This window comes from Talpa occidentalis, unplaced genomic scaffold, assembly GCF_014898055.3.
Source record: "Talpa occidentalis isolate TD23 unplaced genomic scaffold, MPIMG_talOcc4v2.1 talOcc4.5, whole genome shotgun sequence".
Taxonomy (NCBI): Eukaryota; Metazoa; Chordata; class Mammalia; order Eulipotyphla; family Talpidae; genus Talpa; species Talpa occidentalis.
Window position 1 is genome coordinate 109,857,270 of NW_023604861.1, and position 144,179 is coordinate 110,001,448.

Consider the following 144,179-nt stretch of genomic DNA (forward strand, 5'->3'; position numbering starts at 1 on the left):
GAGAAGGAAGGGACAATACCAAACACATTCTATGAAGCCAACATTACAATAATACCAAAACCGAACAAGGACAACGCAAAAAAGGAAAACTACAGGCCAATCTCCCTAATGAACAATGATGCAAAAATCCTCAATAAAATTTTAGCTATCAGAATCCAACAATGTATCCATAAGATAATTCACCACGACCAAGTAGGATTCATTCCAGGGACACAAGGATGGTTCAACATCCAAAAATCAATCAACGTTATCCAACACATCAACAAAAAGAAATATAAAAACCATATGATAATATCAATAGATGCTGAGAAAGCTTTCGACAAAGTGCAACACCCATTCATGATAAAAGCCCTTGAAATTCTTGGGATACAAGGAACATACCTCAACATCATAAAGGCTATCTATGACAAGCCAACAGCCAGTATCATTCTCAATGGTGAAAAGCTGAAAGCAATTCCATTAAGATCTGGAACAAGACAAGGATGTCCACTCTCACCACTGCTTTTCAATATAATACTGGAAGACCTAGCCAGAGCAATAAGACAAGAGAAAGACATACAAGGAATCCAAATAGGAAAAGAAGTCAAACTATCACTATTTGCAGATGATATGATAATATACATAGAGAACCCAAAAACTCCACAGAAAAACTAATTCAATTCATCAGTCAGTACAGTAAAGTGGCAGGATACAAAATCAACACGCAAAAGTCAGTAGCCTTCCTATACACAAACCATAAATCTGAAGAAGAAGAATTAAAAAAAACCATCCCTTTTATTATCGAAACAAAAAAAATCAAATATTTGGGAATAAATCTAACAAAAGAGGTAAAGGACCTATACAAAAAAAAACTATGAAACACTGTTAAAAGAAATAGAAGAAGACAAAAAGAAATGGAAAGACATCCCCTGTTCATGGATTGGAACAATAAACATTATGAACATGGCCATCCTACCAAAAGCAATATACAGATTCAATGCTATTCCAATCAAAATTTCAATGTCATTCTTCAAAGAAATAGAACAATTATTGATGAAATTCATATGGAATCACAAAAAACCCCGAATAGCCAAAGCTCTCCTGAAAAAAAAAGGGAATGGAGGCATCACACTCCCAGACTTCAAACTATACTACAAAGCCATAATCATCAAAACTGCATGGTATTGGAACAAGAACAGACATACAGACCAATGGAATTGAATAGAAAATCCAGAAATAAACCACAGATTTACAGCCAACTAATCTTTGACAAAGGAGCAAAGAATACGCATTGGAGCAAAAAAAGTTTGTTCAATAAATGGTGCTGGGAAAACTGGGTCGCTACATGGAAAAGAATGAAGCTTGACCGCTACCTCACACCATACACAAAAATCAACTCAAAATGGATTAAAGAACTAGACATAAGACCTGAAACCATAAAATACATAGAAGGAAATAGGCAAAACACTACGGGATTTGCACATCAAAGACATCTTTACAGACACACCACCCAAAGCAGTGATAGTGAAGGCAAAGATAAACAGCTGGGACTACATCAAATTAAAGAGCTTCTGCACAGCAAAAGAGACAATAACAAAAACAAAGAGAAACCCCACCAACAGGGAGAACATTTTTGCACACAACACTAATGATAAAGGACTGATCACAAAAATCTGCAAAGAGCTGATGAGACTCAACAACAACAAAGAAAATAATCCAGTCAAAAAATGGGCAGAAGAGCTAAAAAGAAACTTCTCTGAAGAGGAAATGCAAATGGCCAACAGGCATATGAAAAAATGTTCAACATCCTTGTAATCAGGGATATGCAAATCAAAACTACCATGAGATACCATCTTACACCAGTGAGAATGGCACATATTAAAAAAAACTTGCAACAACAAATGTTGGCGAGGATGTGGAGAAAAAGGAACTCTTCTGCACTGTTGGTGGGAGTGCAAACTGGTCCAACCACTATGGAGAGCAGTGTGGAGATTTCTTGACCTATAAACATAGAGCTTCCATATGATCCAGCAATTCCACTCCTAGGTATTTACTCAAAGGACACAGAAACATCAATTCCAAAGAACACCTGCACCCCTATGTTATAGCAGCACTATTTACAATAGCTAAGCTTTGGAAACAGCCCAAATGCCCAAAAATAGATGACTGGATCAAGAAGATGTGGTACATATATACCATGGAATATTAGTCAGCATTCAAAAGAGATAAACACATGTAATTTGCAGCAACATGGATGGAGCTGGAAGGGATCATGCTCAGCGAAATAAGCCAGAAAGAAAAAGAAAAATACCAGATGGTCTCACTCATAGCAGGAATCTAGAAAACTTAAATAAGGGACCAGGAAAATGAATAAGAAAGTGAAAATCAAAATCAACAAAAAACTATGAACCAGAGACACTTTTTGGGGGCTGGGGGGCAGGAGGGGAGGGATTGGGGTCAGAATGGGGGGGGTTGCAATTGTATGGGGAATATAAAAATAAAATTTATTATTTAAAAAAAAATTCAGAAACGAATTAGTGCCTATCCTTCACAAACTCTTTCAAAAAATTGAGAAGGAAGGGATAATACCAAACATGTTCTATGAAGCCAACATTACACTAATACCAAAATTGAAAAAGGACAACACTAAAAGAGAAAACTACAGGCCAATCTCTCTAATGAATACTGATGCAAAAATCTTCAATAAAATTTTAGCTATCAGAATCCAACAATGTATCCATAAGAAAATTCACCATGACCAAGTAGGATTTATTCCAGGGACACAGGATGGTTCAACATCCGAAAATCATTCAATGTAATCCAACACATCAACAAAAAGAAATATAAAAACCATATGATAGCAACAGATGTTGAGAAAGCTTTCAACAAAGTACAGCACCCATTTATGATAAAGGTCCTTAAAATCCTCGGGATACAAGGAACATACCTCAACATCATAAAGGCCATATATGACAAGCCCATAGCCAATATCATTCTCAATGGTGAAAAACTGAAAGCATTTCCATTAAGATCTGGAACAAGACAAAGATGTCCACTCTCACCACTGCTTTTCAATATAATACTGGAAGTCCTAGCCAGAGAAATAAGACAAGAGAAAGACATACAAGGAATCCAAATAGGCAAGGAAGAACTCAAACTATCACTATTCACAGATGATAACAGAGAACCCCAAAAACTCCACAGAAAAACCAATTAAACTAATCAATCAGTTTAGTAAAGGGGCAGGATATAAAATCAACACACAAAAATCAGTAGCCTTCCTATACACAAACAATAAATTTGAAGAAGAAGAAATCGAGAAAACCATCCCTTTTATTATTGAAACAAAAAAAAATCAAATACTTGGGAATAAAACTAACAAAAGAGGTAAAGGACCTATACAAAGAAAACAATAAAACACTGTTAAAAGAAATAGAAGAAGACACAAAGAAATGGAAAGACATCCCCTGCTCATGGATTGGAAGAATTAACATTATCAAAATGGCCATCCTACCAAAAGCAATTTACAGATTCAATGCTATTCCAATCAAAATTTCAATGACATTCGACAAAGAAATAGAACAAATATTGATGAAATTCATATGGAGCCATCAAAATCCCCAAATATCCAAAGCTTTCCTGAAAAAAAAAGAAGGGAATGGAGGTTTCACACTCCCAGATTTCAAACTATACTACAAAGCCATAATCATCAAAACTGCATGGTATTGGAACAAGAACAGACATACGGACCAATGGAATTGAATAGAAAATCCAGAAATAAACCACAGATTTACAGTCAACTAATCTTTGACAAAGGAGCAAAGAATACGCATGGGAGCAAAGAAAGTTTGTTCAATAAATGGTGCTGGGAAAACTGGGTCACTACATGCAAAAGAATGAAGCTTGGGCCTCCCCGGTGGCGCAGCGGTTGAGCGCTGGGTTGCGAAGCTGCCCGCGGCCTCTGCGGCGCCGGTTCGATCCCCGGCTGCTCCCCGGCCACCGGAGGAGGATCCCACATGGTGCGCAGACCTCTCCTGCCACCCGCTGCTCCCCTCAGCAGTGTACTTCAGCCCTTCTGCCTGCTCTGCTCCCCGCTCTGGCTCTGGTGAATTCTCTCACCCTCCCGCGCTTCTGACTGTACCCAGTGCATGTATAAACAAAACAAACAAATATAATAAATAAATAAATAAAAACATGCCTCTATAAAAAAAAAAAAAAAAAGAATGAAGCTTGACCACTACCTCACACCATGCACAAAAACCAACTCAAAATGGATTAAAGAACTAGACATAAGACCTGAAACCATAAAATATATAGAAGGAAATATAAGCGAAACACTACATGACATGCACCTCAAAAACATATTTACAGACACATCACCCAAAGCAGTGGTAGTGAAGGCAACAATAAACAGCTGGGACTACATCAAATTAAAGAGCTTTTGTACAGCAAAAGAAACAATAACCAAAACAAAGAGAAACCCCACTGACTGGGAGAAAATTTTTGCACACAACACTAATGATGAAGGGCTGATCACAAAAATCTACAAATAGCTGATGAGACTCAACAAAAACAAAGTAAATAATCTGGTCAAAAAATGGGCAGAAAAGCTAAAAAGAAACTTCTCTAAAGAGGAAATGCAAATGGCCAACAGGCATATGAAAAAATGTTCAACATCACTTGTAATCAGGGACATGCAAATCAAAACTACAATGAGGGCCTCCCCGGTGCCGCAGCGGTTGAGCGCTGGGTTGCAAAGCTGCCCGCAGCCTCTGCGGCGCCGGTTCAATCCCCGGCTGCTCCCCGGCCACCTGAGGAGGGTCCCACATGGCGCGCAGACCTCTCCTGCCACCCGCTGCTCCCCTCAGCAGTGTACTTTGGTCCTTCTGCCTGCTCTGCTCCCCGCTCTGGCTCTGGTGAATTCTCTCACCCTCCCGCGCTTCTGACTGTACCCAGTGCATGTATAAACAAAACAAACAAACAAACAAACAAACAAATAAAACATGCCTCTATTAAAAAAAAATGCATGTCTATTAAAAAAAAAAACTACAATAAGATACCATCTTACACCAGTGAGAAGGCACATATTAAAAAAACTAGCAATAACAAAAGTTGGCGAGGATGTGAAGAAAAAGGAATTCTGCACTGCTGGTGGGACTGCAAATTGGTCCAACCACTATGGAAAGTTGTGTGGAGATTCCTCAACCTACTAAAGATGGAGCTTCCATATGATCCAGCAATTCCACTCCTAGGTATTTACCCAAAGGACACAGAAACATCAACTCCAAAGAGTACCTACACCCCTATGTTTATAGCAGCACTATTTATAATAGCTAAGCTATGGAAACAACCCAAATGCCCAAAAATAGATGACTGGATCAAGAAGACATGGTACATATACACGATGGAATATTACTCAGCAATCAAAAAAGATAAACTCATGCAATTTGCAGCAACATGGATGGAGTTGGAAGGGATTGCACTCAGCGAAATAAGCCAGAAAGAAAAAGAAAAATACTGGATGGTCTCACTCATAGCAGGAATTTAGAAAACCTAAATAAGGGACCAGGAAAAAGACTAATTATAATAAAGAAAAAAATCAAGATCAACAAGTAACTATAAACCAGAGACACACTACGGGGGCAGGGAGAGAAGAGGAGGGATTAGGGCCAAAATAAGGGGGGTGGGAATTGTGCAGGGAATATAACCAAAATGAAAATGCATACATTGTGCAAAAATGAAAAACGATATAAGAATTATATAAAATAAAATATTAAAAAAATGTACTCTCAGGCAACTAGATTTGTCAACATTATACATCTACAATCACTTACCCTGCAAGGCTATTGTAAGAAGCAAAAGATATATGAGAAATGACTTTGAAAAATAGAAAGCACTTAAGTAATTAATTATAACGTATCCCCCATAACATAGTACAATAAAGGATACTATATCCATAAGAGCCTAGAAAATTCTTTGTAACTGTATGGAATATATATATAATTTAGTGCCTTTTTCACAGAAGGCAATACCTTGCTTATAAGAAACTAAAATGAGTTTCAAACTAGGAACTCCCTTTTCTATTGTCTACTCCTTCTTGTGCTTGATTTTCAATCTGCATAAAATGTTATAGGGAAGAAAATATTATTTTTAGAGAAAAGGATTTATTTTTACAGCAATTTTAAATACTATCTATCCTCTGTTCCCCCCAAGTATATTGAAACTGTTATTGAAAAAAATGTCAAAGATATGAATATCCATTAGTCGTTGGGAAAATGCAAATCAAAACTGCAGTTACTGCTTCACACACATTAGATTGGCTAGAATCAAAAAGGCTAGATAACAAGTGTTAGTGAGAATGTGGAGCAATATGAACACTCATACGCTGCTGATGGGAGTAAAAAATGGTACAGCCACTTTGGAAAACAGTCTGGTAGTTCCTCAAACAATTACCATATGACCCAGGAATTCCACTTCTACGTCTATACAAGAAATGAAAACATATGTTCACACTTCAAAACTTGCACATGAATGTTTACAGCAGCGTTCTTCATAAAGTCAAAAAGTGGAAAAGATGAGTGAATAAACAAAGATGGTACATCCATTCAATGGAGACTAATATTCAGCAATAAAAAGGAATGAAGAGCTGTTATATGTCACGACATGGATGACTCTTGAAACACTTATATCCATCGAGTCAAGTTTGGATTTCTCCTGCCAGGATGCAGGATTTTTCAATCTGCTCCCAATTGTGTCTCGCACCCAGCTTCATTTCCTAATATATCCAAAAGGAAATGCTTCACTCAAGGCTGAATTGTCTCTTCACTGTCCCTGGTACATTCTATATACCTTCATTTCACTGCCTTTTATCAGGCTATTCTAGTCTAAATGCCTACCCCACACACACACTTTTCTATATCCTACAAATCACTCAATACCTATTTCAAAGCCGCACATCACCCACAAAGGGTTTGTGGGGAATTCCAAATACAAATGATTCCTTGCATTTAAAACTTACTGTCTGTCCCACATATCATAGTGTTTGATTTACATGCCACTCATCTCAGCACTTGATTTACATGTCACATATTTTAGCATTTGATATACCTGTCACATTTTACTTTTTTATTTACTTACCATGCCATTCTATTATTCTGTACAGAAACACCACCTTATTAAGATAAAGACTTACTTTTTTTGGTGTCACTAACACTGCACAGTACAGTATTAGACCCAAAACTTACATAATTATAACTTACATAATTACAATTAACTATCCCAAGATTAACTATGAACTGTGACTATCATATTTCCCATAATTTTACATACCTTTCCACTATAAAAGCAATCAATAAACCCAAAGTCCAAAGATGAATATAGTACCTTGTCATACTGACAGACAATTACATTATCTGTGTCAAACAGGTCTGGCACATCCTGCTCACTAACATCATCTCCAGAATTTAAAGGGTCCTAAAGATGAAAGATGGTCACATTAAGGGATTTCATGATGCTTTGAATTTTTTAAAATTAGGGAGACATATAGAAATAATAAAACTTGGAGAGGGAGAACATTATTGTACCAAAAGTCAAATAGTCTAAGTTTGAATCCCAGTTTGGCCACTTAATAATTACAAGACTGACCTTCAGCAAGTTACTATAACTTCCCTATATCTCAGTTTTCTCATATATACAATGAGGGTAATAATAAGACCCATAATAAGGTCACTGAGTATATGAAATAACATAAAGCAGGTGATACTTAGTAGAGTACCTGGTACATGAATAAGGTCACCCTAAATGATAATTAATACTACTACAGGCTTCTTTATTACCATGTTCCACAAATATTTTACTGCATTTATTGGAATTACAGCAGATACTATATACTCCTACCTTGGCTGCCTTCTCTATCTCCACTCCCATCCCCTAAGCCTCCCACGATCTCTAGTTATGATCAACAAATATAGCAGCCTATTTCTAATACTGATTTAAATTATAATTTAAGTTTAAAAGCTTAAATCCTTGTGTACAAATAATCTTTAAAAACTAAAAACAGAGTTAATCTCAATAGATATACTTCTTGGTTCCAAGGTATATTTAAATACAAATGTTGTAAATTTAATATAGAAAACTCAGCCCAAAGTGAGCCTCACCTCTTCCACAATGTCTATCTGAGGATCTTCATTATCACTACTGTTAACAGTTGAATCTTCATTTGATATACTATCAGCTTCTTCTTCAAGTACTTTCAGAGATCCTGCATCAATAGTGCCTAGAAATTCATTCTCATTTATACTTCTTGTACTTCCTATTTCATCATTGGAAGATGTATCACCAGTTCCATCTATTTGAATTATTTCATTAATATCATCATCAGTTACCTGACTGCTTAAATCCATATGAGAATTAGAATCCTAAAAAGAGAAGGAAATGCAATAAAGTTGTTCAAGTCAAAGTACATAAAACACATAAAATTTAAAATTAGATATTTCACAAGTAGTCAAATTAAAACATATTTCTTCCCTATGAGGTGATAATCACTTGTAATTTGAATGTTAGAACACCCCAGAATTTCTATGTAATATAAAAATAATTTTTAAATTGTAACTAAACTAAACCTACTAGTCATATGTAGACAACAAAGGAGTACATTGCTTTAAGATAATATTTACCAGTATTTATGTATACCTTCTTGTACTCATATCATACCTGCTAGTTTTAACTATTCTATGTGATTTTAAACAATAATTCAATGATGTAGAAAGAACAAGCGAAATTGTGTTCAATGGATGAATAAAAGCTATAAAGATTGTACTAAGTGAAGTAAATCAAAAACAAAAGGACAGATATAAACCAAAACTTACAAAATGGAAAAGTAAAACAAATACACAATTATAGTTCAAGAATTCAACATTCTTCGCTTATTAGTCAACAAAATAAGTAGACTGAAATTCATTAAGAATGTAAAACACAACATTGATCGTAAACAACACAATCAACCAACTTAACCTAACTTGTTTAGAACACACCACCTAAAAATAGCCAAATGCACATTCTTGTAAAGAGCATACAGCATGCTTACCAACATGGACTGTATTCTGCTCATAAAATAAACCTTAACAAATTTAAAACACATAGAGTATGGTCCCTGAGAACAATGGAATTAAGGCATATCTGTAGCAGAAAGATCTAAAATATCCCCCAAATATTTTTATTAAATTTTCCAGGTACTTATATCTATATAACTTTAGGGCTACACTTTTACTCTTCCATATGTGCACATGCTTCACTCATCTTTCACCAAAATGCCCAAGCCAGTACTCTATACCCTGTTCCCTCTTGTAACCAGTAAATTTTTCACTAAATCTAATATTTGTTTTTGCTCTATTTTGCCAGTATATGCTTTTTGTATTATTTACATTCCATAGATAAATGAAACCACGTGATATTCTTCACTTTCTGACTTATTTCACTTAGCATAATCACTTCAAGTCCATCCATTTTGACCAAAAAGACACTATTTCATCTTTCGTATTAGCTCAGTATTCCATTGAGTACATATTCTACAATTTCTTTATCCAATCATATATCAATGGGCACTTAGGTTTCCATGACTTGACAATTGTGGACAATGATGCTATATGAACATGGGAATACATAAGTCTTTTTGTATTTGATTTTTCATTTTTTTGGGGGGTATATACCTAACCCAGGTATTGCTGGACCATATGGGATTTCCATTTTTATTTACTTAAAAATACTGTTTTCCATAGAGGCAGCACCACCTTACATTCCCACCAAAAGTGGATGAGAGTTCCACATTTGTTTTCAACATTCATTGTTTCCATTCTTTTTTGATATGGGTCATTCCACAAGAGTGAGGTAGTATCTCAGTGTTTTTGATTTGCATTTCAAATAATTTGCATTATTTATAATAAGTGATACTCAACAATTTTCCATGTGTCTACATATTATCTGAATATCATCTTTAGAAAAATGTCTGTTTAGGTTTCCTACTCATTTTTTGATTGGGTTGTCTGTTTTTTTTATGTCAGATTGTTTAAGAACTTTGTATGTTTTGGAAATTAGCTCCTTGTCAAGTGTGTGATTAATACCATAAGGCAAAGTGTAAAATCTGCAAGATGTAGAAATTAAATAACATACTCTTTAAAGGAAAAAATGGTCAAAGAATAAAAATCTAAGAACCAAAATAATCAATCAAAAGATAAAAAAAAATCTTGAGACTAATGAAATTGAAAACACAACACCAAACCTTATAGGAAACAGAAAAAGCAGTGCTGATAGGGAAATCAACAGCTATATCTCTTCATGCCAAGAAAAGAGGATCTCAAAGTAGCAATCTAAATTATATCTTAAGGAACTACAAAGAAAAAAGCCCAAAGCTAGTAAAGAAACTAAACAATAATAATTAGGGTAAAGATAAGCAAAGAATTTAAAAATAGAGAATATCGATAAAACCAGAAGAATTGGTTCTTCCAAAAGAGCAACAAAAATTGATAAGCCTTTAGATAGATTTATAAAGAAAAAAAGAGAGAAGGCTGATAACTAAAATCAGAAATGAAAGAGAGGACTTTACTATAATTTTATAGAAATGAAAAGTATAAGAGAATATTATGAACAACAAATATTATGAACAACAATTGGATAATCTAAATGAAATAGACAAATTCCTAAAAGCACACAACCTACCAAGACTGTATCCTGAAAAAAATAGAAAAGCTTAATAGAGCTACAACCAGTAAGGAGACTGAATTAGTAACCACAAACCTCTCAACAAATAAATGCCCAAGACCAGATAACTTCACTGGAAAGCTCTGCCAAATATTTGAAGAATTAACAGCAATCCTCAAAATTCCTCAATAAATACTAACAGAATTCAATGGCACATTAAAAGGATTATACACCATGCCAAGTGATATTTATTTCTTGAATGTTTCAACATAGAAAAAATCAATACAGGTAATACAACTCATTAACAGAATGAAGAGGGGATGGGGCACACAATTACCTCAATTGACGCAAAAAAAATACATATTTGACAAAATTCGACATGCTTTCATGATTACAAAAAGCACTCAAATTAACAACAGAAGAGAATTGCCTCAATATAATAAAGCCATTTATGAGAAGTCTTCAGCTGTGAGCATATTTAGTGGTGACAAACTGAAAACCTTTTCTGTAAGATCAAGAATCAAGCAAGGATGTCCACTCTTGCCACTTCTTATTCAACATAGTACTGAAAGTCCTAACTTTTGTAAAAATTAGCAAGCTTATTCTAACATTTATGTGGAAAAGCAAAGAGATTGGGCAAGCTAGAACAACATTTAAAAAGAAAAAATTTGAGACTCATACTCTGATTTCCACACTTAATGCTAGCATAATTAAAACAACGTGGTACTAGAGGGCCTCCCCGGTGGCGCAGCAGTTGAGCGCTGGGTTGCGAAGCTGCCCGCGGCATCTGCGAAGCCGGTTCGATCCCCGGCTTGGCGCGCAAACCTCTCCTGCCACCCGCTGCTCCCCTCAGCAGTGTACTTCATCAGTCTGCCTGCTCTGCTCCCCGCTCTGGCTCTGGTGAATTCTCTCACCCTCCCGTGCTTCTGACTGTACCCAGTGCATGTACAAACAAACAAACAAATAAATAAATAAAAATACATGCCTCTTTAAAAAAAAAAACAACAACGTGGTACTAGAGAGTAGACACATGAATTAATAAAAGAGTGAAAGTCCAAAAATAAAACCACACACATCTAGTAGCTGATTTTCATTAAAGTGAAGGGCTTTAGGCTACTCCATGGAGTCTTTTCAACAAGTGATACTAAAGCAACTGAACATCCATATGCAAAAAAAAAAAAAAAAACCTAAATCCCAACCTTGTACTACACACAAAAATTAACTAAAAATAGATTTCAGTATTAAAAATTCTACAAAATTTTTAGAAACATTAGATGTTTGCAAAATTTATTTAGATAAGACATGCATCAGAAATCAAAAGGAAAATACAACAAATTGCACTCATCAAAATCACAAAATTCTCCTCTCAAGGAGTGTTAGAGAAAAAGGATGTGGGGCAACTACAAATCTTATACAGTGCTAGTTGAAATTCAAAATTCCACCACACGATACTGGCCAAAAACAGACACTTTGGAAATGAATTTGGCACTCTCTTAAAAGCACACAAGTATCATATGATCTAGAAATCCCACTCTCTCACTCAAAAGAAAAGGAAATATATGTTCACATTTTTTTAAAAAAAACATGATGTGAATGTTTTTAGGGGTTTTATTCATAAATGCCAAAAACTGGAAAAAACCCAAATGTCTAACACGTAAATGGATAAACAAATTGGTACAACAGAACATACTGATACATGCAACATGACTGAATCTCAAATGTATTACTTTAAAGTTATCTGCTAAATGATTGTATTTGTTTGACATTCTTAAGAAAGGAAGATGTGGTGTGTGTATATACACACACACACACACACACATACACACACACAATGGAATATTACTCAGCAATCAAAAAAGATAAACTCATGCAATTTGCAGCAACATGGATGGAGTTGGAAGGGATCTTGCTCAGTGAAATAAGCCAGAAAGAAAAAGAAAAATACCAGGTGGTCTTACTCATAGAAGGAATTTAGAAAACCTAAATAAGGGACCAGGAAAAAGACTAATTGCAATACAGTAAAAATCAAAATCAACAAGCAACTATAGATCAGAGACAAACTACAGTGGGGAGCAGGGGGAGGAGAAGAGGGATTAGGGTCAGAAAAAGGGGGTGGGAATTGTATGGGGAATACAATCAAAATGAAAATGCATACATTATGCAAAAATGAAAAATGATATAAGAATTATATAAAATAAAATAATTCATTTTAAAAAAACTTACAATTGGGCCTCCCCGGAGGCGCAGCGGTTGAGCGCTGGGTTGCGAAGCTGCCCGCAGCCTCTGCAGCGCCGGTTCAATCCCCGGCTGCTCCCCAGCCACCGGCGAAGGGTCCCGCATGGTGCACATACCTCTCCTGCCGCCCGCTGCTCCCCTCAGCAGTGTACTTCGGTCCTTCTGCCTGCTCTGCTCCCCGCTCTGACTCTGGTGGATTCTCTCACCCTCCCGCGCTTCTGACTGTACCCAGTGCTTGTATAAATAAATAAAAATAAATCTTAAAAAACAAAAAAAACTTAAAATTGCCAATATTAAAAAAAAAAAAAAGGCAAGCCTGGTCAGAAGAGGCAGCAGGGAGGAACTGTCAGGGACCAGAAGTGGAGGGAGGAGTTTGACGACTAAGGAGCATGAGGATACTCTTAGTGGTGATGGAAATGTTCCGTATCTGGCTGCAGTAGTGATTAAATAAGCACAAGTGTTCACAAAAATTTCATACTATACACCTAAAAACTGCACACTTCAAAAAATGAACTTTACTGTACGCAAATTCTATCTTAATAAGTTTGACTTCTTTTTAAGTAAATTATGGTAAGGTTACTCCTAGGTGTAAATTACATGTTGGAACTGGTGTGTTTGGCTTTTTGTTTTTGTTTTTTTAATAGCAGCAAGTACTAAAACCTTAAACCACAGAATCTCTTACTGCAAAATGAATCAGAGATCTCATGGTATTTTGCCAGGTGAGTAAAAGCTTATTAAGGAATATTAAAGATTCCAGGACATTTCTAAATGAATTCATGTAACCATCGTCTTATTTCATTTAAATCACTGAGGTCCTCTTTACTCTGGGAAAGGAGTAACATTAGAAATCCAAATTTAGTATTAATAACTACAAAAGAATTTTGTCAATCTCAACTTCTATCTTCAGAAGCACTTCAAAAAGCATTGGAAGTTCATATGACTCCAACCTCCTTTTCCAAGGTGGCAATTTAACCAAAGTAACAAATCGTTTCACAGCAACATCCATAATCAGTATTTTAGGACCATGAATAGAAAGATCGAAGTCTTTCGTATGACCATATATCCACTACATACATTCTCAAGATTCTCGTCCAAGCCAGGTTGTTATGAGGGAATTTTCATTCTCTCTTAAAAATCATTAATGTCTCCCCAAAGATCAGTCACGAACTTCAACCACTGTCCTTTGAAAAGGCAGAAATATTCTGCATGAAGAAGAATTTAACTTTTTACTGACATTTTTTAACAAATGTCTTGGAAAAGAAAATATTTCAAAACCTTTGTTCTAAAGTATTTGAGTTCCATGGCAGCCAATGAGACTTCTTTTAGAATTACTGGCTGTGTCTTAGTGTCAATGCATGCCATGTGCTGAAAAAGATAGCAATGCTCTCTTCACAGAGCAGCAAAATCCTATGTTGCCAAGCATCTTCATCAGTGTAGAGTAACCAAGTTTTGCTAAGTAAAAAAAGACTTTTCGTTATTACAAAGATGTCAGTTTTCAGTTTCAAAAAAAATAGAAATAAAAAAGGACTCACTACACAACCACACAGGAATTCTTGTTGGTGTCAATGTGCAAATAATGATTAAAATCAAACGCTCACTGCCCTTAGAAGCATTGGTATTTTTATCCTGTTGAATGTTAAAAGAAAGTCACTGCTAATTCTTCTATGAATTTCAGGCAAATGTGAGGAAATGTCAACAGTTCTAGTACAGATGATGTAATCTGACAGAAGCACCGCTTCAATTTTTTTTCTCTGCTCTAAAACAAATCAGTTTAATGATTTCCAAGATTCTCAGCTTCACCAAGATCTCTTCAATTGCACAGGGCTTCTTTGGCTGGGTAGCACAATAGGCAAATGGATCAGATGCTTCAAGATAAAACTTTGTTTGCCAAATTCAGGTTCCAATCTTTTCAATTTGTGCTTTCCTCTAATGAAAGAGCCATATTTTTCCAATGGCTGCTAAGGACTGACAGAACTTCACATCCATATGTGGGGATAAATATAAAACAAGAGAAAGCTAAGTTATACATACTTTCTTTTCACATTTTCATGCTAAAAAATGTGAAATTCAGTTCCCTATAATCATAAAGGCAAGGAACATCTTTAATGCTTAACAGAAATTGAATCCAGATAGCTACCATAAATAACACAGTGGCAGTGATGATTACATATTACCTGACCCTGTAGGGTGGCCTCTTGGCCACTCTACTCTTACTTGGCATGATATGTACCTTAACATGTTTTGACAAATACAAAAAAAGTATTTTACTAAATTGGCTCTTTTCCTATAAAGAAAGAAAAACATCACATATCTGGCTTTAAAATTGCTAATTTAGAGATACTTAGGAGTGGCATATAGTGATTCAAAAAATATTTGCTCAATTAACTGAATTCTAAATTCAAACAGCTACTGATAGGACATTTTGTATTTTAAAAGAAAAATATCAAAAGGGACTTGGAAGAAAAATAAAGCTCTTACTTGAAGCTATTATTCTCTATTCCTTCACTCTATTAATTTTTCATTCATACATTGATTCTGAGCTACACACATGGTTCCCAATTTTGACTACATATCACCTATCACAATCACCTCTCAATACTCTTAAGCATTACTGAGCAGACTCACTTCAGACCAATTATATCTACCCTTTAGTGTAGAACTAAACATTGTTTTTAAAGCCATAATTATTCTACTACTTAGCCAGGGTAGAGAATTACCAATGGAAATAAACCAATCATAGATCTTATTCTTTAAAACTTATATTCTAAGTATAATAAGTTTGTTCATTCTAAGGTGCTGAGTATACAAAGATTAATAAAATGAGCTTCTCATTGCAAACAGTATATTTTCATGTAACTTTTTACTATATGATGACAGACACAAGCCTAAGATGCTGTAACACAGAAGAGACACATCCAATCTAATAATGAAGGGAGAAGCGGTAGCTAGACAGATACTGAAGTAAAATTTCTAGAGACTGGATAGCAGAAAAGGATGGTGGGGAGAAAATCTAAGCACCAAGCAGAGAGGAAAACAAAAGCAAAGAGAGAAGCAGGAATAATATTAACACAGAGAATCATAGTTTATGTTACCAGTAAAGCAGTAGGCATGAAATGATGTTTTATATATATATATATATATATATATATATGTGTGTGTGTGTGTGTGTGTGTGTGTATGTGTGTATATATATATAATAAATTTTTTAAAAAGGAAGATTCCAAAATATTTCAGAATTTTAAGTTATCAAAATCACATGATTCATGATTCCTTTAAAAGGAATGAAATTCTGACATGCTACAACATGAATGAATCTTGAAAATATACATTAAGTAAAATAAGCCAATAACAGGGTAAATATTGTATGATTCTACTTACGAACTACCTAGAATAGCCAAATTCATAGAGCCCAAAATTAGAAGTTACCAGAGGCTAAACAAAGAGAGGGTATATAATTTCAGTTTTAGAAATATATTTTATAAAACATTAAGAATGTTAAACCTAGATAGATCCTTAAGATCTCCGGTATTCTACACAAGAAAAGCAAACAAATATAATTAATTATAATTTCCTTACAAAATAATTTCAGAAAAGCTACTTATTAAAAAAAAACTATTTATAAATTATATCAGCATAAACTTCACCAGTTTACTATTTTAAAGTCATCCTACAGTAAATTAATTTCTAAAATATATAAATACTTCTGTATGTTTGGACTTTTGTGTTTTATATTTAGATTTATTTTAAAACTAACTGACAATTTATATGATGTTACCCAATATATCACAAATCCATAAAACATAATAGCACCACTCTAAAGTTTACTGTGGTTCCAGAAACTATTAAAAACTCTATATACATCCTCTCTGATAATTTTAAAAATTGTGAGGTTGATTTTATGCCCAGTTTACAGACTGTAACTGAATTTCAGAAAGTAATGTTACATAGTTTTGCTTATAAGTGAATCTGGAATTTAAAGCTATTGTGGTTTCAAAGCTTAGACTCTCAACCACTATCCCCTAAACAATCCTTGCTTAATCTTCCTTAACTAATCTATTTCCCTATATCAGAATAAAGCACAAGATGACATCTAGTAAGTAACACTAGAATAAAAGTCCTTGAATCATCATACCAAAAATCTGCAAAGTTCATGCAGAGTCCAAAAACTTGTAACTCCAAAGGTTCTAAGTGATGAAAACACTTATTTTAAACTTACAAGTTATTTTTATCTAAAAACCAAACATTGCATAATTACGGGTTTAGTCTGCATTTCTCAACCTACATATTATGTGGAAAATATGAGTAAAATACTCAAAAAACATTTTAGTCCTAGTACTCTATACCCAAACTCTACTAAAAACAGACTTACTTAAAGTTTTTAAACAGGTTTCAAACATCTGAAATAGTTCAAAACAGTTCAAAGGTCTTGATCATCATTTTCTTCATTTGTTATCCTTCATTGTTCCCTCTATTTCCTCCTTTCTACCTAGAAAACTTTTAAAGTGGCATTAATTATCCATTGCCACAGATTTGAAAAGCAGTCCTAAAGGACCATTAAACTATTAGAGATACAAACCTTTCATTATTGTGACATCACTAAATTGTATAAATGGAATTGGCAATATGACATATTTTATGTTTGTAAAAAATAACGCAAGCTTTTTTTTTTTTTTAACTATCCAAGATTCTCTATGACTCTTTCTGGCATCACTGTGAATTCCTTAGAAGTTAATAATTTGAGCCTATTTTAAATATGGAAATTAAATCAGAAATTATTTTTTAGTGGTTTGAATTTCAAAGAAATTAACTAGTATTTTAGAAGGCCAGGGGAAACAAAACATCTACTGGTAAGGTAACTCAAGGGGGAATAAGTTTCACTTGGTTATTTGGAAAACTAGGTAGAACAAGGGGGAAAAACCATCGAACCTCTTTTGTATACTAAACATGACAATGAATTTCCTCAAAATATTCATTTAATTAATTTAATATTCATTTAATATTCATTTTAATTAAAGGAATGGATTTCTGGGTCATTTAAATTTTATCTGTAGACAAAAAAAACAATTCTCATAAGAGAAAATGGATTACCTTAAAGCAAGTACATTTTCTTGAAAGCAATATTCTAATTCATTAATGGAAATAAGTTTAGAAATGCTGAACATGAATAATTTAAGAAGTGATAGTTATATCCATTAAGTTGAACATAGAACTACCTTCTCGGAGTCAGGCAGGCCACTGGGCTCCTCAATATTTCTTGCCTGCTTTGTAGAATCACATCCAAACATCCTATTTTTAAGAACATAAGGCTGGACATCAGACATGTGCTGGTGCGGAGCCCCCTGAGGGCCCATGGAGAGGGGCCCACCATGCAGATTTTGAGTCATCCCAGCTGGCACACTGAGCACTGGCTCCATATTACAGTCTAGTTGAGAAACCTGTGCAGGAAATGCAACACCTGGAAGACTAATAAGCTGAGAGCTCTTGGGTAGACTCAACAAAGCTTCACACATGATTTTATGCTCATTTCCAGGAGGTATAAGAATATCACTGGTGGCATTTTCTAAGTGTTTCCTTTCCACTGCCCCAGGATATAGAATTGTGGGTTGTTGGAACATAGTCTCCATTCTCTGTGATTTTTCAGTAGTTGCTTGAAGGGAACATGGGGTCAATCGTGGAATACTGGTCTGTATTATTGAAGGTTGCCCAAACTGCTGAAATACTTGTTGAATTGGATGCTGAAGAACATTCGCTCTTCCAGACGTCTGAGTCACCATAATTGGTACATTGACTTTATAAAGATGACCTTCCAATGGAGAAAACAAAACTTTAAGTACAATAGAATCCTGATTTCCTTAGTGAAAAAAATTCTATGCATAACTGATTTGGGTGAAATATATCAATATGTTAATAGCAGTTATCTCTAGGCATTCTCTTCTATTCTTCAGATATTTCTGTATTCTCTACAATAAATACGTATTGCTATTATTTTTTAAAATTAAATGTCTTGCTTTAACTCTAGCCTTTCCCCACTACTACTTATATGGTTCATTTACAGATGTATACGGGCCACCAAGATTTACTCCATGAACTTCTACCATGCTTGATAAATTACAGTATTGCCGGGCCTCCCTCATGGCGCAGGGGTTAAAGACGGCACTATGAAGCTTCCACCATCGACTGCAGCACAAGTTCAAACCCCAGCCAGGCAGCAACCCACATGGCGCAGCAGACCTCTCCTGCCTCGCCCGCTGCTCCCCGCAGCAGTATATTTCAGTACATCTGCCTGTTCTGCTCCCCATTCTCTCTGGTGAATCCTCTCACCCCTCGCACCTCTGGCCTGTATCCCAGTTCTTGTATGCATAAATAAAGAAATCTTTTTAAAAAATTACAGTATTACCAATGCAAGTTGAGATTTTAACAAACATCATCAGGTAGAATGTATTTCATATACATAAAATACCACATAACAACTATAATACCATGCCTTATCAAACAAGGTTTAAAAACTTCAAGTTACCAAATTTTTAGCATATTTCTTCCTCCACCCCTTTTCTTTAAAACAATACTAAAAAGAAGAAAGAAGTCTATCTTTTGAGCATTGAGTTTGATGCACTGCTTAAACGTTAGAACAACCCAAATAATAGATACGATTCTCTTTCAAATCAATAAATTATATTCTGAAAAAAAACAGAGATTATTCTCCACAATTTTGGGATATTCTTTCAATTATACCAAACTATCTCCAATAACAAAGGAGGAGAAAGTTGATCAATCCAATTTTTAGTTTTTCTTAACTGGAGCTAGCAAGGACACAGATATGTTATTTTGTGTTTTTCAAAATTTAGATAACTTGAATTAGACAAAACATATTTAAAGTATCTTCTACAATACTGGGAAAGAGAATTTGGAATGAAATACAGGACAGACCCAGTACAGTGTCTTGTGGTAGTCATTTTCACAACAATAATAACCATTAGCTATTAATAATCTTGTGATGAGGGGCCTCCCTGGTGGTGCAGCAGGTTGAGCACAGCGCTATAAAGCTGTCCGCAGCCTCTGCAGCATGGGTTCGATTCCTGGCCAGCCAGGGAGATTCCCACATGGTGCAACAGACTTCTCCTGTCTCGCCCGCTGCTCCCCTCAGCAGTGCCTATTCTGCTCCCTGCTCTGTCTCTGGTAAATGCTCTGACCCTCCGGTGCCTCTGACCTGTACCCCAGTTCTTGTATAAAAATAAATAAATCTTTAAAATAATAATAATCTTGCAATGAGTTTTATTAAAATTTCCTATAATTTGTTATATGATTAATTGAAAAATCATGAAAATGAATGTCCAGAGGTAACAATACTAAAAACAATGTTATTTTTAGAATGTTCTTACCAGATGAGGTCTGCAGTGTCACACCTGCTGGTACATGAATAGGATAACCAGGAAAAGCAAAGTTTGCACTGGAATTTGAGGCACCCTAAACATGTGAAATTTATATTAGGAAGTTAGAAAAGGATCAACTTGTGTCTTTTTTTTCCTCATCTCATAAAAGGTCAAGAAATCTGATTCAGGACAACAGTTTGACACCACTTAAGATTACGGTTAATATCTTTGAATAAAAGAAATTCATTATTTGGTTTAGGTCATCTCATTAAAAGAAATGTGTTGTACAGCTGTTAGCAATGAAGCTAGTAAGTCTTAATAAACAGTATGAATGTAGACTCATAAAGTGGCCCACTAGATCGTTTTGCCTAAGACGCTGACTCTTAAAAATGATAAGGATCACAGCTATTTTTAGGATTCCTATAGCCTCTAAGTTAATTATTAATGGTATTTTAAAGTACATCATATGATATGATGTGTATAATTTTTACTTTGGAATAGTTAAACCTTAGGATTTTAATTTTTTTAAATACTAAATCAGAAGACAAACATTTTTGTTATCAAATTTGTAAAAATTTAAAACACTAATTAGTAACAGGCAATGCTCACAGAACATGATAAAAATGACATTCTCTTAGATCAGTGCTTACACAAGCATATATGGTACAATCCTTTTGAAGGGCAATTTTGTACTATGTACCAATATTGAAAACATGTATGACTTCTGACATAGAAATTCTACTTCCAGGAATTTATCCTGATTACCTAAATATCACACAAACTACAAACTACAACTATTCAATGGAATGTTATATTAGAAAAATACTTGAAATAATTTAAATGTCCATCAAGAAGAGATTAGCTAATTAAACTATGATTCATTTACTCAGGCCAATAATACTTATCTGGCAATGAAAAGGACCCATCTGTATTACTAAGTCAAAAAAAAAAAGAAGTACAGAAACAGTACAGAGAATGATTCCATTAATTTTCTGGTTAAAATTTTTCCCTGAAAAATTAACATAACTTTCATAGAAGAAGTCTAGATGGCTTTACATCAAACAGTTATCTTTGGTGCATAATACTGCAGGGCACTTTCACTTCTATTTCATAAATTCATTTTTACTTTTTAAAAGTTTATTTCTCCTTTGATCTAGAGGAAAGGCATTTTCAAGAATTTCAATGCCAGAGATACTTTTTCATTGATCTCACAAGCATCACTACTCCTTCAAAAAATGCTGGTGAGGGGGGCCTCCCCTGGTGGCACAGCATTTACGTGCTGGGCTATGAAGCTGCCCGCAGCCTCTGCAGCACCAGTTCGATCCCTGGCCACCGGCGAGGGTTCACATGGCACGACAGACCTTTCCTGCCGTGCCCACTGCTCCCCTCAGCAGTGTATTTCGTCAGTCTGCCTGTTCTGTTCCCCGCTCTGGCTCTGGTGAATTCTCTTACACTCCTGCGCTTCTGACTCTACCCAGTACTTATATAAATAAGTAAATAAATCTTTAAAAAAAAAATCCTGGTGAGGGGTTTAGTTTTGTTTGGTATAATGAAGAAATAGAAATGATCCACTAAACTGTCTAACCTGGAAAGGTAGCTCATGGATTGAAAGAGAAAGAAAAAGCTAGTGAATTATATTCCATCAATACCACAAAAGAAAGGTGAAAAAAAAAGTGTTATTTTTCCCACCTAAAACTACTCACTTTTCTATATATAAGTTTTAGTTTTAGTTTCTGCTCACAAATCCTAAAAGGGAGCAAGGGGGAGTTATGCTCTAGCCACTACTACACAAACATGAAAAAGATGACCAAAATGTTCCACTAAATAAAGCCCAACTTGGGGGGAACAAATCAGAAAAAAATACCATATCAAAATCATTTATTTAGGATCCTCTAAGTACATAATATACAATGAATTAAAAGTCCATGGAATATAACATCAGAAATGTCTTAAACTTGTAGGTACAGTCTTGGCAGCTGCTAACAACTGCCCTAGATGACAGGAAAAGTTGGTAAGAAAATACCAACTCTGGAATGCTCAAGTTTGTACTTTAAGTGTGTTGTAGAAACTCTTCCTCTCTCCCCGCTTACATTTTTTCCCATTCAACAGGAGGACTGCAAAATATGTCTGTACCCACTCCTCTGCCACCATTCACCACAAGTAGTATATATCCTTAAAATTATTTTTTAAATAAACCACATACCAGTTCTGTTGTGGTAAAACTGGGAAGTGCTCTTCCAGCAGGAATAACTAATGATGCTGCATTTAAAAAAAAAATAATAAGCATTATACATTCATTAGAATTTAACAACAATAAAATTGCTAAGTGTTGCTTAGTTTTAAAAAAATAAATATTTTCTATTACTAACATATTCAACATATTCTCAACTCCCTGATTCCAAGTGAGGTAAAAGAATATTTTTCCCACCAATTTTAGATAAAGACTTTACAACTAAACTATCTTAAGGACCAAAGGAAAACATCTCATTGTAATCAAGCATATTGTACTTTAGAAATTCACAACAAAATACCTAGGTTGTATTTTCATAAGTTAAAGTAGCACTAAATCTCCATTACAACTTCTCACAAGGGAGAAAAAGTAAAATTTGTTAAAGTGACACACTTCTGCAAGTGTATTTAAAAAAAAAAAAAGATTTATTTATTTATGCATAGAAGAACTGGGGTATAGGCCAGAGGTGGGAATTGGGGGAGGTGAGAGACTTCACCAGAGACAGACTGGGGAACAGAACAGGCAAATTGACTGAAATATATTGCTGAGGGGAGCAGTGGACAAGACAGGAGAGGTCTGCTGTGCCATGTAGGTTAGCCCCCTGGCCAGGGATAAAACTAGTGCTGCAGTGGCTGCAGATAGCTTCATTGTGCTAAGACTTAACCCCTTGCACCACCAGGGAAGCCCCTGAAAGAGTACTTCTAAACAAAGATATGTAACCCAACATAAACCCATTCTAAGTTTTTTAAGTTCCATTTATTCATTTCATGAAAAGTTATCCACAGTACTTTTGCCAAGTAACCAAACACAACTATATAGTTTCAGGAATAACTGAGTAAGAACATGTCTCCTGAAGTTGTTGCATGCAACAGGTTCAACTAAGAAAAATATTAGAAAACAAATTCTTAGGAGACAGCCTGCATTAAAGCTCCAGTCTCATATCTTTGTTATCTACCAATTTTCTATGCTATGTCTTCATTTATAAGACAACTAATAGGTTGGTCAAATGGTTGTAAATGTAATCATTAATTAGTACATCTAAAGAAAAGTAACTCCAGTAGAAGAATCCCAGATGATCAATGTACCTTAAACCTTAACTCAAGGTTGGTATTACCGAGCTGAACAAGACTGTTAGAAAATCATTTTGCCCTTTTTTGAACAAAAACAAGAATTTTCCAACATGTTTATGAAGCACGTATGTGTTAAATGTAATGTTTATTATGGCCTTTATTCACATACTATATTAAGGAAAATTATCCAAAGATCTGTTTCTGACGCTAGATTGGCTCTGTCACATCCAACAGACAGCTAAGAAGAGCAAATTCTTTAACTAACCATTTTTCCATGATAAGACAACAGAAATGAAGCTACAGAGATTGATAGCTAATGAGGCAAAAAATTATTTTTATCCTCTGTTCATCTATGGCTTTGCTTATTAATAGGCATTCTTTTAGAAAGTCTAAATTAGAAAGAACTGGAATGTCAGTAACACAATAGTATTAGTCTTAATTAGCTGAAGTGAGCAAAGCTTAAGCTGATATAGCTTAAGCCATAGCCTGAGAGGAAACAAAAATCTGTTAACACACTGTCTGAAGCAATTAAATGAATTTCTTGGGGGGAAATAGCAACAATCTGGTCTTTTAAATTCCTAGCAATAAATCCTTAAGGCTAATTCTCAATACTTATATAAATCAAACAGCTGTAAGAGAATTTTAAGAGTTTCTTTATAACCAAGAGAATGAAAGCATTGAACTGTTTTATAGTAAAATTTCATGCAGTGCCTACTTAATTGAAACCAAATTCACAAGTCACATGCATCATTTATATATATTCACAAATTATATATATCATTATGCCACCTGAAATACATGTTTTAAACTACCAAGATGGTTTTAATAACCAATTAAGTTTTAACTTGCATGTGTTTTTTTACTTAAACAAAAAGTGTAAGTTAGTCTTCAGGCATATATTCTAGAGATATTAAATTTAACAAACGATAATAATACAGAAAGAATTCAACCCCACAAATACAACATAAGAAACTTTGAAAAAGATAAGGTATAACAACATTAACATTTATAAGTATATTTTTCCCTACATGCCACCAAAAATTCCTTGATAAATTAAACAGCTAATAATTTCACAATTTTTGGTCCTGCTTTGAACCGTTTCAAATCTTAACACCCTCACATGATTCAAGAAGTACAATTTATTCGTTGTGACTACTATTAGTATATGGATATCTCTTGACGACCAAACTGAGTATTTTAACTCAAATCACTAAACTAATAAACAGAATTGCTAAATTTTTCAGCAGATCAAAGTTCAAGGACATTTGGACACACAGTTTATACCCAAAGCTTAGGTGTTTTAATACTCAAAACTGAAAGTAACCACAAACTTCTCAATGTTCCTATTCTCCTCTTTTTTTCCTCCCACAATGCAATAGTTTCATCAGAGACCACGAGGCATGAATACCAACTAGAAAATGATTTTAATTGCCCTAGAAATAAAGTAATCATAGACAAGGTCCCACTTTGCCCAGGGGACTTTAGCTAGTGATAACCCCACAGATGCAAAATAGCCAATTCAATATTCAAGGAGAAAAAGTTAGATGACTGACACTATCTGACCTCAAGACTCACTATAAAACTGAAGTAATCAAGTCAATGTGGTGTTGGTAAAAGAAGAGACAAATAGATCATAAAATAGAGAACCCAGAAATAGTTCCACATATCCACATAAATATAGCCAACTGATCTTCAACAAAGGACAAAAAGCTATACAACGGAACAGACAGTCTCTTCAACAAATGGTGCTGGAAGGACTGAATTCCAAATCATACATCCTTCAAAAAAATTAACTCAAATCGATCATAAACCTAAGTATAAAACACAGAAATATAAAACTTCTGGAAGTTAACTTAGGACAAAGTCTAGAAGACATGACACTAAAGGCACAATTCTTAAAAGAAATAACTGATAAGCTGGACTTCATTAAAATTAAAAGCTGCTTTGCAAAAGACAATGTCAGGAAAATGAAAAGACAAGCCACTGAGAAAAAAATATCTGCAAAAGACACATCTGATAAGGGACTGTTACCCAAAATATACAAAATTTCTTAAAACCCAATAAGAAACAACTGACTAAAAAATGGGCCAAATACTTTAGCATATACCTCACCAAAGAAGATCTACAGATGGCAAATACCTCACCAAAGAAGATAGACAGAAGGTGAATGAATATATATATGAAAAGATGCTCAAATATCATGTTACCAGCAAATCCAAATTAAAACAAGACACCACTACACCCCCACTAGAATGGACAAAATCCAGATCACTGACAACACCAAATACTGATGCCACAGAGCAGTGTTCATTGATGGTAGGAATGTAAAATCGTACAACCACCTTGGAAGAAAATTCCAGTTTCCCACAAAAATAAACATTCTTACCCTACAATACTGCAGTTGCACCCTTTGGTAATTAACAAACATAGTTGAAAATTTATGTCCCCACAAAAACCTGAACATAAATGTTTATATGAGCTTTATTTATAATTGCCAAAATTTGGGAGCAACCAAGATGTCCTTCTGTAGATGAATGGATTAAACTGGCACATCCAGACAATGGGATATTATTACTCAGTGCTAAAAAGAAAGAAGCTATCTATAGCTTACCTATTGTAAATAGTGCTGCTACAAACATAGGGGTGCAGGCGCCCTTTTGAATTAATGTTTCTGTGTCCTTTGGGTAAATACCCAGGAGTGGAACTGCTGGATAATATGGAAGCTCCATCTTTAGTAGGTTGAGGAATCTCCACACAGCTCTCCATAGTGGTTGGACCAGTTTGCACTCCCACCAACAGTGCAGGAGAGTTCCTTTTTCTGCACAGCCTTGCCAACATTTGTTGTTGCTAGTTTTTTTAATATGTGCCATTCTCAATGGTGTAAGATGGTATTCTCACATACTACGGCGGTGGGTGGGGGAAGGAGTAGAATCAAAACAAGGGTGATGGGAATTGTATGGGGACTATAACCAAGATGAAAATGCATATTGTGCAAAAATGAAAAATGGTGTAAAAATATATAAAATTAAAAAATTTTAAAAAAAAATAATCTATCAATCCCGAAAAGAGATGGAGAAATCTTAAAATCACATTAGTGAAAGAAGCTGGTCTGAAAAGGCTATATACTGTATTATTCCAAATATATGACATTCTGGAAATGGCAAAATTATGGAGACAGTAAAAAGATTAGTGGTTTCCAGTGGTCAGTGGGGCAGAAGGAATGAATAGGTGAGTACAGAAGATTTTTAGGCAATGAAATTACTTGGTATTAATTACTCTATAGAATTATAACAAGAGTAACATGTCATTATTAAATTGGCCAGCCCAAAACATACAATACCAAGAGAAGTGTGTTTGTGATGTATCAACATAGGTTCATCAGTAGTAACAAATGAACCACTCTGGTGGAGGATGTTGATAAAAGGTGTTTATGTATGACTAGGGGAAAGAGGCATATGAGAAATCTCTTATATAAATTTGTTTAACAAATTAAATCTTTTAAGAAATGGATTATAAATTGTACATAATCAATCTAAGAATAGAACAGCAGTCCTCAAAATGTAGTATGCAAAACTCTGGAGGTCCTAGAGACCCTTTCAGGTGTTACAAGGTCAAACTATCTTTACACCAAAAAAAAAAAAGGGATGCATTTTTCATTTCTCACTAAATAATTTTTATTCTATTTTGTTGACAACTGCATTGATGGTGCAAAGTAATGATGAGTAAAACTGAAAGCACGTTAGCATGAATTAAGGGAGTAACATAAAAGCTCAGTCATTGCATTTATTCACCACTGCACAGTTAAAAAAAAAAAAGACAAAACTATTTCACTTAATTCCTTGATGTAACTTTAAGAATCATTTTTCCTAAATTTCAACTTTTAAGAATACTTTCTTTTAATATTCTGAGCAATGAAATGGGAAGAGCACATGAAGTATTTCTGCAGCACACAAAAACACAAGGAATTACAAGGAAAAGCATTGTGCTATTATTCAAGTTAGGAGCTGAGCTCTTTTCTCAAGAAACACTATTTTACTTTAATGAATAACTGAAAATTTATGGTTAGTCAGACTTGGATAGCTGGCAGACATTTTTTTGAAAATGAACTAAGTGTACCCATTATTAAGAAGAAAAAAAATTGACAGTTTTTGTTAGGTATTGTTAAAATACAAGCTTTCAACCAAAAACTAGAATTTTGGAAACTTTATATGCTACACAGTGAGTTTGATAGCTTTCCAATATTTAAACTCTTTTCTGATGAGATAGTGGTATTAATACGATTTTTTTTATCTTGTATAATGAATAATTTGTCAACTGCACAACTCAGTAAACCAACGTTTTCCAAATGACAAACACATGTTGCAAAATTGCACATAGGTTAAAAAGTCATTCCAAGTGCAAAATGAACTTTAATAGCACAAAAAGTCCACTGGTATGATTTTTTATTCCACTTTGCAGCTAATTTCTTATAAACTACTAGTTGTTGAATTTTAAAGTAGTACCTAATTATCAGAAAATGCTATTACAATATTCTGCCTTCTCCAATTATACATCTGCGGGGGGCTAGATATTCTTCATATTCTTTAGCCAAAACAACATAGCACAACAGAATGAATTTAGAAATAGATATGAGAATCCAGCTGTCTTGTATTAAGCCAGACATTTAACAAGACTTGCAAAGAACTAAAACAATAACATTCTTCTTATTTTATTTTTAATATTTTCTCAATCATATTTTTTGTTCTGGAAAATAGTTACTTTCAACAAACACATTATCATGTTTAACATAACAAATTATTTAATCAAACAACTTTCTCAGTTTCAATTTTTAAGATAGTACATAGATACTTACAACCCACATAAAAGAAAGCTCAGCTCTTTAAGCTCAATTTTTAAAAATATAAAGCTCTAAAGTACCAAAAATAATTAACAACTGAAGATACAGGAAATTATTAAATGAATGGACAATAAAATTGAAGAAAATTTGATAAGCCAAACAAGCTTTAAAGATGGACTAGACAAAAGCAAATGACTTATTCCAATATAGATTTAATTTGAACTTGTAATCAAGAGATAAAAAGTTTGTAGAAGTTAGTTTCAGTTATTTTAATCAGACTTTTAAAATCATACAATGAGAAGATATAATTAAGAAACGCTTCAATTTTCTGAGGCTATTTACTTCAAGAATTGTATTGTAAGGTACCCAGAAATGAAGTGAGATAGAAACAAGACCTATAATGCATTTTTAAAGGATACATGTACTTCCTTAAACCACTTCATTATAAATGATGTAGAAGAGAATAAGGAGAAAAGCTGTCTTGTTTAAACATAATTATTTCTATTATTCAACTTCTAAGACAGAGAATAAGAATAAAGTGCTGAGTGAAAATCAGGTAATTGAGTTGCTAGACTATTTTGTGATTTAAATGACTAGTAATATTACCATCTTGCGGCAAAATCAAATACTGCAATTTTGAATGACAAAGAACCTGGTTCTGATAAATAGCCAAGCATTTTACTCCTCCACACACACAGCCCCTTCCAAGTCACTTCTAACTAAAAAATGCTTTAAATTCTTTAATAGTAATAAAGAAAAAGTTTAAATGTTATTTAAAGAGAGAAAAGAGAGATCTTAACAGTAAAGTTAAAAACAAAAATGTTCTCATGTGTCAATTTAATAATTAAACTGCCATGCCTAATTCTTACAGAATAAAATTATATTTTACAAGCACGTATTTTATAAGCATTGATAAATGTTATGTTTGGTAGTTTCGTATTTATTGTCAATTAATTTCCATAAATAAATTGTTGCCACACTTCAATTCCTCATGTTGTAGTAGAAGAGGTACTAGCTCTTACTGTTTCTCTTTACCCTGGCCCATGTGATCTTCATATACTGCATGCAATGGTCAATCTAGTTATTACTCACAATCTAATCCAAAATCTGCCCTTACCTCTTTCAGATATTAGTCTATTAAATTTCAATAAAACCTAGTTGTGTGTGAGTCTGTGTGTGTGTATATGTGTGTATCTGTGTGTGTGTGTGTGACTGTCTACAGTGTATCTGTATGAGTGGGTCTATCGAATCTATCCATGTCTTCTGTGTGTCTATGTCCACAGATATATGCATACATATACAGAGTAGCATAAATATTTTAAGATACAAAGGAGAAAATAAGAAAGGCTAGAAGGATACAACAGTATTATCTTTTATTAGCTAGTCTCTCCCAGTTTAAACTGACACATAATATGGACAAACATATCCCTTAACAGCAGAGGTCTAGATTCAAAAAGTCCAAGTACAAAGTTAAAATACTAGACAATTTCAAGTCATCATTGTATATATACAAAACAGTAAAGTAACCTGAAAATTCTCCATATTCTTGTCAACTCTCCATTTTGCTTCCAGTACAAAAGGAGATAACATACAGAAGCGAAAGAGAGAAAGAATGCACAAGTACGCAAGTACCCACCTTTCAACCTGCTTCTGCAGTAAGGTACCTGGATTACACCTCACTAGATCTAATCCGATTCTCTAAATAATCTATAGGTACTCTCGATAGCCCATAAAATATATAACTTGTTCCTCTCAAGTAAGGCTTTGTCAACTTAGTGTACTTTACTATTGAAAAAGAAACTAGTTAGAATAACCTATTTTTTTTTCGCCAGTAATTACATGGGGTCATAATTTCTTCTATTTAGTGGATAGTAATGATTTTAAGGTCTAAGCCCTCTCACCTTAAGAACATTGCCCTGTCTAATTCAAAACAAATGAGAATTTGTTCTGAAGAGCCAAATAGCACCAATTTACTAACTGTATCCAACCTGTTGATGATTGCAATGTCTGGTGCAAGCTGTGTGGCAACTGAAGAGTGAACAGAGGTGAGTGGATGCTATTTCTGAAGAAGTCTTCTGTTGCTTTAGACTGCAAAATCTTTGCTTCCCAGAGCTGCAGAGAAAAAAATGTTTGGCCTTTTAAAAATATTGGGATTTTTTTTTTTAAAGATTTATTTATTTTATACAAGAACCTGGGTACAGGCCAGATGTGCGGGAGGGTGAGAGGATTCACCAGAGACAGAGCGGGGAACAGAACAGGCAGACTGATGAAATACACTGCTGAGGGGAGCAGCGGGCGTGACAGGAGAGGTCTGCCGTGCCATGTGGGACCCCCGCCGGCTGGCCAGGATTGAACCTGCACTGCAGAGGCTGCAGACAGCTTCACGGCACAGCGCCCAACCGCTTGCGCCACCAGGGTAGGCCCTGTTGGGATTTTTTTTTTTTTTTTGTCTTTTTTAATTGTCAGCTGATGGCACAATGAACAGATAAGTATTAAACTATAATTAAGGAATTTAAAATTATAATTTATCATTTTTATGCTGAGAAAAACAACAAAAAGACAGAAAAACCTGTATTGTGTACACACCTGTTTCAAGTCTTTTAAGACTTGTTCCTCTATACCTTCTTCAGCAAACAGATTCCGAACTCCTTCAATTACATCTTCAATTACAGATTTGTAGAGTTTAGGCTACAAAAAAAGCAATTGTTAAAGTTTTAAATTCCCAAGTTTGAGTGTATTCTACAATTTAGTCACCATAAGTATTTTCACTAAGTACATACTACTCCCATGTACTCGCTGATGTCAGTGTGTTTTAAGATACATAAAATAGTTATGCTTAATTGTGAGTTTACCCTGTATACAATTTTATCCAATACCATTTTATCTGATGGTGAATTCCAAGAAGGAGCGTGTATGTGTGTTTTATTTTAAATAGAGAGGTTAAAATTTCATGAATTATACATAGTTTTAATCAGGATAACAGACAAAAGCAATACAAATCTAGAAGAGTAAATATGTTCATAGTCTTTTTTTTTCTTTTGTTAGATTTTTATTTGTTTCATCAGTATTATCCTAGCTGCAAACCCACAGTCACAGCCTAATACAAGGCTGAATTACAGGACTGAAAAAAAAAATGAGGTAATAATTTCATAGAGATACATGGTTACAGTTTTGCTACATGGCTTTTGTGTCATTATTTGACCTCCCCTGTTCCTTTTAAACAGGGAAATTCACTTAAGGATGTGGAAATGAACATTCTACTTTCAATTTATCTTTTTATCAAAGAAGCGAAAGGATCTTTTTTTAAAGTTCACTATATTATTTCCACAAATGTAAATGAATTCCATGCCATAAAACTGAGGCAAACACATACAATAAAGCAACCAATGCCCATCCCACTTGCAAAGAAATACTCTAAACTATTGTCAAGTCAAAGTACAATTGTCCCAAAATGAATTGAAAGGGGTAAGAGAAATGTAAGCTTTCACAATCTGCATAATGCAGACTATGTAATATCCTAAAATGCTTCCTAAGGAAAGCATAATATGATAATACTATTAAGTAGATTTCAACCCAGGTTAAATATTGGTTATATCCATACAAAATAAGCCTATCACATAACTCAAACCTTCTAAGCAATATAAATTGTGTTCCATCATCTCCCCATTTCAAAATGGCAATGCTAAGTGTATGAATACTGACCTAGCGGATGTTCCACTGACGAGAAAAGCCAAAACAGAAATTTGAGTTCCTCTTATTTCAAATTTCTTAATCAGGCCAAGGTAAAAACTGGCATTCTAGGACTGCTTTTTCATAATACCCTACAAATACTGTTAAGTACTCCTGCTTATGCCAAGGTTAGCTAGGTTTTAAACTAATTTTTCCAAAGAAGGCGGGATAAGCCTATGAATAGATCAATCAGTCATATTTAAATAACACATTATTCACCAGTATTATCCACTAAGATTAAGTACCCCTGGGTAGTTTCTTCTACAACAGCTTGGCCAAATAAAGGCATACTGAATTGATGCTTCATTATTAGTCCCAGCTAGTGTGACCATATTTAAAGTCAGAGGAAAAACATCCTAGAGCTAAAAATATATTTAAAATCTGCGTTAAGTGTAAAAGCAGCATCAAAAATAACCAATTAGAACACAATTTTCAAAAGGAAAGTAGGTATTCAACATACGTTCTCTTTTAGGACTGCAGTTTTCTATTGCTGCTTCTACCTGTTATCTTTATTAAAAACTTTGTACAGTCCCTGCAATCTTAACCTCTCCTCTATTTAAAATAAAACACAAATACATTCTCCTTGGAGTTCACCATCAGATAAAATAGTTTACATGGTTTAAATTTACGCTCAAGCATAAGTATTTTACTCATCTTAAGACATGCTGACATCAGAGAGTGGATATAGACATTAAAATAACATTTATCTAAAAATTGCCGTTTTTATGCTGCATATGCATCCATAGCACCCATAAAATAGCACACATCTGGACAGGCACATGGCTTTTCACAAATGTGAATCAGCCTGCTGGGATGATCTGAAAATAAAGATTAATCCTTGATTTTCTTTTGTTCTTTAATTCAGGTTTTTAAGATGGATTGAGGGTCTCACAAGCGCCAGTGAGTCTGTCAATTCTCACTGTGAAGTTGAGGCACCTCTTACGGGTAGGAAAGCAACGTTTGGTGTTTTGTTTCTGGTTTTCTTTTAAAATTCTAACGATACAGTTAAGTATTAAGATGCTTACGGAGATGTAATTCGAAAAATATGGGAAGGTAACATGAAACATGTCACTTCAGGTGAATAATACAGCTGGAAATAAATGATAATACAGCTTCGAATAAACACTGAAAGAACTCGAGGACTACTTATCTCCAGAATTTTCTAAACAGGAAAGGGGGGGTGTGTGTTAAGGTAAATGACAGGCCTAGCCACCTTCTAAGCACCTCACGCCAAACAACATTCGCCTGGGTGAGGAGAGAGAAGGACTAAAAAAGGAAAATGAGGGGCACTTGCTCTTTTGGGGAGGTGAGGGGTACCGCCAAGCCCAACTTTTGGGGGTTCCTGGCCCTCTAAGGGGAAGGGCTTCCGAAAGGCTGTGAAGGGCGAGAGGGGGAAAGGCAAGGCGGCGAGCCGAGCTCCCAGGGCACTCTCTGAAGAGTGCTCAGGCCCACAGGGCGGCGGCCCTGCTTACCACCGGGTTGACGCAGGCCATTGCCGCGGCTCCGGCGCCTCGCCCTCGCGCCTGCGCAGCACGCGGTGCCGCCGAGGGCCGCTCCCCGCACGTTTTGAACGGCGGCCCAGGTTGCCGCGCAACCACGTAAGGACGCAGGGGGCGGGGCGGGGTAGGGCAGGAGAGGCTGGTGGTTAACGGATTGAGCCCGGCTTGTGGAAGCGGGTGCTCGGGCTGGGTGGAGGCTGGCGTGCAAGAAAAGCAAAGAGGCAGCTAAAACCCATGGTGACGTCTGGTCGACCAGCTATGGCTGTTCGTGTGATTCTGAAGAGACTTTATTGTCTTAATAAGACTAAGAAAACAGGGGAGGGACCCAGCAGGGGGAGAGAGCCCAGTTCATCTTCAGCTTTGGGGCCAGAAAGGGGAAATTATTACAGTACCTGTCCTCTCCTAGGAATTGTCATTCCTCCTATGCCCCACTTGGAATTGAACACCAAAAGAAGTATTTTTCTCAAAGCCAGACAGACCTGAGCGAGAAACTGAGGTGGAGTCCAGTAGTCTGTAACTTGAACATGCTCTCCAGCTGATTCTAATGTGTGCTTAAATGAGATTCACTGCCCCAAAACAAAGATTCTCAGCTGTGGTCACACATTGATATCACCTGGAGAGTATTTTGACACCTGAGTCTCACCCCAGAAAACCTGATTATAATATGCAGCCAAGATGGAGAAGCACAGATAAGATACAGTCTGCACCCCAATGCTGCCAAGCTCCTTTTCCTCTTGCAGAAACCACCTTTTGACCTGCAACAAGTCCCTCCTTCCCCTGAAGGGCAGGACAGCTAGAGGCAAACGTTGCCCAGGGCTGAGTAGATGTAAGGACAGATAAACTGTCTTAGAAAAGGTATGAGGATATCTGTGGCCAATATTCTGCCTTTTAAACTGCCTTTCTAGCCTGCAGATAGGCCTGACCTACCCAGATGGCTAAATTATTTAATGATCAAGATCCTACTAAGTTTAAAAATTGGCTGTTTATTTACTTGTGTGTATAAGTTCAATAGAGCTCTTTATGCCTCTACTTGCTTTGCCAGGGTCAGGTACCTCAATGTTTGTGAGTTTCAAGCAGCTGATTTATATGAACCCTTCAGCAGACATTCCTAAATTGCAAACTATCTGAAATTTCTTTAACGAAAGCTATAGTAATTTCTAATGATTGTATCGCTATGCCTGGCAATTTACTACCAGAAATAAAGTGACTTATCTTTAACCACGATAGAAAAGCAAAATGTAGTCATTGATTCCTATTGATATTTTAACTCCAATTAAATTATTCACACTGGAAAATAAAAAAATTGAAAGGTCTCTTGTTTTCCATCTTTTTCATAGCCAAGTTTTAAACCTTTATTTCTAAATGCATGGGATCGGTAATCACTTAACCTTTTTTGACAGCATAGTATTTTATATTACTTCATTATGTTACCCTTCTCAGGGTTTTACTGTATAGGTCATCAATATTTTTTAAATTAAATTTATACCCATAAAAAGTTTGACTTAGAGTTGAACCCTTATTGCTCAGTATGCTTAGTAGACTTAGGTTAGAGAGGTTATGTAACTTTGGCCAAGAAACATCAGCAACTTTCCATTTGTCCTTTGATAGACTTATCTGCATGGTCACTAGTTTCTTCCCAATAATAGACAATGGTTAAAGCATACGTCCTTTAAAGGACGGTATGCTTTAACCCATGTTTTTGGTGGATCCAAGTTGCAAACCTGTTCTGGACCAGTGATAGCCAACTTCCAAGATGTGCCTCCTCCAGGTATTTACAACCTTGTGTTATCCCCCACCAGTCACTTCCAAAAATATTTTAAATGACTACATAGTTTCCCTTCTGTCTCTGAGATCACTCACTTTGGGAGAAAACGGCTGTCATATCCAATGAAATGTCCATGTGGCAAGAAACTGAGGTTCCAACTCATAGCCAACAAGGATCAGTAGCCTGTAGACACATGAGTAAGCTTGGAAATTGATTCTTCCCCCATATGAGCTGTCAAATTATATCAGCTGTGACTGAGAGTTTGACTGCATCCCATTGAGACACCCACCTTAAATCAGAACAACCCTCTAGGTATGTCCCAGATTTCCAATCCCAATGTAATATAATAAATATTTGTCATTTTAAGAAGTTAAGTTTTGGGGGTAATTTGTTACACAGTATGAGATAAGTAACACTGGACCCATTCTCTGAGTGGCTAGTGACTGATGGAGGTTTAGTGTTCCCTCATTGTAATTTTAACATTAAAGTTTCTTGAATACTTCATCAGTCACAAGAGCATTTGAAAATTATGTAAAGGAATTTTTATAGACATTTTATAGCACTGACCCCAGGTTGTCATCAAACAAGCCCACTGTTATAGTCATATAATGGTCACATTTCTTTTGTCAATTTTGCAAACATAGAAGGGAAGTGTGTTGCATACACAAAGCACTTTGATACTAAAACTGCAATTTCAAGATCCCAAAACCTCAGTGAGGCAATTTTACAGTGACTATTTTTTATGTTAGTAAATAGACAATAAAAAGAGGAATGCTGAGCTTTGGTTCTTCTTTGAGTACACAATTCTTTGAAATTACACCTGTGGCAAAGTGTAAAGCTCTTCTCCAACTGCCCGTCACAGTCCAGAACATTAAATTTTTATTTTCTCCTGCTATGTTTAGAGACTATAATATATATTTAATATACTATTAGCAATCAACACCAGTTTTTGCAACATCAATTTGAGCAAACCTTAGTAATCAGAATTAATTTCTTTGCATTCTGTATGTTCTCATTATCTATACCTACCTAAATAATTTTGCTTTGCTTTTTTTGAGAAAAGGCCCTATCTATGAAGTACTTTTTCTCAATAAGGTAAAAAAAAATGTATTTTATAGATCACCCATTATTCTTTACATATTAAATTTTATACTCAAATACAGGGCATTCCAGTAACTGCATAGACTCTAAATAATATATTTATCAGTAATGAAAAATGCAAGTTGATCTATGAGTTCATGGCTTAAGGCAGAAAATATTTATAATTAGTTTCTGAACATTTTGCAACCAATTCACTAAACCCAGCAGTATTGTGTTTCTCTGCCTGTTTCATCCTTTACATCTTCCAGGAAATGAAAATCCAGATAATCTTTGCCTCACCTTGTAACTTTGAAATGGTTACAATGTTGGTAGTTCTGATTTATTTATATTCTGCACTTTTGTAACATTTTCCATTTTCTAGTACAAAATCAACTTACATTCTCTGAACATCAAATACCATTTCATCGAGATGAATCCCTTCCCACCCCCACCACAACAAGACTAAAGTTGGCCAGGGCCTCCCCAGCGGCGCAGCGGTTGAGCGCTGGGTTGCGAAGCTGCCCTCAGCCTCTGCAGCGCCGGTTCGATTCCCCGGCCGCCGGGCGAGGGTCCCACATGGCGCGCAGACCTCTCCTGCTGCCCTCTGCTCCCCTCAGCAGTGTACTTCAGTCCTTCTGCCTGCTCTGCTCCCCGCTCTGGCTCTGGTGAATTCTCTCACCCTCCCGCGCTTCTGACTATACCCAGTGCTTGTATAAATAAATAAATAAATATTTAAAAAAAAAAAAAGACTAAAGTTGGCCAAAGCTTTAATATTTTGACAGGATGCTATGGCTAACTAGTGACCTTATCACACAATGGAATATTGTTAATGAGTAAATGAGTACATTACTACCTATTTCAAAGTGTTTTACTATTAAAGAGACATATACATTATGTACATGAAAAGTCGTGACTGTAATTAACTCACCAGAAGTATGGAAGATGACTACAAACATAATTTTCCCCATGACTGCTATTTCAACACTCTATCAGTGTCTTGATAAGGATTCAATAATTTCCTAGCTAATTAACAATTCTATTTTCATGTGTTTAATCACAGTGTATCATTGTGATTATATAAACATATATGATAATGTCCATTGTCCACCCAGTTAATTTTCCAACCAAAATTTCTGCTGAGAGAAGATGGAGGTAAAGAACAATAAACCACACTTATAGCTATGACCTATAGAGAATCATCCAGCTTTGTTCCTACAATAACTGGACCATTTCTCTTTCCTAATTTGTTTCCTTTTATAAGAAGTACATAGCATCTTGAATATGCTATGTCATTACCTTAGGTGCTTCAAATACCAGGAGAGGCAAGACAACGTGGCTTAGACATGCTTTTCCTATTTCTTCTGCTAAGGACAGCTAAAAACTCTGGATATTGTATATATCACAAACATGAAGACTCTGAAATGTGAAGAGGACAGGCAATGTACAAATAACCAACAGGAAGGCAGGAAAAAGAACAGAGGGAGCAAACACAAAACCAAGTAACATTGGCAAGGATATACAGAATGTATATAATGATGCAGTAACTACTTTGACAAAGAGTTTGACAGTTTCTTGAAAAGTTAAAGCCAAAATTTACCACATGATTCAGCAATTCCACTAATAGGGATTTACCCAAGAGAAATGAAAACATGTATTTAACTAGTATTGACATGAATGCTTGTAACAGCATTGCTGATAATAGTGGGAAAATGGGGAAAGCCCAAAGCTCCCTCAGTTGATACATGGGTAAAGAGAATGTGTTAGAACAACACAGTTGAATACTATTTGATAATAAGGAGGACAAAATAGTGACACGCACATGAACCTGGATGCAAAATGTGAGTGGACCTTAGAAACATTGTCCTAAGTGAAAGAAGCCAGGGACAAAAAACCTATATTATATAATTCCATTTGCATGAAATGTCCAGAAAAGGTAACCAGAGTCAAAAATTAGATAGTGGTTGCCTGGAGCTAAAATGAGAACTCCAGGAGTGACTGAAAATGGGCTTAAGAGATATTTTGGGGATGACAAAAATATTCTGAAATTAGTATACTCAAAATAGGTGGATTTTATAGTATATTATAAAATATATTAGTCCCCAGCAAAGCTGTTAAAGCTATCAGGAGGCTCTCTTCTTTAGGGTGAACCTAATTTTTATAATTGTGGTAAAATACACATAAAATTTGCCATCTCACCCATTTTTCTTAAGTGTACAGCTCAGTGGTATTAATTATACTCATCATTGTGCAATCATCATTACCACCCCTTCCCAGAACTTCTCATCTTGCAAAATTGAAACTCTATACCATTAAACAATAGCTCCCCATTTTTATTTAGAGATACATTTTATCCTTCTGTAGACAGGTCAAGGAAATTAAGCACCAGGTATTGTTCCAAGTACAGGAAAAAACCTGCAACTACAGGATGGTCCTAAAATACTTTTAAGAGACAGATACTCTCCTTTCACATCCAGAAATAATACTTTATCAGATGCTGGGTATTAAATGAGAAAACATGATCCCTGTCACACAGTATGTACTAAAAGGCTAAAGGTTCTTCTGCTCCACTTTCATCAGCTTTCTGAAACAAGATTAAATCAAATTTAAAAGCAAAGGCTTTAATCGTTGTGATGGATTTTAAATTTCTTGAGGACTGAGGCTATTATTCATCTTTACATGCCCTCTGAGTTCTTGAGTTCTTTGCATAGTGTCTCCAATATTGTAAGCATTCATTAAAGTTATTGGTTTGAATTTATTGTTAAACTGCCATAAGATGGCATTTCTAGCCTTTTTATTGGGGAGGGGAGATTGGGGGCTAAAATGCAACTATGTAGGAGTAGTGTATTGATCTAAATTCATCCTGTCATTCGTTCAATATTTTTTTACTCCACATATAGATCATAATCTCTGGCTAAGGGGTTAGCATCATGGCATCAACATGAATAGTATCATCATCTACCACCACCCCTATATTTGAACTTCTCCCCCCAAAATGGAAAATCACAGTGAGAAAAGCTCGATCAAAATCTCACACAGGTAAAGGGAGGTGGGGGAAGAAAAATGCACATGCAAGTACAATATGAAGGGATTAGCATGAATATTTACTTACGTGGAGCACCTAACCAAATGGGAAGAGACAGTTCTTGGAGTGGTACCCTTAACTCAGATCTGTTGAATGAAAAGTGCTCCAGGGAGAGGACTAGTCTGGTCTAGTCAACACTGGGGGATAAAAGAGAATGTGGTATGTTTAAGGAAATTAAAGCAGTTCCTTTGGCCAGAGGGGAGAATGCTAGGCAAGCTGGAGCAAAAGCTAAGTTTGTCTAGTTAGCAAGGACAGCTAATGTGTTCTCCCCGGTGCAGTGTGGAGCATGGATTGCAAGGCAGCTACTCTGGAAGCAGAGAGAAGTCTATGGGGTGTGGAGGAATGAGAAATTTCCACAGGGATGAGCACCAAGATCTAATTTAAAGAAGTCTGTCCTTTCCTGGCACTCAATCACATAAACAAAGAGAAAAATGGGGGAAGACCCCTTGAGACACAGGCAGTGAAGGGGGAAGGCAACAGAAACATCCTCTAGTCACAGTTTTACTCAAGGCCGTCTCTGGACCCAGTGTGAATTTAATATAGAACTTGTCCTTTTCCACAATGAGTACTTAGCAAAGCCTTTGAAAAGTGTTTCAAAATGTCTCAAAATTATCCACTGGAGAGGCAGGCTCTTGGCATTTAACAATGCCACCGTTCGGAGATGCTCTTTCCTTGTCCTTTTCATGGCACTTGAGGACCTTTGGGTAGAATTCTCTCTGAGCAGTGTGAAAATATCAAAATAAAATCCTACAGAAAAGGACAAGCACAGCAACTGGCACCACCTCCCACCCCCACACAGCAGCTCAAAGAGCTACCGCAGCTCATTGGGAGACAAGAAGCTGAAAAGGAAGTGGAATTCTACAGCGTTCACAATTGGGTTCCCAAATCAGGACACTTATTTTCTGTGAGAGAGGACTAATAATCACAGTTCCAGAATCACAAGAAGATCCTGATTTGGATCAGTATAGTTTATAGTCAATTATTAATTCCAATAAAGAGCATATAAATTGAAAGACATCACCAAAGCATTCAAGAAATAGAAACCCTCAAGGATCCTAAGGGTCCACAGACACCCACCTCTTGTCTTGAGAGGCCGGAAATTCTCTGAATCCAATTCTACTTCTGGAAAAGAAACTAAAAAATAAAATATAGGGCTGCCTGCATCTGTACCCATAAATGCTGCCTTCCTCCCTATTGCAATGGGTGAACTGTTTGTGCCCTCATCTAAATCAGCCCCTCTGCAAGTGCTTTGGATCCCATCCCCTCTCATCTACTTAGAGATATATGACTCAAGCAATTTTCTCTGTCTCTTTTATGCACCATCAATTTTCCTTTCACTACTGGATCACTGCCAACAGGCAGAAACATTCACCATCTAGTGGTGTACCAAGGATGGGGGAGGAGGCAGGCAGTCCTGGGTGCAGGCAAGGATGGCATGTGCTGTCCTTAGAGAATTTAGATACAATAATAAAACTGACTAAAAGTCATTCTGCTTTCCATTATCACTACGTGCTGGCAATTCTAAGCAATTTCTGAAATAAAATACCACCCCAACATTTTTATTGGCATACTGTTTTAAATAATTGCTGCAACTATTGATGAGTCTTAATAATGCATATGTAAGCTTGAAACCAGCATATTTTAATTTCTTAGCATTTAATAAACACTGCAGTCTAGGTAGAAATCAATTTGGAGAACTCTCAGTTATGCAGCTGGGAACTGGAGCATACATGGACTCAGTCAGATACATGTATTCATTTGGGGAATTCATAATAGTCCCAAATCATTCTAACATGCTCATGTAGTGTTCTTGTCTCCATCCCCTTTGGTATTACATATTCCTGGGTTGAAAGCATGGATTCAAAATAAACAATAATTGCAAAGATGAAGAAACAGAACTGGTGTTACTTAAATTCTGTCATTCTATGTGATCCTTTGAAGTTGCTGTTCACGTCTTTAAATTTAAAAGAGTGAAAAGGAAAAGGAGCAGAAAAAGAGTCTTACAATCTTCTGTTACTTCAGAGTGTGATGATACCTTTGGGAATGCTTCATGTGTTCAGAAACTTTCATTCACTTATCATATTTTAGGAAACATATTGTTCTAATGGGCTTCATAAAAGAATACAAACATTCTTCCAGAGAGCTTTTAGAGAAAGAGCCCCTCCTTAAGACAATGCTCATTACTGATTTCTGAGAACCAGGGTAAAGGCTCATCTGCAAGACAAGGTAGGATGGACTATCATTCTGAAAAAGTATGTATCTTGTTCTTACCTGCAGTCCTGGGTTGGAGCTTTTGGAGACCACATTGACCTTAATACATGCAAGTGAAAGCTTAGGAGTCAAACAGAAAGGATTCGCGAAATATTATAAATCTTTTTAAATAAGCAGATTTAGAGTTTATCAACTCTCATTAGAAAAAAAATTGTTTGAAGTCTGTTGAGAAGGAAGGAACTATTTTTCTGTCTCTTTAGTACTTAGAAATGTTTAGAGATAAGCATGGTATTTAAAGCTTTGGGATGTGTAAAATTGTATTCAACAGCATTTTTAGACAAGGCATTAAGAATGCTTTAAAGTGTTTGTCTACCGCATTAATTTTAATTATACTCCACTGGACTCACAATGCTTTGAAATGCGTTACAAAATGCCCCCAAGATCTTTTATTAATCATAATACAAATACCAAGAAATTCAAATACCCAGGTTTCCAACGCTTGGTATCGGCGCCTTGCCTACGAGCGCCCTCTTCTGTCTCCTGAATATATTGCAAATCGCAGAAGCACAAAAATGGTCTTTTCAGGAAAGAGATAATAACCCACACAGGCTTATTTATTTAAATAAGCTATCGTTTGAAAGGTTTGAACGGTTATTCTGAGACAGATACACGAGGGGAAGATGAGGGAATAGCTGCAAAATCCTGAAGTGAAGTGCTGATTTGCATTTCATCCCCAGGAAGTTTCACAAACATGAACTTCAATCTTTCAAACCATGGAGCAACTAGTCAGTTTCTTGTTCCTTCCAGAAATGAACATGACTTTAAAGGCATAATGTTACCTGCATCTATTATCTAAATTTTTTCTTTCCAACTCAACTATTTGTTTTCTGTCCAACAATTTCTATCTTGCTTTAATAATTCAGTCAATTTCATATGTAGATGCTAGTTCTAAGCAGAAATTCATTAATACAATTATAAGAACAATCTTTTGTTTCACATAAGCCGAGAAAATATGCAGGTAATTAGGTTGAGTCCCATGAAATGGTTAAAATATTGACATTTCATATGGTTCAATCAAATACACCCTGCTCTGTGTTTTGGGTGCCTGGCAAAGGGCAAAAAAGTCCTTGGAGTGGAGAAGTTCGGAAGGGGGTGGCAGAGACATGTCAAATTCTAGTGGAATCCCTGTGTGTATACAAATAGGGGACAATGGGCCTCCCTGATGGCACAAGGGGTTAAGAACCGCACTATGAAGCAATCCGCAGCCTCTGCAGCACAAGTTTGATTCCAGTCTGCCAGGGAGAAACCCACATGGCGCAGCAGACCTCTCCTGACTCACCCACTGCTCCCCTCAGCAGTGTATTTCAGTCAGTCTGCCTGTTCTGTTCCCCACTCTGTCTCTGGTGAATCCTCTCACCACCCCCTCTTATCTCTGGCCTGTACCCCGGCTCTTGTATGCATAAATAAATAAATCTTTTAAACACACACACACACACACACACACACACATTGGGGGCAGGAGAGTCTTGGTGGAGTTGAGACAGAACAGAATCAACTGATGGGAATTTGACGAATTTTGTTACAAAGATTATCAATTTATGCCACTTAATCCACCGGTGGCTAAAAGAGTATTTAATAATCTGGCCTTTCTGAAGTTTTGTTTTCAAATCGTTTTCAAATTTAGTAGGTAGGCAGAAATTTTCAAAATTCAGCAGTATCTATTTATAAATTCTCTCCAAAATTCCTTGTTTTCTATGTCTTTCCTCTTTGAATTCTCCTTAGAACCCATTGTAACATCTTACCAGTTCTCTCTTTAGTTAACTCATTAAGAAAAACACTGAGCACTCACGTATCTTTATGAGCATCATGATTATATGCTCTTTTAAAAGTCATCCTTTAACATTACAAATTGTAGTTTGATGGTGTTATTTTCCAGGATATACCAAGGTGCCATGTTCACCAACTATTTCTCCTTAATAGTGAAGCAGTGTAATTCACCTGACAGAAAGTCAATTGTTTAAGGTTATTGAAATTGATTTCATACCTTTAAAAAAAATAGCCCCAGACCTTGCAAAAGAAGATATAAGTCCATAGCACAGAGTCATTTGAAATACATCTTTAATTTTGAAAAATCAATATGCAATCTACAAAATGTTTTGTTACATGATTATTAAGGCTCCATCTGATTTATATTTGTATTGCTATGACACAAAATAATATTTTAAGATATAATATTTAGTCATTATTAAGGAAGGCCTTCTAGCTAAATTTATAAGAAAAATGGTTGTATCTAAACACAACTCCAGAATGAAGGGAACTTAAACCCTAGACCTGTTTAATATATAAATCAGGTAAAAAATTTCAGCCTTTATGTACTGGAAAGTATCTTTTTTTAAATATTTTTCAATGAATGAACTATATCTATTCCCATAGAAGGAGAAAACATCCTAAATTCAAATCTGCACAACTGATTAAGTAAACATCAAGCCATGAATTCATTTACAAAGTTCATATGACCCTTTCACCTACAGGACAAAAGACCAGATTAGAACAGAACAACCAGTCACAAACTGGACAACTCCTTGGAAGTCTGCCATTGCATCAGTCCGCCAACTGGTCAAACTCATGCAGGACTGATCGAAATTACCTAAGTTAAAATGCTGCCTTTCTCACTTCTCAATTTTAAAAGTAGGGCCCCTTGTCATCATCATTGTTGCTTTGAGAATCTTCATTTACTTTCTGGCAAAGAAGATTCTGCTTCTTAATTTGTAAGTCTAAATGGACCCTACCTGATTTTTTACTTACAGCACTGTGGTCACATTTGACCTCCTGCCATTTCTGAGGTCAGAGAATTATATTAAAAAGTCTCTTCTTCCTACACAGAATGTTAACTTAATACTAAGTAATGAATATTTAAGGATCCTAATAGATGTGCAAATTAACAATTATGCTGTAGTACCCTGTTGTTAATGCCATCAACCTTTAATATTGCCACAGAAACTCAATTTGGGCTTCAATCAGCCTTTATTACTCTATTTCCAACACTGAATCTCCTACAACCCTGACGGATGGTGAATCAACAACCCCAAGAGTAAGGTGCCCACAGAGACTAGGCAACCTGTGGAAGAGGGGCAATTAATTGAAACATTTTGCTGAATTTGTTTGTAATGTTAATTTCATTAAATACATCCAAATCAGAATCTTCGTTCTTGTTTTGGCAGTATGTCATAAAACAGATTTAAAAGAAATGGCAGGAATTAACCTAGTGAACTTCCCTGAGAATATGAAGCAGCATCAGATACAGCCAATTCCATATTTGTTTTGGAGGTGGGGGGTTTGCTTGTTTGTTTTTATGTATTTATTGCATCAAAGAACAGGGTGGTGTTGTAGCCAGAGGTGTAGGGGTAAGAGGATTCACCAGAGAGAGACTGGGGAGCAGAACAGACAGATCTACTGAATACACTGCTAAGAGGAGCATTGGGTGACACAGGAGAGGTCTGCTGCAGCATGTGGGTTAACTCCCTTGCCTGGGATTGAACTCAGGCAGTAGAGGTGGGTGAATACAGTGGTAGAGCTGAGACTTAACCCGTAGGCCACCAGGGAGGCCCCCACCTCCATATTTGTTCTGAGCAGACGGCTGTCACTCCTGAATGTGCCATACCAGATAAGGAGAGAAGAAGGTAGAATATTTTTTTTAATGATGCACACATAGATTGTCCTCCTATAAATCAACCATGAACCTCAAGTGTATGACATGAGCAATGTGTCAAGTAGAGTTAAAAAGTGCAATGCCAATTCATTTGAACAGTCAACTTCTAACAGCTTTGCCTTTATATATAGTAAATAATGAAAAGCAATAAAATCTGCTGATTGATACTGACCATCATAAATGTTTGTTTTAATTCATTTTTTAACAAATTAAAATGAATATAGTACAATATTAAACAAAACGTATGACATAAATTCTGTGGCCCAACAAATAAATGTTATTTGGAAGAACATTATTATATCTGTTTTGACTCAAAACAAATGTAGTAAATAGAGAAAAATACCTCCTAATCATATTTAAGATTCAACGTAACTGGAGGGTCTATTAATACCACATGGAAGGCTTTGTTTTTCAGGCTAAAAAAATACCTAGAATATAAATTTCATAAATTTTAAAAGTCTGTCCTTTCACTGTAAATACTGAAAGGAAAGCATTACCAGAATTATAAATGCTAATGCCATTGGCTTTTCCTTAGAAACCAAGGATTTATCTAACTGTAAAACACAGAATGACACCTCTTGGAATTCTAGATAGATTTAATCTAGTATATTTCACTTTGCCATCTTTTAAGGAAAAATACTCTAAGTTAAGCAGAATTAGCATTAATAGAACAACAGCAGAGCTAGCATAAAATAATCATAACATGATTTAGACTTCTACTCAAGAGAGGCTTGCGTTAATTACAAATAATACTTTATCAAAATATATTTTTAGAATCTATTCTTTTGGGAAACAATATTCATGAACTTTAAAAATTCATCTTTAATGTACATAAATATTTTAACTAGTGTCCAACACTGGGATTCCATTTTGAAAGGAATTTCTCCAAGCAAAAGGCAGTAAGTCTTAGTGACTTGCGCTAAAATATGTATGTCAACTGAAATAGCTTCTTTGCAGCACACGCCAAAATAGAAATACATTCTGAAAATGATAATACAGTTGGGGGAAGGCAGGTACCAAATATGATTAGTCACCAATTCGGGGCTGCCCTATAACAGTAAGAGGACAGGGAGATTAAATAATTCAAAATTGCAGGTATTTCCACAACTCCTCGGTTGTGGTTCCAATAACAGCTGCGTTTAAAAGATGAGTCAGAGAGTAATTAAATATTTTGGTGATGTCTCATTTGCCTTACCCTCCAGTACAGGTGCTAACACAGCGAGAAGGTGCTGGAGGACAAGAAAGATGGCACTAGGTAATCCAGGGTGCAAAACAATCAGCCACTGAGTAATCACAAATCAAAAGCCCTTCACCCAAGCTGGCTGTCGGGTAACACACTGAATAACAGTGCCTTTGAGTATCAATAGGAAGCAAACATCACACAAGTTATAGACATATTTTAGATCAAACCCCTAGGCACAAACATAGCAAAAGCATAAAATATAAATTGTTCAGTTTCAGGGCTAAACTTCCCTAACCACAGACATTGGACCTCTATTCAGAAGTCATTTCCACTGTATGGCAGCAGAATTTCAGCTGGGTCACTTTCTGTGAATTACATATTTGAAAACTGGGTGGTCATCGTTTACTCTGGCTGCTCCTACTGCGTGACGCAGTCACCAGCTTTTTCTGGGTCTTCTCCGTCAATTTTAATCCACTTCTTTTCTATTTCAACCTGTTATGTAGAAACAAATCAGGCCGTATTAACAAATGTGGCACACCACAAACTCCTGTCCAGTCCTATTTTATACGTGAGGCAAGGCCAGTAGCCACTTCATCCTTTGGACACAGGCTCAGCCATTCTACCTTCTCATGCTAGCTCCTTAATAAAGAACTCTGCTCTCTTTTTGAGCCACAGAGCCCCCAAACTCTTCCCTCTAGTGTCAACCTTAAAGAAGACTTTCCTCTTTTAAGTCTAATGTAGCTTTTATAAAATGTCCACAGATTATGCATATTGATAAGACATACATGGATCTGGCTAGACGTGATCAATTATACCCCCAAGGATCAATTATCCAGCCTTTGGCCCATCTGAGATTTATGACAAATCCCGTATCAGCTCTTTGGTCAACTAAAACAAACCAGTTTACAAACTAGAAAATCAGTTTACAAACTGGATAGAACCATCTGCCTGCCCTCTCATCTTTTTCATACAGCTCATATATCACCTCCTCACAGTGGCTTCCGGCCACTCTAAATAAGGAAGCCCTCCAGCACCCTATCCTATTGCCCTGTTTTATCCTCTTCTTAGAATCTGTCAATAATGAAAATTCCATTATTTACTTATTTACTAATTATTTTTGTTCCCCACTAGAAGGTAACTGTCACAAACACACCCTGTATCCCCAAAATCTCGTTACACCAAGCACTTTGAAATTGCTCAATTAGATACTTACAAAATGGAAGGTAACATTTTGAAACTGACAGGCACCAAATGCAGATCAATTAGTAAATGTTATTAAAACTAAAGAGACTTACTATAATTTTAAGCTGACATATCCTGTGACTGGGAACACAGGTATAAACGAAGTCTCCAGTGATTCTGACCTACACTTCAGTCACACAGAAAACTAAACATCTAGTGTTACAAGTTGGGTTCCCCAAGAAGCAGACCCGCAGATGGAGAGTGGTATGTAGTGAGTTTACTGGGGAGGGCTATTGGGGTCAACACCTGTTGCAGAAGTGAAAGGGAAAGAAAGCAGCAGAAGGGGAAGTAGGGGAAACTGTCCTGCAATGCAGTATAATAGAGGCTTCAGTCAATCCCAAGCAGAACTGAAGCTAGGATGGCCCTGCAGAGTTATCCCAAATTGAAGCAAATGGCCTTTACATCCCTGTATCCACCAGTCATCAAAAGCAGGCTGTCCCCAGAAGGGGGTGTGCCCTGAAGCAAGGCCATTTTCTATAGCCTGATCAGCTCCCAGCTGCTGGGGGTACCCAGGGAGACACACAAGACAGCAGCCACCCATCATCAATTTTATCAATAGGAATGAAAATTCACTGGACCAAAGCATACAGACTTCTAAACACAGTCCAGAATAAAGAAAAATCCTGATCTCTATCACTGTTATAAAAGCACTTAATGACATCTTCTATCATCACACTTTTTCTGATAGGAATAAACGAGTAGGAAGTCAGAATGACATTAATCCTAGCTGGGATTCAAGTAACATATCGATTTTAAAATATCATTAGAAAATATGAAATGTTACTCATGTGCATGACAAAAAGAGACATAGAATTAAAACTGGACCACCAGTTTATTTGCTATTCAATGTTTGTGAGTTCTGACATATTTTCTAATTAAACAGTATGTTTATAAACAAAAAAACATGTCATCATTTCAAGATACTACAGGAAGTATGCTGCACCCCCCCCTGCAGTGACCTTCAGGGCTAATGGCTGTTGCCATGGTCCCTGAGGTCCGGCGTGGGCAAGGAACCATGCGCGCAGGGGGAGAACAGCAAACTCCCTAAGATGCAGAGAAGCCGAATGCCTGCCAAGAGATAACGACCACCAGAAGCCGCCACAAAGATGGTTAAAAGAAATGCTGACCACCTGGAACCTTATCTCGCTTTCTCAAGGCCCACAAACTTTATTCTGCTACAACTGTCTCTCTAAAATCTTTCCTTTTTCTGGTCATTGATTGCTAATTAAAAAACATACATAGTTTAATAATTAGGCTAATGCAAATGAAACATTACTAAACACTGTGTAATAATAGAATTGTTAGTTTAATAATCTTTCTATTATGTGCTTGACTTTAGTACCTATGATATTAACTGCATTATAAAATAAATTCACCCATGACAATTATGAGTAAAAATGAGTAGGTAATAGTGATAGTTAGTGCAACTAGAAAATAATTATATAGAACAGTAGAAAGAATTTATAGCCTGTCCAATTAGGAATGAGGCTAGGTCCAGATGTAACTTCGGACATAAATCACTGCCCTGTCAATTAAGCTAAGCCTATGAGCAAACTGATCTCTTTGATGTTCACTGTTCCTATGCCTTTAGAAAAAACATATATATACTGACCACTAACTTAATTAAAGCGCACTCAGATTTACACTCTCTCTTGAAGTGTGTCTGTTTGTCATTTCTTTAGCCGAATCCCTGACCACCCTGCGCAGTCTCTCAACCCTGAGATGGCCTCATCGTCTACTGCTGTGCTGGTCCGCGGCAGAAGTAGGTAGCAATGATCCTATCTTTATCTACTATCTTGGAGGATGAGAAGGGAAAGCAAGTTCAGAAACAGATGCAAGTGCTTTTCGTCTGCCCTGGGAATGCAGAAGTGACAGAGAGCATTTAAAGTTGTTATAATAATAATACAGCATTACCCAAAAGGTGCACCACAGAATACTATTCCAGAAGGTGTTTTACAAGCACATCCCCCTACAGACAAGAGTTGGGGGAAACTGAGTTAAATTTAATAAGTTTCTTCATTTTAGGACTTCTCAGAGCCTTCATTTAATATTAGCCTATAGCATTCCCCTACTTATTTTCTTCTTGGATCATTATATGGGACACGTGTTCAACAACTTATCTTGGGAAAAGATATTGCAACATAATTTTTATTATAAATATGCTTTTGAAACATGAATTCCTTTTTAATGCCCTGTTTTTTATTCAGAGCTGAATTATTAAGTAGGCAGCACTGTGTGCTGTGTTCTTGGTGTTCTCTAGAGCTGAGGGGAAGAACCAGGCTCACATGTGACCATCTAGTTTCCACGGCTGAGCTCTTTTCTAGGACAAATACTCGCGCGAGTGTGCGAGATTACCTAAGAGGGCAAAGCAAATATTTAAACACAAGTCAGATCACAGCTCTGGAAGCCCCAACACAAGGCAAAGGGGACTCTGGGATATACCTGGATGTTGTAGCAGGATCGCTGCTGGAAGTGTTTCTGTGGTTGGACATCACTCTCCACCCCCAAGGACCTGACCTCTGTCCGTGAGGCACAGGTGTCAAGCATCCCAAACTGAACAGTAGCAAATGGATACCAGTCAGAGGGGATTTCTTGGTCTGATCCAAGTTCTAATTTGTATGACAAACAATGGGGGTGATCAGGACCTTGAGGAGGAAAAAATAAAATGGTCAGATAAAGTATTTCAATAGCCACTGAACATTTCTCTTGAACTTAAGAACTCATCCCTGTCTTTAATAAACAATTCTGTTAGCACTGAGGCAACATGAGTTACATTTAAACAACATTGTCAAAATTCATGATTTTGCATTAACTGGGGGGACTTGTTTTTTAAGTACTATTTTTAAAATACGTGCAACTATATTACTATAAAAATGCATACATTAACTCCTGAAAAATGTTTTTAATTAGAAGTATGCTAAGTTTCTTTAATTAAAATATGAGTAATATTATATTAAATATCAGTTTTTGGTTATAATACGCACAGGATCTTTCACAAGACTTAAGCAGACTGAGTAAACTCCTATAATAAATTTAATATATTCATTTTCTTACCACTGTGTTTGCTGATTAATAATGAAAAGGTAAACTTCAGCCCAAATTAAGTTACATTATAAAAAATTCTGATTTTTTTAAAGTTAAACAATGAAATTTTACTGCATTTCAGAAAATAGTCCAAGAATTCTTTTTTTAGTACAGCAGATTTTTTATTACTGTAATTCTCACCCACCCGTCATAAAACTTCGACTGGGATATATACAGTGTAGAGATGAGCATATTAGCTTCGGTGTTTCAATATAGTATTTGCTTTTACTGAATTTTCCATTTATTAAGTATCTACTCTGTACAAAGCCAGGCTCTGTGCCAGACCCAGTAAGTATATTGGTTATACTCAAAGATTTTAAGTGAGGTCATATAATGCCTGTGTGTTCTAAGAGAGTGAAAAATATTTTCAGCGTAATTACTGCAGTGACTCTACAAATGCTCCATGATTCTGTTGCATTGTCCACAACATTTATATAGCCAATGCAGCTATCTTTACTTAAATAAATGTATGAGACGGCAGTAATTTCAAAAGCCAAATTCAATTACTATACCACTGACAGAGCTGGAGAAAGGACATTTCCATCAAAATATAGCTTTAGGCACAAAAACAGGAATTTAAAGGATTTCACTTAATTCTTTAAAGATAAATTGCCTTTCGTTCCTTACAACCTGTTTCTTGTAGAGAAACTAATAGAATTCTAAGGCTGTAAAAGGCCCTTAGAAGTCATCAGTCAATTAACCAAGGAATGTTCATTAGCTATCTCCACCACTTACTCCGAGGGTAGGTCAACAGTGCCCTCTGAGGTGCTCTAGGCAACCCAGACACTGTAGGCAAGTGATAACTTCATTCACACTCACACACACCCAGGGGAGATTCCCAAACCCATTACCCTTTCTTGCCTTCCTTCTGCAGCAAGGACACAGTAAGTTCATTTAAACTTAATTCAGGAGCTCTTAGGTCCTTGATGGTACTGGTTAAGAACACAAACACTGGATCCCCTCTATCCACAGTCCCAATATCCACAGTCCCATACCAGCTCTGCTACTTAATAGCTATGTAATCCTATACAGGTTACTTAATCTTTCTGAGCCTCAGAGAGAATGATAACTTGAACCTGGTGCGATTGCTGTGCGGATTAAACCAGTTGTCACACAGAGAACCCTAAGGCAGCAAGTACACCAAGTTCATGGTACAGACAGAAGTGCTGAACATAGAGATTATTTTGCCAAGTGCGATTCCATTATAAATGGAATGTTTATATTAATGTTACTATTGTATGACTATAATTTTGTTAATAAAGGAACTGCAAATTCTATACTTTTAAAGCTGAAACTAATTTGTTATTACATTTTATAAGAAAAAAGCTATTTGGAAACTTTTGCAATTAAAAGTGAAGACCTAGAACTCCAAAAATGTTTAAAACAAAATCTTTCTACCTGCTTTTCTTTAAAAAAAAAAAAAAAAACACACACCTTATAAAAGATGAAAGAAAACATTTCCCTTTCAAGTTTTTCTGGCACATTTTCCTTGACTTTTAAATACTGTAAATACTCAATGATATTTAGTGACACGCTCCCCTTTAGATTTTTATCTCCAAGAGGCGAGGCATCGTGTCTGTCCCTGGCACAATGGCTGGCACGTTTTGGGCTCAATAGACACTTGTCACAGTTTAAAAAAGGAATTTAAAGGAAAAACATGTTGCTTGTCTCAGTACTACCACCAGGGGGCACTCTCGGGCTTCCATAGTTGTTATTCTTGCCCCATCACTTTCTAAAGAGGGGGATGAAAAATCACAAAATCCACTTATAGGTCTCTAGTCCGTATCTGGTGCCCCCTGAGCCAAAATGTTTGACATCAGAAACAGTTGCTGAGAAGTGTTGGGAATGAGGGGTAAGATGCTGATACAAGTGGAGGAGAGAGCAATCCATGGGCCGATGACAAAGAACAGAAAAACCAAAGGCGATTTATATTTTTAAATTGATGAAATTGGGACGGTAGAGAAAACTTATTCATTGACCCTCTCCCACCTCCACTCCCCTTCCTAACTCTACATGACCCAGTGTTCTCATTCTTCTTCTTCAATTCCTTTCTCTTCCTCTCCTTCCTTCTCCCCTCCCTTCCTAACCCTTGCATCCCCCAAGAAAAGCTGTCTCAGGAAAGGCTAGTCTGTCCCTCTGTCTTGTTCATGCTTTGGTCTGAATGAACGGCCAGAGCTACCTGCCTAAGGCCAACCTTTATTGTAAACTGTGAAAGGAATATTAAGCATGGACACATTAACAGACATGCAGGGCCGGCAGCCTTTCCACCTGCCCTGAAATCACAAGTAAGTGACAAAGAAAGGTCAAACCTGATCTCAAAAATCCACAGGAGAGGCACTGAAAATAATTTTTTTTAATTACTGCATGCTTTCTCAGCTCATATATTCTCCTTAGTTTCCATTACTTTTTTCTCATAATATAGGTTTTTCCCAGAAACTGGCCTGAAAAGGGTTATGTTTTATAGATTTTTAAAAAATATTCTATTTTTCTAAACACATCCACCTGATGTTAAAGTCATATAGGAAAAGAGACACATCCTAAGGCCCTGTTACTCTAGGTGTGGGCAGGGCCTTAGCATCACTTAAGCATGTACGGGAAACGTGGTACCTAGGGTCCACGTGCTGAATCAGAATCTGCATGTAACTGTTTATTCATGTGCACACAGAAGCTTGAGGAGCACTGCCTTAGGACATAGATTTGCTCTCTGCACCAGTCTTATCTTTCGAGGCTTCTCAGAGGCAAATTTTGCCAAGCACCCCCTCACTCTGGCATTACCCTCTCTCCCCACCACTGCAAAGATGTAGAAAGCTTGGCAGGGTCACGTGATCCCAGAAGGGTGCAGCCCACCCCCACTCTCCCTGAAGTGGCCCCATGGCCTTTCTCTGGGCCTGGCTTTGCACGCAGGCCTGACAAAGCCACTTTGATCCCAAAGGCACTGTGCAGTGAATTATAACCATATAATTGACTAGAACGCCTGTAAAGTGTTGCATTGTGTGTGCCACCAGGCTGCGGCACACACTCCAAAAGAATTCTGAAGGCCAAGATCGAGGCCAGCCAGCTTCTGGGAATGTCCACTCTTGTCATTGTTCTCAGTGAGCTCACTACTAGTAAATGCGGTGGGGGTGCACAGGGCAGGGAGGAATACGCTCTACCTTGGGCACTTACAGTCTTCCCAGGAGAGGTGCCAGCTCAGCATCCTCAACCCTGGTTCTTGACAGAGCCTTTCATAGTCACCAAGGCCTGGACCTCATCCCCAAGAGTCTGATTGGTAGGACTGGACTTTAATATGGATATGTTTTTAAAGCTCTAGTGACTTAATGACTCTCCCTTGCAGCAAGGGCTGGGAGATACTTAGGTTTTAGAAGATGTGATGAGAGGATCCCAGACTCTGCGTCACAGGCACCATCGCCAAAAACAAAGACCCTAACCTCCTCCCATCACCTCACTTACCCTCAGGTCCAGAGATAATCTGTCAATATTTTGGAGGCACCTCCTCTAGATTTCAGTGGGGTTGTGGGGCTCAGTCCCCGCCCCCAAAAGATCAAATAGACTTTCCTCAATTAAGCCGAGAGAAGGACTTCTTGTCACCTTGATAAGGGAACGCAGAGGTCAGTCAAGGCCCCGTGAGCCTCAGGAAGAATCTTACCATTACTTAAAGAGTGCAGATGGTTTTGCCTGAGAGCAATGAAGGCCTTGAAGCTGGGAGAAACTTCTGTTCTTGCCCAAATCCTTAGCTCCTCCCTAATAAGAGACCAAATGTTCTAAGCTGCTGTCCTTTTCCTAACAGAAGCAACAATCACTGCTGTCCCTTTTATGACCTAGAAGAATGCAGTTGGGGAAGTCTCACCCAATTCCAGGTTTATCAGTAAACATGTATGCTCTAAGATCTCACCTTTACTCTCAGAGGATGAGGTCACCACTTCTTGTCACAGAGTGCTCCACCTCTCTCCTTGATGCCCCAAAATGTACGATAAATATTCCTGGTCTGCTCCATTATTCTTAAGAATTTACAAGTATGTGAATTCTTCACATTATTGTTTTTCCTTCACTAACCCTCCTGGTGCCAGAGAACGCAGAGGGGTATGGGATGATTTCTTTTGCTCCCCAGAGCAGCCCTCACCACCTCAGTGCTCCCACTGTCTGTCACTGGCTTTGCTCAGTATCTCTGACCTTCTACCAGCATCCCTGTCTATAATCTACTCCTGAATCTCTCCTCCACAACGCATGCATTTCTAAAACAAGCTGATTCCCTCACAACCCTGCCTGAAAACACTCTGGGCCCTGTTGACAGACAGATGCTACATCCCACAGCATGGTTTCTGCTGTTTCTTCTCCACCAACTCAGTCCCAAAGCCTGGGTAAGCCCCCCACCTACATGCCCTTGTTTCTGCTGTCTCTGTTCTCCATGGAATCCTACTGATCCTTGCACATCAAGCTTAACTATCATCTCTTCAACACAGCCTTCCAGTGCCCTGGCAGTTTCTCACCCCCTTCTCCGGGGTCACTGCCATGTGTTTGTACATGCCAGAGGAGAGCACGTTTCCACAAGGCACTTGCACAGTTACGTCCAAGCCCATCTTGGCTACTAGACAGTTATGTCTCCAGAGAGCTGGGATCATGTTTCTATCCGTCCCTCCCAAACACCCAGCACTCAACTTAGAGGAAATTTAGGAAGCAATGAGTTCACCAGTGAGCCTTCTTCTCAAATTCTTGTTGATTGAATCAACAACCACGCCATTAACTGGGAAAATGCAACGTTATAAACAGAATCCATTTCACTGGGAGTTTCATATTTGTTCCCCTTCCAAAATTGGAAAAGAATGATTTGTTCGGGTTCTCAGTCTAAAAACTAGGCATGACTGCCATGGTCAAGTCCAGCGGAAGGGCTTTGTTCACCAGAGCCTCCCGAGTGCCTGGACCCCCAACCCCAAGCCCGCCCTCCACACCCCGACCCTCCCTCAAAAAGCCAGCAGGCTCGAGCCCTTTGTGCTCTTCTCTCAGAGGCATAATTGTGACTGCAAATCTACATGCAAGCTCTGCTTGGCCTTTTGTTCCAGTCCCAGTGGCCATCTTTAGGGTCACAGGAAAACCACCCAGACTCTGAAGGAGTTCTATGGATCCGGGAGATTAAGCAAGGATTCTGGCCCACTTTCCTCTTTTCCTTTTTGTTTAGCAAAATAAAAGGCAATAATATTCTGATTTTAATAACCCCTCTAACCTAAAAGTAGCACATGTCACTTCTAGAATAGATCGTTTGGAATCTTCTACTCAAAACTTGTTTCCCTGGGAGGAACATCATCTGGAAAGGCTTTAACTTTTTTCCTAAGAAAAGTTATAAAAGAAAACAGGAAATATCGCCTCTGTGGATTATATCATGGAAGATATTCCCCTCACACTGCAGATGACCAGGAGGTGGGGCCATCCGTGGACCATGCTCTCATCACCTCCTCGCCCTGATCCTCGCTCATGATTGGGACTAGAACTGTAACTAATAGGAGTCATTAGAACATGAGGAGCAGAACTTGGCATGAATGGAGAAGAGTGAGGGAGGGCTTGGAAGGGCCACCACAGACTTCCCTTCTGCACAGGGTTATGGGTTCCCCAGTCAACTGGGCTGTGTCCTTAGCCTGCTGGACCATCACCCAACCTACAACAAGGCAACAAATGTTAAGGCAACAAACTGCAAAGACGGACAAGATGCCCCTGCAGCCCTTAGGGGGAGGCCCACTGGTTGCCCTAAAACCCACTTCAGTCAGGGGCTCGCTCTTCCTGCTCCAGAACATTGCAAGGCCCACAGAACAGTATCCCCCAACCCTGGCTACACAATAGGTTCAACTGAGGCACTCTCAAAACATATTGGTGCTTGAGTCCTTCCCCCAGGGATTCTGATTTAATTGACAGACCTGGAATGAATCCTAAAACGTCAAGATTATTTAAAAGTTCTCAGGTTCTCAAACCTCATTCAGGTTTGAGAAACACTGCTATGGAGCTAACTGAACAAAAATGCTTCCTCTGAAGTCCACAGCCTGGAGGGCCTTAAGAGGAGCTTAAATTTCCCTGAAAGACTGGATCAGTATTTTGGAGACCTGATTTATCTCTATTGCTAGTATCTGAAGTGGCTCTTGGTATACAGTAAGTGCTTAAAAAAGTTTTGGTTAAATGAATAAATGCATCAACTCAAATCTGTCCCCAACTTAACTTCTTAGCCCAGTGTTCTGCTAGAAATAATGCAACTAAAACAGTGAGTCCTAATTTCAAAATTTGCTTTTTTGCTCTTCTACACCCACTACTAACTGTTCTAAAATAAACGAGGTGTAGGATGATCTCTTCAAAGCAAGCTTTGAATGTCTACATTAATTGTTTTCTTTTCAAAATGTTTAAAATTAACTGAATTTTAAACACATAGGTTATAGCTACCTGGTTTTGAAACAGCTAATAGATATGATCAAGTTGGTCTATTCATACAAATAAATCAATTTGGATAAAAAAGCCAGTCTTATTTCAAAGATCAGGAAGTTAAATCCTAAGAAGGAAGTGGTAGTGGCTGAAACTACAGAAAAAAGTACTCATGGATAACAGATGCTTGAAGGTTCATTAAGAAATCTAAGCCACGTGAGGAACATTTCTAATATTTGAGGGGGATGGTTGATGTCCAGAAGTTGAACTGCAAATATTCCCTCACCATTCACAACAAAATCTTAGCCTAGGATGGTATTTCTTACGATATTAAAATTTTTTTAAATTAAACTTATCTGGTGGAATAGACGCAAGAGTTAAAAATAACCCAGGTGTTTGACTAAATGTTCTGTCTCCTACCAAGCGATGGAAACATGGCCTCAGCTGACTAAAGTTATTACCATCTGTCTGAGCCTATCTCAGTCCAAGGAGGGTGAAAACACTTAATCTATTTCACATGAAAGTCAACTTGGGGTGTTGCTATTTACTTGAATTTTTATCGGGAAGCCGGTCGATCTTCCACACCACAGCCCGGTAAGCACTCTCATATTTCGCTGACCCCACAGTGACCTGTATGACAGGTTCAGACTCAGGCTCTTGTAAACTCCCCAGACATGCCCGGCGATTCATCTTGGCTTTCAGGGACTTCTGCCTCTGGAGGTTCATGGTCCAGAGAGCCTTAATCCACTGTGATGGGACAGGAAAGTGTATCATTATGTTGTCACAGGACCTCGAGGAACTGGCCTGCGACGGGACCATGTTGACAAAGGCCTGAAGCTCCACATATGCCCCCTGGACCACAACTGTAGACTTCAGAGAAAAGGGAAGATCTTCTCCATGGTACAAAGTCTTAAAACGCATCAGTTCAAACCGGCAGGCATCCAGGGGTACAAACTTAATGATTCTTGATTGTTCAAATTCTTGTGCTTTCACGGACTTATGAAAATGATAGTCCAGAATAACAATCCCCTTCTTTTCTGGGTCTTTTTCAAAATAGTGTTCATCTCGCTTCTGCAACTCAAGGTCATTCAAGGTTAAAAAGCATTCTGTGTTCCCATTCACAAAACAGAGGCAACAGATTTGAGTTATCACAGCACTTTCCACCAATTTTCCTTCTTCTTTTGTGATTTTTCCCCAAAAGTTGTCCACAATTTCCAGGGAAATTTCTTGTTCCTCATAGTTCTTTTTGGGTTTTGGAACAGCTGGCAGCTTCATCAGCTCCTCCTCCACAGTCGTCAGAAAATCAAGGAAGTCCCGGTACTCTGTAGACCCCAACTTCAGCATCTGTTCTATGTCTGGTTCATGAACTAGTTCTGTCTTAGAATGGTATTTCCTTTTTTCTGTGTAAGATACATGTTCAATCTTCACAGTATGGATTTTTCCTGCCACACTGAAGTTCTCAACTTTGGGTTCAGAAAGCCTGCAATGTGGATCTAGCTGTAACTCTTTAAATGGTTTCTCTAACCCCCTCTCATAATACATTTGCATAATTCCTCCAGGTAAGACTTTGAGAAAAATGGGTCCCCACTGCCGGGAAGACATCATGTTCTTCTTCTCAGGAATTCTCAGCATGAAAGACCATCCAGTTTTGAGCTGACTTCTGAAGAGTGTGTGGGGAACAAAGGAAGAGGCAGTGTCTTCAGCATGCAGACACTGTATTGACAAACTTCCAAGGGAGTCTTGGTACTCAGATGACTGGAGATGCTCAAGCTTCTCACAAATGTAGCTGAGAGAACATTGATTTAGGCTTTTTTGCTCCATAGGTATCTCTTTGCCCCTTGATGGGAATGTCTTTCTGCTTCCTGGAGGATCAATGGTGACCTGGGAAGCGCTGCCCTCATCTTTCCAAAATGGACTTGAGAAAGCACAGTCCTCACGAAAATATTGAAACTGGGAGGTATCACTTTGGAGCCCCGGGTTTGCAGCCTGGTGAGGGCTAATTTCATCTGCAAGACCCACTTTGGGAGCTGGATGTGTACCTGAGTGGTCACTGGGTGATGAAGCATGGGACAGACATGGCCTCGCAGGCAAAAAGGAGGAACCTCCTCCTGGTGTAAGTGGGCTGCTTGAAGATGACTCCGGAATAGGATAAAGCACATGAGTTCCTGCTTTGGGGATAACAGGAAAACCTGGGAAGTCTTTGGTGGGTGTAGAAAGAGGAGAGTTACTTGGAGGTCCTGGACTGAAATAAAAGTCGATGATGGGAGAGGAGAGAGGGGTACTGCTAGTGGAGGAAGAGCCACTGGGAAATTCCTTAGGACCAGAGAGATTCAGCTTAAGTCCATTTGGCCTACAGATGCCTTGATTCTCCAGAGGAAAATTCTTTGGCTTTTGAGAAGATTGAAAAGCGGCATCATCATCAAAGGTGACCCAGTTGCCTGGGTTCGTAGAACACATCTTTGCAATCAGATTATGGTCTCGTCAATGAGTCAGATTTGTTGTCTCTGTTAAAGAAGAAAGATAAGAATATAAAATGAAAGGAGATCAAGTTACTAGTGTTTCGTTCTGAAAAACACTTGTTTTAAAAACATTCAGCTTTACAAATTGAGTTCAAAGAATGCTTAAAAACGCTAATGCTTTTGATGGCTGAGTTGATTTTTTAAAAAGATCTAGCCACATGCTGTTTACAAAAAAAACTCATTTTAGATTTAAGGACACTTATAGACTGAAAGTGAAAGGATGGAAGATGTCCTGTGCAAACAGAAACCAAAGGAGGGCAGGAGATGAAGTTAATATCAGACAAAATAGGTCTTAAACCAAAAACTGTCACAAGAGACAAAGAAGGACATTACAGAATGATAGAATGGTCAACTTATCAGGAAGCTACAACAATTACAAATATATATCAAAAAATCAGAGCACACAAATACATGAAGCAGATGTTTAAAAACTTGAAGAAAAATAGACAGCAAACAATAATAGTAGGAAATTTCAATATCCCATTTTCAACAATGGATAGAACATTCAGATAGAAGATCAATAAGAAATCAAAGGACGTATACAACACTATGAACAAACGGACCAAACAGACATACAGAACTATGCCCCCAATAGCAAGAGAATGCAAATTATTTTCAAGCACACACAGAACATTTTCAACATATGAAAATCAACCAATGTGACATACAGCTTCAACATGGGTGTCACTTACAAACATTATGTCAAGTAAAATAAGTCAAGCACAAAAAGAAATTACTGGGTGATTCCACTTAAAAGAGGTATCTAAAGTAGTCAAATTTATAGAAGCAGAAAATAGAATGGTGCTCAACAGACATATGGTTTTAATCAAGCAAGATGAAAAATTTCTGGAGATCTGTTGAAGACGCGCAGAATTAACAATACTGTACACTTAAATATGTTAAAAGGGTAAAAAGGTCAAAAACGTTTAGCTCTTCAAACACAGCTTTTAAAACTACAATATTTTAAGTTAATTCTAAAAGATTTTATTTGAATGATTATTATAATCAGACCTTACTAGTAATATAAAAAATATAGATTAAAAACCCAATTTATAATGATCTTATAACCCACTCACAACCTAAATACATGTGAGGTTTAGAGTTCAGATGCATTTTCAAATTCATGATCTCATTTATCAAAACGACCCTGGGTGGTATATATCATTATTTCCATTTCATGGCTGAGATTACTTGGATTTGGAGTCATTGCCTAAAATCGCCCAACCAATAAGAAGCAGAATCAGGACTTTTTTTTCTTACATAACAGCTTTATTAAAACATAACTCACATACATAAAATTCACCCTTTTTCAAAAAGTGACAATTCAGTGTTTTTTAGTATATTCACAGAGTTGTGCAACCATCACCAATCTCTAGTTCTGGAAAAATGCTTATCACCCCAAAATAAGCCCCATACCTAACAGCTGCCACTCCTTATTCACCCCCTTCTGAAGGCGATAGCAACCACAAATCTACTTTTTCTGTGAATTTGCCTAGTCCGAACATTTTATTGTAAACAGTCTGTAACAATATGGTCTTTTAAGCTGGCATCTCTTGCTCACAAAGTTTCCAAGGTTCATCCATGTGGTAGCACATATCAGAACTTCACCTCTTTTTTATGACTGAATAATATTTCATTACGTGTATACCCAATTTTGTTTATCCATTCATCAATTGATGGTCATATGTTGTTTCTTCTATTTGACTGCTATATTATGAATAATACTCATATGACCATTTGAGTATGAATTTTTGTGTAATCATTTGGGGGGGGATATATAAGTAGACTAGGAAATAAGAAGAATGTGAACACAAGTCACTTCATCCCAATCTAAAACAGCACTGATCACTGAAATTATTCTAATGACACCAGATTGAGCAGCACTAACTGGGGATGCTGGGTGACTTGATGCAGAGTGCAGCTCTGCCAATCACTAGCTGTAGGCACAGCCTCTGTGGACAGTCAGTGGTTAGATAAGAATCATTTCTGAGGTCCTCTCCAACTCTAAAGTACTTGTATATTAGTTGACACCTAACTGAAATTTTTTTTCAAAAACAGTTGTGTTAACATTAAGTATAGAAGCCTTGGTGCTGGGATTCTGTAACAAAATGTGGAAACAGACAGAAAGTGCAAATCCTTAAAACCTACTGATAGGAAAACTCAAAACCTGCTGGAATAAAGCCCAGGAGAAAGGCACAGAGAGAGCAGGCCTGGGGCTCCACTGTGGACATGGCAGCTCAGTGTTATCCTTTGCTAAATCCACACATTCCTGAGGGCACAAAAACACCCGGTGGAGCAGCAGGCTGGGCCAGCTGGCACTCTCTGAAGGGCATTTCACTGTCACTGCTGTTAGGTTAGCATTTCCATAAAGCACTTTCCCTTCTGAGCAGGAAGAGTAGCGTTTTCTTCAGCAACTCCACCAGGTGGCTCAGAGGCAGGACATTGGCACCAGTATCTCTTGACCCACCCATCCTATCTGACCCTCTTCAAGAATTCAGCCCAAATAATTGTTCATATAGGGTAAGAGGTGGTCCAAGTATTTACTTTAGTTGGGTTTATTAAAACAGAAGAAAAAGGAGAAGACATAATTCAGCTTCAGACTGAATTCTAATCTGATCCATCCAAGTGTTTTTCCTCATCTGTTTTCCACTGGTAGTTTCAAAATGTAGAACAGTGATATTGGTTTCTTCAGAGTGTTTGCTTATTATGGAAAAAAAAGGGAGGGATTTCCACCAGCCAGACAAAGAAGTTAATCCCATCACACACTGGAACCTATGCAATATTACAAAACTGCATTACTTCAATAAATGGTCTTTAAAAATCAACCCAGTTACTTTTTAAGTGATTACAGGCTTTGAAAAGCAAAATTGCACCCAAAAAATCTCCTATCTTGAATCCAAAATCTATGCAAAGCACACCCATCTCTCTTTTTTTTTTTAACATTTATTTATTTATTTATTTATACAAGCACTGGGTACAGTCAGAAGCACGGGAGGGCGAGAGAATCTACCAGAGCCAGAGTGGGGAGCAGAGCAGGCAGAAGGACCGAAGTACACTGCTGAGTGGAGCAGCGGGTGGCAGGAGAGGTCTGCGTGCCATGTGGGACCCTCCTCCAGTGGCCGGGGAGCAGCCGGGGATCGAACCAGCGCTGCAGAGGCTGCGGGCAGCTTCGCAACCCAGCGCTCAACCGCTGCGCCACCGGGGAGGCCCACACCCATCTCTTATGTAGGACTCTCCCAAAGGAGGTGCTCTGCACACATAAGTGAGCTTCCTTCAACCAACCAGAATTCTGTATTGTGCCCAACAGGAGCCCAAACCGTGTCCCCATCTGAAAGGCAGGATGTGGGATGAGAGGATAAGCCTCCCAGCTCCCCCAGGGTCAAGGGCAGGTTTGTTTCCCACTGTGCTCCTCTTTCTCCTCTCTGGATCCCTCTTGCTATCCTTTCTTATCAATCCTTTCTCCAGTCATTTCATTCTCACCTCACCGCTTTAGCCACCTCCCCATCTGCGACCTCCTCCTCTAGTCTAGTCTCAAAGCCCCCAACAGTCAGTTGGCCCAAAATAAACAACTAGAGCCAATTCCCTTCAGAGCTTTCCTTCTTTCCTAACCCATCCCCACCGGCAGCTGGAAAAGGAGGCCACTTCCTGTGCAGAGTTTTGGTCTGTCCAAAGCACAGCAGGTCTCATGAGGGATGAGAAAGAGCAGAGTCAATAAATCTAGAATTTGTCTTCTTTTAGTCACCTGCAAGCTTGTCCATCTGCTTTAAGACACTGGACTCTGAAAGCACTCAAGCAGCACCACCTATTTAACAGGAGTATTTTCAATTCTGCATTGCAATTGGGATTGGATCTAGACAGTTCTGCCTCCCTGAGGGCCCTGAGGCAGAGCCCTTTCTTAGGCAACATTTCATTTAAACTTCATGGCAGTCCAAAGTGAACAGCATTTCAGTGCCTTCTCCAAACTGCAGAATCCAGTTAGTGCAGAACTGAGAACCCAAGGACTCACAGCACCAAGTTCCCAGCTGCCTCCCTCTAAAGCAAAGATTCCTCTGGCTCAATTCCCTGGTTTTTTCTTCAGTTGTGGATTCCACCCTATCCTGCCTGCCCTAATCCACTTAGAAGGTCTGTTTTCAGTCAATCTGGATTACCCTGCAAACTCTTAGAAAACAGACAATTCCAGACAAAGTTCTGAGACACTGCAAGGCACGAGATTCCAAATGAAGCACAGACAGTAAAGGAAAATGCATTAGGGTGTTGTGAACATGCTGTAACATTCTCTGGGAACAGCCTACACCCCAGGTCTAGAAAGGGAGCACTTGACTTGATGTCTGTGAAATGGGAAGCAGTTATGCCAAAATTTGCTTGTGGGTCAACCAGCCTTTCAAGGCCCACTAAAAACCCAGGAGGCAGAAAAAGAAGGTTTAAAGTGTAGGTACCCAGCCATTGCATCTCCATGATACCTTTAGAAATAAGTGATTAGAACCCCAGTGTTTGCCTTCCATGAAGAAAGATGACAACAACATCTGTAAGTCCAAATAACTTAGCACCAGAAGCTCCCCTCCCCATCCCCAATAATTACATTTTTTATGTCACAGATTCACCGTTCCTACCCATATAAACCAAACTCAAACTTGTGATTGTTGGAATAGTTCTTGCAGAGTAAATCTGTCAGTCAGCTACCTGGGTTCAAATACTTTGATTACCTAATAAACTCTGTCTAACCATCACTGAGGCTTTTATTCCAGTTAACAGTAGACATTTCTAGAAATTGATCTCTGAAGTTTGAACATGGCTAGGGTAGTGTTTGCTTCTTTTCAAGACTATTGGAATTCTTTTCAGCTGACGATTTTCAAAGCAACATCAGAGCATATTGAACACAAGAACAAATCAAAAGGAGATACAACTTGTCTATTCACACTGGGAATAACAAGGACATAGGTAGACAGTGGTTTTCAACCCTTTACACAAGTGACAGAAGCCCAGCACAGTCTCTTCGAGGCACCCAGATTTTTAACAACCCTACAAAAATCTAGGGAAGCCCTGAAATAATTCATTATCCCCATTCTATTACCATGCTAAATGCGGTACCAAAAACAGGAATTGTGGGGCGGTGGGGGGTGGGGGGGTAGGCCACAGCCTGTACAAACAAGGCTGCATAACACACAATTCCTCTTTCTTTCTTCCCACTCTTTTTTCCACTTAAGAAATCATACTGGAGATTATCACAAGTTAACTGTAAATTGTTTTAAAAAGCAAACCTTTCACAAGTAGCTATACCTTAAATCTTATTGACAATATTGCAAATGCTTGCAACAAGTCTTAGGAATAAGAAGCACTGGTATGAAAAAGTGGGCTCACCAAAAAAAGAATTTGGAGATAAAAATGTTCAAGTTTTAGGGAAAATTCATATATTCCTTGAGGGCCAGAGGGGAGGTTTTTCTGGGAGGGATCACATCTTATTTGTGAAAGTCTTTTCCACATTGCCTACTGATGACTGACAGAGATGCAGCTCAATAAATTTTTGGAGTAATTTTGCAGAGTAAATCTGTCAGTCAGCTACTTGGTTCAAATCCTCACTTGGAGTAATTTTTGAGTAATTTGAAATGATCTTCTCAGTTTTCCATAAAGTGACTATATTGCTCTCCTCAGGTCAAAGAATCACTGAATTTTAGAGTTAGACAGAAACTGGAGATATTTTGCTTGGTTAAGCACACCAATAAAAATGTATCAAGTACTTACAAGGTGCCCCTAGTGCTCTCAGGGTTCTATGTGCATGATCTCAGTTGATTATCACAACTCTGTGGGGTAATATTATCATCATTTGGTAGAAGAGGAAAGTAAGGTTCAAAGATGTTAAGCTATGTGCCTGCAGTCAACCAGGCAGCATGAGGCAGACCTGGATGGCGAGCAGATCTGATCCCAAAGTCCACGCTGGACACCAGCCACCAGCCCAGAGACAGGCTGGTGGCTCGCTGGTGCCAGTGTCCCAACTGCCACTCCTGAGCTCGTCCCATCAGCCCATCCTTCACACAGGAGCAAGCGGCCAGATGGGAGTCACCACAGCCTGGAGCAGGAACTCTCTATACCGGAAGGCAGCTGTTCTCACCTGAGAGGAGCCTACTTCTGCACAGCGCCCACCACAGACATGCAAGTGCCCTCCTGGCCATCGCTTTGGAAAGGGCAAATTCTGAGGCAGCTGTCCCCATGACTGCCAGGAGCAGCACCAGCTCAGGAGCCACCTGGGTCCTTCTGACAACAGTGTGCGGAACTCAGCCTCCCTCTTCCCGGTCCCTCCTTGACTGCATCAACTGGCGGTCCCACCTGATGTGATGAACAATTTTTCAGATTTATTGTCCAATAAGCAATTACCTCTTCTAGTGGCAATCTTAGGGTACTGTCTAATTCCCCAAACTCTGTGTATCTCCCTGCCTCAACCTTCCTTCTCCCACCCTTCTCAAGGATCTACATCTGTTGTTCTTTGTAGTTTTCATTTCCTTTTCTTCAGAAACCATTTGAACAAAGTGTAAATATGAGGTTGTACCTTTTCCTGCAGATTGTCAAGATCAGATGAGAAGCATCTGGCTGCTGAGGAAGCACTCTAGGTTTTCTGCAGCTGGAGTCGCTGTCCCCACCTCGGCATATACCTGTGGAAGTTACCACCCTCCAGGATGGCTCCTTGGATCTGGCTTCTCTCTGCCAGGCACTGGGGACAACTGATGCTGAAGAGGTATCGCAGAGGTCAGAAAGGCACCCCCACCACCACACAGTCAGTGCCTGGTATCAGCCCCAACAAAACTGTCACTGGAAGGCTGCCTCCTACTCAAGCCCCATGCACACATCTGAACCCTCAGCAACGCCCTCGCCTGTGCAGAGGGCTGAATTTAGTCCTTTATGCCTGACTTTTTTGCTCTATCACAATGCTGCATAATCTAAAGAAAAGAATGTCTTCGTGTCAGTGTCTGTGTGGTTTCATTGGCTGACCCCCAAACAAGGAATGCTCCCGCCACCCCAGTGCCCAACTCCTCAGCCGCAGCCCTGGAACTGGATTGGGGCGGAGGGGGGAGGGGGTGTTTGTGAAGCATCCCTAGTTGGAGGTCTGCAGCCAAATCCTCCTGTATGGATGTCCTGGAAACAAAACCAAAGCCAGGGGCAGTCAAGGTGCAAAATGCAACCATGAAGAATGTTCTAAAAGATTTGCCATGAAAGCGTTCAAAACAGCATTCCTATGGAATTTGTCCCTTGAAAGGAGAAACGAAAAGTCTGAAACAAAAAGACAACACAAAACCCTAAGTCAAGTAAAAAGGCTCGTGAGGGGCCTCCTGGTGGCGCAGCGGGTTGAGCGCAGCGCTGTGAAGCTGTCCGCAGCCTCTGCAACGCCAGTTCGATTCCAGGCCAGCCAGGGAGATTCCCACATGGTGTGGCAGACCTCTCCTGTCATGCCTGCTGCTCCCCTCAGCAGTGTATTTCAGTCCTTCTGCCTGTTCTGCTCCCTGCTCTATCTCTGGTGAATCCTCTCACCCTCCCAAGCCTCTGGCCTGTACCCCAGCTCTTGTATAAAAAAATAAATAAATCTTTAAAGAAAAAAAAAAAAGCTCGTGAGCACACCCTCACCTAGAGTCCCAGAGGAGTCCAGCATGTACCGTATTATTGGCATGTATATTCTGCCACCCATGATATTTAACCACAAATATGTGTGGTATTTAATTCGGCTATGTGACAGGAAATACTGTTTCTAAAATAATAAATGACATAGCAAAAATCAATCCTGCCTTCGAATATTATCTACGCTGGTTCCCGCTCTGCTCCCCAACTCCACTCCACCCCCATGGCATTTAACCTCCATTTTGCCAGGGTGTTTGGGTCCATTTGTTTTTTTAACCTTATAATCTGCTCACATCCTAAGTTTACAGAGTAGCATGAACAGGCACCAACCCAAACTGGCTAGTCCCAAGAGACGGTCTACACATCAACAAAGAAAAGATTTGAAGCTGGGCAGGCAGTCTGATTTCAGACTCTTCTGTTTCTTATCATTTATATGGAGTATTCATACCATGCTCATGTCATTGTCACTGAAGCTATGAAAATCTGCTAAGCAGTCTCTAAGCCTCAGCTTCTTCATCTATAAAATGGTGCTATTATTTGCCTCCTATATAAATTGTTTTATAACAGATATTCAATATATATAATTAATTTTCCTTTCTTTCTCTCCCTCCTTTATCAGCCCTTTCTCCCCTTCCTGATTCCTTCTTTCTGGAGTCAGGAGGAAATGAAAGAGCCCAAATTCTGAGTTTGCTGCAGCATGAGATCAACTTGTTACACATCCTCTCCTGGAGCTGTCTTCATCCTGGCCGGCGCAAGGCCATGTCTCCAACCTGCTCTCCAAAAGTGAGCTGTTTATATCTTAGTCCCTTGTGCCTGAATTCCTACTCAAAGGTTCTCTTTAAAGACAGCACCTCCCAAAGTAAAGAGAAGTTAATAGGCATGGGGGAAAAAAATAACCCAGGTCCAAGTATGTTTGAGAAATAAGTCCTGGTTAAACAAGGGTTGATAAGTCTCTTTGTAGCAATCCTCCCCAGAGCCTATAGGATGCTAATGTGCTCATGGGTTCCCAGAAGAAGTAACAGCTTTGCTCAAAGAAAACGTGAAAGGCATGCCTCAAAATGTTCTGGAACATGCTATTCCAAGACAAAGTGCTTGGGCTTAGCTGCCCATGTCTTGGCTATCCCACATCCCCTAGGCCCCAGCTTCTGGGTTTCTGCTGCTCTGAGGCCAAGCTGTTTCTGGGCAGACGGGTTTCTCGCAGCCCTATTAACGGCCTACCTACCTTCTGGTCTCAGGAGCAGCACAAAAGGGCCCCAGGGCTTCCCACTCTCCAAAAAATCCAGCCCACCCTTGGGCAGGGAAGGAGGCAGACAAGTGAGTCTTCGTGCAGTCGAGGGCCAGCAAACAAGGCCTGCTTTCAAGGCTGCCTTCTGGTATTTATATTCCTGTGGGTTCTCCAGTGGGAAGAGCAAGACGCTGGAGAGAAATGAGAAAGGGCATTATCTCCACAGCGGCCTCCAGGGCTGGGTTGGGGTGCAGGGCCCTGTGGTTACTAAATAGATTTAAAAATGGATTTTGATGCAAAGGAAACCAATGAAAAAGTCAGCTAAAGAGGGTTTGGCTTAGATCGTGCATCTTAACTATGCCAATCTCCTCCTTCTCCACAGCAGGCCTCCTAAGATAAGCAGAAAGTGCTGCAAATTTAAAGAACTAGAAAGACCTTTCTCTGGACTCAAATATTTAGTGGGGAGGAAAACCAAAATCAATCACTTTGCTATTAAAATTGGTCAAGAAATTCATCTTAATTACTATGTAATTGTTTTTAGTGTTTTCAGAGGAGGCAGTGGCTAAATAGCCCTGAAAAGATATACAATGCTGTGAAATGAGATTCCTTCCCACATATTAATCATGCCCATTTCAGATTAGAAAAATGTGTGGGAGATTCTGAGGGCCATCCTCTGCTGGGAGAATCCCCAGATCTAGATCCTTGGATGCTGGGCTTTGGGGAACACCTGCCACAATATTCTGCCCAAATTCTGGCACCAAACCTCCCGGCTCATTCACCAGTGAATAGTCACAGTGCTATACCCCAGGCAAAGCCCATGCAGGCCACAGAAATGATTGAGAGCTGATTCACTTGGCCCCGTGGTGGGAAAGGAAGATGCAGAAGTCAGAGACTTGTCTGACAAGTGCAACTAGTGGTGTGACATGGGGCAAATGACTTTAATCCCCAAGCCTCAGTTTCATCAGGTGTAAAACAAGGATAAAATAGTTAAATTCTTACAGTGTGTTACAGGCTAAACTGTCTGACCTCCCCCAGCCCCTTGCCAATTCAGCCCTAACCTTGGCAGCAGAGAAAGTGACTGTATTCTGAGACAAGGCCTTTACCAAAGTGAAGTTAAAATGAGGCTGTCAGGGAGGGTCCTAAGCTAACTTAGCCCTTCTAAGACAAAGAAATTAGAACACAGAGACATACAGGATGTGAAAACACAGAGAAAAGCCCCTGTGAGGACAGAGAGAGAAGATGGCCATCTGCAAGCCAAGGAGAGACACCTCAGAAGAAACCAAACTTGCTGACACCTTGATCTTGAACTTGCAGCCTCCACGCTGAGAGAAGTTGCCCAGGCAGTGAGGCAGTGATGTTCTGTACAATGGCTCAAACACACTGAGGCAAGGTTCTTGTTTTCTAAATACAGTAACATCTATAAAATGCAGATGCAAGGAGGAAATCATAAACAGAGGCTGTTATTGTTCTAGATTTCTATCCCTATGGGGCTTATAATCATGTGGGGAAGACCAGAGAAAACAACTCATAGAAGGCAAAATGTGCTCACCCTCCTCTGCTCAAAGGCCCTGGAAGGTGTGGAAAGGGCAGAGAATTCATGGGAAAAAGGGGATACCTGCTTGGGTGGAGACATGGGGGGGCCTAGAGACCACATTCTCTACCGCGTTTCTGTGGACCACGTGGCAGTTAACACCAGTGTAAGGGAATTTCTCCCACCCAACTTCATTCACTCTATTAAGCAAACACATTGATCGTCGCCTGGACAACTGTCCTCTCTGGCTGCCCAAACTGGGTCACAAGCTATACAGATGACCTCAGAGGTAATGAGGACCATGCATGTCCCAAAGAAAAGTGCATTTTGCTTTATCTATAGCCAGTCCTAGGCTTCTACTGACCACCACTCACCTGAAAATGTCCATTGCACTGTGAACACACAGGCAGGAACTCCTGCCTTACAGGGAACAGAAGGTCACTAGCTCTTCATGGATCCTGCTTAGCAGAGCAAGTGGCTGACCAGCCTCTAAGATTCTGGCAGGTCTCCACTGAACAAGGACTCTGCTCTCTCATAGACCCATTACTCCACCAGACAAGGGCATGACTGCTCATAGCACTCAGAGGTCCTTTAGGGTGAGAGCCCCAAAGTTTTTTGCCAAGCCTGGGAGCCAGGAGACCAGTGTTTGGGTGATTTTGCCCCAGCTCTACTTCTCTCTGGCTTTGTAAGTTAAAACAAGTCATTGCAAGAAAGTGGTGTCAGAATTTCCTCTTTTTAAGGCTGAAAAACACTCAAAACTTTTAAAACAGGTCTAGCACAAGATCCAGCATTTCTACATCTAGGTATGTCACCTAGATATAGGTTACATGCATTTAAATATGATACATTACATACATTTGAATATGATAACACTAATTCAAAAAGATACATACACCCAATGTCAAGGCAGTACTACTTGCAATAGTCAGGAATGGAAACAATCTAAGTGTGCCACAGATGAGTGGATTAAGAAGATGTGGTATGAATACACAATGGAATACTACTCAGCTATAAAGAAAGATAAAATCTTACCTTTTCTAAGAACATGGGTGGAATTTGAGGGGATTTTCCTAAGTGGAAATTAGTCAGAAGAAGAAAGACAAATACCACATGATTTCACTCTATACAGAATATAAAGAAACAAAGTAAAGAACAGACCACACCAACCCCTTGGATTCTGAGTGCAGAACTGAGTCAATGGTGGGGGAGCAGAGGGAAACACAGGGTCGAGAGGACCCAAGAGACTATGGTACAAGATTATTGGGACTTTGATGGTGGGTGTGATAGGTTCACATGTATTTAAAGGGACATTGCCATAAGCCAGCACTACCTCAACTAAAAAAAAATCCATTGTATGTACAGAGAACATTCTGTTTTCCCACTCATCCATCCGTGCACGTTTCGGGCTGGTGGTTCTACAGCAAGAGGTAATTGGAGCAGTGGGCAAAGCAGTCCTAGAACAGCACGGTAAGGCTCCACAGGCAGATGTGGGACCTAGAGAGCCTGGCAGAACACAGCACACTGGGGCACTGACCCCAGGAGAGGTGCTGAGCCAGTTGGAGTTGGAGTTCCCAGCAGCACTTCAGGCTGGGTGTCTCTGAGGGCCTCTGTTCTAGGCTAGGAGCAACTCCAGGGTGGGACTGCAGTACTTTTTTCATGTTAGGGTCCCCCTGCCCTGGCATAGGCTGATAGGCCTAATAAATCTTCAATGAATAAGTGAAAAATGTACCTGACACTGAAGCCAGGTTCTGACTCATCCCAGAGTTTCTTACAGGCGCCCCTGTAGGGTAAGAGATGTGCCATGGAAAGCTCAGACGAGCAGCTGCATCAGAAAAGCAAAGGGGGAGGTGGCAGCAGCAGGACACTCGGACAGAGAAAGAATCACAGTCAGACACAGGCTTCCCAGGAAGCTCAGGGTCTCCACAGAAGTATACATGCTGACCTCAGCAGGCACCCGAGAGCAGGGGCTTCACCCTCTGGAAGTGAGAAGGCCCCATTAGGAAGGCTGTGCCAGCCAGCAGGCTGCACTACAGGATCAGGTCTCAGGGATCAGCCTTGCCCAGCTTGAGTAAGCTCCAGAGGCATATTTCTCTATTTCTCTTCAAAGCATACACCATAAATGTTAGGAATTGCTTAACACCTGGTAAGCAGCAGAAAATAACTCATGAAGCATGGAGTTGGAGTTTAGCTCAGCTTCTGACTAACTGTGGGGCTTTGAGCAAACCAATTACCCTCTTTGGGCCTCAACTGTCTAATCCCTAAATGGAGGGAGTAATTTGTAGTCCCCTGGTTTGCTTATGTGCATTAATAAGAATAAATATCTGTGAGCTACAGAGAGACACATACAGGTGTGGATGTAGTTATACACACACACACACACTCATACACACACACCAAGTCCTCATAAGAAAATCTGTAAATACATTGGAGATTTATTCATTTTCAGTGGGTGCCTGCTGAATAAGTGACCAAAATAATCCAAGATTATAACAAGACTCACATCTGCAGAGAGCAGGTCCCTTCCACACTTCAGACACCTCCTAGAGTATCCACTGCATCCTAGAAGGCCAGCTCTCTCCCAAGAGGATGTGCTCTGCTCGTCCATGTCTTAGCTAATTCGCTAGACTGTACTCTGTCTCCCATCTGGCTTTATATTCTGCCAGCCCACTTAGTGAGAGCCAGCAACCCCCAGAGTCAGAGTCTGCCCACAGCCACAGCCCTGAGGCCCAGCTCCCATCTCCAAACACTGCACAAGCCTGCTTCTCAGGCCAACTGCTAAATCCAGGGCCCACGGTCAGCTCCTCCCAACCTCCTGCTCCCCCCACCCAGGGTCTCCACTACTTTGATACCAGAAGGAAACAATTCATTTCCTTTTCCTGATTTTCCTAAAGCAAAGTCACATGGAAGATTTGTGGACCAGAAACCGCTGCATCGGCCCAGGGCTGGTCCACCCCCCACCATTACCTGCACAAGGAGGCTCACAGTCCTTACTTCACAGACTCTGGGAGTATCACAGATGATGGACTGGCAAGTTTCTTTGGAAAATATGACACAATGCCTAAGTTCCTTTGTTCTTGTCACCCTGTTTACTCCAGCATGGACTCACACCAGGAGTCTCTGGAGGCCTGGGATTGGCCCCTGGGTAAATTCTCTTGGTACAATGACCACACAGAAAGAAAAGCTTGTTGCTCTTTGTGATCCCAGTGCTATTTGCAAATGCAGTGTGATCTCCAGGACAGGGTCTGGACAGAAGTCAGGAAAACAGATTTCAGGCCTCATTGGCTCTGCCAGTAAATTAAGCGCATCACTTAACCTCTCAGAGCATTTTTCTTCAAATGCACAATGGAGCTGACAAGCTACCCCCATTCTATCCACCAAGATACCAGGAGGGCAAAGAAATTGAAAAATATCACACAAGAAGGAATGTTGTATTCAGGGGACATGGAAAGTTGAGTAAGAAGAGATGAAAAAGAAAAAAAGGAAAAAGGAAAAGAAATGAATAAAAGAAAGAACATTTGGGGTGAAATGTGAGGTTCTTGAGAAGGCCAGGGTGGAACAGCATGAAGTTCCCAGCACAGAAATATCTCCCAAGCCTGAGAGTCAGCATCAGGATGAAAAGATACGACAGAGACATCTGAAGTCCAATCCCAGCAGGGAAAAGTGGGAGAAATGAAGTCTGCCCATCACCTGGGGTGCCATGAGATGCACCTGCAGAAGCCAAGACTCAGCTGTTTCCTGCAACAGCTCAGTTCAGAAAGAGAAGACAGATGAGCATTAACGGGTCCACTACCTGTAAACATTTGTGGTGGCCCTAAATTGGCCCTGGCCAGGCTACAACCTGGCACCTGATCTCCAGCCCAGGGTGCCCCACTTTAGGAGGGGCATTCACTTAGAAAGTTCCCAAAGGGTGGGCAAGCTGAGACCCCATCACAAAAGGAAAAATAAAAAAATAAAATAAAATCTGAAAAATAAAAAAATAAAATCTGAAAGTGTTTTCCTAAACAAGTCTTGGGGAGAATATGAGATGCAAAGGCATCAGGGGGGTAAAAACAAAACTTTAAACATCATTTTTCCAGCCTTCATCACTGAGGAATCTCTAATACATCTCCAATGAGGAATTATTCAGCTGCTGTGTAAACTCTTCCAGGCATGGAGACCTCATTACTTTAGAAGTGAGCTCATTTCATGATCATTTGGATAAAATTAAACTCTTCTTCCTCTGGTTAACCCCAAATTAACCTCTTCCTGGCTGCCATCTATGGTCAAAATGAACACAGACTATCTACCCCACCTGTCCTTCAGATGACAGGAGACAGCTGGTCTTGGTGACATGCACTGGGTCTTCTCATAAACTTCCGGAGAGGGGGTGCACTTTTGCACCCCCTGCAAGCACACTGCCCAGCCCCGTAAGAACTTCTGCCCTGCCAGGGTTAACCTCTGGCTTCTGCAGTTGCGGATGCAGGCTGTCACTCCTGCCTTTCTTAGCTAGTCTCATCCTGGCCTCCCCCATCCCCACCCTGCCCTGGTCTGTTTCAGGATGAGATCTTGAAGCTCCTGCCTCATGTGGACCAACTCTGGTCCAACTCGTGGTCTTGGCTTTGCTGCTCTGCCTAGAGCTGAGGAACATGATCCACAATGAAGCCCAAAAAATGACAGCTGGAAAGCAGCTGTCGTTTGGCTCCAGTCCCTCTAATAAAGATTGACTCTAAAATGTTTGTTAAATATCTTTTTTAACACCTCACTTGACAGATGAGGGAACAGAAGTCCAAAGAGGTAAAATGATTCTCTGAAGGTAACACGGTCGAGAAGATGAGCGTGAATTCTAATCTTTGGTTTTTCCCTCTGGCATACTTTTGACTGCAGTTAAGCAAGGTGATATTGTGGTTCTCTGGCAGTACATTTGGAATTAAAGTTTCCGTAATTTTCATGTATGTGCTTTCATGCCTCCTTAACTCTACAGATATTCACCAAGTAACTACTAGGTGCTTTGCAAATATTCTCAATAAGATGTGAAGTAGCTTCCCACAGGGATCTACACCTTGGGGGTGTGTACATACAGTATGTGGGAAGTGACTATTCCTTCATGCACACACACATTCACTCAACAGTAAACACTGGTGCTGTGAATACTAGACTACACTCCGGCGCAAGTAAAAATAGTCCTGTACTCCAGGGCATCCCCTGTCTAGCGAGGACAACTCTCAAAGGCTTTTCTAATGTGATAAAGCCAAATGTAGGGTACCGTGGGGATGCAAAGCCAGATGTTTAATTAAGGTTGGTGAGAGTGATGGTTGTCGTATCCATAATTGTGGTGGAGGGAAGAAAACTGCAGATCTTGATGGTTTGAAAAGGACTCAGGAAGAAAGGCATGGAGAGAGGTGAGTATGAGTCCAAAGGCAGGCAGGCAGGGGAGAGCCTGATTCTGCAGATAAATGAGCCTGGCTAGAGTCAGGAGTTAACATGGGTGATGCAGGAGAAAAGGCAGATCTGCGAATAAGGTACAGACACCCATTGTAGCATGCTTAGGAGTTTGATTTCATCCCAATGCAACAGGAGTCAGTGAAAGCATTTAAATAGAGAATAAAAAGGATCAGATCAGAATTTCAGAAAGAAAGTTCTGACAGTGAGGATGGTCTAGAAGGTGGTGAGGCCAGAGGCAGAGGAACCAGATATGGCAAGAAGGCAAGACAGAAAACAGGGTTGAACTGGATGACTCCTGCTCACACACACTTAATTTTACAGAATGAAATATAAGAAGAGGGAAGAGATTGTTTTTCATATCATGGCATGGGGCAAGTTCCCCAAAGCTTTGCAGAACTACCTCACCTTCATCACTCCCCACAGTGACTTGGTGGCACAAGAAGACTTAAGGCAGCTATGAATCTCTCCCAATCATGATGTGTAGAAGCCTCAAATAGAGCAGCCACTGGGTAAGTAGTGGCTGAATGTATGGGCCACAGTATCAAAGGGGGAGAGGCTGACAAGTCTTTAACAAAAAGGTCAAGGTGGGCCTCCCCAGTGGCGCAGCAGTTGAGCGCTGGGTTGCGAAGCTGCCCGCAGCCTCTGCAGCGCCGGTTCGATCCCCAGCTGCTCCCTGGCCACCGGAGGAGGGTCCCACATGGCGCGCAGACCTCTCCTGCCACCTGCTGCTCCCCTCAGCAGTGTACTTCGGTCCTTCTGCCTGCTCTGCTTCCCCGCTCTGGCTCTGGTGAGTTCGCTCACCTTCCTGCGCTTCTGACTGTACCCAGTGCTTGTATAAATAAATAAAAATAAATCTTTAAAAAAAAAAAAAAGGTCAAGGTCCCAGAACCACGGATAAGTCAAGTCCAAGCAAGGCAACAAGTCAGAAACAAGAAAACGTTGCAAGAGGGAAGAGTTAAAGGAACCAGTTCAGTTCTCCAAGGGAATGGAGGCTTAAGAGCACAGACTAGGAAACCAATAAAGCAGCCAGCACCTGTCTCAGGTGGTGAGATCCTGGCTCCCACTAGGCAGAGTGCTCCGGAGGGAGTCACAACAGACAGTGCTCCGTGAGAATTGGAAAAGGGCGCCCCCTCTGGCCAGATAGACAACTAGCAGGCCATGAGTGGTGGCGTTTGCTGCCCAGTTGCCCCACAGGGTTGGCCAAGGCCATGTGCAAGAATGGATATGCATGTGCAAGCAGTTAAGTAGGAACATCTGGCGGGAGAGGGTAATATGTGGGTGGGGAGGAGGCAGATCCCGACAAGCAGGGGGCTGTTTAAATCTGGGTAAACCCCATCACATGTGGTACAGCGTCATTCCCACTGGGAGTTCATAGCCAAAGGTGAGTATTAAAGAGGATGAGGTAGGAAGCCTAAAATAACGATTTCCATCTTTATAGGGGAGGAGGGATGCTCATCTCAGCAAGTGTTTTGACATGATCACTCAGTTCCCAGGAAAGCCTGACCGCCTTTTTTTTTTTCCTTAGAGATCATTTTTCTGCAAATCAGGAGCACCTGACTGCCAGTGTGCTACTCAGCATGATCCAGGCCAAGCACCTTCCACTGGGGCCCAACCAGCAGCACCCCCAGGGATTTTCACAAAATTTACAAGGCTCTGCTTTATGCCACAAATGAACAACAAGGCCTGGAACTGCACTAGAGAAGGTTCTCGGTTGTAAAGACGGGAGATTAAAACATTTCTCTCTGTTTGTATTAACACTGAGCTGAGGCCAAGAAAAGCATGGTTTGCAGCATCAGTGACTGTCTTGTAGGCCCTCCAAATTGGCCCTGAATGTGCTTTACCGTGAGCTAGGAAAAAAATGTTCAAAGGCATGAACAGAGGCCAATGTGTCAGCCCTGTCTCTGAATTTCTGGGCATGTCTGTTTTAAATTAGATTCTTAATGCTGCTTCCATGAAACTCTTGGCTTAACTCTGCAATGGAAAAGTTATTTTTGTGCTCCCAACCACAGATATTTATATGGAGGCACATCCATAATTACAATTATGTTTTATTTTCATGATGCTCTTTTCCTCTACTTAAGAACAGTAATCGCTAACATTACTAGTATTTCTAATAAAATACTTGCAAAAAGTTCGATGCCAAGTATAAATTCCACTGGCCCTGATAATGATGGTTGTAAAATAGGCAGATTTTAGGTCTTGTGACATCCTCAGTGAAAACCTTCAGTTCCTCTAGCCGGGATGGCTGCCTTTTTGTCAGTTCCCCACCTGCCACCTAACCCTCAATCTCTCATGGCCTCATGATCCCTTCTAGGAAAACCAAGTCCTGAAATGCTTCTGTTACTTATTCAATTTACTCCTTACAGACTCTCTCCTGCGCCTCTGCATTTAATTGTCATCAATAGTGAAATGAAGGATTTTTTAAATATCTTTAAAGGATAGGCACATCAACAAATCAAGTAAAGATATTTCTGGTTAAGAGAGCACATGGTTCTTGTATATCCACATAATGGAGTACTCTTTAGTCATAAGGAAAGATAATTGCCATTGACAGGAAAATGTAAGTTCAAGGGAATTATGGATATAGAATAAGTCAGAATGACAAAGGCAAATACTGAACATTTACAAAGTAGACGATTCAACATAGCAAAATACCTATGAAAACCAGAGGACATCAGTAAACAGTGTGAGCTTTCTGAGGCTGAGAGGGAGGGGAAAGGGAGAAAGAATCAAATGGATATGAGAGATGGTGTGTGGGGGGAGGAAAAAAGAAAAGCATAACATTAACATTTACTCTATAGAAAGCTTGATCAGTAGGCTGGAAGGGCTACTAAAAAATGGTAAAGAAACAAAATCAAAATAGTGGCCCATAAGTAAGAGAATTCATCCGAGAGAAATCTAAATTGATTACCAAGAAAGCACAGGATATTAGGAGGTGTCCCATCATCTCTCCCCCAGAAGCATCTCTGATTAGACCTTCTCAACCACAATCCTGGTTTGAAAGGCATAGAGAAGGGGAGGTGGAATGATAGCAAGAGACTGACATCTAAGAGCATTAACACGTGCCAAACACTTGGACCAAATTATTTCCTGTTATCTCAATCTTTGGAACAACATTTTGAGGTAGGTATTATTATTATTATTGTTATTACTTTATAGAGAAGGAAATTTTATCTCAGAGATCTTAAGTAGCTTAGCCAAGGCCTCTGATATGCCCTGAATGTTTGTATTCCCCAAAATTCATAGGTTGAATCCAGGGTAATGGTAATAGAAGTGAGACCTTTAAGAGGTAATTTAGCTCATGAAGGTGGATCCCTCCGTGAGTGGGATTAGTGGCTTCTTTTATGCCCTTCTAAGCACATAAACTGGGTACAGAGAACTAGCTCCTTCCTTCCACTCTGTGAGCACACTAAGAAGTTGGATGTTTGCAACCCAGAAGCAGATCCTCACCAGAACCATGATCATGGACTTCCAAATTCTGGAATTGCAAAAAATGAATTTCTGGTATTGATAAGCCACAAGCCCATGGTATTTTGTTATAGCAGCCTGAACACACTAAGAGAGTCACAGGACTAGTTAGTGGCAAAGCCTGTATTCAAAACCAGATCTGCCTAAATCCAAAATCCATTTTTTCTCCATTATCCCATAGAGCTGAGGACAAGGCCAAAGGAAGTCAAGGACTATTGCTGATTTGGTCTTCTTAAAAGAATATTTGTTGGAAGAAGATGGAAAAGATGTTTGTATAAATTTCTTTAAACATTATAAACAGGGCCTCCCCTGGTGGCGCTGTTCTGTTCCCAGCTCTGGCTCTGGTGAATTCTCTCACCCTCCCGCACTTCTGACTGTATCCAGTGCTTGTATAAATAAATAAATAAATCTTTTAAAAAAACCCAAAACATTATAAACAGATCTGCTAATATCAATCAATATTCCCAGAATGTCAGTCACAAGGAATCAACTGCTCAGTGTAAACCTCTCTCCACCAATAAAGACACAGTAAACACACATGCCTGTAAGAAGATTTTAATCTACTACAGAGATATATTATCCTATATATTGTCCTCTTCTATTTCTATAAATGCTATACTGTATTTTGCCTAGTATTAATATTGTTATACCTGCTTTTTTTAAGTGACTATTTTCCCTGTATATTTATATTCTGAGATTAATGTCTCAATAATTTTGCTTTAAATGTAAATCCTAGAGGGCCTCCGGGGTGGCGCAGCGGTTGAGCGCTGGGTTGCGAACCTGCCCGCGGCCTCTGCGGCGCTGGTTCGATCCCGGGCTGCTCCCCGGTCACCGGAGGAGGGTCCCACATGGCGCGCAGACCTCTCCTGCCGCCCGCTGCTCCCCTCAGCAGTGTACTCCAGTCCTTCTGCCTGCTCTGCTCCCCACTCTGGCTCTGGTGAATTCTCTCACCCTCCCACGCTTCTGACTGTACCCAGTGCATGTGTAAACAAAACAAACAAACAAATAAATAAATAAATAAAAACATGCCTCTAAAAAAAAAATGTAAATCCTAGAAGCATCATTTATATAGTTTCATATTTGTTTTTATTATAAACTGAAAGTCTGTCATTTTATTAACCAAATTTAAACTTTTACATTCTTTATAATTATACATATGTATATAACCTCTTTCTTCTATCTTATTTCTGTTTCCTATTTAATTTTTGGTTGCTTCTTTTATTCCTCTTTGCATAGTTTTCCTTAATCAAAATTTGTATATTCCTGCTTTTTTTCTGTCAATTGTTTTGAAAGATATAATTCCATGTGGTCTTTTTAGTAGTTATTCTTACATTTTTTTTAACACATAGATCATTTAGCGAAGTCTAAAGTCAATCTCATTCTGTTTTCCTCTCAACAATGCAGTGGCCTCAGATGACTCTGAATTTAATCTGCTTCTCTTCCCATCTTCCTAGTTATTGTGGTCCTGTGGCTTATCCCACACTATGTAGTCATCCCCCTACCCGTACAATTAGTCATTATTATTGTTATTTCTACTTTTAATTTTTAAAACCGAAATTTATTTAACTTTGCCAATTTCTTTTTTCATCGTGGCCTCTTGTAAACCATTCCTTACTTTTGTGTTTATTTTCTTCATACTGATCTTTTTTTTTAAAGATTTATTTATTTATTTATACAAGCCTGGGTACAGTCAGAAGCGCGGGAGGGTGAGAGAATTCACCAGAGCCAGAGCGGGGAGCAGAGCAGGCAGAAGTACCGAAGTACACTGCAGAGAGGAGCAGCGGGCGGCAGGAGAGGTCTGCGCGCCATGTGGGACCCTCCTCTGGTGGCCAGGGAGCAGCCGGGGATCGAATTGGTGCTGCAGAGGTTGCGGGCAGCTTCGCAACCGAGCGCTCAACCGCTGCGCCACCCCGGAGGGCCCCATACTGATCTTTTTTTTAAGCAAAGTTCTGCTGTTGTAATACTCTGTCGTGTGGTTATTTTTGTTTTGTTTTGAAAATGTCTATTTCATGTGAATCTTGAAAGATAGCTAATTACATCATTTGGAATCTCATATTTTCTATTTATACTTTTCTTGAGTCTCAATTTTCTCATCTATTTTACATTATTTACTTTTATTTATTCAACACATTTTGGAGGCTCTACTTGAGACCCCATTCTTCCTTCTGAGTCAATGTAAAGTTAGAAGTTCTTTCCTAAAGTAAACTTTAGAGTAATTGTATTCCTGAACATCAAAAGTCTCAGAAATGAGAGTTCAAGTATAGTTATCAAAAATACAGACCAGGAAATTCTATACCTAAGTGAGCAGTGGGCCTTTTCCTTAAGTAGAAGGACTTTTACAAGCTACTAAGTTGGTTCTCTGCTCCCTTTGGTCAAAAAACAAAAAACAAACAAACAAACAAAAAAAATGCCAGTTAAAGGGATTCACAGGATCCATGAGACAAAACAAATTGCTCACTATCCTGGCACTGAGACTAGACATTTCTCATATGGTTAAATGGGTACACGATCTGGAATACTGGTCCAAACACGGTAACTTGAGAAAGAGGTCCTTGACTCTTAAAATTTTGCAACAATGAAGTGATTAGAAGTATCAGTGTTCCAGAAATCTTCCTTGCAGAACAGAAGAGATAAAAGTTATGCTATTTCTAAAAGGAGTTTTAGGAAAGGTGGTCCTTCTGAGACTCTTTGGGTATACTCCAGAAAGAAGATGGATAAGGTGACCTCTGAGGATTTGGTTGCCTGTGAGAGTTCACAGTGGTCTAAGATGTAGGCATTTTCTCCCACAACTGCCCCCAGAACCACTCACACTGAATATTCCACCTCCACTAAGCCAGTTCATCTTGCCAATACACAAGGTAACAGTCAGACTTTCAAGAAATAGTTTATCATTGTGCTTTCACAGTAATAAGTATTGAAAAGCAATTAGTTTTTCTCTTTCTTGTTCCATGGTAAATCCTTGACCAACCCAACAACCTTGACATCCCATGGAAGACACAGGTAAATGGGAGCCTGAGAGATTTGCATTTCCCTGAATACCATATTGGCAGAGCTCTGAAAACGTAATTTGATTTACTTTAAAAAGGCTGCCTTATACCAAGCTGCTCCAGAATCCCATGGAGCCCCTGAAACTCTAGTCAGGCTCATAAGCTTCCAAGAAATTCTGATACTTCTGGTAGGCAAAGCTGGCTTTCAAGGGTAGATGACTATTACCTCTTGCTAAGTTTGGAGCAATTCCCAAGGACTTTCAGAGAAGTGACAGTAGGAGATAGGAGAGCTGTAAGACAGAAGAGACATTTTACAATTCATCAAAATAAGTTCTTACTAAAGGACAAAATACTTTTCCTTCTCTTTTCTATTTTTTCATATAATTAAAAAAATTAAAATGATGATGATGAAGATAATGATAATGATAGATGTATAGGGAATGGTAGGCTGTAGTGAGTCAAAATGCATCGACTTTGGCCACTGACCTAAATTCAAGATTTAAGTCTAGCATTTAGTAGCTATGTGCCCTTGGGCAACTTAGCATTCTGATTCTAGTTTCTGAAACTGGCTTGTATCATGTAAAAATAGTGTTAGTACTTATCACAAAGAGTTTTAAAGTGAAACACCACATGTAGGTGCCTAATGGTCAATAAATGTTAGCTGTTATCCTTAAAGAGTTTAGAAATACAGGCAAGCATGGAAAAAATCAACATCACCTAGAATTCTACCATCCATTCCAATGCATTTAATTCCAGTATTTTTTGGATGTATTTTCAAAAAAATAGATTACAGGGCTTTTATAACTTGCTTTTAAAATTTAAAATCATACTCTAGGCAAATCCTATATAATTTTATATTCTTGTACAACATGATTTTAAAAAACCACATTGTACTCCTTTGGGTTATTTCATTTCTTACTGACCCCTGCCCTCCTTCCTCTCTGCAAGTACCACACTTCATATATTTCTACTCATCTGACCCACCCCAATGTTAATTGGATGCCTTCAGTTGGTTAATTGGGGAGGCAGCCTTCATCTCACCATCCAAACCACCTGCTCCTGTGTCTTTTTTTTTTCTTCAGTATGAAAGACTTAATAGAATTGGTATGCACAAGGAGAGAAGGATATTCTTTATTATAGTTTCCCAATAAAGCCCCCTAAATTACCCATCCCCTCCTGTAAAAATGCCCAGCCAAATAGGATCCTCCCAAAGTGGGGCAACGGAGGCCTGAAAGCTTGCCATAACTCTAAGGTCCCTTCTGTCAGGGAACCACAAGAGAAGGGTTAAACAGGTTCCAAAGAGCTGGGCGCAAATAAGAGATTCAGAGTTCAAAATGTACCAAATATTCAGGAAGTCAGGACAATTGCTGCCGTTGTCTCTGTCACAGACATCCTCCCTGTGTGTGTCTCTCCAAGCGCCTGCACAAGTCTCTCCTCCACCCTGAATGACATCGAAACCAGAAATGCAAGAGTGTCTGGGATGCCTTTGTTGCCTTTCTTACAAACCCAGAGTCTAGCAATCTATCTGCAAACCCTCAAGAATGACAGCAAACCCAGTTTCACAAGATTCTGTGGGGTGGTGCAAAAGTTGAATAAGGCAGAGAGGCGATGTCTTTCCAAATAGTATGAGGTTGACTTCTGGGCTATTAAATATATTATTAAAAATTCTCAGGAAGCGGAAGAGACTGAAGATTTTTATCTGAGTGCATTGTTTTTCTAAGCAGGGTCAAATAAGTTCAAAACTTAAGGACTTTCTGTTTGAATGAAGTCACAACACTTCCTTATCAATAATATTTTGAGCCACAGTAAAACCCTACTTACTAATTCATACTGTCAAATTCATTCAGCAGAGAAAAAGGAACTCCATTCTTTTTAAAATAAACTTCTTTATGTGAAATTCATGTTTTAAAAAAATCTTTCTGTCCATATAGTTCAACACCTTGACCTGTTTTGATATGCTGTTCAGAAACTGATCTAAAACATTATTAACCACATTCAGTGTTTGCATAGAAACCAAATGGCTAAAGGTCTTGGGGAAGTTTGTTCTCCCTAAAAACAGTAAAAGTTCAACTACCCCCAGAGATCCTGGTCACACAGCTCACTCCTTAAAGTTTTTTCTCTCAAGTTCTCATGGAAACAAACCTCAGCTTCAGTTGCTCCCTTAAAGCTACGAGCCAGTGGTTTGCAATTATCAACTTAGATCAATCCCTTAAAAAACACTTCAGTCTCCAGACTTGATTTGTCCAGACCCATCTGAGAATTAACAAGCTCCTTCATAACCCAGAGAAATGAGCATGTCATGGAAACACTGATTCAACCATAATGAGAACTGACATAAAAACCACACAAATGAACTAAACATTCTTTACTCCAATCAGAGTCAAGTTGAAGTAACAGTCTCAGGATTAAAATAAGTGAGGCTGTTTTTTTCTTTGTGGTCCTGGTCCTGCTCATTTTAGTCTCTTCCATGGCCTTGTTTTCACAACTCCTGTTAATAAGAAAGTCCAGGGGAAAAGGGGGTATTGGGAGAGAGATGAAGAGCTAGAGGAAGAGGAGAGAAAAACCAGGCTGGGGAAGCCAACAAACACTTGCAATTTCTGTCAGGCAAATTAAAACTTGCAGCCTGTGGGAGGCTGTTAATAGTCTGTTTAGTGCAGTCTGAAAACAATCTACACTGAACTTGCAGCTCCCACTAAAAGAGTTAAGTGTGGGTTGAAGTCTTTACTTGCCAAAGATCAGGTTCTGCAGTCTTTTTTCGGTAAGCATTCTTATCTCTTCTTTTTGCTTTTTTCCTTTTCTTTTTGGAATAAAAGGACTAGTGCTCGCTTCGGCAGCACATATACTAAAATTGGAATAAAAGGACTAATTATGTGAAGTAATATTATTATTGGAAGAAAGCACAGAGTGGTTAAAAAAAAGAGATGCCCAATCAGAAGAAATAGTTATATCCTTAAAAAGAATGTATTTTAACCCCCCCCCCCACACACACACACACACACACGATACAGAGTTTGTGGGTCCATGGGACCAACACCAAATCCCAGTGAATGTGATTCCTGCAGGAAATTCCGAGGCCCTTGGCCGGGGTCACCGTCTTCCAGGGCAGGAGGGGACGCCGAGCCGGGGACACCAGCTGCGGCTGAAGCCTGGGGGACAAGAGATTCCCAGGGAACGGAGTAGGGGGTGGCAGCAGCACGAACAGCAGGGGTGAGGGAGAAAGGCCGTGAAAGTCCTGGGCGTGAGGGGATCCAGAAGCCCCCGGGGACCGACGGAAGAGCAGAGGATGGTGACCCAGGTCGGGAAGACGAGGAGATCAAGGGTCCGCACGAGCCCCCAGCTCCGGCCCTGGGCACTGTGTCTGGATTCTGATCTTTGAGGTTTGCGTTTTCTTCTTAGCGCTGGACCCAGGTCACAACAGCGGCCGCAGAACCGAAGCGCGGCAGGGAAGCCCCGTCCGGGCCCGGCCCCCTCCGCGGGCAGGGAGGGCGGCCGTGAGCGCCGGGCACGAGCCCGGGAAATGCCCGCTTCCCTGGACGCCCGCGATTCCCGCCCGAAAACTTTCCCAGAGACCTGCGGGTGACCCCACCCTGGGGAGGGGGCGCCCCTGGCCTCCCAATCTGTCCCCTGGGGCTGGTCACTCACGGGCAACGCGCCTGGGGCTCCGACTCTGGCCGCCGCCATCCACACCGGGAGGAAAAGCTGAGGAGCCGAGGAAGGAGGAGGTGAGGAAGGCGGGGGGCGGGGGGCGGGCGGAGGAGGCTTTGCGGGCAGCGGGGGGAGGCCCGGGCCGGCGGGGATTGGAATGGAGGGGCGGGGAGGGGGCGGCCCCGCCTCGGGGACTCTCCCGTCCCTGCCCCACCCCCTTCCCGTCCAGGGCCGCATTCCCTCCTCTCCGCCCTCCTTTCTCGCCCTGAATTCCCCCAAAGTTTTTCTGGTGTCTGACTCTCCATTCTCTCCCCTGCATATTTCTTCCCCAGTCCCCAGCCCCCAAGACGGAGAAAGGGTGTTCCCCCCACTCCCCACAAAAGAGGAGGGAAGGGGGTATAGGAGTTATGTTTAATGGCCCTGGAGGCAGGTGGCGGGGGCCCTCAGCAAGTCTAAAGCCACCCCACACTCCCTGGAGTCTTGTCGTCTTCAGGTGGTGGATGATGGGGGCTTTGTGCTGTTTTCTGAGTTGCTTTGCTGAGTTTGTCTTGCAATTATAACTAAAGAGTTATATTTGAACCCTCTTTTGAATACCTGCTCTTTTCCTTCAAGTCGATCTAGACTGGTGACAGAGTAAGGTAACAGGGAAAGATGGAGTCCCACCTTGCTGGGCGAGTCAGTATCAGGACATGGGATAACTTAGCAAAAGGCAGAGCTGTATGGACCGGGCAGAAGGCAAATATTTACAGGGTGTCCAGAGTGCTGCACCCAGTGCAGAAGAGAAGGGAGGGCATTTTCCTGTGTGGAGAGGTGGCTTCTAGTCTTTACTCTATCACCTGCTAGCAGGCGACTCTGGACAAGTCACTTAGTATCTCAGCTTCTTCTGCAAGTGCACTGCCTCAAGGGGAAGGAGTCAGAATGAAGGAAGTTCCTCCCAAGTCTTTTATGCTGGAGGAACACCCAACCCCAGAATGGGAGGCTTTAATTGGGTATGAACAGACTCACCGGGGGCATTCCAGGCCTAGGAACATAGTGCTTGGAGGCTGGCAGAACTGGAAGGATTAGGGGAGGCAGGAAGGGTTTGCATGGGAAAATGGAGCTGGGTATGAAGCAGAAAATAGGAAATCCATTAAAGTTTTTAAGTAAAGAATATGTTGATCCAAGTGGTATCCTATTCACTTGTGCATTCCTACTGCCTGGCATAGAGAAGGTACTCTATACATCCTTGTGCACTCAAAATGGGAGTTGAGGAATACTGGCTAGACAGTCTGAAAGATGGACCATCTGGCAAGAGAGAACTTGAGCCCAAGAGGAGGAATTAGTAGGCCCCTGTGAACATCTCAACTTCAAGCACTAGGCATGGATGGTAGAACAGAAACAAGAGAAGTATGACTAAACACTTGTATTGGCAAAGCAATTTGGTTCTGTTTATTTCTTTGGTGATTCTCTTTTAAATGTCCTTTCAGGTGTAGTATTGATTTTGCCCTTGGAGTTCACTGGTGAAATGGTAAAGATATTCAATATCTTATTCAGCCACCAGCTAGTGTTAAAATCTGCTCTAAGAGTTGTGAGGAAGGAAACTGACATTCAGAGAAGGCATGACATTGTCTAACATTACACAGCTGGGGTTTAGGATACTGTTACTCTCAGATAAAATTCCTAATTGTATTTATGCGAAGACACCCTCAACAAACAGAAAAAGGTACCAGGTCCTCCTCCCTTCCCCATTTCCACTAGCTACTATTCCAGTGATGGTCAAGATTTGAAGAAGGGCGAGTGGGAGCATAAAGAATAGGAAGTAAGGGCCTCCCCAGTGGCGCAGCGGGTTGAGCGCAGCACTGTGAAGCTGTCCACAGCTGCAGCGCGGATTCAAATCCCAGCTGGCCAGAGAGATTCCCACATAGTACAGCAAACCTCTCCTGTCTCGCCCGCTGCTCCCCTCAGCAGTGTACTTCGGTCTTTCTGCCTGTTCTGCTCCCTGCTCTGTCTCTGGTGAATTCTGTCACCCTCCTGCACCTCTAACCTGTACCCCAGTGCTTGTATAAAAAAATAAATAAATCTTTAAAAAAAAAAATGGGAGGGAAAATGACTGGTAACTTTTCATATTCTTCTATGTAAATGGGCTGGAGTCAGCCTTGTGGTAATGAGCTGAGAAAGGTTCAGATCAAGGGCAAGGGAGGATGAGGGAAATGGAGGAAGGAAAGGAGGCAACTCTTTTGTTCCTGTGCCCTGACCCCAGGCTTTCTGGCTAAAGCCCCAAATTGAACCTCCTATGTCCTGTGTTCAACCCACCCTTCACCAGTAGCCCTTAGAGGGAGGGCAGCCCATCTCAAAAATACCGGAAATAGCTGGAGAGAAGACTCCAATTGGAAACACTACACTTGACAAATAGCAATTATCATTGCATTTAAATAGAGTTCTGAGTGCACCTTTTAAATTCTATCATCTTTGAAGAAGCAGAGTGGCCTTAATTAGTAGTAGTCCACCTTGTGAAAGAAATCCCTTTTAGAAATTTTGACACTCCTACAAAACAAATAGGCCCATAATTTTCTGAAGACCAGTTATTACTGGTTGAAAATTATCTTTTGCAAAGGACAGGACAGGCCCTTCTGTGTGACTCAAGCATTGACCCAAAGTTGCCACTTTCATGAATGTAAATTTTCTTTCTTATTACTCCACCACATGCTATCAAAGGACTACTTCTGGCAATGTCCCTTTGTATCAAAATCTGGTGGTAAACAGCCCAATCTGGCCTCAATAGCCAAGCTACCACAGCCATTCTCCGCTCATGTAACCTCATTTTACTCCACTACCTGTTCTTTCTCTTACCTACAGTAAGTGGACCCTCAGACTGTGTCATTCTCTTTTCATTAACAGGTTTCCTATTCTTGGCAGCCTTTTCAAGGAAGCCATATAGAACTTGCACACTATTTAGCATAGGGTCCTCAAAGTGTCTACAGATATAACCTAACAGATTAACTTGGAATTCCTCAAAACTCAAATCATTTGAAGTTGTCAGTGTCAATTATATAAATTCAAACCAGTTTGCAGAAATGTCCAATTAGAAAGGGGACTTGGTGGGAACAAGCAAGCATTTCAGGGACAAGCTCAGCTCTAAATGTTTCATAAGAACATTCCTCTCTTTACAACAATAAGTGCCTGTTTATAATATTTATTCTAGACAGAGCAAGAGTTTCTGTAAACCATATTCAAATAATATTACTCAGTGCATGGCTTCAACAGTAAAACAAAAATGGGGGTCCAGTTGTGGAGGAGAATCACCATTTTAGGGCATGATGCATTCTGGCCTGATGTTTGAAAATGCACTGTTTTTAAACAGTTTTTTCTACAAGAAAACCTGTATTTTTGGATAGTAATTTCCAGAGAGAAATAAAAAGTACACATTTTTCAATGAGAAAGTCAATTATAACCAATATCTTGGGGGTTAAACATTTAATCAATGCATAGTGGCCCAAGATTAGCTATCTTTTGTCCTTAGAGATGGGGCACTATTAGGTGTGACTTGGGCTACACTGACTGTAGCTACAACTGGCCAGCATCTCAACCTGCTCCCTAAAATGTATCATATTAGCATTTATTGGACACCTACTATTTATAAGACACTGTGCTAGGCACTGTGGGGGGTAAATATAAGGCATGGCTTCTGCCTCACAGCATCTGTACTGTTCAGGAGATGACATACCTGGAAATAACTACAGGACATAGGCTGACAGTCTAATGCTCCAGAACAGCTATACTAACGATATACAGGAAAGCTGAAGTGAGTTAGAACGTCTTTTTCAGCATCTGAGCAAGATGTGAATGACATTTTGTTCTCTGTTAACTGTTGTTTCTATTCTTGGAGCTGCGGGGTGTCCCACTGGGCTATTTATTCCATTGGTGTTTAAGGAGCAGTAGAGTTGAGTTCAAGGATCATTAAAGCTCCTGGTAAAACAAACAAAGGCTCTAAGAGAGCAGGTGCCTTTTGAGGCCTGTACCCTGGCAAACAGGACAGTAGCCTCCAGCATGTTTCCATCCAGGAGTCAATTCTTCTAATACTCTCTTTATGAAAACAATTATTTTGAATGCTCTATAACCTTTTATTTGAAAGATTTAGAGGCGTTGTAGTGGGTTTTCCTACTCCAGTACTTTGATTGCCAGTTAATTTCCTAATTTAAAGTTAATTACTAAACTGCTTAAAAACTTAAGCCACATGAACCGCTTCCTGACAAGTTTTGTGGTTTTTTTTCTTTTTTTATCACCATGATGTCTGAGGACATGGCCCTTAGCCTAAAACAGGAGCTTTTTCTTCTATCACAGAACAGACTATCCCTTGTGAGTGTGGCAATGCCAGATGGTGTCTTAGCCATCATGGACCAAGTTGCTGTCTTCTTATGTTAAGCTAGAGGAGTTTAAAGCCTTTTAAGAGCTGGGAGCAACTTCCAGGGTTAATGCTGCATAAAACATACACATTTCTGTCTGGAGATTTTATTATTTATTAAAGAAGGTTTTAATTCATGGTCACTTGGAGAGTTTTTACTTCAATTTCTGGTGACTTTCTTAGCTAATTTTTCCTCATTTTACCTGTTTTTTCTCATATTTTTGTTTTGAAAAAAGTATAAACAAGGTTTTGGATTTGTTTTAATGAATAGTGAACTTGGAAAGTGGTTTGTACTGTTAAAAGTTATCTGTTAGCTTTCTTACCAAAAGCAATGGAGAATCCAGTTTCATCAAGTTTGAAAAGTTAGTCGTATTACTCCTAACAGCGTAATGGGGGAGGGGGATTATTTAAAAATATCATAGGACACATGCCATTTACCAGTTTCTAAGTTGTGCCTAGAGGTTCTTATCCCTTCACTCAGAGTGACTAGAATAGAATGTAAACAATGCCCCCCTGGAGTTATATAGTCAACTAACATATCACCAAAACCCCACCCTTCCTATTAAAGAGCCTTATTTTTTCTCATTTGAAATTTCTTCTAACATAATCCCAATTTTGATTAAAAACAAAGCTTATAATATGCATGAAAAAAAGAGCAGGAATAATAGTTACATCTGTACAGAGAGATGTGTGCTTATTTTTCCTCATTTGCCAAATTTTCAACAATCAACATTTAGTATATAACCAAAAAAGTAGGCAATTTCATTTCAATGTCCTGAAAGTTTCATCTTCTCCAGGAAGCAATGCACAAGTGATATTTTTTTCTTTTGCTTTCATGCCTAAGTTGACTTCAGCCATCTATCTGACTCTCTACTCTGTAGACAGACTGAGAATTCTCTGATTTTTCACTTCCTATGCCACAAGAGCCTATATAAAACAGACAACTCTTTTGAGAGATGGGCTGCAGTAACAAGTAGAAGGATGGGGCAGTGATATACAGGGCTCGTGGAGCTGAGAGTTATTTTAAGAGCTGAAGACACTTGATGCCCAGGGTAATAAGGAAAGGGATCCTAAGGCAGCAACTCTAGGCCAAAACTGCTGGCCTGGCAAGCAATTGAGACAGCCTGGAGCTAGTCAAAGGGTTCTAGGAGAGGGCCCTCCCTGGTGGTAAAGGGGTAAGTCTCGGAGCTATCAATCTACACTGACACAAGAGTTCATTCAGACCAGGGAGCTAGCCCACATGGTGCAGCACAGCTCTCCTGTCTTGCCCACTGCTCCCCTCAGCTGTGTATTTCAGTAGATCACCTATTCTGCTCCCCACTCTGTTTCTGGAGAATTCTCTCACCGCCCCCCATACCCCCATACCTCTGGCCTATACCCCAGAAGTTCTTGTATGCATAAATAAAACAAAATAAAACTTTTTTAAAAAAGGGTTCTAAGAGAGCCTTCTTAAAGAAGGTGAAGTTGGCTAAACACCCCACTGAATTTGACCACACTTTGAGATATAGACCTGTGAAAGAATTTAGGGATAAGTTAGTAATAAATACAATAGAAAGAATAGCAAATAAAGATTTTAAAGATAATTATTAATTACAAGGGAAGCAAAAATCTATATAGGAAAGGAAAAGAAAGCATAGCATGTTTCACGACTCAGCTACCAGTAACATTTGAAAAATGATGATATATACTCAGTGCATATCTAATCAAAATGTGGATATAACTAGTTGGAATCCAGGAAAAGAGAAAGTACTTAAGTATATGTGAGTGGTAGGGAGGGGAAGGCAGGTGAAACAGAGGCAAATCCTCATATCCCAAGTGTGAAGTAAGTTAATTATAACTGAGAGAAAGCGAAAGTAGCATGCATTTGGAAACATGGATATAGATACCAAAATATTGAGTAAAAGTGGTTTTTACTGGGCAGCAGGAACTGGGGAAGAGGATCAGGGACTGTTTTTCAATTTCTTTTCCCTTGTTTTGTTTTGTTCTGTAATAAGTATTTTAGAACAGCTTGACTCAAACCTAGTTCAACTTAGACACTGTTTAATTAAAAAAAAAAAAAAATTAAAGCCTCCAGTTATTATCTCTTGTTTGTTGCCCTGTGTGAGAGAATTCCAGGGTAGGATGGATCCACATCACAGTTTGTAATAATGCACTTATGTGGTTGTTTTCTTGTCTAATTAGTGGGCTATGCAAGCTCTCAAGGGCAGCCAGTATGTCTGTTCTGCTTACCACAGTCTCCTCAGCACTAAGCTAATAGTAGGCACTCCACACATACTTGAATAAAGAAGGAAATGGATAAGACAGATTAAGAAGTCTGTTCTTACCTTCTTTACAAAGGTATACATAACTAAAGTACTTAGAGATAAAATGACCCAGTGTCTGGGAATTGCCTTTAAAAACTGCCAGTAGAAAAAGATAAAACATGATTGACAAAATGTTCCTATCAAGTGATGGGGACATAAAGATATTATGCTATCTCTTGACTTTAATGTATGATTAGAAAATGCCCTCAAAAACAAAGTAACAAAACTTATAGAGAAAAAGGACTAGAAAGAAACCCAGCATCATGGCATTAAATACATTAAATTCAGATTAGCTAGTTAGGTTTGCATAACACAGACATATAAATTAAAACAAAGGGTAAGAGAAGAAAAAAATAGAAAAAAATAATGTCAAAGGCCAACACTGTGGGAAGGCCATTAGCCTAAGAAGCTGACTAAAAATTGACTGAAAGAAGGTGTAAGGGGTACTTAATGGAGATGTGGAAAGTTGAATGAAGTACTGCAGTTATAGAAAAAAGTAACATTTTATCTTCCATATATACATAGTGAGAGAGTACCTGCAAGAACAGAACTGAAAACCCCCAACTGAGAAGTCTCATACTATAATAGTGAATAATCTAGGTTCTCAAATCAGGCTATCCTGGATTTGAATCCTGGTTCAACATGTACCAGCTGTGTGACCACGGAAAAGTTGCTGAGCTCCTCTTAGTCTTAATTTCCTATCTGTTAATGGGGATAGTAAAATAAGATACAATTATTGGAGGTTTATATATGTTAAGTCATACCCTTTCCTGACTTATAGTGAATGGTTAATAATTGGTGGTTATTATTTGCCTTGAGAAAGGTCAGCCAAGAGAGCAAAAATCTTAGCAGTTAAAATAGGATAATTCTGCCAAGGAACCAACTGTACCCTTTACAGTCCTGCGCTGTCCCTCAGCCCTAGGAGATAGCCCAGGAAGCACTAACCTTTACATAATAGTCAAGCAGTCCACAAGGATGGCCTGCAGACCCTTGGGGCCAGACACCCTGCAGGGCAATAGGGGCAGCTGGTCTAGGAGCAGGGGCAGCTGGTCTAGGAGCTGGGGCAGCTCACAGACCGTGGGAGATGCAAGTCTCAGCCAGTTAGCAAAAAGGGAGACAATGCCAAGGTTTGCTTTGTCACTTAATAGAAAAATGGGCCAATTGCTCAGGAGAACCAAAAATTTTCCTGACCCAAAGGTCTGAGCGTTTCCACAAAGGCAGAGAGTACACTGAGTAAATGGAAGAGAATGAGGGGAAAGTGAGCTCAGGTCGCCCATATACCTCACAGATACACACGGTTAGATGGACAGCCCAGCAGGCAAGGAGGAACCAGTGTGAGTGCTTTCCATCAGGAAAATGGCTCTGCAGAAATATGTTTTAGAAAGATGGTTTGGAAAGAGGTGGGAGGTTTGGAGTAGAGGAAGATGAGTAGCCCGGACAGTAGGTAGCCAGGGCTTGATTTAAGGTTATCAAGTAAAGCAAGTTAGAACTAAGAGATACTGCAAAGGCGGGAAGATTCAACAAGATAACCAGTGTGATATGCCAGGCAAGGAGAAATCAAAGGTGATTCCCATATCCCCAGCTTAAGTTATAACTAGGTAGAGCCAGTTGCTCTTGCATCAGCCCTCTGTCAAGTTTGTTGAAGCTAAAATCCTTGGACAGATGAGTGGATTAGGGGGATGTGGTGTATATACACAATGTAATACTACTCAGCTATTAAAAAAAAAAAGATGAACTCTTGCCACTTGCAACAACATGGATGGAAATGGAGGAGATAATGCTAGGCGAAATAAATGAGAAGGAAATCCACAAATAGCAGATGGTTTCACTTATATGTGGGAATATAGATAAATAAAACTTAACCAAAATCTATGGAATTGAGGATACAAGATGGGGGAGGAGACATATAGTACAGAAGAGAGGGCACAATGAACTATGGTGGAGTACTGTATGGTTCCTTGGTGGTAGGTGTGATGTGGTAACATACAGCAGGGGAAGTTTGATCTTATAAGCCTCTGAATCACATAGTGTTACCTCAATAAAAATAAATAATAATACTATTTAATATGTTAAATAAAAAGTACATAAAAGTACATTGTTTTAGGAGAAAAAAAAGTCCTTGGCTTCATCTTTGACTTCTTTCTCTCACACTCCACATATCATCCATCAACATTCTTTCAACAAATATTTACTGAATTCCAGGTAGTGTTCCAAGCCAGTGGCCAGCAGTGACCAAGCCAGATCCAAACACCTGCCTTCATGGAGTTACTACCTTCTAAAGGAAGAAAGGCAATAAATAAGATAAATAAGCAAAACATACTGGTAAATATTAAGGAGTGAAAAAAGCAGAGAAGAGTAATAAAGTATATGGGGAAGGAATTGCAATTTTAGATGAAGCTGACAGCAAAGTCTATTATCTTCCAAATAAACCCAAAAACAGACTTCACACAACTTCCACTACCAAAATCACCTCTCACTAGCATCCCACAATACCCTCCTAGCCAGTCTCTCTCTGCTTACATCATTGCTCCCCCACAACTACTCCTCAACATAGCAGCCAATAATTCCATTACAGCCTAAATCAGCTGATATCACCCTTTTGTTCCAAACCCTCCAAAGAAGGAACAGAAATGGATTTGACTAGAAATTCCAAATATAATATCTAGGTACACTGAAGGCCTGGCAGAGTACGAAAACCCTAAGTTTATGATAGAGCTAGTCAAAATGGCTATTTGATGTTTTCCCTCACAGTGCTTGGGAGCCTTGGTAGGAGTGTAGTGAAAATGGCTGGTTCAGTCTCTAGAGAACTGGAAACAGGCAGGTGACAGAAAACAGAAAGGACAAAAGGGCGAGGGACTTGAAGGGCCAGGAAGAACAGGACTGCATTGGCTCATCCAGAGATCCTCAAGGCAGGGTCCAAACACTTCCATTATTTGAGGAATGGGCAGAACAACTTCAGTCTTTTCTCCATTGCAGTCAGTTGAGGACTTGGGAAAGAGCCAATGAGCTGGCCTCTGTGCTGCACACAGAAGGGAACCAGGGATGAGCCCTTGGGTGATCCAGAATCTAGAATTTTGGAGGGTGATTAGTAACTGTATAAAAAGATGCTCACAGAGAGTGAGACGTCAGCAGAAGTGGAGAGGAAGGGGTTTTAGGAACAGCTCAGCTAATGTGGAGACTTGAAAATGGCATGAAATGGGTCTGTGCAAGTCACTAAGAAGAAAGCAGCAATGTATTTTAAGGCCTTGTGACTGGGGGTATGGAGCAAGTACTCCCCTGAGGCATACACTAAAATGAAACAATATTTATGAAATAAACCAAGAGAAGCCAGAAAGAGCTCAGAGTCCTTTGCATGAAGTATGATTACAATTATAATACTTCTCAAGGCAAAACTCAAAGCCTTAATAAAGAATTAACCAGAACTATTCCAATTTAGGGAATTAGAGATCTAAATCAATTGAAATTTGCTAAATTTTTTCAGCTTATTTTAATAGGATTCAGTTGCCCTTATCACATTTTCAGAGAGACTAAAAGTTTGATGTAAGTATGAATTTATTGACATCAATATCCTTAAGCTATTATTCCAACACAGAGAGGGTAGTGAAGAGCTGAAGACAATGATACTAAACCCACAAGATCTGAAGTTTGCACAGCCCACTCACTCAGCGAGAGAGAGAGAGTTTGAGTAAGTCCTCAAAAAGAATCTGTTCCCAATTATAGCAAGAAGTAATGACGGTTTGACAATTTAAGCATTTTATCCAGAAACATATATCTATTCCATAGATACCAAATTGATTACCATATAATTAAGTTTGAAAATATACAAAATATTTGTTGTTCTTACATACTGAAATTAAAACCTAATTTTAAAAAGTGCACAGTAAAAACAGCATAAGGAAACCTACAATATCCATGGTATATGTACTGTTTTCCATTTTACTGTCAACATCAATTTCTGTATTTGCCTTACTGGTTACAAATGCATTTTAAATGTTTCAAGGCCATTTACAACACTGACTAGTTTACTAAGTCCGACAACACTCCAGCTTCCTGGGGGCAGCCAGCACTGGACGAGGGGTCTTGGCCCTGCAGCTCCGTGCAGCAGTAGCAGCTCTGGAAAGAAGTCGCCAACCAGCTATGTGTAAACTATCGACTCTTGTTCTTTTTAGAATTTCCCTGTGCAAAGAAAAATACCAACAATAAAAACACACCTTTACAAAAATAATTCACATAGTTTATAGACTAATGTCTGTGAGTCACATATCACTTTGGAAAACTAGCTTCCAGAAGGGAGAAGCGGATAACCTTGCATTGCTCATTTTTATTCAGTAATCACAAACAAAGCAGTTTGTTACTTTTAACTCTCCATTTTCTGTTTCCATGGACCCTTATCCCCTCCGGGGCTGAGCACAGGCGATAAAGAAAAAAGAAAGCTATTGTGGCTTTATCAAACCTCAAATATTCATTTTGTTCCAAAGACAAGGGAGTTTATGACCTCATAAAACTGAATAACATTTTTTAGTCTAAACATGTTTCTTTGTTGTTTAAATAGCTTTAAAGATATTTATAGGTATTGATATTAAATGTGTACCAACTAATACTTCCATGGCAATGATTATCAAAAAAGTTCAGATACTTGTTGAGAACAAGTTATCAATGGAGAAACATATATCCCTCATCTATGGAGATTTGGAATTTCCAGTTCTGTGTACCTTTACTTCTTTCTGGAGACATTTATTTTTTTTGGAAAATATATTAACTAAATTCCTATACTTACTGTTAGGAACAAATGCATTTTTTATCCATGTATGTGAGAAATGCTTGTAAATTACAAACATTAAGAGCAAGATAATAGCAAACAAATGATTTCAGGATGCTTACTTGGTATCCAGTGAAGACTATGTCAACTCAGCCATAAGATGATGTTAAAGCAATCTAAATTACTAATAAATGAGGGAGGGGGGCAAAATAAAGGGATCACAGAAGATCACAGAAAGGTTAACAACTGCAAAATGAAGAAGGTCCTCTAACTCAAGAGTTTTATTAATACTAGGTACTTTAAGGACTAAATTTGAAAGTTCTGAGAGGGCTTAGAAGGTCCCTAATTTCTAATGTAGCTGCAATACCATTACCTTTGGGACAACAAGTTTTGCTATACTCAACACTAACCCTTTCTATTTAGAACCAATTGCCTTCTGCAGCTTGGAGTATAAAGATTTCCCTTATAATTGCTGTTGTTTGTTTATAAATGTTAGGTGCTAAAACAGACATCCTCATACTAATATGTATGTGCTTTCTACCAGTATTAGGAATATCAACTGTGAATGTGCTGTTGCACTGCTGGAATATCAAGAGGCCAAAAGGGTTAAAGGAGGCATTCTTCAAGAGGACCAGCCCCCAAAGCCCCACCTCCAATCTCAAGTTTCCTGAAGCACAAGTAACTGGAGAACCATAATCAGAACCATATTGTCTGGTTACAATCATAACAAGATGTCCCAGAAAAGCATCACATTCTCCAAAGTAGCCACAGACCAATTAGTATCATGAAACTACATGAGAAACAAAATTATATAATGTAGATTCCAATGCTTTAACATGATATATTTTCCAAGGGGAGACACTAACTGAGCAGAATGCTGCCCTGAACCACCAATATCAGTTGCTAAAATAAAGGTATGGTGTCTCTATTTCCTCCCCAGTGCCAATACATAGCAGGAACTCAATACATGTCTGCTAGATCAATAAGTGGCAGCCGCAGATTACAAAAAGCACAAGCTAGAGACTGTAAATCCCAGCTGGACGTGGTGGTTGCCAAGTCATCTCAGTCTCTGAGATGGTCTCAGTCTCTGATGCATGGAACCACATCTCAGAAGCCTACCTTTCATGGCAAAAGAGTATATACATGATGTGAGAATAACAGAGGCATGACATGTGGATATGCATTTCAACTAAAAATACTACCAATATCCACTGACCCCAGTCTGGACAACTAGAGGTTTATGGAAAACAAAACCAAAGGAAATTTTTGGAATTAAAAGGATAAAAGAGTTCTAGGTTATATGGATATGTGTGAAAATATATCTGCTAAAGGAGCTTATTCTTTAGCATCACCATTTTAGATTCATATGTAAAAGGAACAATTCCTCCTAAGAATCCCCCTAGAGTTCCACTAATTCACACAGCAGCAGCAGAAATGCCAAAAAAGTGAAGATGATGGTATCAGGGCCTCAGAGGTTAGACCTTTTCTAATTAAAACTCAAAGAAACAACTTTAGTTTTTGAATAACAGGGCAGTTGAAAATAAGAAAACTGATTTACAAACACTGTATTTCTTAACCTTTGGTTTTGGAAATGCGTAGCAATGCATTACATTATATAAAATACACTAAATATTAAATATTATATTGCAGACTACCTCCCAACTCTTCCCTACCTTATTAGACATCTTTAGTGTGTCAATCTCTTCTCTCTGTTTAGATAAAGTCTCGTTCATGCTGCACAGGTGGTCACTCATCATACTTAACTGATCCTCGTAACTCCTCTTGGTAGTTGTCAGCTCATCCTAAATGGAAAGGGAAAAGAGGCAAATAAGAAAAAAGAAAACACAAAACCCCACTAGTCATGCCACTCTAAAGGATTGTAAATTTATAAAAAATTTTGAAAAAGCAACTTATTAAAATAACCTATCTGATCGATTAACATGAAGAAGGCTAAACTACAGGCCTAACAGGAGAACAAAGTTAAAAGAAACAGAGAAAAAAAAAATCTCAGCTTTCAAAATACATTCTGAATTTCCTTGCCCAAATGAAAGAGTTTCCTTTTACGGCAGGGATAAAACTGCATAAACAACAACAAAGACAAAAAACCAAGAAGGTCCCTGGATCTTTCCAAATTCTCTCAGGTGTTCCCTGAAGGAACCAGTCTGGTGAGGTGGGCAGTATGGTGAGGCGGGTAGTCCGGTGAGGCGGAGAAATCTGTCTCTGACACATCCCCACAACTTCACACCACCCACCCAGATGATCCAGGCAGAAGCCTGCTAGAAGAAGGGCATTTTTCTCTCTTCCCATTTCTCATCTTCTTAGGCCCCCTAAAATTCTAATCCTGCGCTCCTGGCTATCTGATAAATGAATCTGAAACAAGGAAGAAATGGAGGTAGCTGTGTTAATGTGTGTGTGTTTTTGTTTGTCTGTTTTGCCCAGTATCATCTTTATATTTAATAGGGTATTTCTTGAAGCAAGGTTTAAAAAAAAAAAAAAAGGCAGAATTTGAAAATAAATAAAACAAAACAAAGCCATAAATAAGGAGGAATCTTCCGTAGCCGTATCTCTGAGTTTAAGTCAGTTTTATAAAACAAGGAAGAGAAAGAACAAGAGTAACATGGAACAAGAGGAGAAGACTACAGCCACTTGACAGGGAAGAAGGGGAAAGAGGAAAGAAAGAACTCTAAGGAAATGCTGACTACAAAAGTATTTGAGATTAAAATCAAGTCAGACAAAAACAATACAGCCATTCTTTGCTTGATGTAAAGATGATGTCACTCTAAAATGAGTAAGAAATAAAGTGGTTAGGGAAACATATCTAGAAAGTGAATGCCACCACTTAAGAGAAGAAATGCTGACTCTGCTGCACAAGAATTTCAATTAAAAGACACATAAAAATGGCACAGGTTAGCTTAAGAACGCACCTGAAGTCTGCTGATGCTCTGACTGGCAAGTTTCATCTCCTCTGTCAAGGCCTCTTTAGACTTTTCAGCCAAGGCCAGTCTTTTAGAGAGTGCTCGGCACTGTGAAATCAGAAAGCATTCCATTATCCCTGGGGGCATTTCCCCAAACCAAATTTACTTCAGGGAAGGTTAACAGAACACAACCCCACAGCCGAAAGTCCTTCCTTTCTCTCTCCCTTCCTTCCTTCCACAAATATTTGTTAAACATCTACAGGCCATGTGTCACACAGGAGGGCTCACACAAGGAAGATGTGGTCCCCATTCTCATCTTTTTCATAAGTGAAAAAAGTCTACTAACCTAAGCTCAACAGTGTTGATCTCCTAGCTCCAGTGTGATGACCACTGGTTACAAAACACCTAAGTCCTTGTGTTTATTTACACACTAAATGAGATGGTTGTTTCAGATGTTATCAGTGGCTTCTGATCATGCAATCCACACCCTAAGATACTTTCCTTGTGTTTTAAATCCTTTATTAGAGACTGCATTACAGGAACAATAGCTTTACAGTCTTAGTTTACAGATTATGCTCTGTCTACATGGAATCAAAAGCGCATGCAGGACTGAAGATACCAGCTGTTTTCTTCAAAGGTTCTACCAAACCTAGACTATCCAGAGACACAGTACAGCAAGAAGAAAAAAAAAAAATTCTACTTCACAATACTGTTCACAGAGGGTGTGTTATTAAAAGGAACACAAAACTTTGTGATAAAGGCCTTAAGAATGACAAGGCGTTAAGATCTGTTGAGACAAATTTGAATGCTGTGTTAACACCAGATTCTCAGACTATAATCGTTCCAGTAAAGTCCTACACAGGGTCACCACTTCCTGTTTACAGAGGAGAAAAAAATTAGGACGATTTAAAAATTCTTGTATCGCAATTGTGTTGAAAGCATTCAAAGATAAGCAAATCTCTTGGTAATAAAACAGCCCCAAAATTCCCTACTTACTTTATTCCTCACAAGAGAACTTCAGTAAAGTTAAACTAAATTAGCTACTCTCTATTAACCAAATAACTACTGTGTGCTTAGCACTGAAACTGAAAAAGAGAGAATTTTGCAAGGCACAGGTCCTCATGAAGATAACAATCAAGTCAGGGACAAGTCCAAAGGCAGGCGAGGGCCAAACAAGGACACAATCACATGCTGCACTATGGCTCAGCAAACTGCAGCAGTTCCCTTTAAGTCATCCTGTTTTATCCTGTTTGCCTTGCTCCCCACTGTCTACGACCCAACAGCAGTCACTGTTACCATCTTACCAAGGAGGTATGCACTGGCTCCTTGAGAGTAACACTGAGCTACAAGTGGAAGCCCCTCTCCACTTCTAGCAAATGGCCGTCAACCTCTCCATTTCCACAATACAGGAGACAACCACAAAGTCACATCCTGATAAAGGGTATGATTCTTGCCCTTTTCAATTTCTTTAACAATTTTAAGCATTATCATTCTCTGTCTGCCACCTATAACTAGTTTCATAATTTATTTTCAAATCACAGACCTATGGGTATTCTTATATTTGAGTAAATCCATTCTATTTCTTGCTCCTTGTATTTCCTTGCTTCATTCTACCCTCTCTAATGAATTGTGCATAATTTTACTACCTACCATAGTTTTTTTTTTTCCTTCTAATTTTCTTAAGAGAATGAATTATTTGGTGAGGGAAGAAGAAAATGTAACAAAAGCAATATTTTATGATTTTTGAAGATTGAAAAAGGTCACATTCTTTCGTCTTTTTCATTTATAGTAATTTAGTTCAAGTTGTGATTTAGAAATGGGAAAGTACTTAAAAAAAAAAAAAAAGCCAGGTATATTTTACTCTTAAATAACCCCACCTAAAAATGCCTTGACTTGTAATTGTCCACTTGCCTATAAAGTAAGCTATAATAATAATGATGATATAAAACATGTTATGTGACAACAGGAAAGCCTACCTAAGTTTCTCAACTATCAGTAACTTGGAAATGACAAACCAGTCATTTAGTGAAATGAAAACTTGGGGTGGGTATGTAGACCAACCAATATGAGCTTTGACAAAGTTCATATGGCTGCTCTGAGAATGACTTCTCTCTTTTAGTGAATAGGAGACCAGGACAGTGAACTAACTCCTAATGGGGTTAGGAGAAAAAATCCAATTAAATAAACTCTCCACTCACCTCAGCATAAAAATGCACTGACTTACTGTCAGCCAGCTGCAGCTGAGATGTCAGTTCCACTATCCTTGTCATGTAGTGGTTTTTAATTAAGTCTTCACGAGATTCCACATCTGGAACCTAAATAGAGCACAAAACTAAATAGTGAGATGAAGCAGTTCTAGAAGAAAATGTTAACGTCACTTTTGCAATAAAGGACAACATTTTGTACATTTGAAATTTGATAAGGAATCCTAGTTTTCCTACCCCTCAAAGAATTGTCAGATAAGGGAGCTTAATGTATATTCCAAATTTCTCTTATTTAGCATGCTGCCTATCTCAGAATGAAGTTGTTGCTTTAAGAGAACAGAGCAGAAGTAAAATAATGGAAAGCCAACAACCACTGGAGCCATGTCCCCCCATCCAGCTTTTAAGAGCCACAAACTTCACTGGCAAAATCTCTGTCAGACTCCTGTGTTCTCCTCCAACTGGAAGAGGGCAAGGGAATAAAAAGCACTTATTGAAACCCCCAATTCAAATACCATTAACCTATTTCTAATAAATGAGTATTTTTGGCCCTTGTCTCAGACTTGTATTTCTTCTAGTTACTCTGGCATTGATACACTATTGAGATTATCATATAAAAATATACACAGAAATTCAAGATTACCTAAAGTTTAAGGCCAATAGGGAAAACAAAGAATTCATCAACTTTGCTGAACTTTATTTACCAGTTAATACCAAGTGGTAAAGTGAATGACTCCATGTTCTTCTGATAGCTATTTATAAAGTTATACCTTTACAATATTTCAAAATTCAACTGTGTAAACTTATCTGACAAGTCAAATGTGTCCTGGCTTCACTCACTTGAGGGCTGGAAAGAACTACCAAGCACTCTGTCAAAGACTTAAAAAGCTCTCTCAGCCTGCCCACTGGGACAGCTCTCAGTCTCAACAAAGCATGCCAGCTGATGGCCGAGCTCGTGCCACACCTTGTCAAACTGCCAAGTCAGGCATTCAACAAGGCAATTACAAAAACAGGCTATAATTTGTTGGTGACAGTTAAAATAGAAAGGCAACGTGGATCTACTGATGGAGGGGGGAACATTGGCTCCACATTTGCTTGAATTGTCAGAAAACACAATTAGACAAAGCTGACTTTCAGAGGCCTTTGTGAACAAACATTTGGCCAAATATTTACTAACAAACAACATGATGCCAAGCACACATTACCTCATTGTCAGATGTCCTGGTTAAAATCCCAATCTAGAACATAAGGGGGGGGGGTGAAATTTTAGAACAGATTGTTTATATTTCCAACACAATATTTTAAGTACTCATATTCTTTTCTTCTTCATTCTTACTTTTTAAAGGGCAGTGTACGTAGAGTACTAGAGATCACCCCTGGACTGTAACTTGCTACAGAAAAGCTGGGTCTGTGGACAGGTTAACTGTAGACACACTTTCTGGCATGAGGCAGTAATGGATAATGGTCATCACTATACCTTCTGTGAAAATGCTGTTAAGCATTTCCACTAAAATCAACGATTGTCTGGGAAGAGACAGCGGAAGAACAGCTTTTGACCCCTCAATCCTATGCTTATTTCCAAAGCAGTAGCCAAGAAGGGGTGAAAGATAGTTTTATGGTGACTATAATAATGAAACATTCCAAAGAGAAAACATAAATAAACATAAGCTGACAGTTCCAAAGGAAAAAAAAGAATGTACTTTTGTTATGATGTTTTTATGACATTAAAATATATTCATTTCAGGTTGAAATTAATTAAAAAAGGGAAATGTAATTTTAAGCAAGTTAAAGTACTGCCAGGCCTTTATTTTTTTACATTTTATTTTTTAAAGATTTATTCATTTATGCATTTAAGAACTGGGGTACAGGTCAAAGGTGAAGGGGGTTTAGAGGATTCACCAGACACAGAGTGGGGAACAGAACAGGAAGATTGACTGAAATACACTGCTGAGGGGAGCAGCGAGAGAGACAGGAGAGGTCTGCTTCACCATGTGGGGTGCTCTCTGGCTGGCCTGGGATGGAACTCCAGCTGCTGCAGAGGCTGCAGATTGCTTCATAGTGCAGCGCTTAACCCCTTGTACCACCAGGTAGGCCCCTGCCAGGCCTTTTAAAGTTTGCTTTTGTGGATTAAGACTTCAAAAACAAATAGTCATGATTACCAAATTCAGGTTTTTCAAGATGGAAGGGCAAGTGTTTGGGTACAATAACATAAGAAAACCATTGAAAACTCAGATTCAATGGATTCTGTCAGAGATGACTCCCAATAAACAGTTTTCACACATTCTAAATAATATCCTCAAAAGAGTATTATTCTAAACAATGAGAAGTGTATCAACTGAACATGTACTAATGAATGTTAGGTAAAAGGATCTTTGATGAAACTTTTTTATAGGAGAGTCTTAATTTTCTACTCACTGAAGAAGGAGTAACAATAAGCCTTTCTCCTTCCACTAAAAGCTGTTTAGAGTACCATGCCATCATTTAATTTTACATATTCAAATAAGACATTTGGCATCTATTCTACCTCCTTGCTCTCACCAACTCACTCCTAGGATGTGATTTAAAAATGTGGTATACTGTTCCCTCAAAGGAACAGTATTATATGAGTGGAAGGAAAAGCTCTAACATAAAGGATTTCAACATTTTTTTCATATGCTGCTAAATCAGAGCAGCCCTCTTAGAATAATTTGGCAATTAAAAACAAGGTGCTTGAAAACATTCATGCTTTTTTGACCCAGTAATTCTAACCCAGAGACTATATCCCAAAGACATTATCTGAGATACAGTAAGAATCTTATGCACAAAAGAGATGTTATTTAAAAAAAATTATAGCCAATATCTAATCATAAGTACATTAACATATATTCCATATATAACACTATGGCATCAATAAGTATTTTTACATAGTTTCTAATGACAGAATGTATATTAACATTATGCTAAAACATTTGAAATTTTATAAAACCAATCCCAACAACGTATGACATTTTATTTTTTATTATCTTTTTAAACATTTATTTATTTATGTGTAGAAGAACTGGGGTATAGGCCAGACATGTGGGGGGGGGGGGTGAGAGGATTTACCAGAGATGGAGGTGGATGTACTGAAAGAGGAGCAGCAGGCGAGACAGGAGAGGTCTGCTGCTCCATAGGTGGGTTAGCTATCTGACCAAGGATCGAACTCAGACCGTAGCTCCCTAGGCCAGCAAGAAGGCCCCAAGTATGACTTTTTTTTTATTTAAAGATTTATTTTATTTATTTATACATACAAGAGCTGGGGTGTAGGCCAGAGGTGCAGGGGGTAAAGGGATTCACCAGAGACAGGGTGGGGAGCAGAACAGGTGGATTGACTGAGGAGAGCAGCGGGCAAGACAAGAGAGGTCTGCGTCACCATATGGATAGCTCCCTGGCCAGGTATCAAACTCATGCTGCAGTGGCTGCTGATAGCTTGCTAGTGCTGAGACTTAACCCCTTGTACCACTAGAGAGGCCCAAATATGATGTTTTATAGGGGAAAAAAAAAGGTTAACACTGATTAGATATTCAGAAGAATGTTAACTTTTTTTTCTTCTTTTACTCTTCTATATTTTAAATGACTTACAATGTACATATATTGTTTTTATACTTAAAGTTCACACTTAGAAATTCTATTAATTTAAGCAGTGCTTTTTTAATTCCAGCAAAAAATGGAAATTTGTATCTTTCTGAGCTTTTTCTTACTGGTTACTTATCTGTTACTGCTGTTTTTCACTATAATAAATAACAGGTGGCTGAATGTTCAAATTACAGTACTAGATATTTTAATGAAAAAAGTAAGCATTTAACTGTTGAAGTGCTACAGGGCACTTAGTACAGAAGTTTCTGATTTAACTTTTTCTGCCCCAAAGTGCCTGAACCTAAGTAATCACCTGGACACTTGTAATACAGGTTCCCTTTCTTAACCAATTAACTAAAATGGGCACAGGCTTGCTCCAGATACCCAAAAGGAAGAAGACAAACAAAGAGCCAAAAGCTTATTTAGAAAATGGGGAAGTGGGGATAAAAAGGAAGGCTGATAAGCAGAAACAACATGGAAAGCAGAAACTACCATCTCTGTTTCTCACCACTGTCTCCAGATCATTTTTGGCAGGATCTGCCGTGCACAGAAAGAAGAGAGAGTTACATGGTGAGACCCTTCTCTCAGCCTGAAACCTTCTCTGCCTGAGTCTCCTGCTCACTTCTGAAACTCATGTATGTTACCTTGTGTGATATGCTCCCCAAGTCCTTCAACAACCTTCTCTGTGATCCCACAAGAACTCTGTACAGATGACTATGCAAGTTCTAGTTACATTAGACTGAAGCAACTAAGAGAGGGGAATAGATTCAGTTATATAGACTAGACTATGCAAAATGAAAGGAAGCTGACCGCACTATTTACAATAGGCAAAACCTGGAAACAACCCAAATGCCCAAAAATAGATGACTGGATCAGGAAGATGTGGTACATATACACACTGGAATATTATTCAGCAATCAAAAAAGATAAGCTCATGCCATTTGCAACAATGTGGATGGAGCTAGAAAGAATTATGCTCAGTGAAATAAGCCAGAAGGAAAAAGAAAAATATCGGATGGTTTCACTTATAGCAGGAATATAGGGGAACCAAATAATACATCAGTGTAAAAAAATAATGACAGTACAAAACAAAGCAAAACCAGACAATTATAAATCAGAGACATACTGCAGGGGAGGAGGAAAGAGAGGGATCAGAGGGAGGGAGGGAGAACACAGGGAATTGAGGTGATGACGCACAGGTGCATTGGTAAAGGAAATTCTATGGGGACTACACCTGAGGGGGTGGGGGGAAGCAGGCATTGTTTAAAAATGAACAATGATGTAAAAAATTTAAAAATACATTATTAAAAAAAATAAATTAAAAAAAAGGGAAGCTGACCAAGAATGATCCTCTAATCTTGACCATCAAAAGACAATGTCTGAAAATGGGGTTCATGGAAAAATGTGGCATCTCAACTATACTTCAGTTTCTTGGTTTTGTTTGTTTGTGTGTGTGTGTGTGTGTGTGTAGAGTAGCTGGGGTGTAGGCCAGAGGTGCAGCGGGGGTGACAGGATTCACCAGGGACAGAGTGGAGAGCAGAGCAGGTGGATTTACTGAAATACACTGCTAAGAGGAACTGCACTACAAGTGGGCTAGCTCCCTTGCGGAGATCAAACTCAGGCCATAGCAGTGACAGTGCTGAGACTTAACTCCTAGTCACCAGGGAGGCCCCTCAACTGTACTTTAAAGGACAGGTATAGTTTTGAATTCAAGAAAGTTAAGGAGAAGGAAAGGGAATGGGAAGTCAAAAGCATTTGAGTAGATAGGTGATGGGTGTAATAAACAGAAAGTTAGACAAAAGAAACAGTTTGAACAAAGACAAGGAAGCAAAAAAATGTAAAGAACGTTTCACCAGGAAGACAACTCAGTTTGGATCTATACAAGGAAATACAGAAGATACAGCTGGAAAGGTACTTTGAAATAGGTATCCACAACCTTGAATGCCAAACAATTGAGTGGATTTTAAAAACCATCAGTAATTAAATCTAGGAAAATTACTCTGACAGCACCTTATGAGGTGGGTGGGAGAAGAGAAACCCTTGAAGAGATACAGATTGTCTTCTCCTTCTAAATCACTTAAGTTACATATAAGGCAAGAAATACAAAGTTGCAAGATAGTTTGGCACTATACTGCCTTATGAAATATAATTAACCTGGTAGGCTTCTGTTTTACATGTAAGTCACAAATTTTTATACTGATTGAAAATATGACATAAAATTGGTTAAAAATGGCACCTGTAGTCATTTCTATTAGTTAGGCATTTAGCCCTTGGTCCAAAACCTAACCTCATATTAGAGATATTTCTATAGAAAAACATTATCATCTTTAGTTTGACTCTGTATCTTCCACAGGAACAGAGCCCTCATCATGGGGAAGTCTCATGTAAAATCAAAGGGAGTTTAATGAAGTTGCTTTTTGAAGAGGCATTCTGCTTACCAACCTATCTTTTCTAAAACACGTAGATTATTTTTATTATAAAACTAATGTGTAATTAAGATGGTTAACACTGAATACTAGGTAAGATCCTTAGCGATTAGCATTTAAAAAAAGATACTTACCAGACTGGTGCTGTGAAGTGACTCTGTCACAGACTTAGTTGAGGCTTCCTCCTGACCAGCAGCAGACACCACGGAGGCCGCGGCGTGTTCCTGAGTCAGGCCACCCACCTGCCCACTACTTGTACTCTTTAGCTTATCTGCAATTCGCTGGTTTTCTTTCTCTAGCTTAATTTTGGCTAATTGTGCTTCCAACATCCAATGTTCTTTTTCCTGCTCCAGCTTGGAAATTTTCTCCAAACTCTGCTGAACCTTGAAAGCAACAGAGAATTCTGTACTCATTGGGTGATGCACACAGAAGTTAGTGGCTAAAAAAAATACCTATAAAATGTAAACCAAAACTACCTAACAGAGCTGAAAATAAAAAAAAAAAAAAAACTTGGAATAGGAAAGATTTATTACACAGGATACACAAAACATAAAGATGAATTAAGAAACTGAACTATACTGAAATCAAAAATCTATTCATCAACAGTCACCATTAAGAGAACAAAAAGGAAAGCCACAAAGTGGAAGAATTTATCTACAAAGCAAGTATCCAACAGAAGACTAATAGTTAGTACATATAAAGAATCTCTACAAATCAATAAGGAAAATATAGACATCCCAATAGAGAAAGAGGAAGGAAAAAACACATGAATAGGCATTTGAACAAGATTATAAACATAAAAAAGATAGCTGCTCATTGTTACCATTTGTCAAGGGAAAGCAATTAAAAACTACACAAATGACCAAAACTCAAAAGACAGAAAATACAAAAGTGGGCATGTTTGTGGAACAATTGTGACTAATACAGTGCTGGGAGGAATGGAATTGGGGATAAACACTGAATAATTATTTGGCAAGATCTTTTTTTTTTTTTTTTTTTTTTTAATTTATACAAGAGCTGAGGTACAGGTCAGAGTCGTGGGAGGGTGAGAGGATTCACCAGAGACAGAGCTGGGAGCAGAACAGGCAGACAGACCGAAAGCACTGCTGAGGGGAGCAGCGGGCGAGGCAGGAGAGGTCTACCGCACCATGTGGGAATCTCCCTGGATGGCTGGGAATCAAATCCGCGCTGGGGAGGCAGCAGGCAGCTTCACAGTGCTGCGCTCAACCCACTGCACCACTGGGGAGGCCCTGGCAAGATCTTTTAAAGCAGAACAAACCCTATCCAGAAACCTGCATTTCCACTTCTAGGTATATACACGGCAGAAATGTATGTGAGTTTACAAAAAGACATGTATAGGAAGGTTCATAGAACCACTATGATTGCCAAAAACTGAAACTACTTAAATATTCATAAGCAAAAAATGAATAAATTATGTATATTCATATAACAGAATACTCAATGGCAATGAAAAATGAACAGATAACAACTGCATACAACATGAATGAATACTACAAACACAGTATTGAACAAAAGAATTCAAACTTAAAAGAGTCTATTATACTGCATAATCTCTTTTTTAAAAGTTCAATATCAGGTAACAAAACTGATCTACAATATTAGACACAGGTTAATGGTTATCTTTTACAGCAGAGTACAAACTAGAAAGAGAGCTGGGAAAGGCTTCTGGGGCCCTGGCAAAAAATAATTTTTAAGGTATACCTTTCATAAAGAAATGTGCTTTTAAATTTTATCTAGGTTTATTAGTGTGTTTACTTGTGAAAATTCATTTGGGATATACATTAAGGATTTGTATAACTTTTAAGTTTGTTATACTTCGAAAAGAAGTTTAAATCTCAGGGCAAGTAAAAGCTTGAGAATTACATAAAAATAAAAGCAATCTTGCGGTGAGTTCCATATGCTTTACCAACCATCATGGTTGAATAATTACCATGTAGCAGGCACTGTTCTGGGGCCTTTCCTCCCATTATCCCACTGAAACCACCTAACAGTCCTCTAATTCTCATTTCTCAAGAACTAAAGCTCACAGTAACTCAACCACCTGTTAAGCTAGCAAATGGCAAAGCCAGGATTTGGGATCCCATCTGTCTGGCTCACAAGTCTGATTATTTTCACTATTATCATACCGCCTTCCATTGGCTCAATTAATCCTACAAGAACTTGAAAGGTAGGTATTATCTTCACTTTAGAGACTCAGAATGCTTATCAAACTAGCCTGCAGCTGGTAAATGGCAAAGTGGGGAAACAACAGCTTTGAAGTCAGATAGTAGTACCACTTATAGCTATTTAGGGCAAAAGCTACTTAATTTCTTTGAGTCTTATTTTCATCACATAAAATAAGAAAATCCAAAATCAATTTTTAGGATATTTCACATTCTATTGTTTGTGTCAGGAATTTTGTTTTCTAGAAATGATTCTAGAGTAATTTTTTAGCTCCAATATCCTAACACATTAATGTCTAAAAATAATGTGTCCAATAAAAATAAGATCAGGATAGACAAAACATTGTTGCAGATGAGTTTATTTGTGCTTTCTTTAAAATGTTTCCAAAACTAAAAGCAAGCCAGGTATTGGAGTGAACAAATATCTGGAAAAAGCTAAACTGGTATCAGTTTGTACAACTTCTAAAAAAGACAGTAGTACCACCCACCTGCACCTGCCCCCCAAATTCAATTCACCAACTGAATATTAGAAATTTTTCATTCCTGTTCATTTAAGAAATAAAGCTAACCCATTGAGTCACTAACCTGTTGACTTTTTCTGTCTGCTTACTTCAGACACTTAAATTTAGTGCCTGAAGAAAGAATAGCCACAGTGGTCAAAGTGTGGTGAAATTAACGGCAATTATAACATCAACTGAATCAAGACGACTTATTTTGAAGTATCAACAAATGCTGATAAATAAATTGATTATAGTGCTTTTTTAGTACATGTTAAAACCATTAACTTTACATGTTTATTATGTAGCCTCTTAAGTAAGTCCATGTACATTAAAAATCTTTTCCATATAACATGTAACATTTAACATATAACATTTAAACAAGTACCATAATTTTCCAGGTGCCATACCTGTTGTGCAAGGCCTTCTCGGCTTTCAGTAGAGCTAAGAAGGATACGGCGGTTTCCCAGTGCTTCCTCATAAGGCACAGACTCCAATAAGGGCTATGAAAAAAGCATCATAAGAATTAAAAGAAAACTATCTTCTAATTTCTTTTTGCAATGACCATGTATTATGATTATATTCAAAAAATATATAAACATATTTTGATTTTTTTTTTTTCTACAAGGTTTTCTGAAATGTGACACCTAGTGACTGCCTAGCTGCCTAACTCTAGATGTTATCAGGCACTGGGGACATGAGTACAGCAGGATCTGTGCACACATCATATGTTAGGTGAAGTGTGGGTCTCTGTCACCTCCTCCTTCCCAAAATCTGCCCCCAGCACTCACCAACTACCTGTGACCCTAAACTGTATAAAACCTAAAGAATATGAATTATGGAAAAAACACAACATTCTCTGGAATTATTCCTGTTTTTGTCTCTGATCTAAATGTTAACAGCAACTTACAAACCTTTCTTAAAGCCTTCATGTAGGCAGCAGCCTTTTTCTTATACTGCAACATGCATTCAGCTGAAAGAGGACTAATGAATCCACTTGCTGCCTTAGGCCCATAGCTCAGTGAAGCAATGAAGTAGTCCACATTGTTGCTGAAGAAAGATGCAATCTAAACGAAGTATGACAAGAAGATAAATTTTGTTTTCCAATAATATGTCTAAAATCTATGTCTAAGAGTTTTCAGAGCAAAGTCAAAGATGCTCAGAATGGAAATGAAATTTCAAATCCTGCCCATAAGTCCACATTTCTTTTTTTGAAGAGAATATCTAAGCAATTGTTTATAATAAAAAGAGGATACAGTGTAAATATTAAGAACAGACTTCTCACAAGTCTTAATCTTGACAATTTCTATTCTTCTTAAAACCAAGAGTGATTCTAATTTATTTTGTAGATGATGTTCATTATCTGCTTACCTCAATAATTTCTGCTACTGTTCTCAAAAAGATCCATGTTTGGGTTTATATATTGCATTTATTTTTTAACTTGAAAGTTTCCTATTCTAACATAAGAAAGACACAAGCATCTTGAGTGTGTTCTCTACTTAAATTTTATAAACCTCAATTTGTGAATTACAAATACAACAGGGGAAAAAAGACTGAAAATACAGTAGATCCCTGTCATTTACAGATTTAACATTTGTTAAATCTCTGTAAGCAGACACAAAGATCATTACTATAATTTTGCTGACCCATGAATTTGAATCTAGTGTTATGTGAAATGTTGATATAAATAAAAATGTGCAAAGGTTCTTAGCCGGAAAAATTAATGTATTAGATACATTAAAAAAACAACCTATTTTGATAAATCAGATAAAGTAACTTATGAAACAAAGTATTCTACTTTGCAAAAATTGCTCAAAAAGTAAGCAATTAATCACTACTGGACTAAAGGGTTTTTTTTTTTCCCCCAATAATATTTTACTATGTCAAATGAAATCTTAAATAGTATTCAAGAAAATGAGGATTCTAGAAATCTTGAGCTACAGATTCCTTGTGAATAACATGAATAATCACATACCCAGTGTTTATGGTGTTCATATATGGTGAGATTTCTCTAGCATTTCTCTATTTTCCAAACATTCCTTGAAAAACATGTCATATTTTCCTACTAGGTTTTTTTAATTCCATATTATAAAGTTTATTTTCATGAAATGACATTAGCAAAGTATTAAGTCGCCACCAACTAATGTTAATTCAGATACTTATTTTAGCCCACTTTCAAAAATTTCAGAGTAAAATCAATCTTTTTTGAGATAACACTTTAAGGTTTCAGGTAAAGCAAATCTAAAACAAGCCATGAAATATCCAGGTATTTAATACTGAAGAGTTCTCATAAAAGGTGGCAAATGCAGAAATTCCTATAAAATGTCAACGTTCTCTTTTTCCTGAATTTTTCTTAATTGAATCAAAGTTAGAATTATCTTAGAAAGCCTTTGGCATGCCTGTAGATGGAAGTGTTTAAAAGAGAAAAATGGAGATGATCTTCTAGCTCAGGATCCTGTGGGCACAGATATGTGAGCTAAAGATAAGAGCTTTAATTATTACCCTGTATTATGGCCCCAAACCAGTCTCAGTTTGGGAGAGATGACACTAAATATCTAACATGATCTTATGATCATTTCTGATTAACTTAAACCACCTGAAAAAAAATGTGTTCATATCATGATCAACCTATCAGGAAAATAACAGTATAACAGAGATTACACTTACTATCCTGAGAAATTATGTTGAGTCTGCTGAAATAAATGGGCTAAGACAGTCCAAATTCAGTTCTTTCAGTTTTATACATATGGGTAATTCTTAAAGAAGTTTTAATCATTAAAGACGATGATGATAGCAACAAGAATACACATTCTGAGAACATGACAAGTGCCAAAATCAGAATATCCAAGATAGAGGGACTTTTAAAGAAACTGCACTTTGGGCAGTTTTTAATAGTTATTAAGTACTTAATGATCCAAATGATTATTATCTAATATCGAGGGTTTGATGAAGACACATGTTGAAGCCAACTTAAAAGTCCTTGTTAAGATACAAAACTACTGAGATAGCATTAAGACAAATGTTACAAAAATCAAACCAAAGCTAGGAGGGGAAAAAATTATTAACAAAGGTTTATTGCTTTTTTCCTCTTTATGCACAATCCCAATTTCTACAGAGCAGAACTGACATACACAAAAGTGTATATTATGACCACTAGAACCTTCAAATCATCAAATATTTCACTAAAACAGTAATTAACTTATTTGACAAATGCGGCTACTCAGTATTATTTTAATTATTGGATAGGAAGGAAGGAAAGGAAGACAACTCTATTTTACAAAATATCCTGATATTCCAAAGCCCTTCTACATATCAATTTTCCTATGCCATTCAAGATTAAAAAAGGATAGAGAAAAGCATAAAAAAAGAATTGAATTTAATGTGAATATAAACCTGAAAAAAATTACCTTCCCTGCTCCATTTGTTAATGCCACTACTGATGACAGGATACAGTCATTAGTTGTTATGAGCTTCTGTGTTGCTGTTGGAAGTTCATGCTCTATGGTAGCTTTTTGGCTATAATGTTTGGAAATATCTACAAAAGCAATTATATGAAAATTCATTACTATCCATATACAGGTTGCATATAGATTACCATTCTGTTAACTTCTTGTATCTACGCTCACCAATTTACAAAGTAAGTTTGAACAAAAAATGGCCCTAAATAGCAGGATTGTGCTATTAGATCATAAATCCATGTGGAAAGAAGACAGAAAAGAAAGGGTTTCCTACCACCATCCTGGTGTCTCTACAACATCCACCAACTTGTGCGTCTTATCTTCAAGTTATTTGAGTGTTAGCCCTTATTCTAGTGGTAGGTAAACAAGCCTGACCAGTATTTAACAGTTAAAAACCCTTGTGATAGCACACGAAGCACAAATGAGAACTGAGTTGATACTTTTATAAGCAAACCATAAAGCTGGAACAGAACAGCCAATATATACACAATGTCCCACAATACTTAATGGACCTTAGCTAGTTTGCCAATACACATTTCTAACAATGAGAAGTATCTACATAGCCATATAAGGGTTGGATTCCCCAGTCTGGCTTCATGTGCTACTCTCTCTAGTCCAAGAATATTACAACGAAGCCTGTGGTTAGAAGAGCTTAGGCATAGAAGAAAGGCATAGAAAAAAGGCTTAGGCATAAAAGTGTGACGAGAAATTATATTACGACTATAGTAGGTGAGACGGCCAAACAGCTAAGCGTGGGGTTTTCTGGGTCTCTAAAAAATAAAACAAGTTTGTCCTGTAAATAGGAAAAAAAGGGGAGTATTATTAAGACAACATTGATTTACAAAAAAGGGGAATTATATTTTTAAATAATAAAGTGTTTGCAATACGGCCTCCCTTGAATGTTTTAGGATACTTCCAGCATTAAAATTACCAACAAAGCTAAAAATAAATCACAAAATGCGGAAATTAACTTTTATGCCAGGTGTGTATGCAGAAATTTCATTTACTTAGAATCAAGTAACTCAGTTGCTTTTAAACAGAAAATAAGACTATAAAGAAATAGCACTTGAGATTTAACCTGATATGAATGATTATGACATTTAACACAAAATTAGTTTCATGAACAAGATTATTTTTACTAAAATTTTAAAACTAGGAAATTTTTATTTATCTATTTTATATACATATGTATCCAAACTTCTCCTGTAAGATACATTTACATTTACAAAAGATGAGTTTTTGTATACCCTTCAACCAGTTTTCTCTATTGCTAACATCTTACATTTCCAGGTACAGTTGTCACAGAGAAGGAACCAACTAATTGGTATATTATGTTCATGTTTTAAAACAAAAAAACAGTGATCCTCTACATACTCACAACATATTCATGTAAATGAAAATTTAACTGGAACACTGAAGAATTTTTGTATACTGAACTTGCTAGTTTACATTTTCTTTCTACAAACCACAGAGTTTTATTCAGTGTTTCACTGGCAAATACAATGCTATAATACAGCATGGTTGGCAGGCAATCTTGGTAGGTTGGTAAGTGACTAAAATACTTATGCAAGACATACAACACTAAGAACACTGGCACAGCTTCTTTTGGATCAATGCGACTATACTTTGACTATAATAATTCTCCCAATTGTTTATACTTTTTTGAGTCCAAATATTTAGTTATTTAGGATGTGTCTTGACGTTAACTCCAAAATTAAAAAAAATTTGCGTGACCTACACTAGAGATTCATTTTTCTTTTATTTTTTTTCTATGAATCTGCTATAGACATAAGAATAAATGTCAAACAAATTTTACTTGGAATGCCACTTGTTTAAAAATTAAGTCACTCCCATTTTAATCCCTTGCAGAATACATTTTTATAAATTTCTTTATCTTTTTACACTAACAACAGCCTTCCTTCCTTCTTTTCTTTCTCCCTTCTCCCCTCCCTTCTCTTTCTCCCTTCTTGCCATCCTTCCAACTTAGATCAAGCAAAGCAGGAAAGGAAAAGGTTTGAAATAAAGAGTTCTCTTAAAAACAAAACTTAGTCTGTCAACGCAAGTTAATGCTCACTCTGACTTTTCATGAGATACTTAACAGTCTTCCAAGCTAGGTAAAAAGACAGACTTGAACTGTAAACCTAGCAACAAGACCCTAAAATCTGCTTGCCAGCCATACTTTGTCTTTTTCAATAGCCTCTCTTCATCGTATGTTCATTTTCAAGGAACCACAAAGTGGGTTTAGGGAGCCTATTATTCTATCAGCTTATGCCAAATAATAACAGTAACATCCTTTGATTTGACCACTTGGCATCTTCTCAATCTTATGCATGAACAAAGGCATCTTTAGAAAGCCTTGTATAAGATAGAAATATGAGTAAAATTAAGATTTTTATGCAAATGGAGCTTTAAGACCCCTCTCATTTCATAGCTACCCTCCAGTGCCTTAGTCCCTCCTAGACAAGAATACTGGAGAAACCACTAGCAAGAACAAACCATAGTATTAGCACAGGAATAGAAAATACCACCAAAATTCCATTCACTGTTCCTTCATTTACTCCAGCATATTCCAAAAGGAAAAGGAGAAAACCTAAAGCCATCAGGAACACAAATTAAAAAGACAGGACCCAGAATCACATGCTACGAAGCGTATGAAATGCCCTTCAACAGATCATATTCTTAGAAGCACACAAGCACTGACCAAAGCTTAAAAACAGACTTTCATTCCTTAAGGAGTTAAAATGGACACTGTAAAGATAAAAATGTATGGGAAATTAGTGCATTCTTTCTGAGGACTTTAAACTTTAGTTTCCTCAATTCTTTCTTGCTTAGTCTCTAACAAGAGCAAAGTATCTTGCTAAATGCCTTTGAATAGCATGTCTGGTTTGATAAAATTCACACACCTGCCTTAAGTCAGTGTGATATGTATTTTTGGCTAAAAGTAGTGTGCATAGGGTTTCTCTTCGGCACTTTGTTTACTTTCAGAAATGAAGCAGATGGGAAAAGCAGAAGGCAGTGAGCTGTGCACTTCAATGGAAGCCAAATGCTACTAAACCTTTATCTGGGGTCTATTAGCCTTGGCAGTATTTGTTTAAATCTCACTCAGGCAGATCTGAATAAGTGGGACGAAGTGTTTTAAGCTTATTTATATTCTTTGTCAAGTCTCACCTTTCATGACATCATGAAATCCATGCAGAGCAGCACCAACATTTGTTAAGACAGAACTGTAGTTTGTCCGAAGAAGTCCATCTGGCTCCGTACCTGGGAAACCAAAATCACAAGCCTAAACATTTCCCATAAGATTTCACCTGAAAAATCAACAACCCACCACCTCCCTCTACTTTTGGCAAGAAAATGAAGATTGCTTATGATAAATTTAAAATAATGACTCTTATAATCATTACAAACACATTCTGATACAATGGTGATAAAATATCAACGTATCTAACTGATCTGCATCCCCCATGTCCACAGATATTTTTAATGGTTAAGCATCAAAATTAAACTGCTAAGCAGGACTGTCTTTCATGATTCTACTTGAAATGAAAGTCTTTATGGTGGGCCTCCCCGGTGGCGCAGCGGTTGAGCGCTGGGTTGCGAAGCTGCCCGCAGCCTCTGCAGCGCTGGTTCGATCCCCGGCTGCTCCTCGGCCACCGGAGGAGGATCCCACATGGTGCGCAGACCTCTCCTGCCGCCCGCTGCTTCCCTCAGCAGTGTACTTCAGTCCTTCTGCCTGCTCTGCTCCCCACTCTGGCTCTGGTGAATTCTCTCACCCTCCCACGCTTCTGACTGTACCCAGTGCTTGTATAAACAAAAACAAACAAACAAACAAATAAAATAAATAAATAAATAAGACATGCCTCTATTAAAAAAAAAAAAAAAAGAAAGTCTTTATGGATTTTCACCTTGTTACTATTTAAGATGTCTTTCATTTTTTCTTTCCCTACATATTATTTAGTGGGTTACTAATAACATTATTATTATTCAAAGTTCACAGAGTTCCACTTCCAGCATGAAATTATGAACAGTTCCACAGATCCACTCACCAACAAACTAGTGAAAATTATTTAAAAACAAGTATTTGAAACTCTGGAAATGGGTTATACAGCAAATAAAGAAACATTTGCAAGAGTAAATCATTAACAACTAGGCCAGATGAGCAAGTCTGTAGTATGTGAAGCAAGACCCTCTCTCTCTCTCCCCCCACAGCTCAGCAAGCTAGGAATCCCACTCCAGACTGGTGAATCCAAGAAAAAATTACTCTCCTTCCCTTCATTCCCAGCTGAAGGGCTGCCTGCTGCTAAGGCTAAATTTTGATTATGACTCTGAGGTGGGGTTTCTTTCTTTCACCCAGCCCCAACTCATGGGATGAGGTCTCTACTTTGGGCACAGTGTTGCTGAGAATACAGGACCCCCGATCACCCTTCCCCACCTCACTGACATGTGCACACTGAAACGCAAGGGAAGAGGCCTGGGGCTGCTGCCCTACTCCCACCATGGTGCAAAGGCCTCATTCTGATAGTAGTACGCATAGTTCACAGCCCCTGCATCTGAGTCAAGGTGCAGAGATTTAGCCCGAGGGAGCAGGCCTTTAAAATAAAGTTCTCAATCTCTTGCCAAAGGAATTGATTTAATTCACAAGAGTATAGAGAAGTTTAAGCCTAAATGTGCTCCAAAAATAAAGGAGCTTGTGTGGAAAGCAATTAAGAGGAAATTGGCAGATTCAGTAGAGATATTAGCTAAACTGTAGGTGAATTGGTTTACCAGAGAAAATCAAAAGAAACAGTGAAAAAGAGCCTCAGGTCTCAAATATGGATCTCAAAATCTATACCTACTAGGTATGTGTTAGGTCTATAAATACACCTACATAAGAATCTAGATTTAATTGGATCAGATGGTGAAGCAATTTATGTCACCAAGGTATTACTGAAGACAAGAGAACAATACGCCAGCAATTAATGAAGCTTGAACCTGGGTGTGTTTAGAGAGACAGTAAAAAAACCCTCCCAAAACCATTGTCATCCCAGGGTGACTATGCACATGTCCAAGGTCTAACCACTGAGAAGAAAATCAGGATGCAAAATTTATACTATAGAAATACTATAAAATAATGTTTAAAGAAAGTGAAGATTCATATAGATGAGAAAACACACCAGGTTCATGAATCAGAAAACTTGACATTGTTAAGATGATAGTACTTCTACTAGTTCCTAGGGCTGCCATAACAAAGTACTGAAAATGAGTGGATTTAAACAACAGAAATTTATTCTCTCACAGTTCTGGAAGCCAAAGTTTGAAAAAAGCTGATGAAATGGCCACAATCCCTCCAAAGGTTCTAGAGGAGAACCCTTCCTTGCTTCTTCCAGCTTTTGTTGGCCCCAACTTTACCTTGGCTTGTGACAGCCTAACTCTAATCCCAGCCTCTGCCTTCTCCCCTGTGGCTTCCCTGAGTCTCAATCTGTCTCTCAATCTCTCTCAATCTCCTTATAAGGATACCAATTATTTGAACTGGTAGGGCTCTTGAAAATATACTAAGTAAAAGAAAGCAGTCACAAAAAATATACACCACACATTTGTATGAAATGTTCCCAATAGACAAACCTATAAATAGTTGCCTAGTGCTGAGAAGGGGTGATATAAGCAAATAAAAGGGTGACAGCTAAAATGTACAGTCTTTCTACTTGAGGTGATGAAAATATTCTAAAATTGATGTAGTGATGGTGCATGTATCTATGAATATACTAAAACCATTGAATTGTAAGGTATAAAGACAGAAATTGTCTCCCATATAAATTGTTAAAGCTATTACCAAAAAAACAAATTACAGTACAGCAAAGTCACAGCATTCTTTTTTGTTTGTTTTTAAAGATTTATTTTATTTATATTATGCATACAAGAAATGACAATGTAGGCCAGAGGTATGGGGGGGTGAGAGGATTTACCAGAAAGAGTGGGGAGAACTCTTAAAGACATCATTTAAACTGAGCTCCATTCAATGACCTAAAAATCCTCTTTTCAAATTACACCAAAAGGAAACAAATAGCACTTTTACTTATACCTCCCCAATGCTACTTGTTGGAAAGCTGCTATATATATGTATGCTTGTCCTCTACATTTAAAAAAGAGGAAGAAAAGATGTCTTCAATGCCTGATAACTGTAGTGCATTCTTAAATTTTACTTAACAATCACATGTACCCCCATTTTGTAAGTGTGAAAGCAGACACAGAGAATAAAGTGATTTGCCCAAGGTCATAAATGTATAAAGGGATGGAAGATTTTAATTCAAGTTTTTCTGATTCCAGGTTCTAGGCGCTTCTCACTCACACAAACTAGACCAGCTGCCTCTTCCATATTCTAGTACTCTTAGTTCTTCAAGTTAAACAAGAAACAAACACACTTACTTGGCAAAGCAAGAAGACTGACGTAAGTCTGAAGCTTCTCAAACACAGCTGTCATCTTTTTCATGTCCTGAGACAGCTCTAAATTCCTGGCTCTTAATGCAGACGTGCAAAGAGAAGATTCACATTCTTCTTCTAAACTAGGAATGGGCAGATTTTTTAAAAGTGAGTATCCTGAACAATTTTCAGCTATCTCTAAGAAACTACATAAATCTCAAGCAACTATATCCAAAGAAAGACTCTGAACTTTGCATAAAAAGAAATCTGATGTCATTTATACGTTTCCATTTTTTATATCATAGTACATACACATGCTCGTGTCAAATGCACAAATCATAGAATTCTGTTACTCAAATACCTTCTTAGGTTGAATTAGAAAACAAGATGACTCTTAAAACACGTATCTTTTTAAATAATGAAATTTTATATTTTTGATAAGCTAAAGCCTAGAACTCGTTTTGCAAGGACTTATAAACCATAATTATTGTATATGTTTAGTATCTATAAGTTATTCATGTATGTATTTTCTAAAACTTACTTTGTAATGTACTATATTTGTTCTTATTTCTCTTTTGTTCCAATTGAATTTTTCTTTTTTTTTTTTTTAGAGCAAGTTGGTTTTTTTAAAAAAAATTTTTTTTTAAGATTTATTTATTTATTTATACAAGCACTGGGTACAGTCAGAAGCGCGGGAGGGTGAGAGAATTCACCAGAGCCAGAGCAGGGAACAGAACAGGCAGAATGACGAAACACACTGCTGAGGGGAGCAGCAGGCGTGGCAGGAGAGGTCTATTTAGCCATGTGGGACCCTTGCCGGCGGCCAGGGATCGAACCTGCGCTGCAGAGGCTGCAGAGGCTGCGGGCAGCTTCGCAGCCCAGGGCTCAACCGCTGCGCCACCAGGGAGGCCCTTCTTTTTTTTTTTTTTAAAGCTAACTCTTAGGGTGAAAAGATTTAGATGAATTAAGATTCTTGGTAGTTTTGGACCAAAAGTATCAAAATATACAAGCAATATTATAATTTCCAGTTACATAAATTATTTTCTCTTGCCTTTCCAGAAATATTTAAGATAGAATAAAGATTACTAAATGACATATCCTGTAAGGGTTGGAGTAGATAAAAGTTTTAGCTTATCATCTAAATAAACTACCAATAATAAAATCAAGAACATACCATTCTAAAGATACCTTAGGATTATAGATCCAAATGTACATGTTAATTGTTGTAACCCCATGTAGATATTTACAGCAAAAGAATAATGCCCAAAATGGCCATTTTTTTCCAATAAATGTGCCATTCATAATCATTGAAAATACTGGTTCACACAGCATTAGTTGGTCATAGCATTAGCCCCTGTACAAAAAAGTGCTGAAAGATCCTAGATGACCAAGTACAATTTTTTTTCTTAAATACAAATTTAAGCAGTTCAAGTCAGGATTTTCCTGACTTGCCACAAGTCCAAATTGCTTGTGGTGAAGAAAGGTCAGGCTTTCTATTACTACTTTAGTAAATCCAGCAAAGGTCACATGAATGCCCACAATTCCCAAAGCTCCCAGGCCTGGAGATATAAGTACCTTTTTAACTGATAAGGAAGAATCTTCCTGAGAAAACATATGTAAGAAGTTAAATGCTCTGAAAAAGTTTTCAATTTCACAGTTGTCTCCTAGAAAAGAAAACAATTCCAAGGTTAATAAATAAAGTTATTTGACAATGAGGCTAGCTCTTTCAGAAATAAAACACAGAAGAAAATTACCAGGACAGTTATGGTATCCTCAGTAATACTTTCAAATAAATGAAGCATTCCCTCCTCAAGAGGGCGGACGTAGGATGCATTTTCATGAAGATACTGTGAGAACTAAAAAGGGAAAGAATTCTGAATTATATCACTGGAAAATATAATAAATATCGACACATTTGTAAATGGAATTGCTGATTTATAAACCTAAGTTCTTTTGCAAACTTTTTTTGGGAAATCTGGGTTTTACACAGAAATGCTCCCCTCTAATAATCTCAGATACTATTCCCAAGCACCCAGTCCACTGCAAAGCAAGGAACTATATGAGGCAAGGGCAGACTTGGGGAAGGGATACAGCATAACAACCCAGCACCAAAGGGTCTTCCTTAAACACTTCCTTCTTAACTAGAGTCCCAATTGGGGTGGGTGGGGGGAGAGCGGGATATGAAAAATTAAACTATTTGACACATTTTTGTGTTAAGTATTTCATTTTTTAAAAAAACAAATCTATTGAAGTCAGTTTCTCATTTTTATTGTATACAGTATTCAGGGTTAACAAATTGCAGAAATATAACTGCCATCAAAATGAGGATATAAAAAGTTTTATAACTGTTATTAATATTTTATATACAAAGGACTAACTTAGTATTAAGATTCAGAAAAGCAAAAAGAAAATTTTCATTTATAAGCTATCTCAATTATCTAAGTACTTATATAACAGCTCAAATTTTGATTACTCAATATAGAGCTGTAAGGTCTCATTTTACAGAAATGTGATTCAATTGACAGGGCTAAAACAATACAGATATATGTCCTGGGCAACGAAATCTCTCTGGACTTTGGCTTTTAGAGCTGTAAGATAAGTTGAACTCAAAGTTTATGGGTCTAAACATCCAGTTTATGATTCTCTGAACGAGTCTAAACACTCAGGTCATTTTGTAACAAATGGTTTCTAAATCTCCTTCAATAATTTAAACTCATTATAAAAACCACATAGGCAAAAGCATCAAAGGTAAAATATAGAAAAAATATATATTTGAATCTCACAAGCTATGCATAATAATATGACAGACTGTGAGCCAGAAACTCCCAGCTATAATTAGTTAAATTCTCAACTCAGAAACTGAATGAGAGAATAAATGTTTGTTACTTTAAATTTTTTAGGTAATTTATTATACAGCAATGCATAACTAATATACTCACTAACATACTATCCTCTTCAGTTAAATCTGGTTTTACAAGCTACCTTAAATCCTTATTTAGAACTGGTTGGGGAGAAAAAAAAAGAGGAACAAAATTTGTCCAGTACCAAAAGCGCACATGGACTGAGAAGTGACTTTTAACCTTCTTCTTATTCCTCGTTTAATCCTCACAAAGTCTCACAATGCCCTCACAGCTGAACTGGACAAGCAGTTTCACTCCCACTCCACAAACATGCAGGAAGGGAAAAGGTCAACTGTATCACACAGATGTTTTTGCTTTTAAACAAACTGAATGATGAAAGTATACCGTGACTATAAAAAAGGAAGAGAGAAAAATGACAACAAAATTAATCTTTCCAATAACAAAATGGCACTTTTCATTATGTCATAACCTGGTCAAAAAGCTATAAAAAGGCTTAATCCTACATATAAAGAGAAGGTCTCTACCTTAACCTGTCCACAGGAGCCTTATAGAGGATGGAGCCATATTTTCTCCTTCCAAACTTTTCTCTCATTCCTCCCCTTTAAACACTTGACACATTTTTCTCAGAGCTCCCTCACTGCCCTACACATACACCCTTTCACTCTCTCTCCTATGCTTTTAGCTCAAGGATTCTGCTCGTTTTTACCTCTTGGGGGAGGGGAGTATGGGGATCTGCTATTCTGCTTCTCCATTCCAATTCTGCCCATTTTTCAAAGTCCATTCAAATTGCCAAAGAATCTTTTACAGACACTACCACAGCAGTCTCCCTCCTTGATGACCCATGGTCTACTGGCCATATCACTCACTCACACTGAGGTCCTTTTACAGCTCCCTGAGTATTTAACTTCTTAAGAATCTTCAAAACTGCATGGTATTGGAACAAGAACAGACATACAGACCAATGGAATAGAATAGAAAATCCAGAAATAAACCCACAGATTTATGGTCAACTAATCTTTGACAAAGGAGCAAAGACTATGCATTGGAGCAAAGAAAGTTTGTTCAATAAATGGTGCTGGGAAAACTGGGTCGTTACATGCAAAAGAATGAAGCTTGACCACTACCTCACACCATACACAAAAATCAACTCAAAATGGATTAAAGAACTAGACATAAGACCTGAAACCATAAAATACATAGAAGGAAATATAGGCGAAACACTACGGGATTTGCACATCAAAGACATCTTTACAGACACATCACCCAAAGCAGTGATAGTGAAGACAAAGATAAACAGATGGGACTACATCAAATTAAAGAGCTTCTGCACAGCAAAAGAGACAATAACAAAAACAAAGAGAAACCCCACCAACTGGGAGAACATTTTTGCACCCAACACTAATGATAAAGGACTGATCACAAAAATCTGCAAAGAGCTGATGAGACTCAGCAACAACAAAGAAAATAATCCAGTCAAAAAATGGGCAGAAGAGCTAAAAAGAAACTTCTCTGAAGAGGAAATGCAAATGGCCAACAGACATATGAAAAAATGTTCAACATCACTCGTAATCAGGGAAATGCAAATCAAAACTACCATGAGATACCATCTCACACCAGTGAGAATGGCACATATTAAAAAAACTAGCAACAACAAATGTTGGCGAGGGTGTGGAGAAAAAGGAACTCTTCTGCACTGTTGGTGGGAGTGCAAACTGGTCCAACCACTATGGAGAGCTGTGTGGAGATTTCTGGACCTACTAAACATAGAGCTTCCATATGATCCAGCAATTCCACTCCTAGGTATTTACCCAAAGGAAACAGAAACATCCATTCCAAAGAGCACCTGCACCCCTATGTTTATAGCAGCACTGTTTACAATAGCTAAGCTTTGGAAACAACCCAAATGCCCAAAAATAGATGACTGGATCAAGAAGATGTGGTACATATATACCATGGAATATTACTCAGCATTCAAAAAAGATAAACACATGCAGTTTGCAGCAACATGGATGGCGCTGGAAGGGATCATGCTCAGCGAAATAAGCCAAAAAGAAAAAGAAAAATACCGGATGGTCTCTCTCATAGCAGGAATCTAGAAAACTTAAATAAGGGACCAGGAAAATGAATATAAGAAAGTGAAAATCAAAATCAACAAAAAACTATGAACCAGAGACACTTTTTGGGGGGTTGGGGGGCGGGAGGGGAAGGATTGGGGTCAGAATGGGGCGTTTGCAATTGTATGGGGGAATATAAAAATAAAATTTATTATTAAAAAAAAAAAAAAAGAATCTTCATGTTTGTCCTACTTAGCTTAAGGGTCAAGACTATGATTTATAGTTTGTTCCCATCAACTCCAAAGTACTTGGCTGATGTACTGAAATGATCTGAAAATAAATAACATGTCTCCCTACTGGTTCAGGGCAAATAAGGTATCTTGAGTTAATTTTACCTTTTGATTCAATGGAGATATCGTGTCGATGGCAGAATCAACAGGAAAAATTTGAATCCTCTGTTCTGTATAGGTATGAAAGTTCAGAAGGGCCTTCACAAGATCCTGAATAAAAGCCAGAGCCTGCCCAGCAATATCTCGCATCTTCAGCTTTAAAATACAGTTAGAGCTTTAGTATACAGTTAAAGTCAACTTCAAATCATTATTCTCAAAATTCTTGTTTCAGAAAAGTCTGACAAGTATATAACTGAAAATAAAACTTTATCTTTACCTGATGTCTTCTATTGTGGAGTGGAACATTCAGAGCATTATAGTGACTATATTCTACAAAACAAAAACACGCACATTAAGTCTTTCATTTTATATTAACAAAAAAAAATGACATAGCTGCAAAATAATGAATATTCTGCAATAAAATCAACTTTACATAAAAATTTTAAATGATCGGGCCTCCCCGGTGGCGCAGCGGTTGAGCGCTGGGTTGCAAAGCTGCCCGCAGCCTCTGCAGCGCCAGTTCGATCCCCGGCTGCTCCCTGGCCACTGGAGGAGGGTCCCACATGGCGCGCAGACCTCTCCTGACGCCCGCTGCTCCCCTCAGCAGTGTACTTCGGTCCTTCTGCCTGCTCTGCTCCCCGCTCTGGCTCTGGTGAATTCTCTCACCCTCCCTCACTTCTGACTGTACCCAGTGCTTGTATAAATAAATAAATAAATCTTTTAAAAAAAAAAAAATTTTAAATGATCAAAGCCACTATATCACATTATAAAAATAATGGAATTTACACAGAATTAGTTATTTCTCAGATAAAGTAATTCTTTTAATTTTTTTTTACTTTTAGGATAAAAGTATACAAAAATGAAAAACTCTGTGTACCTAAGAAATCATTTCAAAAATTTCTCTGGGGCCTGTCAAGATTACTTAGAAAGAATCACAATGTTCTTGTATTTTCAGTTATTCTCCATTCAAGAATAACCCTTACACAGCTGCCATACTAGTCATCCAAAAATACCATTGTTTTCATGACAACACAATATTTGAAAAACCTATCATTGCTACAACTGATCTCTATGACTCAATCCTAACTTTTCCTGGTTAATTTCCATCTTTTTCACAGTCCTCTTCTAGCTTCCCAACATCTGGCATCACACTTCCTGACCTACAGATTTTAAAGACTTTCATCTCTACTCAACTCTGCTCACCACTTTGGTCACTCACAGCTTCCCTCCTCTGCCCGTGTCCTCAGATAGAAAGATACCAGTACCAAAATCTAATCGGAAAACCCCTATGCCATCCAACTCTTTCATACATTCCCTCTTCTATTAAATCAGCTATGTATACCGAGTTTGGTCTTGTGTCCATCAATCTCTCTCTCTCTATTCTGCTATCATCCCTCTTTGATCCTTGCTTGCTTTCCTTCCTAGGCTGTCCCTCATTTTCAACAATGCTTTTGCTAACACAAAACCAGATCAGAGTGCCCTACCTTAAGTGAGATGTCAATGCTATTATTCAGCAGCCCATTTTCAATGCTGTCCCATGGCATCTACTCTAAATCCTTTCCATTTTAAGCCCGAATACCATTCCTTCCCCTTCCCCCCCAACTCCACAGATGGGTTGCCCTCCCACCACAATGCCAAGACAGAGCCAAAGCACAGGTGATCCCTTTACAGCCTCCATCATGTAGTCTGCAACTTTACATACCCTATCCTCAGGTTCCTAGCAACAGTTCCTCTGAGCCCTGAAAAGCCTACTCCTTCAATCACCCCTCCATATATCTACAATCATCTCATTAGCAAAAACAAAACAACATTTGATGTAGCTTGGTTAACTCTGTTTACTTATATGCTCTGCCCTTTACTTCTTTAATGCTTTATTTATAATGCTCTGCCCTCAGCCATCCTGTGTGCACACAACCTCTTCTTTTGCACTGCTGTGGTACTCAGCGCTCACCCTTTCCCATTTCCTTCATTCCCACTGCTCCAAAAACAGCATGTCTTTGCCTGTTTTCATTCACCTTAAACCCTTGTGCTAGCAATCTGGTGTCCACCTCCACTGTGCATGGAAGCACTTCTCTCAAAGGTCACTAATTCTCTCAAAGTCACCAAATCTTGTTGCCTTTACTATCATTGACCTCTCTGACCTCTCCACGACTGCAAAGAACTGACCAGCACCATTCCCTTCTCTGGCAGCTTCTATCTCATTTCTCCAGCTCCTTTTTACCTCAGTCCCTCTCTTCTTCCTGATCAGGGTGATGGAGAATGTCTAAGGATGCAGCGCAGGCCTCTTTGCACTTAGTACCCATTCTATCTATTGATACTATAATGATCCTGACTAATGGATGTTATATGCTTTGATACTGTAATGACCATCGATGGTGGAAAGGTGGGAGCAAATAAGATCAAGCAAGTTATCAATTAAAAAGCAACTATTTGTTTACAAAAACACTGACATGCAAAAGGCAAGGTCATATAAAAACTTAGCTGTGCAGAGAGGGCCCTCCTAAATCAAAATTAACAGATGATCCTGATTATATGCCTCTGAAAAGTGGTACAAATATAGCCACCAAATTTGAGGCAGTCTTGAAGCTTTCTCCAGGGTTGATGAGACCTGCCTGGGACTCTAGCCCAGAGAAGAGGCAATTCCCATCCTTGTAGACAGGAGCTATCAGATTCTCTCTGGACCAGGTCCCACGTGCCCTATATGCCTGCCTCCCCAGGCTTTGACAAGAGGTTTGTTACCTTCCCCCTTTTTTGCTAACTATATCATATGCACATATTATTATTATATGGGTTTCCCCCAATAAATTCATGTTGTGGTTATATGTATTTGATTTGAGCCATAGGTTAAAACCTTCCTGTATCTTAGAAATTAGCATTCTAGAGATCCCAAATCTGGTAACTAACCCCTCATTCTTACCACCCCAACATGAGGGCTCATTCATCCATGAGTCAACATCAATTTCTCACCCAAAGCTTAATCTTTTATTTATGAATGCATACAGCTTTGGGTAAGTAGTCATACACCAATTTATCAGTCAGAAATTAAAGAACAATGGCCAACAGGCATATGAAAAAATGTTCAACATCACTTGTAATCAGGGAAATGCAAATCAAAACTACAATGAGATACCCTCTTACACCAGTGAGAACGGCACATATTAAAAAAACTAGCAACAACAAATGTTGGTGAGGTTGTGAAGAAAAAGTAACTCTCCTGCAGTGTTGGTGGGAGTGCAAACTGGTCCAACCACTATGGAGAGCTGTGTGGAGATTTCTTGACCTACTAAACATAGAGTTTCCATATGATCCAGCAATTCCACTCCTAGGTATTTACCCAAAGGACACAGAAACATCAACTCCAAAGAGCACCTGCACCCCTATGTTTATAGCAGCATTACTTACAATAGCTAAGCTTTGGAAACAACCCAAATGCCCAAAAATAGATGACTGGATCAAGAAGATGTGGTACATATACACCATGGAATATTACTCAGCATTCAAAAAAGATAAACACATGCAATTTGCAGCAACATGGATGGAGCTAGAAGGGATCATGCTCAGCGAAATAAGCCAGAAAGAAAAAGAAAATTACAGGATGGTCTCACTCATAGCAGGAATCTAGAAAACTTAAATAAGGGACCAGGAAAAATAATAACTATAAGAAAGAAAATATCAAAATCAACAAACAACTATGAACCAGAGACACTCTCTGGGAGGTAGGGGTTAGGAAAGGAGGGATTGGGGTCAAAATAAGGGGGTTGTAATTGTATGGGGAATATAAAAATAAAATTTAAATTAAAAAAAAGAAACTAAAGAACAGAGTTAGCCTCATCATCATTCCCAGAAAACTGTTCCTCATCTGCCTGTTTGATTTCTGCACATCTTTCCACAACACTGCCTCCTCCCTCACTCCTGCTTCTCTGTATCTCTGAAGACTCAGGCTCCAGTCTCCAGAGAGCACACCAGAACCATCAACAGTGTCAGCTCCCCTCCTCCCATTCCAGGGTAGTCTATACTGTGTTACCAGATTAACTAAGTGGGTACACACCTCATTATGACATTTCCTAAATCAAAAGTTTCCCCAACAGCTCCAAAACCTTGGGAATTAAGTGCCAAATTCTTTGCCCAGAACGCTGGGGTCCAGGCTCACCCTCCCTTTCTAAACTAACACATCATTGCTCTCCACATCCCTCTCACTCTGGCTTCCTGTCATAATTAACTAAATGTTGCTTGTCAGGCTAGGATGGCACTTTTCATTTTACATACGACACTCCATGCTCTTTGGCTCATTCTCACTCATTTCTGTGCAATAAAACTTAGGAATCCAGACCTACATTAAAGCACACTTCTTCTAAAAAATATTTCCCCAAACACTACCACCAGCAGTAATCTGTCCTTTCCTCTGAAATTCTAAAGAGGTTCTTTTTGGAACAAGTAGGTGTAAATTTTAAATATTTCTGTACCTTATCTCTCCCCAACTAGGACTATAAATTCCTTAAGGGAAAAGATTTTTATCATATATTCTTACATTCCCCCTGTTTTCTATCATCTTGGTAGACAGCAAACAATATCTAAACATTTAGGACAGTAACCCTCATGTGACATAAGGATCTAAAGCAGAGTGGCAACTATATAGCATTGTATAAGAAAAAATAAATCCAAGAGATTTAGAAAGAAATTACTAGAAACTGATAGCAAATTAAAGCAAGGATTAAAGGGAAAATAAAAATAAAATACTAAGGTTTCAAGTCTAGTGGATGAAAATATGCTAGTGCTACTTACATTAAATGTAGAAATTACAAATAGGCCTGGTTTTCAAACAGTGGAGTTATAGGTTTTTGATATAATAATGACAACACTTATTTTACGTTAGATCAAAATGCTGTTCTTTTCTTTCCTCTTTTTAGGTCTTTCCTAAAAAAAGTTTATGGGAAGTAAAAAACTTAAATCATGTGACTGTAAAACAGGAAGTGTGTATGTCTTAGAATGTAAGTTTCAAAATCCAAATAATTAAACATTTTCATTGTTTTCAAAATTCTGATTTAAATCTTATCTAATGTTCACAAATCTGTCACCTAGTATACATATAAGTCAATATTTTACTTCTTTTTAAAAGTTCTTTTTGTTGCTTTTGGATGTGTAAATTACCAGACCGGAGTAGTTTCCTATCACTGAGGATTTTTCAAGGGGCAGGAAACAGCAGGCTGAGAAGTTTCACCTCCCATCACCATTCTCCCCTCCACCATTTGTTGTGCAAATATGTAGATACTTGATTTCCAAGTATTGTTGTTTTCACCTTGAAACAAGCTAAACAAATGCAATTTTCAAAATACAGATCTGGGCTTCTTCCAAGAAAGCTGGCTTTGGAATACTTATGAAACAACATAAAATATCCCTAAAAATGAGAGCCCAAACACATCAACTCAAGATTTTTGCCAAATATGTTAGAAATTATTTTAATTAGTTGGCTACTACAGAGAACTTCAATGCTGTAAATTATGGAAAACTGTACATAATACCTACTTGTATCATTAAAGGGTACTTTTTCATTGATGACTGATAAGGATTCTTCTAATCTACCTGACAAATCTTCATGAAGATTCTTTAACTGTAATTGACTGAAAGACAAAAATAGAAACTACATTATCACCAATCAAAGAATGGATCCTTATTTGACTGTTACCTTAACAGGTGGTGAGGCTTTCTAAGAACTGTGCCTGTCATTTTGGATACTCTAAGTAAGAATCATTTAAGAAAAAGAAAAGAAAATTACAAAATCTAATTACAAAATTACTTAAATCTAAAACTTCCCTAAAGACTTCAGCTGAATAACTTGGAAGTTTGGAAGTATTTATCACAGTCCTATATCTTACACAATCTTAAATTTATTCCCCCAAGCTCAAAGTAATCATAGAACCACTTCAAAATCATTAATTTTCTCCTTACAACACATAAAAGTTTATTCAATATAACAGTATTTTCTTAAATATTATATCAGATCTTTTTATACTGTGCTCAAAATTTGTTAATGTTTCTGTTTTTGATTCAATTATGAAAGCACTGTTACACATTTAAACCATGAATATAATCCTATCAATGCAACTAAAGTAAGAAATTCAATTGATTGAGCCTACTGAAACCTAAGATAATGTTAATTTACCTTTTTTTATTATGGCATCTATCAATTAAATATTGGGATGTGCTTTTACCACCCATTGGTAAGTAGTATTTTGAGATTTGTATATCTACAAAATCTAATAACCTTTATTTTATCAGAATGTTCCATTAAAAGGTCGGCATAGTGATTATTAGTCAGTTTGCCTGCCTAGGACTATCAGAAGGCCTTCTTTTGAGAGTACCCTGAAACAGAGTATGGAATCCTTAGTACAGGAGCCCCAAATAGCTTTCTGGCATTAGCTATCTGCCATGACTCAAAACATCTGCACCCTAAGGACTACTTCACAAGCTACTCTACCAAGAATGTGTAGGCCCCATCGGTGACAGAACTGAAAAAGGTCACCGAAGATTATCTACTCTTGTCTCATTTCAAATGTGAGAAAATTAAGACAGAGAAGCTGCTAAAACCAAAACTCAGGTCTTCTGATTCTTACTTCAGGGCCCCTTGGAATTCGTGTTTCCACATACCATTCTTCTGTTCGAAGTCGACATTCCTTGGCCTCCTTTTCTAGAGTCTGAGATTTTACCTGAATTTTAGAAGAAAAAGAAAAGCAGACAACTCAGGCTACAGATGAGAGCACATTTAGAAGACAGTGCATATGCAATTTCTCTTGAAAGACTAACTTTGTGTTCTATGAAGTACACAGACTGTTCCCAAAAGCCTTGACTATTTGCTTAATGTGTTCTCATCAACAGTGGGGCTTACTTCTAGTTTAGCCTTGTCATTCTGCAGTTTCTCAATGGTTTCCATGTACTTCCGTGTCAGGCCATCGACTACGGCCTGGTGCTGGGCCGCATCTGTCTCTAGAGCAGCCAGTCGACTCCTCAGCTCTGCTTCCACATGCTTGTGCTGCTCATCAGCTTCAAAAAACTGAAAAGACAAGATTATTTTCTCTTTTCACAGTATACTAATACATACATACAAACTAATACATTCCATAAGCCCCCATATGCTCATTATGCAAAACCCACACAGACCTTACACCTCAATGAATCCTCAGTGTGGCAGAGATAGTGCTACTGATGAAAGAATATCTTCCAGTTAGTCTGTAAGGCCAAGAAGTTGTTGCTCCACACCATGGCTGCCCTGCTCTGGAGTTTCCTACTCTCTGACAGCTGATTCACAGAAGTATCTCTACTGAGGCATAGAGAGGGTCCCTCTCCAAGCTGCACCAAGCCACCATGCCGGGCACCCACCAGCACCTGCGGCCAGCTTGATTGGAAAGGCAGAGATTTCCACTCTACCCTGACTTCCAGAAAGAAGTTGCAGGGCTGACTCCCACTTACGCTCTAGTTTCTGTCTTAGCAGTCACATTAATAGCAGGACTTTGGCAATCACCATCTTGCCTCGACTTGGACCCTGACTCTGTTCAATGGACAACATCTAGGATAGCACAGATGGCATCTGGCCATGCACCAGTTATTAAGTTTTCTTTCCTCATTTTCTCTCTCTGTTTTTCCTTCTTCTCCCTCTGTTAATAAACCATATGTGGTTTTGGGTTCTGAAGCAAGCTGTGAGAATTCACTAAGCAGGTCATCCCTGGTCCCCTGGCTTTGTCCCATTTCACCAATGTATTCTTCCTTTACAGATGAGAAACTTGAAATGGAATCTTAAAGGGGCTATATAATCAGTCAAACGTCTCCCAGCTAAAATATAGCAGAAATGAGATCTGAACACAAGAAATCTACTCCAAAGCCTATACTTCCTTCCTCCTAGTCTCATGAATTTCTATTTCAAACAATTTCTGGCACACAGAATTTAAATAACTAGAGTATAACTTTCCCATTAGGCTAGCATCTATAATTAAATAATCAAAAATCAAACAGACATTATTCTGAAAACAGGTATAGCTCTTTTCCTTGACATCTAATGCTAATTAGGAATTTTGATAACATAAATGCAGTGGGGTCAAAAGTTCATTTGTTTAAATGTTTTCAAAGTCTGAGAACTAGTGCATATTTCTTTTCTACCATTTGACTTCACTCACCATTTCAAAAACAATCAGGAGACAGAGCTAGATACAATACACTATGACTCTTACAATATGCAGAGTAATTTAGGGGCAGACACGGATTATTCAAAATTCCATTAATATTTGAGGACCTGTCATGAGGGAGCCTTTATCCTGGGGCTGGACAAACAAAACCAATATGATCTGGACCCAAACAGACCTTAAAGACTAATGACGGAACAGATTACAAACCAACTAAACAGCAATAAATTAAAATGTAAACACTACTTATTAATAAAGACCCATCTAAATAATCCATTCAATTATTTTCTATATAAAATGAGTAGTATCAGCAAATCTCTGTATTGTTCAGTTATAAAGTTTTGTGCTATCCTCTGAAGAAAGACAAACTTCAGAGAAGGGTAACAACTACTTTACCACATGTTAAGATACGATATTTAAGAAATAAATGACAGTGACAGACATACCTAACAATCACATGAGATCTAAAACACCCACATGTACACAAAACACTCTATCTCATAATCTTTATTTCAATAAATGTGCATAGGCTTTCCACATTCCAGATGATGCCCATTTTTTTAATCACAAAAAAAAGATTTTCTCACTTGTATATGCAATCGCTCATTCTCTTCAATCTTCTTTTGCAGATCTTCATCAAAGACACTCTTCTGCTCTTGACTCAGCTGAGAAGAAGACTCTCCACTTTTCTGATGGAAAGAATAAGTTATGTCCACATAACTTTTATCCTTTAGAGAAACATCCTAATGACACAGATTCTCTATCATCTTAGTAGCTTGTCTCTTCTACGTGTTCATCATTCTCAAACAATCCTGCAAAAGGTACACAGTCCATCATTTAACTTTTCCTACGTGACAAAGTTGGAACTGCAAATATTGCCATGGGCAAGAAAGTTTACAAAAGAGAGAGAAAAGAACAGATAAAAATCACTATACTTTGCAGATGAATTCAGGAGTAGATTCGTTGGAAGACAGAGCAGACCCAAAAAGGTAGTTACATAAATATGTTAATAAATAAAATTTTAATTTGATCTTTTTGTTTGAAAAATGATGGTCTTATCAACTCCATGAATCTGTGCTATTAAATTCCTTTAAGATACTGAAATAAATTTTTAATAGCATTCACAAATATAAGTTTATACAATATTCACTTAAATTTTTATTTTAAGAAATCATACAAAGCTATAAGAAAAAAGCTTGAAGATTATGAAAAATACCTTCCTTTTGCTTTCTAACCAAAATTAACTTTTTTACAGAAAAGAATAGCACTTTTAAAAAGTAGCAACAATGAACATTTGTTGTCATGGAATACAAGAGCTGAGATTATTCAAGGGACGGTCTAACAATGAAACTCTTTAGACATCAGTCACCACCCTTCTCTGCTTTACTTGTGCTCTCACTTCTCACTTAAAATGAAGTCACCCCACTGATCCAAAAAGAAGGAATGATTAGAAAGCCCTGTGGAAATGGGCTATTTAATTAAAAAAAACAAACAAACAACTAAATATCCATCAAGTTTAGAGAAGGAAATGCATAAGAATAATGGCTAAATGACATATCCTGACATATCCCTAGTGCTTCCAAATTTGGAAAGCACTAATTAATGTTAATTTAAAAGTGTTACACCTAAACCTCTGTGAAAATAGCCCAGGGAGAGGATCAAATGAATCTGCGGAAGATGTTTGAAGCATAGATGGATATTCCTGCCCCAAGTCTTTCAGAATTTCCAAGTCAAGTGTATTTTGACAATTTTCCAAGGAACTCTAATACATATCTGTTTAGTCCTCTCTCTTTCCATTTTATTTAAAAGCTACCAATCTAGAGAATTCTTTCATGTAGGGTAAATTAACCCATAAAGTCAACTGCCCATCATATGCAAGTGCAGTTACAGGCACTGTAAAAACATAATCCAATTTAATCTTCACAGCAAACCTGAGAAAATCATCTCCATTATAATGACAGAGAAATTGAGGTTGAAAGACTAAAACATTTGCATAAAGTCACAGAACTATAAATGGCAGACAAAGAATTCAACTCTAAACTTCAAATCCTGTGCTCTCCCCTCTATCCCAAGGGCTTTCTTGTCCCTATCACTCTATTATTACTGTTTTAATCTACACATTTGTGGGAATCTGTGTATATACACATGGGACTTAAAGACTAATCACTAGCTCCTGCCCTCCCCCACAAAAAAGTTCAACTTCTTAATCACAGAATGTCCAGATAACAAAAAATTACAAATTACAAATCACAAAAACGCTCAACTTCTTAATCACAGCATGTTCAAATCCATCTTAAGAGCAGTAAGAATTTTGCTCAGTATGTAAAACCATAGGGAATTTTTTTTTTATTTCTCAGGACAATAGGTCTCATAAGTACAATACCTGCAGCAAACTTACAAACTTAAGTTACAAATATTTCACCTACTAGCTTCACATGAGCAGTTACACATTGACAACTTGTTTTATTTGCTGTAGTTTAGGTTTATAGCAACTTGGATTTTGACCAACAATATATAAATTAATAAATTTATCAGCCACTAAATATACTATGTGCATGATGGTTCCTAATAAAGTCTTTAAAACTCACTTTCAAGTGAAAGTGCCTCTAATATTTAGTATATAATAATATATGTCTGCTTTCTTGATCCCACATCCAGGTGTAATAACAGAATTTAGAGAATCTGGAGGTGGGGTCTTCTGTTAAAACCAGGGTAGCTTCTAGAAGTCTGCATCCTAGGACAAGGTAACATAAACTTGCTTTTATTTGCCATACCTTATTTTTCTTGCCTCGGAGTTCACTAAGAGCCAGTTCATCTTGAAGTAGTTCTACCCTCTTGGCAAGCTGCAGATTTCGAAATGTCAAACTGTCCATTTCTTGTTGTAGTTTTCTCAGTGACTGATCCTTCATTTTCAGTTGTTCCTACATCAAAGTGAAAACAAGCCATCCCTTATAATTGAGCATTAAAAGGCTTAAAAAAAAAACTTTGTTTTACCAAAATACAATCCAAGCCTCCTCTTTAGGAATTCAAGTTGATATTTATCATTCTATTTCTTATGTTTTTAGTTCTCTTCAGTGACAAAATCATTTTTTGGCCAAGACAAAATAATTCCAAAATAAAAGTAAAACAGTGTGTGTGTGTTTGTGTGTATGTGTGCGTGTATGTATACTGATGTATATGTGTGTATGTATACTGTGTGTATGTATACTGATGTAAGTCAACTTAAAGTAAAATGCCCACAACTAAATGTTGTTAAATAATGTTGTTATATATATATATATATATATATATAACAACATATGTATGTATACATATATATGACTGAAGCTACAAACTTATAAACATAAATTTTTTCAAAGAGAATCTCAGAATCACTGATGATGCCCTTTCATGAATAAAAATGTGAAGAAATACATTGTATTCATTTTTTTCTATAAATCCTCCCTGATGTAAGTTGAAATGAAGTCTTTTCAACATGATAATTTTAAATTATTCAAAAGTAAAATAACATTATTCTAACAAAGAATATACTTCTCAGATGCTATTCTGTATCAGCTCACTTTAAAATTAAGTGGAAAATAGAAACAAAGTTTAAAAACTAAATTCCGTACTGTTTATGCCATAATAGGGAAACGAGAAATATTTAGTTTCACTCTATTTTTTAAAAATGTTAACCTAACTATATTTTATTTTTGATGTTCTGACAACTTGTGTTCACTAGTAATCAAGCAAAATTGACCATGTACTACTGCATATGTAAAGAACTATACTTTTATTATTCACTGGAAAAAAAAACACTATAAAGCTAAGAGTAGGTCACATTTTAATGACAGGTGATTTAAGTCTACTGAAATTGCAACCTAAAAACCACAGGCTCGAGTCTACAGTCTACTCACCGCAATCTCACTTGCATGTTGAGAATGGGGCTGGGAGGCTAGAATATTTTCCCATTAAGTAGAAAAACTTCTTCATTGTTTGTAGAAATTCTTTCATTTTTACTTTATTTCAAAGGTAATCTTAATTACCTAGCTATATAATCATGTCCTATATAATCATGTCCACAATGATTATATATTTGAAATTATAGAAATTCAAATCAATGAATATTTACTACACTTAATAACTCACTGATGAGGCAAACTCAATAGAATCCAAAGCTTAGTATAACAGGACATTCTAACACTCCCATTGAGCAAACCAGCACATTATCATTCCTACTGTTATTATGATGACCACAACAACTGACAGAAAAACAAAAAGTAACTTCATGACATGCTTATAATTAATCACTAGCTTATTAATGCTCCAACTCCACTAACCTATCATTAATTTCAGAAGACATCTATCCCAATCTCTCTGTAAACCCAGTTTCATGCAATGGGGATAAGAATCTTATTTGTCCTCCCTCACAGGGTTGCTGTGAAACTAAGTGAGGTAGCAGATGCTATGTGCTTATTAGTACAATGTCTGACATAGAGTGAGTATTCAGTAAACAGAACATGCTGTCCCCATCACCATTGTTGCCACTATAGTCACCATCAGAGTTAATCAAGCAAAACCAACAACAGGAGGATGGCAAACACCAGAGCTAGCTACTAAGACAAGCTAGAAGAATCTTTCCCCAGTAAAAATAGAGATTATCATTTAGGGAAATTGTTATTTCTCCAAATTTAGGCAAAAGAGTGATTTAATTAACAAATGCTCACCATAAAGCTTCTTTTTAATTATCTTGGCTTAGGCAGAGACAGTTTTGGTTATGGTAAGTTGTTCTGAACCATTCCAGCTCTGAGTCTTAGCACCTGAAGAGGAGGTGCTCTCAAGAAAGAGATTTTTTTATTTCTTAGAGACAGATTTCTTTACTGGCTAAGGGAAAGGACATACTCCTGGGCCTTGGTTATATGAGTGGAATCTCCTGAGATATGTCACTGTTTTGGGGCTACTCCAAAAAGAGATAAGAGAAAAGGAAATCGGAATCCTTTTTGTCTAAAGAGTATGCAGCAAAAAGTGAAAAAATGAGGTAAGTAGCATATTTAACTGAAACTTGACCAAGAAGGATTCCCTATTTAAGAATTAATTTATCCAGTTAAAAATATCACTAAGCAACATTTACTATGTACCTACTAGAATGAGCAGAAAGAAATTCCTATATCTTTTATCATATTTCTCAGTTAACAAAAGCACTGATGGTAAAAATCTATCACTCAGAGAGACTCAGAGTGACTCAGTGTCCTGATTACTACAATTAAATAGCTCAACTCAAAAGCAAGAAAAATTGATTAAATGAGTCATATTTTCAAATCTATCTATTAGGGGACAACCTTATGGTAAAAGCTGGGGACATAAACATGAATACTATATAGCTCCCCTCAGAGTGGCATCCAGTGATGGACACAGATAAGAAGCCCCATTAATCCAGATGAATTTATTTCAGTAAAGGGCTTGAGGTGCAAGAGAAATGGGCTAGATAAAGTCAAATAAAGCTTTTCTGTGAGTTTTAGTTTAGGCAATCAAAGTGTACCTGATTCATACTCAAGAAAACAGGAATGGTAAACAGAAAAATTCTATTTCCCTCCCTCTCCTTAGTGAATAAGTGTCAGAGGTGGGACTTTAACCTAGAAAACCAACTTAATTTCCTGCATTGAACATTGTGAACTTAATCTTCACAACACAAATATCCTTTGCCATACCTTTAAAGCAGCAGAATTTGCTTGTTCATCTACAACACCTTTTTTCAGGACCTGATTCTGAGCCCGAAGCTGAAAACAGAGGAAATAACAAATTTTTTATAAAAAACAATCACTTAGAGCAAGGAAATCAATTACCATTACTTTACAGAAATCATTACACTGAGTAACTATCTTCCCATGTAAATATGAGAATAAAAATATTAGCCCCAAAGAAGATAGTAAATATCACTCTGCCATTTATAAATAAGGACACAGGCTGAGCTTTCCAATGACCCAGGATTATCAGTGGCAAAATAGAGACTAAAATTCAGGTCTCTTGACTTGACATGGTTCTTTCTATGAAACCAAGTCACCTCATTAAATAAAAACGAGTACCATAAATAATAAGGTACTGAATATGCCATTTTTCTTGCAACTCTGGCACACATTCATTTGTAAAATACATACAACTGGACTAACTATGAAATAAGAACCGTGCAGGAAATCAAAGTGTAGGACATCAGCATATCCAGTAGGACACTATGCCTAACACTAATCATTCAAATGTCATCACAATAATGCCACAGGAATCTGAGGCATTACTTGAGGCAATATTACAAGAGCAACTGAGAAGACAGGTGAATTTAGAAATCAAAATTAATAACAGCTAACATCTGAATGCTCATTCCACACCAGGCACTGTCCTAAGTGATTTACATGTGCTGCCTCATTAATCCTCACAACCCTATGAATTAAATACTAAAATTATCCCCACTTTACAGAGGAGTCAACTGAGGTAATTAGTGGCAATGCTAAGATTCAGACCCCAGCGGTTTTGACTTAACAGGCATGATGCCATTAGACAATACTAGCTACTACTTTACGAAACTATATAGAAATGAAAAAAGTAATTTTTTCTTTTAAATTTTTGTAAAGGTATAACTTTATTTTAAATAAAGTACAGTATACAAAAAGCATACAGCTTGATAAATTTTTACTTATGCACACATCTGTTCAACCACCACTGGCAGAGTTTTTTTTTGTTTTTGTTTTTTATTTTTGTTTTTAAAGATTTATTTATTTATATAAGCACTGGGTACAGTCAGAAGCGCAGGAGGGTGAGAGAATTCACCAAAGCCAGAGCAGGGAGCAGAACAGGCAGAAGGACCAAAGTACACTGTTGAGGGGGGCAGAGGGCGGCAGGAGAGGTCTGCGCGCCATGTGGGACCCTTGCCCGGCGGTCGGGGATCAAACTGGCGCCGCAGAGGCTGTGGGCAGCTTCGCAACCCAGCGCTCAACCGCTGTGCCACCGGGGAGGCCCCACTGGCAGAGTTTGAAAGGCAAAATCTAATTCTGCAAAAATAGTTAAATCCTTAACAAGGAGAACATAAAGCATGTAAATTTAATAAGTGCATATATATATATATATATACACATATATATGGCTGACTGAAACAAAAGGTTTATGACTATAGTCTAACATTCTCAAGGCACAGTAAAGAGACCACAAAAGATCAGGTTCTTTGCTAAAAAATGGAAGGAATGAGACCATTTTATTTACAAACTTCACAAAATTCTATTTCTAATTCTGCATAGCTCAGATCTGTCTCCAGAGAACAGAGAACAAAAATGACCCTTTTCTGTGCCAAAAGAGTGGGAATGCTTACATACTAAACCTTAAACCGAGTATTTGACACTCAACAGAAAATGTATTTAAGAGTCTAAGAAGAAACGCAGGAATACTGCAAGATATGCAACATTTTGAGCGAAAAAATGAACTAAAAGATGAACTTCCATTTTGAGAAAGGTAAAGATCCTTTACTGCCACAACAGAAAAAGACCCAAATCTTGCTCTGCTGTTTACTAGATAATATAAACTTGAGAAACTCTCTTACCCTTCCTAAGTCAGTTATATTGTCTACAACATGGCTACACACAACTACCCTGTCTTCTTCTGAGGTTGTTGTGAAAACCAGATAAGAAATCTATGTAAGGGCCTCCCTTGGTGGCGCAGCGGTTGAGCGCTGGGTTGAGAGGCTGCCTGCAGCCTCTGCAGCGCCAGTTCGATCCTTGGCCACCGGCGAGGGTCCTACAAAAAAAAGAAAGAAAGAAAGAAACCTATGTAAAAGCTCTTTCTAAACCATAGAGTGCTCCACAAATTGAAACAGATCTTTTATTACTGGAATGAATGAGAGGGACAACAACAATATTTATTATAGATTGCTAGTGTTATATCATTGTACTAAATGATTCTTGGGAGAGAAAGAAGTAAAAGAAGTCCCTGTTTTTTAAGAGCTTATCATTTGAAAGGCAAGATAAATGATAGCTACCAATACTAGTATTTCCTGCTTTAAAAACACAGGAATACTGTAAGATATGCAACATTTTGAGCAAAAAATGAAATGTAAGCAAAAAAAAAAAAATGTAAGCATTAAATTCTCTACAACAAGGTTGGCAAACTAAGGCCGGTGGGCCAAACTGACCTGCTATCTATTTTGAAGTTTCAGTGGAACACAGTTCCACTCATTTCTTATGCATTATCTATACAGTTGCTTTTGAACTACAACAGAATAGAGTAGCTGCAATCGAAACCATATGGCTCCAGGCCTAAAATATCTATCAGGCTCTTAACAAAAAAGTTTGAACACCTCTAGTCTAGAAGTTCAGAAGAAAGAAATACCACTTTAGTGTCGACAGTAATGTCAATGTATTCTTGGATAATGTGCTACCTAAGTAACAATTCAATAAATACTTTGAAACCCATACAGCAAAAAAACAATCATACTACTTCCATCTAGATTTCATTTCATACCCCTGTCCTAACTCTGGTCTCTGATCTCTTACTTGTCTTTTTGTGTGCTTCTTTAGAAGAGCCTAAAAACTGCTTCAAGTACCAGTGATGAAGCTTCAAGCCCCCAAACCAGAACCACTGTAAGAACCTGACCTTTCATTTCATTTCTGAGGCACATTTTTAAAACTACTAACACTGAACAGCCTACTTAATTAAAAAGCAAAACAAAACCTTTCAAATTATTGTTCAGAATTTATTCTATTACAAGGAAAATGGTTAGGACCTTCCTTCAGAAAATGTTGTTTGCTAAACTGAAACACCTCAAACAGGTTTTCAATGAAAATGTTTAACAAAAAATATAGGCCTTTTAGAAATATTTCTCTAAAATATCATTGTATTAGTGACGAGAAAACGATGTTGATAAGCCCTGCAGACTCCACCACCGTGTTAATTATACTTTGATGCATTTGGAAATTTCCCGCATTTTTGTATCACTACTGCCACTATGCTTACTGTATTAGAACGTGCAGCTTGTCAGATGCTGATACTGCTGTGATAAGCCTGTGAGGAGAATCTTTCTCCTCACCAGCATTCATTACAGAGGGGAGGCACCTGCAGTTTTCTGTTTTAGAAGTAAGTACAAGATGACCAGAAGGCCACTACTCGCTCTACGAAACACGAATGGAGACTCCAATGCCCTCGGACCATTCAGCCTATTTCCACAGTTGCGCGCTGAGCTCTTGTGTTCCATTCAGTAGGGATGCCTCTGAATCCCTATTCAGTCCTTTGAAACATCATTTTTCATTATCCACTAATCTTCTATTTAACTACCTTTACTGTGGAAGCAAAAGCTTTCCTCATTTTGACCAAATCCCAGGTGTACTTCTAGAAGTCTACCTCCTCCCTCTAGTCCTACTTCCTTCATAATTTTTTCCTAACCATTTCCAATGGTCCTCCTATGGTCCACAGTGGATTTGCCCCTCAGATCCTTTAGCACTTACTAGAAATATGATATCCCTTATTAAACTGTTCAGATTTTAATTTTACTTTTTAAAACTGCAAATTTTCCATTTATTCACTTAGATGTATGATTTCTGTACTCATCTCCCATCTAAGCTGTCCTTCACTGTAGAGACTACAGTGTGTATTATCTGACACCCATAATGAAAGAGCAATGCTATGGATAGAGAAGGTACTTCAGTAATTTTAAGTTTATTAAATAAACACAGTGTACAAAAGGTATTTAAATGTAACGCACTATACAACTAAAAAAGACTGTTATTACTTCAACAGTCCCTGTCCAAAATCTCCAAATGATTGGAACCTCATGATCCTACTGG

At 38.3% G+C, this 144,179-nt stretch overlaps 3 protein-coding genes across 5 annotated transcripts in view; all 3 read right to left on the bottom strand.

The window, feature by feature from the left end:
- Nucleotides 1–7,263: 7,263 nt before the first annotated feature.
- GTF2A1L (general transcription factor IIA subunit 1 like) lies at nt 7,264–33,676 on the bottom strand. Its single transcript, XM_037526875.2, has 8 exons — nt 33,618–33,676; nt 31,003–31,104; nt 30,405–30,528; nt 22,483–22,538; nt 20,289–20,373; nt 18,123–18,712; nt 8,136–8,396; nt 7,264–7,452 (listed from the first exon to the last, which is right to left on the bottom strand). Exons 1-8 carry the CDS (start codon nt 33,636–33,638, stop codon nt 7,264–7,266), a joined length of 1,428 nt encoding a protein of 475 aa, XP_037382772.2. The 5' UTR covers nt 33,639–33,676.
- Nucleotides 33,677–43,890: 10,214 nt separating this feature from the next.
- STON1 (stonin 1) lies at nt 43,891–85,884 on the bottom strand. Of its 2 annotated transcripts, none has more exons than XM_037528086.2 (4): nt 85,792–85,884; nt 57,945–59,900; nt 50,359–50,561; nt 43,891–47,166 (listed from the first exon to the last, which is right to left on the bottom strand). In XM_037528086.2, the coding sequence occupies exons 2-4, from the start codon at nt 59,851–59,853 to the stop codon at nt 47,092–47,094; spliced, it is 2,187 nt and encodes a 728-aa protein (XP_037383983.1). In that variant the 5' UTR covers nt 59,854–59,900; nt 85,792–85,884; the 3' UTR covers nt 43,891–47,091. The 2 variants fall into 2 exon arrangements, with proteins under 2 accessions (XP_037383983.1, XP_037383984.1); XM_037528087.2 differs by lacking the exon at nt 85,792–85,884 and adding an exon at nt 68,740–69,152.
- Nucleotides 85,885–96,235: 10,351 nt separating this feature from the next.
- The window catches only part of PPP1R21 (protein phosphatase 1 regulatory subunit 21), a 58,942-nt gene continuing 10,998 nt past the window's right edge, over nt 96,236–144,179 (bottom strand). The window contains exons 1-22 of one of the 2 annotated variants that reach the window (XM_054687721.1): nt 141,944–142,005; nt 140,070–140,138; nt 137,157–137,303; nt 134,970–135,071; nt 133,095–133,259; nt 132,857–132,915; nt 131,735–131,829; nt 126,489–126,541; nt 126,218–126,367; nt 122,662–122,763; nt 122,483–122,571; nt 120,914–121,050; nt 117,680–117,772; nt 114,461–114,588; nt 111,968–112,120; nt 111,464–111,556; nt 108,508–108,756; nt 103,559–103,591; nt 102,351–102,467; nt 100,162–100,260; nt 98,911–99,039; nt 96,236–96,654 (exon numbers count right to left, since the gene is read on the bottom strand). In XM_054687721.1, the coding sequence (XP_054543696.1) occupies nt 96,625–96,654; nt 98,911–99,039; nt 100,162–100,260; nt 102,351–102,467; nt 103,559–103,591; nt 108,508–108,756; nt 111,464–111,556; nt 111,968–112,120; nt 114,461–114,588; nt 117,680–117,772; nt 120,914–121,050; nt 122,483–122,571; nt 122,662–122,763; nt 126,218–126,367; nt 126,489–126,541; nt 131,735–131,829; nt 132,857–132,915; nt 133,095–133,259; nt 134,970–135,071; nt 137,157–137,291 (2,211 nt within the window). In that variant the 5' untranslated portion in view covers nt 137,292–137,303; nt 140,070–140,138; nt 141,944–142,005 and the 3' untranslated portion in view covers nt 96,236–96,624. Of the gene's footprint in view, nt 96,655–98,910; nt 99,040–100,161; nt 100,261–102,350; nt 102,468–103,558; nt 103,592–108,507; nt 108,757–111,463; nt 111,557–111,967; nt 112,121–114,460; nt 114,589–117,679; nt 117,773–120,913; nt 121,051–122,482; nt 122,572–122,661; nt 122,764–126,217; nt 126,368–126,488; nt 126,542–131,734; nt 131,830–132,856; nt 132,916–133,094; nt 133,260–134,969; nt 135,072–137,156; nt 137,304–140,069; nt 140,139–141,943; nt 142,006–144,179 lie in introns of those variants that run through there. The other variant, XM_037528088.2, reaches the window with a different exon arrangement.

Bases quoted from the DNA above. Each gene is read 5' to 3' on its own strand.
- GTF2A1L (XM_037526875.2), bottom strand. From the start codon at position 33,638: ATGGCCTGCGTCAACCCGGTG. The intron at 18,713-20,288 runs GTAAGAACATTC...CTCCATTGGAAG, and splicing joins GACACTGCAGACCTCATCTG to GTCATCTTTATAAAGTCAAT. The intron at 8,397-18,122 runs GTAGTTCTATGT...TTCTCTTTTTAG, and splicing joins GCCTGCCTGACTCCGAGAAG to GATTCTAATTCTCATATGGA.
- STON1 (XM_037528086.2), bottom strand. From the start codon at position 59,853: ATGTGTTCTACGAACCCAGGCAACTGGGTCACCTTTGATGATGATGCC. The intron at 50,562-57,944 runs GTAAATAGCAAC...TTCCTCCTCAAG, and splicing joins GCTTCCCGATAAAAATTCAA to GTCCTGATCACCCCCATTGT. The intron at 47,167-50,358 runs GTATATCCCAGA...TCTACATAACAG, and splicing joins GATCCTGCTACAACATCCAG to GTTGAAATAGAAAAGAAGTG.